This window comes from Gallinula chloropus (assembly GCF_964237585.1).
Source record: "Gallinula chloropus genome assembly, chromosome: 7".
In the NCBI taxonomy this organism is placed as follows: Eukaryota; Metazoa; Chordata; class Aves; order Gruiformes; family Rallidae; genus Gallinula; species Gallinula chloropus.
The window spans coordinates 16,226,204-16,370,382 of NC_140092.1; the positions used below are offsets into that span (position 1 = coordinate 16,226,204).

The following is a 144,179-nucleotide window of genomic DNA, read 5'->3' on the forward strand; positions in this document are numbered from 1 at the left end:
TTTATTGGTGGATTAACACAGCAGGCAGCGTCCTAGCGTGATGACAGAGGCATGAGCTCAGAGAAGAAGAACATGCATTTATTACAGAGTAAGTGCAGAAGCTGCTCCCCTGCTGCAGCTGGTGGCACTGGGTCCAAGGAGCAGGATTGCTGTCCCCCTCAGCAAAAAAAATAAAGCACAGCTCGTCCCCAAGTCCCTTTCTCTCTGAGAAGTCCTTTTGCTGTGAAAATACCCATGGTCTTCAGGTTTATTATGGATTGATCTGTCAAATTGACTGTATGTTGCAAAATACGCAATGAGCTCTTCTTATGCCTCTGCATTCTGATGCTGATGGAGCCATTAAAACTCTTTACTAGTCTATAAAACTTCATCCTGCCACTAAAATATATTACATAATTAATGTGACTACAGAGAAAGTTTGACATATGAAATTTTAGGGTACTTAGAGGAGTACAAGGCAACTTCTTTCTACATCAGCAGGTTGGAGCATCTATTTAAAACCGCTTAATTTTACCCCTGTGTAGGACCAGCAGCTTGCTAACAGTGAAGGAGATAGATAGAGGCTTACAGCTAGAATAGCATGTAGCAGGAATAGTGAAAACCCAACATTTTTCATTTAATTTCTGATTTTAGAATGTGAAGGCATATATTTCATTAAAATAATTTAAAATTAAAGCAATGAGACTTCTTAAATGGCAGAAGACTAAAAATTTTATCAGAACAATCTGGTTTCAAACAGTCCTAAATCTGAATTTTCCTTATACTTTAACGTAAATAATAGAAATCAATTCCCCAAACTAAAGAAGAAAATATTCCATGAGTAAGTAAAATGTCAGATTAAAAAATAGGCATAAGTTTTTTAAAGCAACCAGGAAACAAAAGTAACAAAAATTCTTTAACTTCCAGAAGAAAGCTTGAGGGAAAAAAATCATTTCAGATTGTCTGTATTCCTCAGGAACAAAAGCAGCAATAAAGGACAGAGGATATTGAAGAAAAACTGGGACAATTACCTAGATGAGTGTCAAAAGGAGATGATGATGCAGGATAATGAACTAAAGGACAGTGAGTTACCAATGCTTGTTGATATTCATCAGCCACTTGATTTTGGAGCAGCTGACCTAACAATAATATTTAAATTCTCAGTTAAAATCTTCTTCTCCTGCTCAGAGCAGGAGGCCTGTCTTAAAAGAAAAGATCAGAGGTGAAGGAAGGGGTCAACAGTGGAATTTCAGACCTGCTAGGCATCACTTCAGAAGCAGAAAAAACTGAACAGTGTTAATATACAAGCAAAACTGTAGGATTCAGATTGGTATTATCACCATTATTGCAGAGGCAGAAACCGTACTGGCTTCTGCAAAGGAAAACCACCGTCTCTAACTTCTTCAGTCATATTTAATGAGTCCGTGAATAGAAGAACAGAGCTATATAATTCACTGTCTTTCAAAACCTTTTAAAGTCTTATCAGTTATTTATTAAAGGAGCTGCATAGTTACAGGGTGAGGAGGACAGTAATGCCATCTTTCAAAACCTGCTTGAGACTACAATCAGTGGTCAGCTTGCCACATTAAAAAGATGAACTGCAAGTTCTGAGGAATCTGCTCTTGAGGTTATTTTATTTAACCAATTCCTCACAGAAGTAATGTTTTTAAAGACAAGAAACAGACAAAAAAATGTAGACATGAAAGCTTCAGTTTGGTAAAGTTCATAGCAAAAAATAGAGAATACAGATCAGAGTAGAAAAAAGTAATTGTCACACGGGAAGTGATGGTATGTTAGCAAACAGAAGAAGAATAAATAATTCAGGGTTGAATCTGGTGAAGATTATAATTTCCTAAATGTAAAATCACGTCTCAGCTCCCAGCTCTGCTGCTACCTAATAGTGGAAGACCTGGAGAAAGCATTTCTATTTCACCATGGTGTTTCTTCAGGGTTGCAGAGCTGCAGACTTACAAACACCCAGAAGAGCAATAGTTTGAGCAGTTTAGCACCTAAATTCTGGCCAAGCTCGTCTGAAATATTTTTCTACCCTCCAGCTTTGAGGAATGCATGGTAATAAGATAATCGAATGCAATCAGGGTAGATCATCTCTTTCCTAACTTCTTAAAAGCATGAGAATTGATTTGGATGCCATACAAATGCACCTGACCCTCTGGCACAATAGAAGGACCAAAGGCACTTAGCACAAGCTTGTGATTTCCAGCTTGGAAACAACCCATTCAACTTCAAGGTACCTACAATCTGTAATGCAGCTAAAATGATGTGAGGAAGAATTTTCATGCTTAAAGCTAAAGTCTAAATAGGTGAAAAAAACAACCCCAAAACTATGTAATATCACTACATTTTGCACCTGGGAGCCTTCTCACCTAGTACTGAAAAGCATTTTGATTCCTTAAATTTAAATGTTCAAGACAACAGAGGAAGGTAAAAACACCCATATGTAATTTTCCATAGCTGACATCACACATCTGCTATGTTTTTCTTGGACATAAATATTTTCCTGACAGGAACATGGGAAAATTGATGGCAGGTTTGTGTGCCTGCATACAACTTTGAGTGTATAAAGATCTTTGAAAATCTAGCCCTGGTGGGTGGCCCATCTTCATTCACAGGGAAGCTGCTGGTCCTTACTCATGTAGCTGTGTAAGAAGCACCTATCCTGCTGTGGGCAGTACAGTCTTCTGCATGGAGAGGGAAGAGAAAATGGCTATGGGGTTCTGTCTCCACCAAAAAGCCAGTATATACAACAGTAAGAGCTCAAGGACTATTCCAGCCATGCCTCTAAAGGTGTAGGTTCAAAATTACTTACTACATTTTCGGTGAAGTTAGGAAGAAGCTAGTTGTGGGTGCACAAAGCAATTTCCTGTGTCTGCCTGGCCCCTTGGAGTACAATGAGTATATGCAGGTGTGACTTGTGTACTTTCATTTGCACAAGAGCAAGCGCCAAGTCACACGCACAATATTGTAAACCTGCAGACCAAATGTTACATTCTTTTTAGGGCAATTCCAGGAAAAAGTGGGTTTACATATGCAATAAAACTTTCATGCTTAATCCTACATGAATGTTTACTTTTAAATAAAATTAAAGAAATGTATCGAGTTATTATGCACAGTACAGTAGCCCACTGTTGCAACAGATGTAAAAAAAAACATCTCAAGAACAAAGAAAATCAATGCAAACATTTTGGCAGTGGCCTTTTAAAAGGTACCCTTAAAGCCAGCAGCAGTGGATCTCCATGAGAGGAGAACAGAAAGATGCAGAATTATTACTTCAATGCAGCTTTCATATTGTGATTAAAACCACAAAATAATTGGTTCAGTGAAACAGTCAACATCTTAATAGAAAATAAATTATAAAACTCTCACTTTCCATAGCTAAATACCATTTTAATTAAGATTTCATCTCCGATACATTGATTTAACTGCTCACTCACTTATGTTATTCATTAAAATGATTACTAACACTACGACTTTAGCAGCACTTAAAAATTAAACGAGAGAAGTAATCTCAAGTAGAGAACGACGGATGTAGGAAAGAAGATGACTGCACCCATCTTTGCATCCAGAAAAGAGGGAAAGCATTACAGCATATAAACCAATATTATTTACATTTAGCATGTTACATTTCTCCATTTAAGCTACGATGAAATGAAAAGCAAACTGAAGCATAGACAGATCTATAGCAAAGATAGCTTAGCAGCACTTGGTCTATGACTGTTGCCATTGCCTTTCACCAGGCCTTTCAAGTATTTTCAACATGAGACACAAAACAGAAAATAAATACATTTGGATCCTTCCTTTTTTACAGAGTGTAAATCCACAATCTTTCCATCTTCTCCCAAAGAGCACAATTTTACCTTTACCTCTCTCACCTTTCAAACAAAATCCCAGCAGAGGCCAGGGCCCTGTATTTCTCAGGAGCCTGGATTTTCCGTCTGCCAAGATTAGATCTTCAAAGACAGCAGACTTTGCTAGAGAATATGGTAGCTGAGGAGAGGAGTTAACTTTCCAAGTGTGAGGTGCATATATTATACAGACAAGGCAAGGAGTCTTAGAGGACTGTGGCACCGAGATGCACACTAGTTCATTTAGGAAAGTAAGTCCAGCTTGGATGACCTCAATGGCATGGGCCAGAGGTGATCATAGGTTCACACTCTTCTCCAGTTTATGTTCTGTTTTCCATGGCAAGGAAGCAAAATACTTCACCTCAATAAACCACAGTGGTGCAAATATAGAGAATATGCTATATAAATTGGCACTTCAAGTGAAGAGCATGCTTTCAAAGTGAGCCTACCAGTCATCCTCATCTACTGAACTTTAGCTTGCGTAACAGAGGGGTCTTACAGCATCTTTTTGGAGATGCTTTCCAGTAGTGTTGATACATACTGTGTGACTAGATTAGTGCTAGCCTGAAGTAAAGCTCCCCCAAAACACACACACTGTGAGTGTTGGACCCTCAGCACCGACTGATTCTCTCTAAAGACCTGCTTCTCTTTCACCACAGTATTTGCCAATGCTGCCAGCCATGCTGAATCATCAGAGAACTGGCATGAATTGTGGCAGATCAGCCTGCCAATGTAGGTGCTCCTTGACTTTGAAAATCGTATGGCAAAGACCTCTTCTTTTTGCCATTTCCTCTTGTCTCCAGGCAGAATGAAAATTCCCTGCAAATGGTAAGAATAAGAATTGTTTCACGGCTTATAGGATGCTCTCAGGAGACTAATATTTGATTATCTGTCTGGTCTTATTTTGTTAGAGGCTAACAGGGCAGCTGTTCTATCCAACTACTGTGAGCACTTACTGTTCCAGCCAGATCAGGAGGACAAAGACATGTGAAAATGAAAAATAATGGGGCAGGCAAAAGACTGTGGTCTGTACTTTTCCAGTTTCAAAAAGATTCAGTTTAACTTGGCTCAGCCTTTGTTGGAAGTTGAAAGTGGCTTTTCAGTATACCCTATCCTGACCAATCCTCCTTAGAGTATAAGAAGTTTTTTAATCTGCAAAGCATAAGACATAAAAAGGTCTCTTCATAAGACTGGTCTGTCTGATAATTGAAAAACAGTCTCCCCAGAAGGTCGATTTAAACTCTTGGTAACAGAATCCCACAGCAAATCTAAATGAAGGGTGATATAATTGCTGTCCAGAACATTAACATTCTCTCTGCAATATATAATGTCATTTGCTAAACCTCTGCCATTGTTATTAATTGACCTCTAGACCTCTCAATTGTAAGAAAAGCCTGAGATATTTAGAGATTGCTTTTTGATGTATTAGGTTGTATTTTGCTGCCTTTGACAAAGGGTATCTGTTCTCTCAAGCTGCACTCAGTTATTTCCTCTTCTTCTACAGCTCCATCATTCTTCTGAAGGTTCTTTCTCCATCTTCCTATTAATGTTTGCTGTAGGACTCAAAAGAAATTGTTTAATTTCTATTTTGGATACATCACAAGCATCAGTATCTCCTCTGCTTACTAAGGAAATAAGAAGCAATCTGTCTGAGCTTCAAATTATTTTAATTGTTATTGAGTGTTCACTACATAATCAAACAGAACTGTCCTACAATATAGCTTGCTGTAAACTCAACTGTCAGGTCAGCAGATCTATTTGCTGTGGCAGGAATAGGCTGAGATATATAATGCAAAACCAGCATTGCTTCCAAGTTTAATTACTGACAGAAAAAAGGAGAAACCCCAACCTTCATAAGTAGCATGTTATGACAGGCCATCACTAGATTGTGTGAAGATAATGCTGTTTATTACTAGTAATCGTTTTCTGATGATATCATACATGTCAACATTAAGCAGCGTTGGGATAGCATGGAGCTTAAAGAATATAAATACTCATATTCCACTGTGTCAAAGACGTATTTCATGGTATGTTTTCAAATATCAGTATAAAAGTGTTGTGGTTTTGTTTCTTAAGGTGTCCAGGGAAGAGTATCTTTCTCTCTCGAAAGTATGAAGAAAGTAGGACTAGAAGGCCCTGGGTCTCAGGCAAACTCTTGCTTCTGCAGTTGTCTTTAATCACTGACGTGCACGTCTAGCATCAGCGTATGATGAAAATTCATCATTCTAGCATGACAAAAAATCATTGTGGTGCAGAGATAATTCTCGTGAATGACGTAGAATTCAACTATTTTTAAAAGTGGAAGAATTATCTTATGGTTTATCATATCCTCTCAGGAAGGTCATATCAGTTATGATTATCAATACAAATTCACCCCTTTGATTGGAGACTAATGGAACAGCTGTTTCAGTTTGTATCACTGATGACTCTATTATTCTTGAGTATGATCTTTCCCTGGGGTAATTCAACCATTCTCCTGAAAGTATCTCTTAAAATAATTCTACTGACAAGATTGGTGATATTCATATTATCTTCTGCTTCAGTTGTGTTGCAAATGTTACTCCGGGTGTTAGAGGGTTGATTTTCCTAATAGCTGTTAAAAGCATTGCATGTTTTTGTGAAGCTTCACCTAAGTTGCCACACTGTATTAGCCATGCAAAACACATTATTTAGTCTGAAAAATATCATTATAATTTAATCTGATTTAATAAAGTAGAATGTAATTTAAAATTAATTTTCTAATCTATTTTGTTTCATAGTTCCTTTACTTTAAAATATTTCTTCTAAACTACTGATCCTTTTCCACTATTAAATATTCATTAGCTCGTGTCAAAATGTGGTCCACCCAGAGGCTAGCTTTACTCTTTAGGCAGCATTGCAAAGACCACAGCATCTTAATAACTGCCAATCTCAAAGCTTATGACAGGTATCAAGTAGAAGCTGCCATTTGTGCAGAATTTGTCAGTGTGTCCCACAATTGTGGGGTTTCCATCATCTATCTTCCCCAGGTCTTTATCATAGTGCCCTCTTCCTTTCAGATCAGTAGCAAGACCTAGATGTCCATTTACAAGGGAGTTTGCAGCTTCTTCTGGATCACACTGTTTCTGTGAAGAAAAGATTATTTTAAGAGGACAGTACCCCCAAACTTCTATTTTTTCCAACTTGTATCTTCCCCACCCCATAATTTCTTCAATGTATCTACTATTAGTGACTTTGTATAATTTCTTGAACTACCTCATTAAATTAGTGATTGCACACAACTTAGTCAAAAGTGTAGGGTTTGAGTAGAAAGTCTTAAAGAAAGACCTAAAAAAAAGATGATATAAAGGCAGTCCATCTTTTCAGCATTTTCTGCTGATATGTCCATCATGAGCCCTGCTTGCCTTTGCTCATTCCACAGATTTCTTCCAGTAAATTGCTGTCATCTTCTGATAAAGTCCTTAAAGTCCTGTCTCCAGGTTTTGACATTTATAGCCAGGGTTGTGAGCACTACCTGAATTCCAGCTGCCCTTCTCTAGGCCAAGCATGGCAAGAAGGAGAGACTTTGCTTGTAGCCAGTCCCAGACTTGGCTGTAGCTCCGTAGACTGGGTTCATAAAAAAAAAAAACCAAACCAAAATAATACCATCCCTTGGAGTAAATGTAGCACCAAAGGAAAATACAAATTCATGCTGTCTCTTGGCCTTGAGTCACTGCCACATTATGCTGAGCTCTAGTCCCTGCGTAAGCCCCGGATAAAGTGAGTCATTGCTGGACAAATACCTGGGACTGCCGGAGACTACCACAGCTGCAAAATATTTTGAGTAGCAGTGGTGTAGCCTCTTGTCAAATAGATATCACACAACATTTTCTCACAGTGAGTAAACACCAAAAGCAATCTTTTAAAACATAAAGCCACTTGCCTTCTTGGGATGATGGAGATTCTTACTAGCAGCCCTTGCTGGAGCTTTATGTGAATGCCATAGCTGGGAGAACCTCTTTCTCGTTTGGTCTCAGACTAAGCTCCCTGTCCACAAGCATATCATCTTCAAGACTTGTGACAACCTGGTGACCTTACACGCTGCACCTGTGGAGGACAGATGAGTTCATTAATCCTACTCAAATCCTTGATGATTAAGAATGTATTGAAAATAAATCCATAGACTACACTGCAGCATAGAAGAAATCCATAGGTGAAATTGCAGCATAGAGTTCTCATAATATAAAATAGTAGGACATTTTACTAGGTGTACCGGATGTAATCCTACCTGATGTAACCATACCTGTTGTGATTGCATTTCAGGATAGAAGGATAGGCTTTTATCCTGTACAAACAGTCCCTGAAATAGTGACAAATTTTCCTTAGAGAAGTAATTGGGTAAAACTTCTTTTTATCTATCCATAGGAAAGAAAGAAAGAAAAAAAAAGCCGGATTTGTGAAGTCATCTATATGGTTTGCTAGTATGTGTATTTTGAAAGCAAGTTGATTAAGTTCAAGTTACAGCTTACCTTCAGAAATGGGCAACTTGACCTCATTAATATCAGTGCCTACAAATGGAAAGACGCTCCTGAGAATAGGTAAAATTATGTCAGTAGCCAAGTGCTAACCTAAAATTAAACTGATTTATTAGCCTAAATTATTTAAGCTACCACATTTCTTTCCTAGAGCATATGCCTTAGGAAGATTGCAGTGGTCCTGTCCCCTTAGCCCTAAGTGTGGCATTATGACTGCAATGCTATAGTACTTCTGGGATGAACAGTCAGAAGCAGCAAAGTAACATTATACACACAAGCATTACTCTCACATTGTAAATTGTGATGGTGGCTTTTCAGAGTAATTTTCCTATCAGAAAAAGAGAAAATCATGCTGCTGAACCTCCTGCTACTTTATACCTGCTGTTTTATAAAGATAACCAGTTAATCTAGTGGCTTTTTTATTTACCTTTGTAGCAGTTTTGAGAAAGAAAAAAAGGCAAGAAAGCGAATATGCTGCTGTAAACATAGGTCCGATGTCTTTGGTTTTGGTACAGGCATACAGATCATGGTACCACCTGAAATGCAAAATAGATATGCCCCTTGTAATCCTATTGCAGAGTACCTTCATATCTACAGGATGTGAGAGCTTGTACTTTTGGCCCAGGCATGCATGCTGTCTCCCAGTCTGATGATTATATCAGCTAGCATCAACTGTGAGCATTGGTCTTCATACCAAAGAACCACCATCTCACACCATCCGGAATGTGTGATGTACTCTGGCAGCAGCTAAGTGGGAGACCACTGTTGGAAAGCTTGGTGCCATGTAAGCACATCAAGCTCCCCAAATTGCAATTCTGCACTGGTCTACCCAATACAAAACCACTACTTTTCCCCCCCCCCCCCCCATATTTGTGTCCACAGAAGAAGAGATATTTGTAGTCTTATAGATGTTTTAACAGCTAAACACTTGGGAAGCAAACAACTAAGATGCCAGTTCAGTGAGTAACTAGATAAATGTGCCATGCAATTGATTTTGATGTTGTCCTGAAGTGCTTAGGTTAAGAGATTTATTTCCCAGGATCCCTATGTAGTCCACAGAGAGGAAAATAATTATCTTTTGGAGGATTCAGTTTTTCCCTTTCTCAGCTGCATGGAGAACATCCAGTTTAGCTGTGTGACTAGTCCTTCCCTCCCATTCCTTCAGATGAAGTTCACTGCAGATGGCATTACCAGTAATTAGTTTCTGACAAATTAGTAGAGTGCACTTAATTCCTGGAAGCTCAGTAAAATCAGTCTCACTTCTGCCTCATGCCCCACCATACAGCCTCTTGCACAATTCCCTGTGTGGTGCAGTTTTTTTGAGTTTTTAGATGGTAAAGACCATGTTTAACGTGTTGCAGATCTCACACTGCTAATGCTACCTATGGTAATTGTTGAGAATTTTTCCAGCTGGAGATAACTAAAAGAAACCCCCACAGTTTTCTGATTCACTTCACTGAAAATCTTCTAGTCATAGATGAATGTGCCTAACTAACTCTACCTAGCACTTCTCTGAAGGTGGGTAGCCTTTGCCTACTTTCATCATACACATGCCTGTGCATACTTTTGTTCTTCTCCAGAAGCAGCATATAAAAATCACCCTGCTAGCTACAAGAATAACCATAGTAACAGACAGCATGGTTCCTGTCAATGTTTATCACCATCTCAGATAGGTAAACTAAACCTAAATATTAAACCAAGAAGCTTCTACCCTTTTCTATAAAATCCTTAGGTGACTGGAAGAGGTTTCCAGGCTTGGTCTGCAGACAGCTTTCTGTCCTCATCTTGAAGTGCCTGTCTGGTTCTTTACTTTCACTGGACTGAATGCTGCTTGGCCTCTTGCAAGACGCCTTTCCTCTCTGTTGTCAGAATCACAGATTCACAGAACTGTAGGGGTTGGAAGAGACCTCAAGAGATCAAGTCCAACCCCCAGCCAAAGCAGGTTCCTTAGGACAGAAGCAGGTGTCCATCTAGTCTCTCTAGATGAGCAGCAAGTCACAGCCTTTCTGTTTCCTACAGCAGAGATAAGTATGAGCAAGCTAAATAATGCAGACATTTTTCCTTCTGCCATTTTCAGTTTTAGTCCTTCATCCTTGGTTATAGAAGTGCTTATAGCCCTCATCCCTCTAAATAATGGTGACTTTCCAATACTTTCCTGTCTTGTTTTTTATTTCAGATCTTATTTCTGCTTTTGTGGGGGAGCCAGGAATATTGTTCAGGCTTACAGGCCTGGAATCTTATGTTGCTTGCAGATTTTCCAACCTTATCCCCATATTGCTCTACCACTCAGTATGCCAGAAGCACATCTGATATAATGATTTTTGTCTTTTCTAAAGGGAAACAAATGTAAGATAGCATATTAGACCAGCTGAAATAGCTGGAGAAAGCATACAAGCGTAAAAGTACATGATGATGTCACCAAGTCTGAGATAAAAATTTGTGAAAAATTCCAAGCAAAACAGAGATTAAGTGCAGTTTCTTTGGATTTAGCATAGTTGTATTTGTCACACAGACAGGTTGAAAGCAAAGATCACTTACCACCTGTTCAACGAAGAACCGCAGGAGGTAGAAGACAGGATAGATTGGTTTAATGATCCATTTACAATGTGGTTCTGAATCAGAATTTTAGGTTTAAATATCTCTCTGAATTTTTGGTTACTGGACTAAAAGAGCTGAGGCTTGGTGCCTGGGGTTCTGAAAAAGGTATGACTCTTTTGAGTAGCATTCTCAAAACAGCAGGGGAGTCTTCTGCAACCAGGTCTTCAGACATTATTTTTCCATCAAATGCTGTAAGTTTTTGCACCATTTAATGCCCTTAAATCTTTCACTAAATTCTCCTCAACTTCTTACTGAACTTATTTGAATATTCTTTTCAAAAATCAGTTCAAACTCTTGTACATTGAAGAGCTTCCACTAATGCATCTGTTCAGAATTTGCTTCCCAGTTCTTCTCCTTCTCTGCAACAAGTTTTGCCTCTTCACTGATTTTTATTTTTTTTTCCTGGTAGCTGGAATGTTTTGTTTTTGTAGCACTTCCCCCTAATAGAGCTAGTGCACAGCTTTCAGTGAGGAGTTACAAATTGTGTTTGGAATATATAACTGTCAAAATGTTTGGCCTTGGAGGGGATAGGACTTGGCAACAGGCATATCAGGCTGCCCTCGTTCTATGGTACTAACATGCTTAAGGTGATGTCATTACCTGTGCAAAACATAAATGGACTTTATACAACTGCTAGGTTTGGAACCAGAATTAAAGAATGCTTGTGATAACAATGAGCTGGAATCAGCAAGTTTGGAATCACATCCCAGTCCTACCTACCAATGAATTTTGCATATGCAGTGCACTCAAACAGATGTACTCCACAGTTAATCCTACACGTCTTTTGACAACGTGCAAAGTGCACCAAGGATTTGAGTTCAACTGTTCAGATCTGCTCTGAAAGCCACTAACTCACACTAACAAATTATAAACATGCATTAGCAGTCACCAAAAATAACACACTACAAACTTTTAAAATAGCTACTCCAGCTCAGGTGACAGAAATCCCTCCTGTTGTAAAGCAATTTTGATAACAATGATACTGCCATAACTAATAGGTTTTAATAACAAGTAGTTACCAAAGCATATTAGTATACAAATAGATCTGCCTGTAGAGCAGACTTTTTGTGGAGTGAACTCTTGAATCACCCTTGAACAAGGATGTATGTGTGGCCAGGTTCTGCTAATATAATGCTAAATACATTATTGAGAATGAACAGCTCCAAGGCTTTTGAAGAAAAACAGGGGTCTTCGAAAGTTCAACAAGATGAAAACGTGAACCTTGAAACTGCAAGAGCAGGATGATGCCAGAAGCCTTAGGGCTACAGACCATGTTAGTACTGAATTTAGGGATAACAAAAACAGCAAAAGACAAGCATCCAGCACATGAAAAACACACTATATACACTAAAACCCAATTATAACATAAAATTTGCAGGCCATTGAAAACAGAGCAAATAAGTTTGCCAGCAAACATGCAAAAATAACCCCTAGCAAAACCAGGAATGAGGAGGAAGAATCCTACTATAACCAGTGTTCCTGCTAGTAAAGCACCTGAGAAGCTTGATCCTCAGTATTATATAATATATTCTGCTTAAGGAACAGTAACACCATTAATCCACTGACTTGGAGTGAAAAAGGTGAGTGTAAAAGAGACAAGGATAGATACTAGGAAGTCTGTGTTCAACAATTGTGTTATAAATGAGAATTAGCTGTAATTGGATAATTCTGACTGTATGTGTTAGTATGATAACTAGATTAATAATAAGTCTTTGATTAGATTTATTTTTTTATACTTTAGTTGGGCTAACAATAAATTCACTTCTTTAGCCCACACACACCACACAGAGCATTTGGTCTGGTACCCTACCCTTGAGGCGTGATTGTGATTTTGATGCCTCTCTCCTTAAAGATACATAGCATATCTTGAGTAACTTTTATTCATTTGCTTCTTTACACATACATCCAATGTAATCAGACAGATAAGTAGGATAGCTTTTCTTTGAATGAAGTGCCAAAGTGCCATGGCTACACAAAAGTCAAGCAAGTAGGCATGTTTCATCACCTTTGATGCAACAACAGTCAAAATGAGACTAGCGGCAATTTGGTGAAAAATACTGATGTGGTTGACCCCCTAGTTCTTCCCTTTGCACAGAAAGTCCTACTTCCCCCTGACTGCAGAAGCCTTCCTTCTAAAATATCATTTCTAAGACATAAGTGAGAAGACCAGACAAAAGAGTTCCTTATATCTTTGATATTTATTTTTGGATATTTAAAGTTTTTCAGCAATAGAGGCATCTTGGGGAAAGAGGTTTTTAAAATCTTGGTAAATAACTACAAAATCAGCTGCCAGAGTCCCTGATCAAAATTGCAGCCAGTCAGACCAAGACACAGTTAGCAAAGAGTGATGAATCACTTTGTATACCACAACACATTTTTATAATGTATCTTTAAATATAGCAGCCCCTGAAATACATAAATAAATAAACCCCAAAAGTTCTTTCCAGGGAATCAATGTCTTTTTACCTCCCTCCCTGATGTGTCTGATTCCTTCAGTTCAGAGAAATTCTTAAATAATCTGTCATCCTAACATAAATCAATACTCTTTGAGCCAAACTTCTTCAGGAAATTTACCTTGAAGGGAGTAACACAGTATCTGGGGATTAAATATAGCCAATTATTAATGTGTTTGCTTCTGAATTGCCTAAGCATAATTATTTTTTTTTGCCCTGTATCTACTTCATAGGCATTCTTCCCACTTCAAAATAGCTGTATTAGTCATAAAGCATAAAGGAGCTATAAAAGCTGACTTTAAGTGGTGTCCTAAAATCCCTTAGGGACCATCCAACATTCAGCAGACTAAAGTAGTAGTTCTTCAAGACTGAAATGACATCCAAGACTGGAAACTCATTTTAGGAAAAAAAAAAACAGTCAGATAGTATAGTAGACAAACAAGTCTTTTAAAAAAGACAGCTCTTGCAGAGCACAGTCACTACCCAGGTATTAATATATGTCTCACGTAATTTTTCATACACTCTAAATGGAAGTACCTGGGATAAGAAAAGGCTGTTAGTGCTGCCTCACCGTTTAAGCTACGCAGTGCTGAACACGGCTACTGCTTCATCATCGCCCAACTGTCCCTGTTGCTGTGTAGAGGCTGCTATAATGGAAAACAAATAATGCCCACTTAAAATTTGTTGCAAAGTCACCAGCTCAGCTTTAAATACAGCATCTTGAAGGTGCCAGGGTAGCTGGATATTGTGTAGCAGCTCTAGCATCCTGACAAAGCTCTGTTTGCAGACGAGTTGTAAATGTTCTTTTGCCGTTAAACACGAAATGCTCACGCTCAAGTAAAGCAGTATTAAATCGCAAGCAGGTTGTGTATGGTAAATTTACCAGTAAGAGAAACTCATAACAGAAATGAGGGATGAGGTTTTGCGACACATTACCCCAACAACTACTTTTCCAGGGCTGAAGCACAAGCATAAGGGCACTGCCTGTGGTACGATGCCTAGGAGCTTTACAGAGATGGAGGGAAGAGCCTTATAGGTTAGCAAAAGCCTCGCAAACCTCAGAACCAAACTTCAGAAGAGATACCTGAAAGAACAAGATTTTTGAAGATAACCTTTCTTTGTTATTATTTCTAGAGAAGGAAGTGATGGGACCACTTCACTCTTCTCTCCCAGGAAAGAAAAAGAAAGTGCAGATGGGTGCTTTGTGCATGTGAAGCGAGCGAGGGCTCTTGTGAGGCAAGGTAAAGGACAAGCAAAATACAATTATTTTCTGTGCAATTCAGACTGACTGAATGGGGAGTGGAAATACTGAAGGAAAGGAAATTGTGAAAGTCTGAGCTGTATTTTATCGAAAGCTGCAATGTGATCTGCTTTAAGAGAATCCCCTGGAGACTGGTCCAAGGTATTCAAGTGCAAGAATTAATATACTCCCTCACTCTACACTTCAGAACTAATTCAAGACACGAGGAAAATCAGAGGAGGTAGAAAAAAATCTTAAATAAACTTAAGTCAAATATACATTGTCAGAATATTGTGAGTTTTATGAGCCAAAAAGCTCTTTTAGGGTTATTTAATATTTGTTACAATTTCTAATTGTCTCTTGCATTATTCCAATACTTAAACAATCCCAGTTGCTTCTAAAGGGTAAAAATAGACCAAGCTACTTTGCCAGAATACATCAGGTAAAATGACTGCTAATATCTAATGCACACAGAGGGAATTTTATTCTCAAAGGCACTTCTAAGGCACCTACTATCTTGCTATCAGAACAAATGTACTTCATCATTTTTATTATAGTGTACTAGCATTGGATTTGCTGGGAATTAGTAAGGATTTGAATCATCTCTAGGCCCTTTCTGGGCAAGTTTTGGTTTCTGTAGAAAAAAACATCTAATGATATGGAGCCTCTAATTAACTTAAATGCATGTTCCCTTTGATGTCTCAGTAAGTCTCTCCCTCTTTCTAGGAAACTCACTGTAATTCTTCACCCCAGACTTCTGGAATAACTTTCATTACTGCTTTTTCATCATACTTGACCTTTCTCTTCTGCTGCAAAAGGGTGGGATGCACTAACCTACCCCTTGTCTTGCACAGCCTGAAGTCTGTTTGCAAAGGAGAAAAGAGGGGGCAGCAACCAGCCTGGCTTCTCAGGCATATCAGGATTGGTGGTGGTCCCCTGCCATCCCCTGCCTGCCCTCACAGGACTAGGGGGCTCAATGTGCCTTTTGCACCCACCTGCAGCTCCAAAACCTCCTGCTTTATCCCCTCCCTGATCCTGTGGCTCAGTCTGCGTAGGGGAACCAGGCAGAATTTCTCAGATGATTTAGAAAAGCTAGGAAAGGATTATAGCTTTACATACATTATAAATGCTTACGCCTTCATACCTTCAAACCAGCTGCAAAGGATGTTCTGTAGTTGAGGTTTGCCTGTTATTGACTTTTCTCTGATGCACACAGAACTTTCTGAAGAGTATTTTTCCCTAAGTTCCGTGCCTCAGAAGCAAGAGGTGCAGAGAATCTAATCTTCCTTGGGTTTGGGGGGAGATAAGGGGCTTGGAAACGCTCTTGTAAGCTCCCACACTTTTATAGAAAGAAATATGGTGTTAAGTATTGAAGCCAAGGAAAAATTCATTTCACTAAGAAGGAATTCACAAGAATGAAGCATGTTAGGAAAACAGCCAACAACCACCCCCATCCTCCCTAAAGTAAAAACAAAACCAAAAAAAATCCATTGTGGAAAACCTTGAAGCTGAAAAAGATCTGGAAAAGCTCAACACTAAGGAGAATTCTTTTCACTAAGCTAAGGAAAATTTCTCTAGGATGAAATGCACTAGGAAAAAACAAAACCAAACAAAAAGCCCTTAACCAAAAGGAACTTAAACAAACTGATTTTGGAAAAAAATTATTCCCTCTCAATTGCTCAGCAAGTTTTCTTTGACAAAGTGCAAGTTCAATAGTTTTCTGTTTGTCTGACTTTCTGCTATGAAAAAAGAAAACACGAAACTGAAATATTTTTCTTTTGATAAAACCCTCCTTGCCTTCTAGATGCATTACAAAGAGCTGAAACACAATAACAACTGCCTTCATCCTGCACAAGTCACCTTGAGAGGTACAGTCTAACCCTGAATTTATTTATGGTGACTATCAAGTATGACTATGAAGGGGATATATAGTACTGAAGAATGAATATGAAACATTTTAGATGAAGTGCATTATTACATAACCTCCCCTTTGTTATATAGCCTCTTGTAACCCGATAGAAGGCTGCAAGAACAAAAAGAGAGGCACTCTAAGTGGAGGAAGGTTTTCCAGAAGTCAGCTGCAACAAGAGCTGCCTGTTAAGTATAAAGTCCAATTTTGTACAGCACCCTCTTCCAAAATCTCAGTGGCATGGCTTCTGGATAAAAAGCGCATCTTAAGTATTAATCTTTTGGGGAAGAAAAAGGTATAGAGGAAGAAAGATTAACTCACAGAAACAGAGAAATGTTTTAAGTTGAAATTAAAAGAAAATAAAAATCTGCCTTTCTTTTTCCTTGTGCTTCCCATATCAGAGGGAAACATGCCCAAGTGAGAGCTGCATCTCTGCACCATCATCTGCCTGGGGGAAGAAATGAAATCAAGAGTCTGCTTATTCAGTGACTTCAACAGGACGCGAGTGGCTGCAGAAGTTAGCGACACATTTTCCTGCACCCTTAAATACTTATTTTAAATTATTCACAAATAATACAGGTAATGATACTTATATTCTGCTACGCTGGGTGTGAGATAACTTTGAGCTATCTAATGACAATTCCCTGGACTGAGTTTCTGATTCACAATGAGGGAAATATACCATGAAATGAAAATACAACATCCCACATTAAATTTACTGAAATCCAGGTGCCTGTTAAATATTTTTACGCTTTAAAGAGCGTTACACAGTTGCATGAGCAGGCAGGATGGGAAAGCTATACTTTTAATTTTTTTCTAAATATCAATGCTGATTACTTTAAAAATAATCCTTGAAGCATCAGTGATCTCTCTCAGAGGACTTTTCTCCCTTCTTTTGGTTATGGGTACTTCCTGTGAATGACAAACATTGCTTACCTGCTTGTGGATACAGTGTGGTTTGTGCAACCTCCACTCATTTAGTGGAGCCCTAATTTAACACTTTACTGAAATGGTCATATTTCTGGCTTGGCAAGAAAAATGTCTGTTGTGCTTTTTACTGAATTACTTCTTAAAACAAATGTATCAATAAATCACATTCCTTTAGGTAGTCAGTTTTTCTGAAGTGTAAAAGAAAATGAAAGCATCAATTCTTCATACACAGGTCATGCTGAGAGGCGTCCAGATTAGAAATAAGGATGTTTTCTAAGATCCTCATATTTAAAATCCACTCCAAATATTTAAACACAGAAATAATATAGCAAATTTCTAAGCAATTTGTTTGTAAATTCTTATGAAAATAGTGTGAGTCATGTCCTGAAGTATTCTTCTTGGATGATTTCCCCCAGTCTGATTATTTCCCAATTAAAGTAATTCTTTTCTTAGCCGCTTTGCACATTTTCCTTTTCTTTGATTCCCTATGGTACTGTGCCACACAACAGATGTGATTTCCATAGCTTTTGCTTTTTGATCTTTTTTTTTGGGGGGGGGGGGTAGGGAATTCACCAAGAGATTTTTTGAGTGGGATGCTAAACAGACATCCAGGTTATTTTACAGCTTTAACATTGCATTCTATTTTAAAAGCTTTTATGCAAAATGGCAAAATATGAACAATAATGGTCCCTGAAGGGAAGATAATGCCTTCAAGGCTTAACTGTTAGTGTCATTGCTTGATTAGGTAGATTGAAGACAATTCTCAGTACAATTCTTATGTAAAAGTCATTGTCTTTCCTGCAACAAAAGCAAACTATGGACCACTGCAGTGGGAGGGCAGAGCCACGGCCTCACCTTCATCACATGCCATCCTGCATCCTTCAGGACTGCAATTAAGGTTACAAATCAGCAGATCAGTTTGCAGAGACACAAGTGTGGCCCTTCCCTTCCTGCTGTACACCAGCACCACAAGAGTATTATCGACAGGGCACTTAACGTCCTCAGATGGTTTTCAGTGGCTCAGTTACTATGTACCAAACCAGATAAATGGCCACAGATCACCAGGACCCTGCAAGAGGTAGAACAGAGAGCCATTAAGCTTTGCTGCTCGACAGTGGTCCTGCAAGGTACATGTTGGTGTTGAAAGGGAACAAGAGAACATGGAAGGGAAAAACAAAGTCACATAGACCAAAACCACCCTCATGGCCCACCAGTGCAGGGAAGTGCTTTGTGAGGACCTTTCAAGAGTCTTACTTGAGGAAAGTAACCACCATACAATCAAGGGAGCAAATCAATTCAGTTCAAGCTAAAGTCGAAGATTTGGGGCACAAGGTAAAGCATGGCTACTAAACATGTGATTTGATCTTTTCCTTAAATGAAATTTAACATGTAAACAGTTACATATGAGAACACCACATAAAGTCAAGTCCTCACCAGTGCAAAAATACCTACTGACCTTGATTGTTTGTCATAAACTGTACTTAATTCAAAAATCAAACACCATGGTTTTCCTCAAGGAATATTATATTGTCTGAGTGATAATTTCTTTTAATACACATATGTAATTTTAATATTCAGTGACCAATTACCCCACTGAAGAAATTTTTAGGTGGAGTGAGCCTTTTGTTTCAGATTTTATATATGATCTACATTTGAGAAATTGTAATCAATAAGTAAACTTGCAAAGTAAAGCATTAATCAAAATGAATAATTATGTATCATGTATTAATTAGAGATTCAAAGCTCAAAAGATTCCTTCATCACTGAGCAAAATAAATTTCAATGGAGACCTACAAACGTTCTGAGCAGCAGTATTCAATCCGTGATTGCATCAGATACCATGATGAAAAAAAAGTGTTACTGGAAAATGTAATTGTATGCACAGATATAATAGTCAATTGGTGCTTGAGTGGGTGTCAGAGATTCAGGTATAATTACTACCAGGAGAATTCAAATGCCAACATCCATAAAAAAATAAATGTCAGAAGTAATTCTCACATGTGGAAAGGGAGTAGTTTATGCATCTTTATCTATAAAAAACCCTCCAGTTAATAGAACCACATAGAAACAGAACAGAAAAGATCAAGGTCTGCAATAGAAGTTAGTGGGGTAACAGCAGAGATGTACTTCTTGTAATAACCCAAATAGACAGCTAAAATTAATAAAACATCACTCATAGCAAATTCTCATTTAGTTACGATTATTCCTTTAGCATTGATGCTCATCAACAGTGAAATAATTAAAATAACTACATTTCAAGCATAAATACTTAGTCTTTAGCAACAAGTGTGAGTAGTGAGAAAGGCAGTAATTTGAAGTAGTCAGCTCTTCGTGACATTGTAATATGCTCAGAGTAAATGAAAATAATCTGATTGTCATTAATGCTCTAAAAGGGTGAATGGACAATTTAGAAATTTTCATTGTGAAAATGGAGAATGAATAAACAGCAAAACATTGATTCAGTTGCAGGATCTTAGCATAAAAACAACTTCATGCAACTTTAAACTAATAAACATAAAGTATAACAAGAGATGTAGGCATGTAATAAAGAAGCAATTGCTGGCAACTTGAAACCCATGAAAAGCTTTCTCACAAACTGACTTTTCTGTGGCAGACAAAAGAATTCTCCTACCACCACCAAAACAAAGTGTACCTGCAATCCCAGTCTGTCCCACCAGTTTTATTAGAGGGCAAAAATGTTAAGCTTGCTCTTCTACAGTTCCTTGTTTCCCATCAGCTGAGCACAACAGAGAGTTAAAAATATGTATTTGTAACCCAGCAGAGGAAACAAACCTCTTCCTTGCTGGAATGACTTAAATTATCCTAATTGGAGTATCAATTAAGTGATTAACTGATTAGTCTGCAACACCTTAAAATGACACTTCTCAGAAGTGATCTATTAAGTCAAATTGTCTGTGGGTTCAGGAGTTCTGTCCTCTTTGATGTTGAGAGGACAGTTCAGAGGCTTTCTTAGCAACTGCAAGAAATAGAAGCTGTTCTTCAGAGGAAAAATGAGACATGAGCATACAAGATAAGAAACAGGGCACTAGTGATGGGTTGCCTACTGTGTTAGCTGTTGGGGGAATGCAAGACATCCAGCAAATTTTTGCTAGATTCCCTTAATGTAGGAAAAGAAGTGCCTGCAGAAATAGCATTGCTCCTAACAGTAATGTCCTGCACGCAGCTAACACTAAAATACGCAGTCCTTGGTGCCATGCTTTGATGTGTAATGTCACACACAAAAATTGTCCCTGGAGTTCAGTGGATCTGCAAGAATAAGTGAAGTTATTCCTCTGTCTAGCAGGATGTGGGCCATAGAGTTTAGACAGGCAGCTTTGCTTTTCTGGCTGGCTAACCAAGCAGGCAATGGGAGTGTGCCACTGAATACAAAGAGAACTTGGTTGATAAAGAAGCTGCTGACAGAAAGGGAAGATGCCTCCTATGATATTTATCATATAAGTTTGACATTTACCAGGAGACTCAGTTACAAACAAAAGTATACACCAGTAACAAGGCAAGGAGCAAACTCTGGAGACAAAAGGAGTTTCACAACTTGCAGGAATTAGGCCAGGATTTCACCCAAGGATTCAAACCACAACAGAGCAGGCAAAGCTGAAAGTTGTGGGTTTCACAGCTGTGCTAAGCCCCTCCCTCACCTCTGGATGCTCATTCCCATTCTTTCCTTTTGGCTAACACTTGCTATCTTTTTTAGCTCAACTGATCAAATTTGGCCATAAAAAAATAAATAAGTTCCACATTTAGCATCACTATCAGTAGTAGTGTTTCAACATTTTGTACTATTCTATCCATCCAGACAAGGAAACTTCCTCACTAATATCGCAATTTGGTTCAAGAGGCATTAGCTGTTCTGCTCTAGGTGTTTTAAAATGTCATCCAAGCAACAGTTTTTAGTCATTCACCAATTATGACATGAATATAATTGCCTTAAATCTGTGGCTTAAGCCCATAGTTTATGCAGAACATTTCTCTAATCATGCATGGTTCATTAATGCCAGGTATAACTCATATCCCCTGTTCAGTGTACATCAGGTTTTTTGTTGAAATACTTTCTACCATGATGTTATACTCATGACTTACAGAAAAGCACAAACCTGCATAACAAAATCCAGGCTGTGTCATATTTATAAATACCAGTGTTGCTCCTAGTGAAATGCTCAGGTATCTACACTGAATTACACCTGCAGCAGAGCATATTAAATTCTGTTTTCTGATCCAATTGACATTGTGAATGCTTTGTTTGCAGTGTGAGGTGTGATCACAAAGCGAGTACTAAGCAAAAGCTACGGAAGGCTAACAATTTGGTCAGGTTTGGCAAAACAGCAAGGTAGGCGTGTTGACTCAGGCTGTGCTGAATCCTCTGTATTTGGTCACCCTCAATACCCCCCTCCTACCAGGCTCCTCATTTTCTACAGGAGAAAGCAAATCGCTGGCTGCACTATAATGATCTGTGTTTGTTCCTATACAGAAATGAACCATATGCCCTCTGTTCTGCACAACCATTTCCTTCAGTGTTTTAGAATTCGACAACTGAAATATATGTGTGCATACTTGCATTTATGTGCACCCACATCAGCCTTACAACATTTGTGGCTTTTTGTTGGGTTTTTTTGGTTGTGTTTGGTTGGTTTCTGGGTATTTTTCTTACATCAAGACTACTCTTAACTTACCATGTAATTCACCAAGAACCAAATTGTGAACTTTTCGGATTAGTTACGTCACTTGGAGGGCAATGGAAAGCAAGCTCAGTCATATACTGCTTCAGACTTAATTGTAAGGCTAGGTATATCTTTGGGAGTTTCATAAATTAAGTTCTCAGTGTATCTACAGGCTTATTTTTGAAAAGGTAGATATTGATTAATTTTTGTAATAGATTTATATTTTATTCTACAGTTAAAGGGCTATCATTGTGACTTCTAACTTGTTCATCATTTCTTCATTAGCCTGTGTTGGTAGTGAGATCTGCAGAAAACCTTGCTGCTGTTCTTACAGATTTGCGGTTTGAAGGTGACAAGAGAAAGAGCCCATTAATTTGCAGCTATGTGTTGCGGGGAATTGCCACTGATGGTATCATTTCGCCCCACAGTCCACCTCAGCAAGGAGTCTTTGGTCTAGGTGCATAATCCAAGAGACAAAAACGATCTCCTCTGACCACAAGCAGAGACCCTCACAGGTCTAGTCTGATATTCCCAGTACTACCTGGTCACTGTGTATTAATGCTGTCAGACTTCTTTCTTTTTCTTCTTCTTCTTTTTTTTTTTTTAATAGAAACATTGACCACCATGCACAGCCCACAGTAAAAGCAGTTGAAGTCTACCTATAATGCAGTGGGAAGCACAGTTTGACACTAAACTCCCATCACTGTCATTTCTGCAAACACTAACACGTTTAGTGTCAGGTGGCTGTGACAGGAAGAATAGAAATGGATTTTGCAGGAAAATGTGTTCCATCAAAGGTTTAACAGCAATATGCCAAGCCACAACTTACTCAGGACTGGCAATGAAAGTTCCTGTCTCCAAATATTAAAAGTTGACGAGGTAGAGGAGTGCAGCAATTAAGTAAGTTACTTTGTGCAAATGAGTATTCTTCATAAAGCTCAGCCACATTCTTTGCACTTGCCACTCATGTCCATTATCAGCAAAAAAATGACACTAGTCTTTGGAAAATGGAAGAGACATTGAATTCCTTCCTCTTTAATAATTTATACCAGGACCTCAAAAGATCTGCAAAGAAATAGAAAGCAGAGATGCTTTTCAATATTTAAAATTTTATTAATATTCATCTCTTGCTTCTGCTGTGGTTCCTACCTACCACAAATGCAAAAAACAACTGATGAAAATGTTTTCTGTGCTAGATCTAGTTAAACACTTCACTCCTCAGATACAACTTGAAGGCACTGCAAATATTTCTCAAGCCCCCTGTTTACTTCATATCTGTACATAAAGCACACTGTTAAAATGAAATCTTCATTCATTAAAACCTGATTTTGAATTATAAATTCCCTGAAAAAATCTAACAATGGCACCAAAGTACAGGGCCATGATAGTGTGTAAAAGGGAGAATTTTCCTCACCTGATACAATACATAATTTGTATCACTTCAGTACCTGAAATTTAATGTGGGAAAGCAAGTGCAAAATCACCCAGTGTGATTATCTGAGGACATATGATAGCTAGGCTCTTCTACTGCATCTTGTTAATCTGGTTCACAAAGGCATACAGAGGTTGTTATCCACCAACCCAAATGTGTCTTTTTGGATAGAAGCAAGTAGGATCTAAGCAGTGATTTTCCAAGGAAACCCGTAGCAAAGCAGGCCTTCAGGGGAAGCCTGGGCCCAAATGTTAGTATTTTCCATCTAATTTACCAATAAAGCCAAACTACTTAGACCTGTATCTTGGACTACATACATAGGGACCGTCATCTGGGTAGATGAGGTACTTAGAGGTATGGTTTGGTAGAGGACAGGTACAGTTGGACTCGATCATCTTAAAGGTCTTTTCCAACCTAGTGATTCTGTGATTCTGTTAGCTCAGAAGTGCAAAGTGATAGAACAAGTAGTAACAGGCATAATTTGCAACACTGAAAATCCAATAAAAAGTAAAGAAGTGTTTTTATGCCATGAGGGTGGTGACAGAGCAACAGGGACCCAGGGAGGCTGTGTGATCTCCATCCTTGGAGATGCTCAAGATTTGACTGGAAAAGCAGTATTTTCTTTCTAGGGAACATTTTCTTTCCAATATATTATTTTCTTCCTCTGGGTAATTCAACCCTTAATAAAAGAGCATCTTCACAGATGATGTAACAGGTTGCTTAAAAACAAGCAAACAAAACAAAACCAAGAAAAAACCTGCATAGAAATCCCAAGGGAGAACCCACTAGGGGACTTAAACATTTGTACTGTTAAAGCATTAAAAACAAAAATACAAAATGTGCTATATTTAAATTAACTTTAATAAGAAGTACAAAAAGATAATGTTAAGCAATATTTTGCATGTGGTTAATAAATATTCTTCAACAGCAAGCAGTGACACATTCAAACATAAATCCAGTTATCTCTTTTACATCTTAGAAAAGTAACAACTTTTTCCAGTTAAAACAAGGTCACAAATTACAGAATATTATCATCCTCTTTAATTATTTATAACTATGAAACCTACTAAATAAGTGAACTGTCACCCAGCAGATTTTATATGATGTTGATGTTCAAGGTTGAGTATACTTACATTTATCATGCAGTTTCTTACTGTGCATATTTGATTGGTGTTTAATTTTCTTTAAAATTATTGGTTCCATCCTTCCAGTTTCCTTATTTCTTGTTAACACACTAGAAGCATCTCTTTTCAAACTCCTGTACATCTTCACGCCTAAGTGACTCACTAAAGTAGATTTGTCATACAATGCATAAATGGTCTCTGACTCCAGCCCAGCTGAGAAATCACTAACAGTGTCTGAATCAGACTCCACGTTGGTTTTACCATTTTTTTTTAAATCAAGTATAACAAGATTTAGTGTGACCACTTCCATTAAAGTTAAAGTGCCTTCAAATGTTTCCTAATAAAGTGACTATTTGGAGGGGAGAGGGTGAAGGGATGCTGTTTAGGAACTGATTTTTTAACAGTTTATAGATACAGTGCATATTGTACATATGTATTCTAATAGATGTAAAGTACTACATTGCATTCCGTGCTAATGCTAAGCCACAGTAGCCTATAAACTGATAAATTCAACCAAAATGAACATCTATTAAAGAATACCAAAAGCAGTTGATCAGAGCAATACTTTGTTCTGTTCTCTATTTTCATCCATCCTCAACAGCACAGATAGATGGATGAAGTACTGGAAAACAAATACAATACTTCAACCTGTTGAAGCTCACTCACTAGAGTACCAGATGAATGAAAGCACTCAGTGCAATCATTAAATCCTTGGATGCATAAAGACACTCTCCAGGCCACCTGATCAAGTGAAGTATTCACAACATTATGTAAGGAATTAAAATTTGAAAGCAAAATATAACTTCTAAATCATCTAACGATAAAAATATATTCATATATATTTATGTAGACACCAACACTAGAGGAAGAGTATACATCATCTTGCATATTTTAAAAGATCCTCCAAATTCCTTTTTGTGAGTGTTATCACCTACTGCTAACTCATAGCACTTTCACAATATTCTTAAAAGGCATTGATATATATCAGGAACGAAGCAGACATCTAGTCCTGTGTTTCAGTATGGTTGGCTCTTCTTATTTTCACAGGTTAAAGAACTAAGCACCTCTATCCAAAGGAGAGCCCAGGTGTACTCTCCCCCATACTGTAAAAAACCCTTACTGACTTCAGTGATGCAGATGAGTATCCTGAGGATGCTAATCAGTTTTATTTTAAATTCAGTGCAAATTTTGCCCTGATCTCAGTCAGTGATCTCAAGCCCTCAAAGTTTAGCTTCTTCCCATAAGAATTAACAATTGAGTTCAGAATAGAATTTAAAGTTCTGATTATTGGGGAGTTTGGATTATCTACAGAAATGAGGTGGAGGAGGTATCCTTGACTGGAAAAATAAAAACCAAGATAAGGTAATTTTAAAGGGATATAACCTAAAGTTAGATTCCAAACTGACAGCATTCTAGTAGAAAGTACATGGTTGCTAGGAAAAAGTGGAAGGGATCCTAAAAACTCGTGCATTCTAAGGAGCTGCTCCCTTTACTGGAAGGTGAAGCATGAGCTGACTGTCACATAAATTCCCTTAATTAACATTTCAGAGTCTTTAAGACAAAAACTTTATACGTGACATCAAATTATACCACACTCAGAGATTCTATTTAGATGTGTTTAGACATCTGTATATTTATCGTGCTCTGTGTTTCTTAAATGAAGCTATTTAACTTTCTGGACTAATTTTAAAATGTTTTCTTCCTCTGCTTTAAACCCCACTGCAATTCTTTCTAAATTTTAGCATTATATGTCTACATATAATCAGGCGTAGCCTGTTAACAGCTTTGTATCCAGACTGAAATCATCTTTCATGCACATTTTTTTGGAACAGAAAGGTTCAAGAGCACAGACTTTGTCTGTATTGTGGAAGGCCAAGGCAAAAACTTTTGCAGCACAAAGCTTTCAGAATAGGAATGAGGTATGGAGGATGAGCGCTAGCTGTGCTTAAATGAAAGTCACACCTCTTAAGAAAAGAAAACCTAGCCTTAACAAAGTTCTACTTAATTCCTGCAGCTTCTTTTCCCTCTCTGCCCTAGATGTCCCATATGGCAGGAAGCAAGCATACAACATTGCATAGTTTTCACAGAGCGGTCAGCAGAAGCCTCTCGGTTTCAAAGGCACAACTCATGTCCCTCAAGTTCAGCAGAATTTTACAAGAAGTATTTCAATTTCACAGGCTCTAAAAGTTGTTGTCCCTCAACTCACATGTGGTAATGAAGGCTCAGAACTGAAACTGAAGCAAAAATGCACATTATCTCCCTCAGTGGCTTCTCAATCATCTCAGTGACACCGTAACAAAGGTATTTGTTTCTTCTCTTTTCCCCATACATCATTATCTCCTCCCAGCTGCTTCTGGTAGCTTTTACATGGACAGGCTACGGTCACCCCACTTTTAAAAGTCTCACTACCCCATTTGTTATCTATAATCACTGGGAAGGGAAAGCAAGTCTGGAAGGCTCCTGTTTGGTATCTACTGAGGCTCTTTCATGCTCTCTCCTGTGACTATACAGGCAGACTAGATGATTAATATAACATGACATTCTGTGGCATGAATAGTCTCCCAAGCTAAAGCTCGTACCTCAGAACATCTACCATAATATTTTTTTTAGATGCTCAACAACGCAGCAGTTACAAGTTGAATTAACCCAGATGTGGAAGGTGAAGGTAATTTCCTAGGTTACAACATAATTGAGAAGTTCAGAAGCCACTGTTTTAAAAGCAGTCTGTTAAGAAGTATCCAGCAGACAACCCTGGCTGATAAAACACTACTGAGGTCTATATTCTTCATGGTGATTTATAAATTACTGTTAAATTACTGACCACATGCATTCAGAAGTACATGTCCCATAGGAAACCTATTTCATAAACCCCATTCAGAATTACGGTAATTCCAATCCAAGTTTACCACAGTGTTACACCATTGAATTTATTGTATTCATTTCTTAAATCACATAAAATATGACAACCTGACCCACGAATGATGGGAAAATAAATTAGATTAATAAGTCAACCAAGAAATTCACTGGTAGATTCCACGTGCAAGTCTTTGATATTGAACTTACTCACGTTTGCTCACTCGTGCTCTCTCTCTCTGCTTTAAGTATTGAAGACCAGCAAGTTTTACTGAAATTAAACAGGCATTTGGCACATGAATTTGTGAGACCAGATTTAAAATCTCAGGCACAGATTCTACACTGCAAGATGGAAAGAAGGCCCAACTTTAACATTCCTTGCACGATGCTTGCACTCACTTAAATCGTTACATTCAGATTGACTTTATCCAGTTGTTACCTTTACAAACCTACAACTTCTGTGTAGTCAGTTTACTCACTATAAATGTTTCAGTAGTGAAACAATGAAGCAGACTCCTTCCTCCAGCAGAAGGGGTTTGCTTTAACACAGACCAACCAAGCTAACTGTCGAAGTGAAGCTTTTCTAAAAGCCTTGCTGATGCCCACAGTAACTCCATGTGTATATTTAAAATGCATTCTTTTTCATTGAGTGAATTTATATAGTATGCCCATTTTTCTGTATTAGTGTGTGATAAATCTATCTTTAGCATGTGACAAACACCCATTTTTTTCATCTGACTCTAAGCATAACACAAGCATAGAAAAAATGGGCAGTGAATGAAAAATTAATTGTACCCAATAAAAGCAGTAGCAGCAGAGCTAACATGAGACAGCATCAAGCTTCTTGTGCAAACTGAAGATAGGCCTTTTGCATGCAGCTCTGAATTACACAGATTTCTTCCAGAAAAGAAGTCTTGTTGGAGAAGACTTGTACTGTTAAATACCTTTGAGGGGGTCCCACTCTTGGATAAGGATGTAAAATCCTTCCCCATTAGATAATCCAACATGCCTCTGAGCACATTCATGTTTGTAGTCGGGAGAGTTCTGACTATAGAGTGTCATCCATGGAGCAATACACAACATTGCGGAAACATTGTGAAGGGTTTAGAGTACCTAGGGTGTGGCCAAGGGTGAAACACAAACCTCTCTTTCCATACCCCAGTCCGATGAGGTTTGGAGAGTCCCTAGATCTCGCTGATGTGAACAGAAGGTAAGAACTCCCAGTAGGTCACAAGAAGGAGACCTCAGCTAGAGAAAACATAACCGAGCTACTCAAGTTCAAGAGCATTTCAGCATGGGCCTCCATTAAACTATACAGTCAGAGCCCTTTGCCAAAAACAGAGTTAAAAGTGAAGGGATTTTTCTACAGTTCTAATATTTACAATTATTTGTACATATGTACATATTTATATATTTATTCATATCTGGACAATGTGACATTAAAGGGATAATTTATAATTTACAAATGAAACATTTTTAAAATGTATAATTATACCATGAAAAAACCTTTTTTATTGCTTGCCTTCCAGCCTTATGCTCATAATCACACTATTGCACACATCTCCATGTTACACGGAAGATCTACATTTATATATAAATATATATGAAAATAAGGATATTTTTATTTCAATGTTCTGAGTAAAGTGCTGATTTTTTTAACTACTGTTGATGAGAAAGGTTTAATCTGACAGCTTAATTAGAGGGACTTCAAGGGATACACACCTTGTCCATGCTTCTCCCTTTCATTTGTAACTTACGAAATGTCTTTATTTTACTGATATCAACTCTGTCTTACCTATTAATTCTATTCATAATATGCATTTGTGACCTTGGCATCTATACTGTCACACAAAGTACAAAACATAATCACATTAAAAGCAAAGAAAAAGCAAGAAAGTAAAACAGCAAATGAAAGCAGTTTCTCCTTGTTGTTTTTAGCACATTTCCATATCTTAAGATACTTTTTTATTTGATTTTAGAAATATTTGTACAACTTTTTTAAACTCTGAACATATCTATTTTATGCACTATACTCAAGTACTGTACAAAACTGCAATAAATGACACTATACGACTACATATGTCCCTACTAGAAGACATCATCATAAAGGTGTATCTTTTTTTAAAGGTCAACTAATAACTGCTAATGTATGTGTGAATCAAAATATTTTTGATTGGCCAAGTATACTAAAATCTAAATACAGTACACAATTATTACTTATGCCATGATTTACCAGGCCTTTAGGGGCATACAGAATCTTTGCAAAGGCTCAGATGAAAAACAATTTTACTGATCAGTATTAAATGTTCATATAAAATTGCAAATGGCAGCTCCAATTTTGTTATATTTGTGTATATGAAATACAGTTGATACCTACTGATGATGCATGACCTTTATTAAAAAAATAACATTCAAATCTTAGCAAAACCATTTCTAGTATACAAAGTTGTTGTAAAGTTATGTCAGCGAAATGTAAAGTTGCAATTTACAAAAGCAGCAGTAAATTTTATTATATGGACAATTTCCCAAACTTAAATCATGGTTCCTGGGACAAATACAGGTAAATATTTTAATGGCAGGTTTTAGGCTAACATTAAGGAAGGAAAAAGAGTGTATTATATTATTGATACACTTAACTCTGAAAAATTTCCGAGAGCTTTTATGAACTGACAATAATCCAGTTAAGAACAAAATAAAAAATAATTAAAAAATCCAACTCTGCTGAACCAGACAACCTGGCTTAGCAGCATCAAATAAATAAAAGAGTGAAAAGAATAAGAGTTTCACTAGAAGAAATTGGTTGATACTGGAAATTTGATTAAGACTTGCTTTTTCCCTGAAATCAATTATAAGAGTTTACTAACAGCTTCAAACAGGACAGTAATAAGAAACTTGTGGCTTTTGCCATATAAGTAGCCTTTACTACCTCTTCAGCCTAACTAGTATCCAGAATGTTTGTGAGCAGTAGAACTGTATGACGTCCGTACTCTGTTATGTACATGGGTACTGCTGTTGTATGAAACAATTACACCCTTTTAAAAAAATCACCTTTTTTTTTAAATGACAGCTTTTTTCATTAAAGTAGAATTAGTTACTTTATAGAAAAATATTTTAACTTTAAATTAAAAAAATACTGTTCCTAAATAATTATGTAGGATCATATCTTCATTTCATTGTACGGAGAGAATATAATTCTGTATATTTGAATCCTAGTTTAACAGAACTCCCCTGGGTATAACTTTTAAAGAGCTGGCTATATTTGCCATGGGTGCTATCTGTTTACAGACCCATGAATTAACACTGTGTCCCTCCTTTGGAGATACACAGATAAGACATCTATATACACTCTGTACATAATGGTTCACAGATTAGCAGTTATTAGTCGTACTGTACATAGCGAACAACCTATCTGATTAGAATGATGTTTTAAGTCCTCAGTGCAATTCAACTTTTAGGTTGATGGCGCAAAGCCAAGTAGGACAGGCTCCCTGTTTAAATATGTAGCCCAATACACTAAATTAAAAGTACCAAATAAGACTGGAAACACTATTCTAGACATTCTGTCGATTTTGCTAACGCTGTTGAATGTCTTCTTTGCTTCCTGTGGCTTCGCTTCTGGTTTTGCCTTGTTAGGTTCTGCAGTTGTTGCACTCTTGGAGATGGTTGGTAGCACTGAGTCCTTGGTAATATTTGGAGCATAGTTGGCAACAGCCACTGCATAGGCATTGTTTTTCTTAATGACAGACGCTTTTTCTTTTTTCTATTGGAAGACAGCATGAAGTTAAATATTTAGTGTGTATTTGCCAGAAAAGACTTAATAAAGCATCATTTCAAATATAAAAGAAAAAAATGAGTATGTGAATGTTAAAATAATTACCAAGACTACCATACTGATAAATTCCAATATAAAGACAGACACTTCTAGTGTATCCAAAAAGGTGGTGCAGGTAACAAAAGAAAGCTTTAAAAATATGGCACCACCTTACTGAAGTTGCATGAGGACGGGTCTGTTACTGTGATAGTAAGGGTAACTGGAAAAGAGTTGGTTGTTCTCTAGTTGCTTTGTATCTGGCCCCTTCCAACAGAATCACAAGATTTTAATAAAATGTTCTCCCTTAAGAGAACTAAAAGGAGCAAAGCGGTGGACTAGAAAAAGAAAAGATTACCTGGCATTGTAATAAAATGAAAATAAGGCCATCTTTCCCACATGAATCTAACATTGCTGTTGTTTGAACATGTCATAACATACCACAAATAAGTAAAGGAATTTCAGCAATCGTCTACATTTTAAAGAGATTCTGTATGTATACCTAGACACACACGCAAAGAGGTCAGAAAGAGATTGAAATTAAGAGAAAGGAGGACTATAGCTTGGTAGTTGCAGGAGTGAGCTTTAGAACTAGACCAAGAACTATTTATCTTTTTCAAAAATTACTGCTTAATAAATTCATAACGGTGATGAAAATGGGGATTAGAACTTAAAAAATGACAGAAGATAAGAAAAACGGGTGGAATGAAAAGAATTTATTGAAGTTCAGCAAAGGGAAATTTAAGTCTTGCACTTGGGGAGGAATAACCCCATGCAGGTTGGGGCTAATGGGCTGGAAAGCAGCTTTGCAGAAAAGGCCCAGGTAGACACCAAATTGAACACAAGCCAGCAATGTGCCCTCAGAGCAACAAAGGCCAACAGACTCCTGGGCTGCATTACAAAGAGTGTTGTCATAAGGCTGAGGGAGTTGATCATTCCCCTTAGCTCAAGCCTGGTGAGACACTTTCAGAGAGTTCTGGGCTCCTCAGTTCAAAAGAGACATGGGCATCTTGAAGCAAGCCCAGCAAAAGACCACAAAGATGATTTAAGGTCTGAAACATCTGAAATACAAAAGGCAGAGAGAGCTGGGACTGTTCAGTCCAGAGAACGCTCAGTGGAAAATCTTATCACTGTATATAAATATCTGGTGGGAGAGAGTTAAGAAGACCAGACCAGACCAGACTCTTCTCCGTGATATCCAGTGAAAGTCCAAGAGGCAATTGATACAACTTGAAATACAGAACATTCATACATACAAAACCCCTGTTTTACTGCAAGTGTCATCTATTGCCCAGAGAGCTGTGGAGTCTCCATTACCTGAGATATTAAAAAAATGGGTTGACATGTCCCTGAGCAACTGTCCCTATCTTGGAGAAGGGGAGTTAAATTCAACACTCTCCAGAGGTCCCTTCCAACCTCAGAAGTTCTGTGTTTTTATGGGATTGTGTAAGTTTTCAAATGGCTAAAGTTCAGCCAATGGCAGTGCAACAGAGAGGTTGTGTCTATAGATACAGGGTTCCATAGGCCTGAGTTTTCGGACCTATATAGCTACACAGACTAGCTCTGCAACAAGACTGTAATGCTGTAAATTGATTCACTGTTTTGCAGCAATCCCAAAACAAGGAACTTCCAATAACCTGCAGGAAAGAGCAAAAGGATTTCAGTTTCTAGGATGGAAGGCTCTCCACATGTAATTTAGAAGCAGGAAAATAAATATCAGATTCAGTCCATCTGTTCCACGAAACACAAAATTACACAGATGAAGAAACAGTTAACTTCTATCTCATACAAGAAATCATCAACTGTTGTATGAGTTTTGTTTAACTTTTAATCTAATGGAAGTGGCACAAGTGAGAGAATTCTTGTGAACTTTCTCATACAGGTACATTCCAATTTTTTCCTTCCACTGGGATGCACCTACCCAATTTCCAATTTTGGTTTCAAATTAGCTCCAATTTCATATTTATTAGGGCCACCTAAAAATCTTGTTAAGATCTTCATGGTTAGATATTGTGCCCCAAATACCTTGTCTCAGGAGATGGTGTCACATAAAAAGAGAATCTGGAATCAAGTGGGAATTCAGCACTGTTCCTCATTGACCAGAGAGTGCAAAAGGGATGATCAAATACGTAGCTTGTCCCTGCACCTGCTTTCCTGTGAGACAAATTCCATGTTGACAGCACTCAGATGGGAATTTCCATATAATATGAACACAGATGACTGTCACCAAGGAAGCATATTTCATTTATCTGGTGAAGAGTAAGCTTGGCTTTGGGTGCACAGATGCATTCGGCAAAAATAAGAGCAAATTACCAAATGAAATTAAAACAGGAACACTCTAATTGATCTATAATTCCTTCCTTTCAGGCACACTTAGTGCGTTTTTTAAAATGTATCTCTGATAGCATTAATGAGACTTGCATAACAAAGGTGAACCATATTTATGAATGAGAAACTATGAATACGTCAAAAGCTTAGCTTTTTGTTAAGTTAGTTTCAAGAAAATAGAGAACTAGAATTGGACACATGAATGGTATATAAATCTTTAAATGGAAGGGCTAATTTTGTCATTCCTTAGAAAGGAACACTACCTAGCTGTTAAACAGCTGCCACCCCTAAGATCATGACACAACACTGTTATATTAATTTAATGGAACAGGCAAAGGATGATCAGAGTGTTTATAAGGGCTCCCTACTTTATTACAATGCCAGGACAATGCGGCAGTCTGAAAAGCTTCACTCGGGACACGATGATAAACTTGTAGTGATTCGGTATCAAGTTCCAGCATGAGGGAACAGATCCTGAACCTATGGATAGTTCATGCTTTTCCGGAAGCCACAGGGAATTATAAACAGTGTGCTCATTTCCTCTAATCCTCCTTTACCATTAACTGAACATTTCTCTTCTTTGCACATTGTGCTTTATGCATTCAAAATTCTGAGAAACTATCAGTTAATTAAATGTTGCTTCACAACTACTGTTATTATCCTGGAAGCAAATATTATTTTATTTTAAGGAGAACCAAGGAAATCAAAGTATTCTATTCAAAAGAAATTTTTTGCCATCGGCAGAATCAGGGGGAAATTATGTAATATGGTAAGTCAGTCAAAACAGCAAGTCAGCTTTAACATTTGATTTGTGTTTTTAAAATTACACAATGTAAAACTTGACACAAGTTTAGGCATATCACCAGCTCACTTCAACAAAATAATAAATTCTATCAGGTTAAAATTTCTTCATGCTCTTACACCTACACTACTAACAATACCAGAAAATTAAGGTAGGACTGTGTTTCTTCGCACTTGGACCATCAAAACATCATAGATGAAGTACTCAGAATTTTGTGAAAGTGCTTTTTAAATTTGTTTAAAAATCAATGTCTACAAATCATTAGGCATAAATTTCAGAATACTGAAAAAGTTTAAAGTTTCTAGATTTTGTTATTGTGAGCTTTTACATATATGGGCATTCAGTTGTTTTTCTGATCCTTAGTTACCAGGAAAACTAATATATGTTTTACCTTTCTGTAAGCTTTGTCTTATCTCCAACTCAATTTGATTTAATAATTAAAAAGTTATCAACCAATATAACTGGGATTAATTTTTTCTGAATAACCAGATATACAGTTGTATCTGAGGAGTCAAGAAACAAGCCAGGCAGTTCTCAACACTAAAACACAACATGCTTGATAAGTAAACTTGGATTATTGAGACTGTGTGGGTTTCAGCTCAGATAAGAGATAATGTTCTTTCTATTAGCTGGTATAGTGCCATGTTTTGCATTTAGTATGAAAATAATGTTGATACCACACTGACATTTTTAGTTGTTGCTGGCTAGATGTAGTGTCCATGGTTTGTCAAGGACTTTTCAGCTTCCCACTTCCTGCCATGAGCTCAAGGAGCTGGGAGAGCACAGGTAGGAGAGCTGGTCCAGGCTGGCCAAAGGGATATTCTCTGTCATGTAACATCATGCTCTGTGTATCACTGGGGAAGTGAGACAAGAGGCAGGACCACTGCTTGGACCCAGACTGGGCACTGGGTTCTTTTTTCTGCATGTGGTGAGCAGTTGCCTTAGTACGTCATTTGTTGTTGTTATTAGTACTATTGTTATCATCACCATCTTCTTCCTGTGTTATCCTATGAACTCACAAGTTGGTTTTTCCCATCTTCCTCCCCATCCTCTTGCAGGAGGGAAGAGTGAGCAAGTAGCTGCCTGGTGTTTAGTTACTGACTGGAGTTAAAGTGAGATTACCTACATCATGACCGATATATTTTTGTTCAGGACAGCAAATGCATCTACATTCTTTTGATTTAAAACATCATGTTGGGCTTTTTTTAATATACCAATTTTTGCCAATACAATATAAATTACGACTGGTTCAGTGCAATTCACTGGGAATAGGGTTATTTCCTTAGGACTTACCTTATCATTCACTACACTTTTTCCATCCCAGGCCCATCCTCGTTTTGTGAAATAATTTACAGTTGCAAATTCAATTAATGCAGAGAATACAAATGCATAACAAACAGCAATAAACCAATCCATAGCTGTTGCATATGCTACTTTGGGGAGTGAATTTCGAGCACTGATGCTCAGCGTTGTCATTGTCAACACAGTTGTTACTCCTGCAAGGGGACAAAAAGAACATTACATCAACTCTTTTATTTGGATTTTGAATGTCAAAAAAACCCAAACAGAAAATCATTATGGTATATTTGTGAAATGCAATGGGAAAATTGCTTATCTAAGTTGGTGACCAACTGCCAGACCCATACTAAAGGCTGCATCTGGAACTTCTTTTAATTTTGTTGTCTAAAAACTTCCCTTTTTTAATCAGCTGAAGATTGTACTTCCAGGAGAAAGTTAGTTGGTTTGGGAGTTTTTTGGGGTTTTTTTTTAGATATCAGGACAGATAAGGGACAAAATTAACAATTCCTTAAAGAGATCGTAATATTTCACAGCATTACATTAATAATGTTAATGTTTGGTGACTGGCTTCTCTGCAGTGACTGCAGGTCTGGCACGCATCTTTACTGACAGTACCACATAAACTAAACTTTGATATTAGAAACAATGATTTTTTTTACTTTATTTTTTTCCAGTAGCTGTCTCTCTACCTACCTGGTGACACAGTTGAAGACATGAACAGGTTTTCATTCAGGTAACCTTTTTTTTTCTAGAAGAGCATATTGAATTGAAATGCCAGATTTTTATAACTGTGTAGTATGTGTCAGAAAACAAGACTTGATGATCCAAGAAGATTGTTTTCTCCCTGTGGCAGTTATTAAAAGCACTTTACAGTACTTTGTACATAATGAAGACCCAGCAGGAAGCTAGGAATTATACTCAAAAAGAGTCACAAAAAAGGTACATGGGAGGAAAGGAAGAGAAGAACGTTTTTTTGAATTGGTAACAGCAAGCAGAAACCCACAACCACAAATGCAGACTCCATTCCTTCAGTAAATCAGTTCTCCTACCACAGGCTGAATCATACCTACACAAACCAAACTATTCCCTTTGTGGCACGCCATCAAGTACATCTCCAAAACGAAAAACCGTGCAAAGTGATGCACGTAGCACAGATCAACAAACCTACACTCCACTGCACCAGGCAAAAGAGGTGCCATGCAATGGCACAAATATTAGTAACAGCACATCACAGCTTCAACAACTACACACTCATAAAATCGTTGTAAGAGGATTCCCAGCATAAAGTCAAGTCAGTCTCCCTAAGCCAGATCCTCTGCTGTCAGCAATCAGTCACCTGGGTTCTACAGGATCAACCTAGCTCAAAATGTTTTTTCTTCTGCAAAAGAAGTATTTTTATCCACTGCATGAGAGGGAAAAGAGGCAGCAATTAAAACTACTCAGACCCCTTCGGGATTTGCAATTTCCATCATTCCTGTAAAGAATCTCCAGCTCTGAGGGTGCTACTGAGGATGACAGAGCAAAGCTAAGTGCCCTCAGCCTCGGTGCTGCTCCCTTGATGAGCTTCCAAAGGCCTGTGCAGCAGGGAAATCAAGGCACAGAAACATCCTGTTGAGTCAGACAGTATCCAGGCACCTCAGCGAATGTATCTCTAATTTCTGTTTTTCAGCCCCCATTAACTAAAGAGGATTTGGTCTGGAATAAGCCATGACACTGCTGGGATCTACTAATCTATACAATGAAGAGGAAGCAGCTGTCACAATATATTGTATGAAAATACAATATATGTTGTACAGAACTTATTCTCATCTAACACTTACACAACATATGGCTTAATTATTTTTGGCACCTCAGGGAAAAGGCAATCTATCTTACATTTAAAATTATCACATGCAAATTTTAATACCGGTCCTGAACTGCAGATAAATCATTTTAATTATACAGAAGTATCAGTAAAGTGATTGTTTCTCAGAGATAAGGTGACCTTATCCACATGTAAATATATACAGTTGCTAAGGTACTGTTCGATTTAAATCTTACCTTTTAGAATAAACCAATCTTCCAGAAGCCCCATTGGCTTCTTCAGAAATCTAATTTAACTGCTGACCTTTTCCAGTCTCAATTAAAACATCATGAATTTGCATCCTGTATCTTGCTACCAGTTGACAATTTCTCTAAAAAGTTCAGCAAGCCACACCACTTTGTGACCCAAATGCTAATCAAACAGCACATTGTCACACGATTGCCAACACACTCTCATTTATTCCTTCACTCTATAAATTCAGTGATGTTCAAGCCACCACAGCCATTTAACCTGAGTTGAGTGGGAAAAAATCGGACAGACAAATTTAATCTGTGATACCTGTAAGTTCAGCAGTGTCTAGTATTTTTTATACCTGCTATTCTTCTTCAGTGAAAAGACAGATGATTTTCCACATTATAGCTAATTTGAAAAATCAGTATTACCAAGTCTTCTTTATGAAAAAGGACTGAATAGAAATAAATGGCTTCCTTGTCACTGCCAAACCTAAGAGGACTCAAAAATTATTAATAGGGAGGAATATGGTCAACTTGAAAAACAAAGCACACTAAAACCCTATAAAACCCACACACTGCCCATATCAAAAGCATTCCTCATTGCGTTATCTAGTTCATAACATTAGTGAACCAAAATTGATATAAAAACCAGTGAATAGATTGATCCTTGACAATGAGGTAACAATCTTCTCCTCTGAATCTCACACTACTCTGAACAGCCTAAATAATTTAACAGGCTATGCAAAGACTGCATGACATCTCACTGTGATGTAGAATGACCACAGTTTATATACAGATCAAGAGCCACCTTCTATAGCCAGCAGATGTGGCACTGAACAGGTGACAGAAGGACGTGGACAGGTATCATCTTTCAAGAGACCATGAGCAGTTATCTGTTTGTCTTTTCAAAGGATCCAAAAAATAAACTATTGCCATTTTTCCCTTCTCTGAAGAGGACCAAACATTTTACACTTGGCAGTAAATATACCCCAACATCGTTACAACTTTTGTTCTCAGCAGTGTGTGCCTATAAAAGCTAAATATCTTCTGTCACTACAGGTTTATCCATTCAGGATAAAACTGGAGCTTTGCCTAGGATTATTTTTATGGTACCACTTTTGAAATGGCATCTGCTCACTGGAGAGAGAATATACATCTCCAGGGCTGCAAATTCAACACTTTTCGCTGGCACCAAACTTCTACACGTGGAAAATACCAGCTCTGTCATATTTTGGATTCCAGGACAGATGGATACCATTCAAGATGTGTTTAAAGATAGACAGCCACCTTTAGGCAGACAGTTTCTGTCACTCAACAGTACAGAGTGCTGACGCTCAACAGAGGAAGAGGTAAACTGGAAAAACTAGAAATGCCTTACTGAAAACATAGAGTATAAATTGTAGGACCTAGCATGTAAATATTGAAGTTAAAATCTGTCACGAAGACTCGTTTATGCCCACAACTGTGTGCAAAAGTCAGGCTATTTCTTGACAGGGACAAGTTCCTTTAGAAGCTTATTTCACCTCTTTAGTATCAACTGATTTTTCTAATTTGAACACCTAAATCATGTCCTAGTCTTCTCGTGTAAGAATGTGAACATCTCCTTTCAAAATAAAAGTAAAATACCCAAATAATGAGTTTCCAAAGGGCATTTCTCTAACAAAAGAGGCATTTCAGCTTTGCAAATAATTTGTACAAAATGTGCTCCCTTTCTTATAATATCATGCTACTCCTCCCATAATTTTATCTTTTCATCACAGCACTTTGCAAAGATACACACAATGGTTGAAGAACATATCACAAAAGGCTTTATTTTTTGTTTTATTAGGAAGATAATTCCAGTTCTCTATTATTCCACTCTTTCTTTTTTCTTAACAGTAATTGCAAATGTTGTTAGGTAATCAGATCACTCAGCCTGGTCCAAAACCCAAATAGATTTATAAATACAAGCAACATAGCAGAAAGAAGAGACAGTTGTCCCTTTTACAGAGATACAGACTATTTCCTTTTGTCACTCCAAGAGTAAACGGTTGGAGGTCAAAACAAAAGCTTAAAAATCCTGGAGACTGTATAATTTTAAAGCATTATACCATAATATTTAGCTACACATGGTACTGTTTCTCTTTTGCTTACACAATGTATTTGTATTACTGGAGAACACAATACGAAAGGAGTGTACATTGATTCTGCTTAGACATCGGGAGATAAGTCTGAACAACCATTGAGAGAAAGATTGTAGAAAATAGCTCAAGTTCTCTGCCTACCTCTTTTATTGGAAGAACAACACAAAAGGCCAGAGTCCTTTTCAAACAGCATGGGAGGCCAAGGACCATAACATAATGTTTCCATAAGTCAGTCCGTTAAGCTACGTACACATATTGTGAAGCTGGTGCTCACATTGCTTCACTGTGCCAATGCCAAGCCATGGAACAGAGTTCCCCACTGATCAAAAGCCAAACTAATTCCCAAAGCTGCACAGCAAGTGCTATTTACCCCAGCTGCAGTAAAAATCTCATGGCATTATACCATGAGATAGTGTCTTGGCACACCACTGAGTCGAGAAGACATTAGTTTGTTTGCAGCCAGCCCAGTCTCTAAGGGCTACAGCTTTCCAGGTACGCTTGCCCACTCCCTACCACTACAGTGTCGTGTCTATGGTTAGCAGAAATCCCCAAATAAGAAATTATAAAGTTCTGAGTGGTAGGATATCTCTAAAGGCACAAAAGATAATCTGCAGCATGCAAAAAGAGAAGCAAATAACACCAGCTGAGATTTTTTTTTCAGCAAAATAAGGGAAAAGGTACCTTGTACATGCCAAATTGTTCAAAAGGAAGCATCTATATTATTCAAATCCCACATAAAAATAACCAGAGAACAAATTTGAACTCAGGCTCCCCTTCCTGCAGTTGCACAATTAAAAATTCTATCTATTTCAGGTCTAAATGGCTTTTTGCTTCAAAATGTACATTAACTAATACAGATTCAGAGAAAATAAACCAAGATCAAGCAAATCATCGGAACAGGAATGCAGCAAAAAATAAAATCATCCCAGAGAACAGAGTCCTGATAAATGAACATAGCTACGTGAAGTTAAAATTCTGCATCTTGGACAATGCACTAAAAAGTGCATTTTATTGTTGCCTGCTTCAGGTATCAGAGAATATATATCTAACTAGATTCATTTTAACATTCTCATTCCTAGTACGTGTGAGTCAAAACACAGAGATAACTGTAGCGCTAAGAAAACGGATTTCAGATTTTTCTGTCACCTGCCTCTAATGCCTCTATTCAAATATATGTGATGCTTCTAAATGTTATGACCCATTAAAAATGAAGCGAGAATTCAATAAGCCGCCCAAGATTAGTTTTGCTAATATTGTTGACACTAAATGCGTAACAATAAACACATTACGAAATGAAACAGATTGTAATCTTGCACTAAATGAAGGCATTATGAACCAGGCTTATTCCTGTTCGTTAAAAATGCAATCAAATGCTTTTCAAATTTATCTGCTAGAGAAAACACATTCAAGACTTATTTAATTAACAATGATAAAACTTTCTTCTTCCAATATTTTAAAGCAAAGTTGAAACAATATAACATTGGGCCATAAATCATTTGGGATAGCTTAGGTCAACAATATTAAATAGATGCCATAAAGAAAAGGGATTAAAGAGCTCAACTATAAAAGAAGCCTCATTATACCAAGCCCTGAATGTTAACCTAGAACTTGAAACTACATTTCAAGAGAACAGAAAAGGGAAAGAAAAGTAATTTCTTTCAAATGTGAAATAATAAATACTAAGTGTGTTTTGAATAACCAGGAGTTAGATTTCCTTAAAAGGAACAGTACTCCAGTAGTTAGTCATTTCCAGCACTTGGTAGCTCTCAAGAAGTTAGTTACAGTTCTCATGGATTCTGAAAAAGCACTTTATCAAAACAAATACTTTATACTGATATATTAATATAGATACATTAATTATATTGATATTAATATTGATATACTAATTATACAGCACAAAGATGAGCATCTAGCAAGTAACTACTTCATATAAAAACTAAAAATAAAGTTTGATAAATAAAAATGTAAAGTAAAATCTCCCGCAATTTTAGTATTCCCCTGCTGGATGTAGCTTCTTTTATTTCCTTAGCTGTAGTATTGGTTTCATGTGTTACTGGCTGAAGTCTACCTGAAAATGCCACCCAAATGAAACCTTGAGTGTATCTGCCTAGTTCTAACTGTCAAGATTAATTCAGTACAAGACAGAAAGCAGTCAGAAGCAACAGATGAATTTTGTTACAAAACTGTGGCTAGCTTCACATTTTTGTAACACATATAGGCAGGAGACCAGAGGGTATCAGAAATCCCAGTGACAACTGCTGCCAGTAAGTATGGAGAAAGCCTGGGAGATTTGCCTGGGGCTACATGATTACAGATGCCATTGGCATCTTATGGCAACAATCTCATCTAGAGTGTAAAAGAACATTATGAAATAGCTCCTCGGGGGACATCTAACCCTATTCAGAAGGCTAAGCCTGAGGTGCAAATGCTGCATGTAGGGCCTAGGCCTCTCCATCAACCAGAGCCTGGACGTGTGTGCTCAGGGTGCCAGTCTAAACTGACCCGGAGGGGAGAGAGACCTGATCACTGCATGAGGCAGAAATAAAATACCTGCATAGAAACTGCCTTCTCCTCAACACACACATTGTGCTTAGCAAAAAGTTTTTAGATTTTATGTCTAAACACAGGGTGGTACTGTTCTGTTCTTGTGGCCAACCTACCCAGTTCCCTCCAGACATCCTGAAACAGGACACTTCAGCAGCAGGCTGCCATGTGATATTTCTTATTTAAAAAAAAAAAAAAATCATAAATTAAGCAAATGAATTAAGAACAATAAGGAGGTATGCAGGAAGGGATAACACGTGCCAGAAAAATTATGCTAGTGCCTTGTTAGTCCTGTAGTTAGAGCCTTGTTACTGATGACACAATAACACAAAGTGCATTTTAGGATGAGAAGATGTGAGACTTTTTTTGGACAAACCAGTTACACTGTCCTAAATGTATAGGAGGGGGTACGGGAAAGGGCAAAGACTGAGATTTACAACTATCTGACAGTGTACTTGCAAAGATGGAAAACAGGAATGTGCATTTTGATAAAGCAGAAATGGAAAAATTCACAGAAGACTTTGAAGATAGCTGATAGCTGCCTGGAAAGCATGGCAGTATTCTGGTCCCACTAAATCAACTGAGCCATTTCATCCGACTTCAATAAGACTCACATTCGAACCCGCAATTTTCACAATGCTTCGCGTGGCATTTTGTTTACCAGGAGAGACAGTAAGTCTCTTTTGCTTTGCTGTACATCATACTTAATATGCATTTGAGTTTGGCCTATTTTTTGAAGAGTGCATGGTGTTTACTGATGACTAATCATATGATTTTATGCAGCATTTACACACAGACATTACTTTCTTTTTGTTGTGCTAGTCTCTTTTTCTTTAAAAGCAAACAAATTAAAAGAACTCTAAATTATGCAAATAAGACAGACATTTGTTAATTTGCTTTAATAAAGAGAGCAAAACCTTATAGCAATAGAAATGCCATTATTTTGCACTGCTGAAGCTGTTCACAGGCTACAGTAAATTATTGAGAAAGTTTTGTCCAGACCCCCAGAATAAGGTTTCTTTTAAAGAACTGCAGCTTGCAAAGTTTAGCACATTCAAATACCACAACAAATTAAAATTTAATTTGTTCAATTTACAAATATATCTGGAAATGTGCTTATCTACCAAATATCAAAACAATTGGATAATATCAAGGTAAGAAAGACATTTCAGAAAATAATCTAAATTTACTTTTTAAATAGAAAAATTACCAGCCATTTCCATTCTGTGAAAACTACTTTCTCTTGAGTCATGGATACATGGAGAGTTTTCCTGTATGTGCTAACTTCTAAAAGCTTTGGGTTTCTCAGGAGATCTGAAAGCTGCAGTTGAAAGCTGTTTGGCCTCAAAATCCTATTACATTCTACAAGCATGCTAACTTGAATGAAAAAGGCCTTTACCAAGCTGAGTCCAGAAATGCTTCCTAACAGCTTAAACTGTTGCAAACAAAGCTACTGCTAATCAGTATACTCACCAAAGACTGTCCTGGCAGGTACAGATTCTCTGTTCAACCAGAATGACACTTGAGAGAGAATGACAGTCATGATACAGGGGAGGTAAGTCTGAATGACAAAATAACCGATTTTTCTCTTCAAGTGAAAATGAGCCGTCATTACCGTGTATTCGCCTGGGTGCCACAAGCAAAATACAATGAAACAAAAGGTTAACATCTTTTAAAAGTGTGGGTTTTGTAAAAGAAAGCTTGGTACATTTATGTGAACCACATGTGCTAGGGTTAAATGCTGCGGAATATATTTTGTAGTAGGGAACATCATACAGAACATAAGGAAATTTTGAACGCAACTAAATCTTATTCCTACTGAACTCCAGGATAGATCAATGTTCAGGAGCTTATAAGAAATTTTCCATGCCCTGAGAAGAACTTCAGTCCTGCAGACTTCTACACATAAACAACTCTCTGCCTTCACACAAAGGCACCATGAGAACTTAATCTACAGTCAGAAGGCAGTCATGGGGATCTACAGTGAGCAGGCAGTCACAGGGGTCCATCACAGATTGGCATGTGTAGGAGAAACATAGGCTGAAGCCTTTAATGCCACAAACACGATGGAAGGAAAAAATGGTTGTAACTTGCATGTTTCACAGTTTAGTAGACAAAAAAATCATCATTTACAATATGAAATTAAACTATTATCCATTCTTGAGTTATAAATATGAGAATGCAAGACTGAGCTTCAGACAGCATGAAAAACCAGTCACTGGGGACAAGTTCATCTCTGCTGTCACCAGTTACTTATTGACTTGAAAGCATCAGTAAGTGTTGATTATTTGTACTATACTGTGTTACCTGTACCATACATTAATAGAGTCTATCACATTTTGCATGAGTTTAATTTATTTCAGTAGTCTTCTAACACCATCAGCAATGTCTATGTTCTTCACAGCCAAGTGAGAGACTTTTTCTTCAAAATATCTGTTACTAACCTGTACTTGATTTAACTGTCTCTTTTCCAATGGTTTGGCCTAAAAGATCATACTGGTTCAATCTTGAGCCATCTGGTGCCACCTGCACTGAATCTGAAGCATTGTAAGTCCAAATGTATGTCACTTCTGAAGTTGTGTAGGCATCTGTGGGAAATAAGATAGAGCATTTTGTCGGGAAATTAAACACCTTCCACCAAAACTCACAATATTAGAAAAGCTACTTATTTAAAAAACAAAACAAAACAACCCACAAACAACCCAACCTAACCCAAACCATTCCCATAAATCTTAAAATAATATGGTAAAAATATTTTGGCCACTTCAAATAGCTTTACTATACGGTAAATGCCTATTGCACCATGGGGAAAAGGCAGAATTTATTGCTATTACATTAAAAACTGTATCTCTTCTACACCATTAAAAAAGTTGTCAAAGTTTAGATATTATATGTCTCTTAAAGCTCGTTCTAAGTCAGATGAAAAAAAACCCACAATTTTCAAGATTTAGGACACACCATATTTTTGAAAATTCATTTCCATATTGTTCTGCCCTTCCATCGCCCCCACTCTCCATTTCAGGAGTGTATCACAAGCATTTCATTATTAGCTGTACTTCATAACTAAATATGGGAAGTGAGGTTCAGTGACAATACCCTTAAACTTGTAGTGGCTCTGTTCCTTGACCTGCATACCCTCTTACATTTCACTCCTTGGCATCTGTTTTGTGGGGCACACTGACATGAAGCAAGCTGCTCTCTCTGCATTTATTATAAAGTGTACATTTAACCTAGGGTCTGTCAAAACAAACTAGAATGAAAGCAAATCAAGGCTATATTTCAAATAGCATTAATGCCTCTCCAGTAAGAAAGGGAAAAAAATAGAGTAGGTCCTGCAAATTTTTCCAGTCTAATACCCTACTAACAAATGGAGTATGAAAAGAAAAGGGTAAACCACTGATGGAAGAAATTGTATGTTCATTTAGATTGACTGAGACTAGTACATTGTAAGTCTTATACCATAACTGTAGTGAAGTGAAAAAGAAAAGCAAACCCTCTGATGGGCTGCAAACTTTTTCACTTGAGAAACCTCTGGAAGCCCAGAAAGAAGCTTCTTCATGCAACTAGCCATAAATTGCATAAAAGACAAAAATCTATCAGGTGGGTGGCACGCAGTGATTTTAACGCCTCCCTTCTACCTTTCTGCTTCCCACAAAAAGACCTCTGCTTCAATGCAAACCAGCAGTATCACCAGCTGCTCATTTGTCCCAGTGCTCCCCACTGTTGGCTACACTTTTTGACAAATACATTATTTGGCTTTTCTCTTAAGTATTAAAAAACCTTAGGCATTCGTACGATGTCTCCATGCGATGCAAGCTTAGCAGCATATGAAGAGCTATAATGAATATATACCACTGGCAGACTTGCCTCAGCTAAAACAAAATCCCCAGGTTTCCTGCTTAATTTCACCACTATTCATCAATCAAATTTTACTGCACAGTAAAAGTTTAAAAATGCACAGAAACCTAGAACTGAGTTCTAGGTAAGGAAATGAAGTGAGCAAGAAGCCATTCAAAATGAACAGAAGTCAGACTCCCTTGGATGGGCATCAGGCTGGCACACAGGTGACTACAGGGGATGCCTTTTCTAAAATCACAGCGGTCACACTTTGAATTTTCCTCTTGACTAGAAAAGTAGAAACCATGGGCAGAGAACAAACAAATTAGTAAGCAAAAATAGCCAAATAAAGAAATGAGAGAAGAAAAAAAAAAGAGCACAACAAAAAACCCCAAACAAACAAGAAAACCCCTGTTTGCACAAAATCAGAATATTTTTCAACTTAGGAATGCAAATCAAGGTGTACTATAAAGTAGCCTTTTGGCCTGAGTATCAGTTACATTACTGTGGCAGTTTTTAAGTTGTTTTGGGGCTACAAATAAGTCTTTTTGCCTCCTACACCTTATAAATTAAAAATACCTTGCTGTGCACATATGTGCAAATATTATTAGTCAGTGGCTGACTTTGGCTAACATCTCTGATGCTAGTTAAACTGCATTATATACTATAAATATAATATTTAGGGGGAAAAAAGGGCTTCATGATGCAAACATTATTAATTCTAGTGATGGTTTATCTCCATAGCTAAGATTTCCTTCTTGTGTGGAAACATCATCAGAAACCCAGGCTTGGTTTAATTTGCTCCAGAATCCAAGAAAAGGGGATATGTCAGGGTTATAGAGAGTGTGCATAGTTCTTTGACAATGTCCATCTGGCTAGTGATGTCCTTAGTGGCAGCATGTCACCTATACCCCATAGGCTGCAACCAAAGGAAAAAACCCCAAAACTCTTTTAGTGTACAAAATCCAGGAAAATATATATATATGTAATGTGATGCTAATTTATGAAGAATAAAGGCTGTAATATAGGTAAGTGCAGTTATTCTGCTGTTAAAATACTAGTGAGATCAAAGGCTGTAACATGCAGATGTGCTGAGTGAAATTTTTTTATCACAAGAAGCCATTTGTTGCTGCCTTCATTGACTAGCAATGTAAAACAAATATCATTAACAATAAAGAGAAAATAAATATTTCAATAAATAAAAAAACCCCATTCTTCAAAGTCTTCAGTATGCTGTTCAGTAATACCACACAGGCTGCACACACCCAGGTCTACATTCATCAGTATGGCTGTCACACTGGAATAAAAGTAGATCAGTGCAGTGCTGAATTAGGTGCATACTGTTAATTGTTAACTGGAGTCAAGAAAGCTTTAAAATATATTAGAGGACACAAAATTGAACTAAGAGATTTTCATATGTCAGTTTTCAATTCATTTTTTTTTTAAAGTACCATTTTAAACCCCTCGTGTAACAGCTTACTGCAACTAAGCGGTGCTGAGCAGTGCTAGATATTCACTAACCAAAGGCTATGCTTCTCATTATATACTTACAGCTGCCAAATTTCAGTGGGCATGAATGAGCATCCATAGGGAAGTCCTCCAAGTGCATTGGACATTCAGCCTGGACTGTAAGCCTAAAAGGCAAAAGACCGCTATGCGTTTAAGTCAGTTAGCAGGACAAGAAAATCAATTCCACAGAAATGAACTGAGTTCATGCTGATTTAGGAGATGAAACTGAAATGTTATATTAAACTAATTAAAACTTAAATCAGCTCTCGCTTCTTCCCTTTTATGTGTTCCTTTGGAAGGCATTGACTTATCACATCAAAAACATGAAAGACCTGACCTCAAAACTATGAGGAAAGGGCACTTAAACGAAAATATAAATTATGTAACTGCAGGTTGTTAAGAACAGTTATTTTCCTCTCATAATATTCTGAGGGTACATGTGTGATTATATAGCTCTCAAAGGCTCATTAGAAAAGCACATAAAATACAGTTATGTTTCCAAAGAACTGTGCTCCATACTTTTCTGAATTTTTTTTGTTTCTTTGTTTGAAGATTGCTACTAATCATTCTCCATATTACTTGTGATTATTATTTGACAGTAGTTTAACAATGTATTCATTATTGCTCATTTTGTGACAAAATCCCAGCAATATCCTAATATCAAATACGGGGATTAATATGATTTTTAAAAAAAAAATTATCACAATTTGAAGACAGTTCTTGATGAAAATATTTTCTTTTTTTTTTTATGCTCTGTTTCTCCTTCCTATCCTGTAAGTAACCGGTGGGTAGAGATTTTTTGCTGGATGTCTTCAATTCCTCTTCATCCAGTCTCAAATAGCAGTTACATCCCCCTGTAGTGACAGTGCTTCATAGTCATGATATTCCCCACTATATACTCCCATCCTTCCACCCTAAAATATTACCTATTTCTATTTCCCCACTCCCCAGGAAAGTTTTTCTCAAGTCAAGGGGCAGAGGAGAGTCAGCAAACAGCAGAAGACAAAGGAAAGAACTGTGTGAGCTTCTGATATAAATCACACTATCATTTTAAATAGACACAGATAAAACTGGCTGTTTAAAATCTAGACAATGAAAACAGTTTACACATTAATCTCATACCCTCAGAAGCAATATACTTAAAAATCATGAACATGCTTAGTTAATTCTAGATGGTGTATTATTTAAAGAAAAAACAAATCTTCATAATGATTTCAAATAGTGTATTTTATTCCTTATAGCACACGGTTACATAACTTTCTGGAGGTAGAGAATTTCAGTCAGAGTACACAGAGATAAGTTCAAATATATCAATATTTGAATTAAGCCCAAACAAAAATGCAATAAATGGGGCTCTCAATTTATTTCCAGCAAACTTTTCTGAACCTCTCCAACCACCAATTCATTCGACATCATTAGCAGTCTACCCATCAATACTCAATACTGCAGATGCTTAAGGGATGCTGTTATGGTTGCATGGAAAAAATTGCACAGTACATGTTTGCTTTACAGCTCACATTTAATATCTTATTTAGGCTGTGAATTTTAATTCTACATTCACAACAAATTCAATTTATTAAATATTGTCAAAGAAAAAGAAATAAATCAAGTCAAGGGTTTCTGGAAATTCAGATGAAATAAATTAAAACAACTCATAGGTAACAATACTGCAAAAAGAGTGTTCAAAGAAATCAGCCTTATAAAAATTCTGTTTATGCTGATGCACACATGAAATTTACAGTTTTTCATAAATTATTTTCTAAGCAAATTCAATAAATTTTACCAGCTAAATGTTCATCTTAGCTGCTAATCATGCACAGGATGCAAAACCTAAAACTTCATGTAAAATATTGTTATTAGATATACAGAAGCAGCTATTACAGAGTAAGGCATATTTTCCCTGTAATTCTTACTGGAAAGAATTAAGGCCTTACTAATCCTTTCTTCTTCCTCTTTATTTTTTTATTACTGCTGATCTTATTAATAAATTTGCTTAAGGGCTCACATTGGTGATAAAATGGGTGCAGTATCAGGCAAAAGTCATATAATAATTTGTGAAAAAATTGTCTTAAGTTGGAGTTGGTAAACCGAGTACTCAATTCTTACCCAGTGATTTCTGTCTGAAGGTGTCAAAGCACCTTATGCAGGAGGTCAGCATATTTTAATACATTATCCAAGCAGAGGAACATGTAGGAAAGTGGATCTAGCTCATAATTAGCCATCAGACTTGCCACAGAACTGGAAACAAAATACAGGTTTTCCCAGCTTACTTTCTGCTGGGATGGAAGTGAAACAAAGGACAGTCATCCTGGAACCTTATGTAGTTGTTATCTGGAAAAAAAAATCACATCTAGAAATAGCTTGAGTAGAGAACAGACAAAAAGACTTACCTCATGGTGTACAAGAGAGTCCCATCATCTTGGATTCGTAGAAGCTTGTTGGGCATTGTCATGTTATGAGCCACTGACTTCTTCCCATTGTGAAAAAATGTATCTGGGGTCCAGATTTTGCTGGCCATTAAGTTGTTCAATCGAAGAATGTTCATCGGGCCCTTGAACTTCAATCTTTCATCCTTCCATCTCTGACGGAAGAAAACATCTATTGTGTATTCCTGCAGTGGAAAAAAGATGTGGTTTATTTTGATTCAATGAAACATAAATCTGGTTTTTGAGGGCCAAAACAGATAAAGCTCTGATTGCAAAAATTCCCTTGGTAAAACTGCCAAGGGAGAACCACCATCAAGCAAAACAGTATAATACTGAGAATAATGAAGAGGAAGTCAATTTACTAAGGGTATGACATTCTCCTTCATGATTGCTAGCTGTTGCTCGCATATTGAACCATTCTAATATTTAGATCCACACAGTATATGCGTGAGGACAATTTCAATAAACACAGCTATTTTACAATAAGGAGTAAGAAAAAATGCGTAGAAGGATATTAAATAGTTCCTGCAGCAGATGCACCTGAAGGAGATGAACCCAGCAGTTAAAGAGCACGGAGAATGGCTGAGACTGGAAGGAAGGAAAGAAGGCTACCTACCCATTAAGGATACAGTATATCCAGCAGACTGACATAAGGAAGAATATTGCGAAGGTGACAGTAAGGCTCTGAGGTGGTATGGATTTTACTAACAAAAGTAGATAGGTGGGGAACAGTAGTGACTATTAAAAGGTGACACAGCCTGCTGAACTTCCCTCTGACGCCTAATCTTGGGAAGGAAGGACAGTCTGGAGAAAAGGATGGAGGCCAAAACTGAGACCAGATGTCTGTGTCACCCAGTGCTGGGTTTCGTTGTTGTTGCAAACAAGATGCTGATTAAACACTGATAATGTTAATTCATCAACTAATTTCAAACTGGATCTGTAAGTGGAGTTATTGGTTTGCTACCATCTGCACACCTAGTAAATTAGAAATGGAAGAGCTTAAAAACTCTGTTGGAAACAAATTGTATTCTGTGTGTTGGCAAATGGTGTCTTGGTGCCATTTCAGTGTGGTTGGACAAGAGCAAAATGGACCCATGATTTCAAAATGTGAGTATGTTACAACAGTCTGTACTATTGCAATTACTTTGCAAATGCCACAGTTTTCTAAAACCTTTCTTGAGTAAATCATTTTGAATGGATAAGTCCTGATAAAATTCAACCAATATAAAATATTCAAGTGATTTCAATATGAAAGTGATTTCAAGGAACTTATCAGACCCCATCACTTTCTGCTGGCTCCCCTGTGTGCTGATTAACAGGGTTACATTTTTTTCTCAGTCAATTATATGGTGGTACAAAAGGAGTGCTGAGTAGACAGGGAGAAGCATAAGCCCTTCTCAGCTACTTTGGTCTGTGAGCCAAGGAGCTGTGAGGACCTTTTCCAAGTCAGGGCCAGAGGCTAAGGCAAGCATGTGGAAAAAAGGAAAAAGAATTTTGGTACCTGAAGGACCAAGGCAGGGCAGGAGAGAAAGCAGTTGTCATCAGGAACTGTGACAGATACTTGGGGAGATCTTTTGGAATGATCCAACAGGACCTCTATAAACTAACCTGACCAAAACCAGAAGCTCAGTTTTCAGCTATATGAAGAGGTCTTGCATTATGATGAAGCAAACTGGTCATTTTCTAACTAAAATATTACTTAAACAAATAGTAAATAAAACTAATGCCACAGTGCACTGAAAATCAATTTGCTTGTGTTTCTTTAATGCCATTTGCTATTATCTATAGCAATATTTTCATGAACATATTTATGGAATAAAAGATTATGCACTTCTAAAACATGCACTTCTTTGCCTCATCACTGCCAGAGACACTGCCTCATGCCATTCTCTATGATGGATCACATGCAGTTGTCCTATTTTACTTGCTGATCTGTAAGTTTTATGTGACTTAAAATCCCATTTACAAATTCCAAGTTATCCTTCAGTTCAGCTGTAGACCGGGGAAGCAACAAAATGCATAAAATCATGGAGGATCAGGAACAGCAGGAAGATTATGCTCAAAGCAGAAGGAATATATGAAATCTGGCTAGAAATACCGGGCAATTCAAGGCAATCAATTGCCCTAAAAGCCTCTCTGTGATTTCTGTCTGAGGGACTCTGCCAATAAATCATCGCTATGTATGAGAAGATTGATGTTTGAGGTATAAAGAAGTGGAAAGAAGAGCCTGAGGGAGTAAGACTTTGAAATCCCACTGAAATTCACCAGGAGTGAGTGATAAGTTCTACAAGTTCCTTTGACAAATATTCCCTACACATAAATGATTAGAATATAAATCTTAACTTTTTGTAATAAGGAATCTCAAAGGTCCCACTCCTTCACTGTCTTACAACATATAAAAAAAAAAGGAATTACAGGAGATATAAAAGAGAAAAAAAAGCAGACATGAAATGCCACTAAATCAAAACAGCAACATTTCAAAAAAACCACATCTGATGCATGGCAACTGCTTAGGAAACAGAATAAGCAGGAGAGAATCTGAGCTGCAGCCTTGAAAGATCCCACTGACAAATCTCTGACAGATCCACAGGTGATTCTGTCTCTCTATTGCTATTTTCCACCCAATCTGTGCTGGAAATCTTTATTTATAGAACATCCCATTAAGAAGATGGAAACCGGGAATAAAACAAGGTTTGGTGTGAACAATCCTGAACACCTCCTTCCATTCACCACAATAGCAATAAAATCTCACATAGTCCATAAATAACTTTTCTTTCTATGGGCCTCAATGCATTTTTTGAGATCAAGTATTGGGTTCTCAATTTTTTATGAAAGGAAAATTAGCTGCTGGAAAGCAGCGCTGTGGAAAAAGACCTGGGAGTCCTGGTGGACAACAAGTTAACCATGAGCACCAATGTGCCCTTGTGGCCAAGAAAGCCAGTGGCATCCTGGGCGGTATCAAGAGAAGTGTGGCCAACACCTTGACTCATCCCCCTCTACTCTGTACTGGTGGTACTCATCTGGGATATGTGAGATATGCCCACTCAGCTGGGATATTGTGGGCATCTCTGGGCTCCCTGGTTCAAGAAGGACAGAGAGCTGCTAGAGAGGGTACAAAAAAGGGCTATGAAGATGATTAGGGGATTAGAACATCTCTCTTATGGAGAGAGGCTGAGGAACTTTGGGATGTTATAGACTAGAGAAGACTGAGCGGGATCTTATCACTGCTAATAAATACTTGAGGGGTGGGTGTCAGGAGGATGGGGTCAGTCTTTTTTCAGTGGTGCCCAGTGACAAGACAAGAGGCAATGGGCATAAACTTGAATAGAGGAAATTCCACATAAACACGAGGAGAACTTCTTTTCTCTGAGTGTGGTAGACACTGGGACAGGCTGGCCAGAGAGGTTGTGGTCTCCATCTCTGGAGATATTCAAAACCACTGTCCTGTGCAGCCTGCTCTAGGTGATTCTGTTGTGGCAGAGAGGGTTGGACTAGATGATCTCCAGAGGTGCCTTTCAACCTCTATTATTCTGTGATTTTGTGAAACCAAGGCACTGAGATGAAATTAACTTGTCCATTTACAGAGTGATTATGAAAAGCAAAATACAATGCATGCCTCTTGCATTCATTCACTGATCCCATGTTCCCACCTGAACCAAGTTTATTCTGTTTATGATCATGAATATCTCTGTGACAAATAGCATACAAAACAAATGGAGAAAAAAAAAAACCAAAAACCAAACCAAAACAAAAACACAAAACAAAACCAAAGAGCAGGAAACAATAAAATATGTGATAAAAAGTCAGCTTTTATCAAAAGATTTTGTATTTCCTATCCCATCTGTGTACCACTATGTGGTAAATGCTGTGCAATGTTTACTTTCCAAGCAAAACTAACGTTCTGTTAGAAATACAAATCCACAAAATCTTAACAGCAAACTTTTAGGACTGCAAAGGACTCCTGTGATCATTTCTGGACAAGCAAATGCTTCCTAATGATTTGTGTCTGAAATGGTGCTTTCACCATTACATTTAACTGTACTCCAACATAGTACAATTAAACATAGTCTCAAACATGTATTCTACCAAGTTATATGAGACTGTAGAGATAGATGAGAGATTCTTACCACAGTACCACGAAGCACTGACCCTCTGTCAGTTCAATGGTCAGAGGACTAAAATGGTGAAGGAATTTCATTGCTTTTTTAATATGTAGTTGTGCATAACAGTATGCACAGTGAAAAATGTATCTCTGGGAGAAGCTTTAACCAGCCTATGTACAAGCAATCCCTCCTCACTACATGTCAGTCTTCTATTTTTGCTAAGGCTAGATTTGTATGGGAAATATTCAGACAACAAAAAATGTACTCTTATCCTCTCAGCTAATGGTTGGAAGACTTTGGCAGTCTTTGGCATCTGAAGTAAAGGTGAAAGTGCTCCAGACATCTCAAAAATTGTGAGTGCCCATTAGCAAGCACTATTGTCCTGGAGCAGACTGAACATTTTATTAATCACCAGGTCGAAAACAGCATTTTGTTTAGTGAATAATTTAGCCCAGATCTCCTCATTCCCTACTTGTAAAGATTTTTCTCACTCCATTCTCTGAAAGTTGATATTTTTGACCGCTGTTAAGCCATTAACTGACACACATATATAACCATGAAAGCAATGTATAATTTTTGCTTCAGTTTAGCTTAAAAACATTACCAACATTAGTATGTGTCTAGTACTTTTGAATACTAACATGGTTGGTATGAAACCATATGAAAGCCATTTCCAAGGAAACAAAGGAGTTTTAGACAGGAGACTCTAGCTTTTGAGTGAATGCTGAAATTAGCTTTAAAGTGGGATGAGCAAACCATTGGTTTGTTGTCTTGGTCATTTCATTCTTTGTAAGACAGATTTATGCATAGTACAGATGCCATAGGCAAGGGCTAACAGACAACAACAGTCTGCAAAACCTCATAGCTCTTGAAGTACGCTGTTGTATGGCTTGGCTTTACCTTGGCCTGTCTACCAGATTAGGAAAACAATGTTTCTACCATTTCCATCTCATTTTCTACTTCTTTCTTCTTAAAAAAAAATAATAATCTAATAATATCAAGAATTAAAGTGTTCAGGGTGTAATTCTCCTCAAAAAACCCTAGATGCTCCAATCACAAATACTGATTCCTCAGGATCTGTAAGAGTCTATCTAACAGCAAACCTCACTGCACAGATGTATACAATGCATCCACTTTTTCGTTCCCAAAACTTACCTTCTGATGGGTACAAAACACATCAGTACGTAGAACAAAATAGCAGATGGACAGATATGGCTTTGAGGTCTTTGGGAGGTATGGATCTTACACACTGATGAATACAATTATTGAAAATACGCTGAATAAATCCCCTTACCGAGGAGGGTTGAGGTTTGAAACTCTGCTGTGCTATTTTGTATCAAAACCTTTAACATCTCTGTTAAAAATTTAAATACTAACCCATCACTGCATTTCAAAGAAGTGTGCATTCATCTCTAAATACATAAGTAACGTCTGCCAGATATATATGACCTTTAATACTATAAAAAAAAATGTGGTATATTTCTAGGGAATTGTAGCATAATTTTCCTCTTTTTGAAGGACTCATTTCAAGCCTTTTATTTCTTCTGCGTCCGCCAACTTCAGTCATTTTTGTCTAAGCATTTAATCTAAACATGAAGTATTTGAAAAAAATCTGGGAAAAAATGTGTTTTACCAGTTTGAATGACAGTGTCTAGGGAAATGAACGTCTTCCTATTCATATCCAGTTATGAAAAGGACCTTGTCTGAATGCTTTTCTCTCCCTTTCTTTCCATAGACCTGATGTAGAACGAACCCTGAGTCTAAAATAAGCACTGAAGAAGGATAAGAGAGGAATGTGAAAGATACAAATAGGGATTACTTTAGAAAAGAGACTACAGGATATTATTCACACTGCTGTCACAAAAAATACAAATATTTCTCAATACCCTTTCTTATTTGGACACGGAGAAAGAGCAATTCAGAAACACACTGGATGCCTGGTGCCAGGGACAGGAATCCAAACAAGAGGTACACTGAGAGCTAATGTCAGTGAAGGGCTTGGATACAGCTCTGAGAAATCAATCTCCAATATTGATCCTCTTGGCAAGACGCTGTGCAGGGGAACAAGCCTTCCCAACAGGATAAAAGGACAGAAATTCTGCAATAGATCATATGAGATATCCTCCTCAAAATTTCAGCCTATGGATTTAGCTTGAAAAGGCAATGACCTGGGCCTATAATAAAAGGGAATCGAGCAACGAATTTACTGACTTTTCAGAAACATATCAATGATGAAAAGACAACTTAGATGCTGCCCGACACTCAAGAAAACCAAGTGCATTTGTCATTTCTGTTTGCCTTTAAATCTTGTCTCCTGTTATTGAGTTTAAAAGCTGCAGTAAAATAGTTGCAGTACATTTTTTTAATCTTTGGGAAAAAAAATTATCATGGAGCATTCCCTTATTCTGTCCTGACTTACATATTATATATCCCTCGCCAAGCTCCCATCCAGTTAAGGAACCATAGCTAATAATTCAACTTTGAAACAGGGAAAAAATTTGTTTTGTAGAAAAAAAACATTAAATCTGAAATACAAAATGGAATGAGGAAGTCTGAAAAATAGACACAGAAATCGGGATTACAGAAAGCATTCAGGTGTGAAGTCCCACTGAAATCCAGCCACAATACCCTCAACCTTATTTTCACATCCCAACTCCCCTGCTATCCTACTGTTACTACAGGCAAATCATTCATTTTTAAATGAAATATGCATAGTGGTCATAACAAAAAGTAAAATCATGGTAATTCTGCTGGTTTTTAATTCAAATTTCCATTTCTTTTCTGACAGGGCTGCCTTTTTCAAAACACCATCAGTGACACGAACATTCACAGTGTAAGTTAATGACACCGAAGGTGAACATTCCCATTTTGTGGCTGAATTTCAAACAAGATTTGGAAAGTTTGTGGCCATGAACTGGTAGGTGGATGATTTTGCAAATCACCACCCAGCAGCTGAGGCTCCATCTCAGCCCTGAATTTAGGAAGCTGTGTCCTTTACACTGGCATCAAGCATTTGGGGGAATGAAACCACCTTTGCACAGGGTCCTACGCAGCTCAGTGCAGCCTCTGAGCGATGGCACTCCCCTGCACACATTTAATGGCTGACGAGCCGTAAAACTTACTCCCATGTTTACACTGGTAATAGTAATGCATGCTTTCACCTATTTGGTCATGTCTTCCAAGTCTCAGTTCCTTTGCATAGGATCTGCCTGGTACCACATGCCCACAGGGCCCATAGAAATGTGGTTGTCAGTTCAGCCACTCTCTCTAAAGAACTGTCCTGAGTTGCTGTGAGAGATCCTGTAAAAATGCTTGCAGACATTTTGGGATTGGACATTCAACCTTCATTAAAAAATTCTATTCTAGCTATATTTGAAAAATCAGAAATGTTTATCAAAAGTTTCACTGGAAACTGACAAGATGGAAGTGTGTGTAGCCATGAACCAGCTGGGCATGACCATCTCTCCAGTGAAACATTCATGTTTCTTGATTCTAGAGTGAAAAACTAGAAGTATAAAAGCAAAAAACTAGGAAAAATTGTGTATAAACAAATAGGGGAAAACAAAGATGTAACAACAGTAAAGGAAATTCCTCAAAGACAATGAAAGGCTCAGATTGAAAGTTGAAATGCAAAACTTTTCAGAAAGGTTGTTAGTTTCAATATTCAAGAAAAGCTGATTCAGGTCCTACCACTTACTAACTGTGTGCTGTAGTAAAGCAGGAAAGTCTGGTCCCAGTGACAATTAGAAAGGCTGCTCTGAGGCAAAACCTGGAAAAAACCTAGCAAAGCTTTCTTCACATCAGACTTCATATAAAGAATTTCAGTGGCTATATATTCTGTCTTACATTCAAGAGGTACTGCTTGAACATTAACTAGGTTTGGGGGTTTTTTTGAGTTGCTTTTTTTACTCTCAAGGTCATCAGCACTTCGGCTATCTGGGAAATTTTAGAAGCCAAAGCGTCAGAAGAGCCTGGAAGGAAAGTAAATCTGAGAAAAAGCTGTAAAAGTCCTTGGCTTGCAGTGCTAACATTAGAGCTATCAGTATACATATATATATATAGGTATGTCAGTCTACCAGACTGCAATTAATTAAGTTTGAAAATAAAATAAAATTAAATTGTCGGTTTTAATTGTTTAAAACAAACAATTTCTATTTTTAAAAAAAAAAATTATCTTTCACCTCAGAATTTTCAAATACTACAGATTTTATTTTAATTGAAAGTATTTTATTCAGCCTCAAATCACAAATTTAGATCACAATTTTCTAACTTTCTTTAGAAAATTCAGAGATGCTTTGTTTTTCAATTGTTCTGTTCAGGTTTTGTTTGGTTTTTTTTTTAAACAATGCAGCTTTTCTTCTCTCAGGCTAATGTCAAAATACATTTGTATCACTGCTCTGGTTGGAAGCCTGTAAGGCATAGCATCATAATACTGAACTTAAACATTTCAGAGAAATTACAGCTCAAAAAGTCAGAACAGTGAAAGAAAAATCTGTTTAATCCCATGTTCTGTTTTGCCTTCCTTGATTCTCGTCAGTTTGCAAAATGAAGTTGAAAATTCCTTTTGTATATTGGCCTTTCCTTCAACATGAAATACTGTGGTTGACACACAATAATGTTCTTCTAAAACAGCTAGTGCGGGTACACCCCTCTTTTAGTCACAACAGTTCACTTGAAGTGCAGTTTGCAACAGTTCTGGTCAAGACTCAAAAGATTTGGCAGCTGACTATTTGTGGCAGATCAGAGAGTAACATCTTTTTAACTTAGTCAAAATGCTAATCCACAGCAAGGATCAAAAGGTTTTGACTCTTGACACATTCGCAAAAAACCTCTCAGCTTCAGCTTTTGCCTCCCAGATTTTTCAATGACAACTTCAGCTTGCCTGAAATCAAAGATCCAATTCCACTGGACTTAATTAGGTTTTTGGCAAAATGATGATAGTGGAAAAATACAGGGAATATGAATAAAACTTTACATTCTATCAGTCATACTGAGTCACAGATTGCACACGATACCGTATCATCATGAGTAGGAGCTACAATACTTAGTGAGGAAAACTGAAACCTCACAAACTGCTATCAATTCGACAATAAAGATTAGACATTTTATCAACTTTGTGAATCAACACTGCTACGTGACAGCAGTCTCCTTAGCCTCGATCCACCCATTACTTTCAGTGTGCCACCTCCTTATTCCACACTATAAACATGTTAATCTTCTCCAGTGGTGGTGAGTCCCCTTCCCACTTCTCTCTAGCACTGTTGTTTTTGACAAGATGCCAACAAAGACGGGAGGTAACTAACTGGAAAACAGATGATGCAAAGGGATGCAGTCATGTATCTGCTGCCTTTCTTTGCTATCAAAAATCCATGGGGAAGGAATCCTACCAGCAGGAATGACTACAAGAGTTTCGGACAACAGCAGTCTCCAAACCTAAAAACCTGACTTGACTGAGGACCTCACCACCCACACTGTGAAAGCAGAGGACCTAAGGAGCTGGGACAAAAAAAAAAAAAACCTCTCAGATTGAATTTGGGATCCTCTTGAGATTTAGGAGGACATGGGCAAGAGTCAAACTTACTCTTACAATGAAGTTTTTAAGAGGAAGCTTATAAAATGAGAATATTCCAGAGCTTGCAACAGTTACAGAAGAAAATACCAGTAAACCCTGTGTATAGTAGTTTACATTAGCATTTCAGAAACACAACACCCAAATGAAAGAGTACATGGTAAATACTCTAATGTCACCTTCATGCTTGACAGAATATGTGCTAGTTTAGAAGCTATTCTTTCAAAACTCACATGTTGAAATTTTCTAATTGACTGCTCATATGTTTCAAAATTATAATTATCAACTGAACAAGCTAAAGTAACCCTGAAACTTGTAGCAATAAATACTAAACTGCTCTTACTTACCTATATACTTATCTGCAGATAGACCTATCCATCACAGTAACAGCTGCCATCCTGATGCACTGCACTGTTTTGATTAACACCTCTGCACCGAGCTGTAGCATCAACCAACCTGACCCCTTACTGTGCTGTCATATCTGACTGTGTAAATGGACAGCCAGATTTCTCTACACATTTACACACTAGTGTCAAAAATATTTCAGGAGCTAGGGATTAGACTGAGGGAACTTTTTGTTGCATTCCCATTTAAGGTCAGATGACTTGCACAGCCTTGGGTAAATCTCCCTGTGCTTCAGCACTGCATCTTTAAAATTGGGTTAATATTGTCTCCCCATTTAACAGGAATACTGTAAGTGCAAACACTGTGAAATCATGAGATACCACACTAACAAGGTCAAGACGTTCATATCACCTATGTATATAGCTGTGGCTACTTCTTTTACATAATTAATAATAAAAAGAATTTCAGAAACTTATCATCATTAGGAAAAAACACCTCAAGAGTAACACATAAAGTGACAAAAAGAAAATAAATGTATTTTTTTCCTATCAAACAACTTCTCATGTGAAGTCTCAGTAACGCATTCATCACAATCAAACCAAAGCCTTAAAACTGAAACTTTCACACAGAGACACACTCAAAAAACAGAACATATTCTCCAAAGCTATGACGACCTGTTAGTCAGTGAGCAAATTACTTTTAAAATGCACTGCGTACCATGAAATATTTAGTTTCATTTCCACTCAGCTTTTAACATCAAGATGTTTCCTGTTTTATATGATGCAAAACCTGACAGCTTTCATAGAAAATGTAAATGTTGCCTACTTATAAAAATATTCATATTTCAATGCCTACGGATGCACGTAGGCAGCATTTTATGTTTCACATGCAAACCTGAATGTTCAAAGCACCTAAAAAATAATTTCAGGCAGGAGAGATTTTCTTGCAGCAATGGCAAGGACAGCTAAAGTAACTTTAAGATAGTCTTTCCCTTCTTTCCTTTCAGACATCTTATATCCATGAAGATCTTTCTCCCCTGTGCAACACATTTTCCCTAATCTGTGTAAGATTTGCAGTGAGCCTACAAAGGACCCCTTCTCTCAGAGTTTTTTCCATTGTTGCTTTCATTAAAAACTGTAACCCACAGCAATATTCTGAAAATGAATATGAACCAAAGTACACTCAGTGGCAACAGTAAAATCCACTGGTTCAAACTGAAAGGCTAATACAAGTGTACTTAAGGTTTATAAACTAATTTCCATCTTTAGAACTACTGGGATTTGGCACTTCCTGACTTCAGTGAAATTATTCCTAATTTGTCCACAATAAGTAAATGCAGAACACAAGTTTAAAGGAATAGTATATATTATAATATTCCTTTAATACTTTACACCATTTACCACATATGCAAATGATTCAGAAACTCACCATATCAGTATCTGAAACAGGTCCAAAACTGGTCACATAGATGTTAGTGAAGACTTCAGTAATACTATCTGATATAAAAAAGAAAAGAAACAAGCAAACATTAAAAACGTATGGTACCTCTTCAAACTCTCAATGCAAAATTATGGGACATTTTGAACAAGTTTATGTCCTTATTTTCTTCTCCTAATCAGTATCCTGTTGTGAATACTTGGGGTCTCTACCCCACTTAACACAGAGGTTATCAGACAGGAGTTTGACCCACTGAGTAGTCTGAGTGACAGGACTACACAACCCTCAGCAAATACATGCATATTTTCCAGTTCTCTGCCACAAAAATAACCACGCTGTCTCAGACTTAACACAGTAGTGTGATTCTAAACATAAAATGCCTTTGTTGCAGAGGTGTTAGCTCTGCTGTTGCAGATCATTCCTATTAAAGCTTTTTGAGTTCAAGGCCAGTTTTTACATCCTGAATTGCTTTTTCAAAGCCAAAGACAAGTAAAAGCTTACAAAGCAACTATTGACTACACCACATGTAACACTCAACGGCATCCTACTTTTTAATTGAGTGTGTTTTTAAGTGGCATGTGTTTTAACATAATAGTTCCTTCCTTTGGTACACAATGGTCCTGATATGTTGCTGTGGTACTGTAAATACTACAAGTAAATGCTCTTCCTAATCATTGTAGTCAGACAGCCATGAAATCAAAATATTAAATATTGCACTGCAGGGAAAAATAATTGCTGAGTTTTCCATCTTCAGTTTTCAATTAGGCTCAAAACAGAACAATATTCACTAAGAGGGATAGCACACGCTTGCAGGAAATTTCTTACAGCAGTTGCCAACTACTGTCTGCATTCAAGACAGCCAACATGAGGAATTCTCTGCCTTAAAGCCAGTTGTCATCCGGAAAAGAAATATTTGAATACAACTCACTGCATTTTGACTCGCCGCAGAATTTCCCATTCCTAAAAGTAACACAGCTGCCTGTTACATGAGTGATCCTGCTGTTACACAGTTTCCATATTTAATCATCATTTACTATAAGTAGTTAATGGTTTCTGTGTTCCTAAAAGCTACCTTTTGACAAATATGTGGCATAAGCAGATGTTTTCATTGCATTGAGGCCAACAGTATGCCCACTGCCCTCTATTGGGTGATGCCAGCAGAGCTCACCCGTGACGGAAGATGCTCTGCCCATTATCAGGCAAAGACTGGACTGTTCAGTGAGGGGCTGTATGGGAGCAGGGTATTTTCAAAGGGATGTAGCTGCACCCAGTGGAAAGGTGGGATGATATAGTACTTTTAGAAAATTTCCTGTGTGGAGAAGGCATGTTCCCGCACTCTCATGTTTAAGGAAGCTTGAATTTCCTTCTCCAGTTCAATACTAGACACATGCTTATTAGAACAGAGGACATTCCCATCAAAAAGGATGTTCTTTCCCAGGATTGTCTCTGCTTTTTTAAGCAAGGAAGTAAAGGTTGACTCTTACTATGTATCACTCTGAAAGTTCAAAAGCCCACTTCACCTGCGTATGTTTTGTGTGATACAGACCTGTGTAATCACATATGCAGCATCCATACACAGAGTGGACAGCAAGAGGTGCACTGTTCTGAGTATCCAACAGGGATAAAGTATCATACAGGAACCACAGGTACAGTTCAGAAGATAAGTGACTGCATGTTGCCTGTGGGAGAATCTCCAGGAAATAAAAAAGCTTATTCTTTCCAAACAGTTACCTGGCACAGGCTGGGATGAAATGGACAAGTGACAAGAGCTACTCTTCAGGGGGTAAAACAGTGCTGCAGGGTCTAACTAATTTGGCTTGTACTCTGAAATCTGTCCTGTACTATAATGACAACACAAAATCTTAATTACAATTCCATGAAAAAACATTGGTGTTACAAAAATAAGACTGGCATTCAAGTATCCCAGCAGCAGAGAACCAAAGCTAATTTCAGTTATACCGCTATAACCTGTAGGAATTCTGCTATAGGCTAAACAAAGTCACTTGGCAAATCTTAATCTGCACACACAGAGTCCCCAAAAGGTTGGAAGCATGGTCCTCTTGTAACCTCATCATACTGCTACCAGTTGTCTGCATCTGACATACTATTCAACACATGGGGATATGCATATAGTAAATTACAGGATGTGGAATCTTTAGGCTTGCCTGGTATTTTAAGTTTTAATGAAAATAGAGTCCCATATTTTATCACATTATTTCAACATATTTCTGGATCCACCTTCCCATTAAAAATGGGCAGAGAAAACAGAGATGAGAACAAATAAACTAACCACAATGGTATTTTTTAATGCTACTACATCCGTCTGCCAACTCTGCTTGTTGGTGTGCACTACTCACTTCGAATCAAGTGAAGGGTCAAGATTTTGGAACTGGAGGGAGCTGGATGGGAAGAAGAAGAGACTTGCTATCCACAGATGCTCAGCTGCAAGCCCTTCATTTCAGGTTAATATAAGTACTTCAATGTATATAAAAAATCCTGGAGCAAATTCATCCCTGATAGCCTCAGGAATGGAAATGGATGCAAACTAATCATGCACCTTTATTTCTTTTTTTTGCCAAAACTGCCTTAAACCAGCATAGCTCCAGGCAATGGTGACAGTAGTGAGTTTCAGTGCAACCAGTTGCCTTCACCTGATGTGAAGGTTCATCCTGATAGCAGGAACTCTACCAGGCTGCTTCTCCTCAGGTAAGAGCCACGCCATGGCAGAGATGGAAGGGATCAGGTAGAACATCTTGAAACAGGGTACAAAAGGACAAGGGGAACTGTAAAGCTACAAGAGATGGGAAGACTGAGGGAAAAGGAAAGGGGAAGAAGGAATGGGAAATAAAGATGGAAAATAAAGAGGAGGAACTGGCATATTTTTATTTCTGCCTCCTATTTGTCACAAAATTCTGCATGTTTTATAAGTTCCTATTCATACCCTACACTCAAGGAAACTTAAAGACAAAAGAAGCTGAAATGTAATAAATCCTGAATTATTCCTGTTACCATCTGTTAGTGTTAGCAGCCTGAGCCTTGTGTTCTTTGTTACTTTACATAATGTTACAATAAAGATTCCTCTGAATTACAAATTTGATCAGTGTCTATGAAAAGAAAAAAATTAATCCTCCTTTTTTACAATAAATATTGTAGTTATTGCTTAGAAAGAACATATGCTTGTCAAATAAAGCCTATATTTAAAAAATACCACTTTGTCCCACTAGTAACTTAGTGAAAACAATTCAGAGGAACAAAGCACAGTTTCTTCTGGACTCTCAAATCAGAATTCATTCAGCAGGCACCACAGTTACAGAAGTTTTATAAGTCACATTCTGACAGGAACAGAACTAGTCAACGCAGTTGCCTCACTGGGGTTTTAAACAGCTCTGGATTAACAGTGTTTCTGCAAAATATAAAGCAGTGTACTCAGATAAAAAACATTCAATGCAACATGTGTTTGTGCACAAACATATAGTTTATTTTTTGAGAAAAATTAAGGACAAGGTTTTTTTCTGTAATTATAATAATTTTAATAACTACAATATACCCTATACATTTATAATAATTATATAGTAAATAAAAAATCTTTTTCTTCAATTGACATGTAAACATACAACTAAAAGGCCTGATTTTCCAAAGTGCTAAAATAAATGCAGGTCTAGTGTTTTTGAAAAATAGTCTAGATTTTTAAGAACCCTATGCTGGAAGGAGGAATGACTGACTCATTTATACTTGTGAGCTCTAAAGTTATTATGAATCACTGCCTTTGAAAGTTAAACAAAGAAACAGGAACAGGAAAGAGTAAGGATATAGTTTCTATTTCTGGTGGTTCTTTTAGGGGAAAAAAAATCTCAGAGAAAGAATATGTCAGATAGATGCCATCACCACATGAAGTGCTCTGAAATCCAGCAAATGCTATTACAGCATAATTTCTAACTTCTCTTGGTCATAAGTGTTATAAGAGAAGCCTCATCTGACAGCTTAGGCCAGTTTCTCAGAAATGGAAGCCACAGGTAAACTGACAAATAACCAAGAAAGTTAAGAGGAAGTAAATAGAAGTAGTAAAAGCAGTAACTATTAAGATCACATTTCACATGGTTCTCAATCACTGGTTTCTTCTGATTGCCTTTCCTTACTTGAATTGTCATGATATCAATACTGAAAAAGAATCAAAAAGTAAGAAAAAAAAGTCAATGCAACAAACTGCAGAAGACACATAGATCCTTATCGATCCTTAGCTGGAAGGTTTACTGTGTGCTTTAATTACTGTTAGGATTTACAAACTTTAATTATAATAACCTGCTTCTGCAAATAATTATTTTCTTATCTTCATTTTTCTGTACTTGGGAAGCTGAAGCAGAAGGATTAAATGAAGTCTAAGTAATGTGAAGTACAAGTGTTTATGATATCTGGCTTCAGCTGTCCAACATTAAGTATCCACACTGGAAAATGTCAACATCATTGACTCATCAAAAATTAGAAGAGTGGCTGAGAGCTTAGTTAAGAGTTGGTGTCGGTGCCTTTGTCTGTTCCACTGTGCCAGCTCTCCTGCTGCCGGGATATCCCTTCTGATGATCCAAAGTCCTGCTGACTTGCTCCTCAGGAGAACTGACTCAGCTGAAGCTGGCTGCTTGGCAGAGAATTTGCAGTGGCTGAAGCATAAATCAACCACTGGTTGAGTAATGGAGATGGTCAGAAAAATTAGATGAAAGGGTTCATCAGCTTTTACCAGTTTGTCAAAATTGGAAATTTCTAGAGGCAATTAAATTTCATATGCATTCCTTTGGACTGTGGCCTGTCAGGGAGTTACCAAAACTTCTCAGCTTTCTTTCAAATGTCCCTTCTAAGCTGCCTGCATCTCTGAAAGGGCACACAGGGTTCTGTGATGTGGGGTATAGACAGGCAGCACTGGGCATGCCTGAGAGATCTCCCTTTCCTGGACAAGTCTGAGACAGGATTATCTTGCTTGAAATATTATTTCTGAATATATCTCTAATTTGAGAACGATCTGTGTTTGCTCATTGCTCCTCTCAACAAAATAATCTTTCTTCGCAGAGCATAGGGCCCAAATATGCATGGCTTATTCTAGGTATGTGTAAAAGAAGAGTGTGATCATTGCAAAGACTTCAGAGTGAACCATCAGCAAGGTTCCAGTCTTCGTGTGCGTAAAGCCGGCTGTATTAACCATTAAGTCTATCTTGACCAGAAAATAGGCTAGTAGATTAGGTTGGGCTTTTCTTTTTTTAAATTTGAATTTTCAGTCAAAAAAACCCAAACTGTAAATCCAGGCAGCTAAAATAGAAATCAATCTGTCTGAGGTAATTCAAAATCATCAAAAATATTCTTGGTGGGACACAGCTTTTAAAATATACATATGCAGTTCTAATGCATAGCATGAAATAATTTCGTACAAACATTATTTTAAATGTAAAGTAAATAGTACCCAGGAGAGCACTGCAAAGCTGTAACTGAAGGACTGCTGCAGCATGGAAAAAAAAAGTTAAAATAAAACACTGCTCCTTAATTACGTCAACAAAAAATAAAAAAGGAGTTTGAGTTGGAGTGCTGTGGGAGCCTTAACTGAGGATTGCTGAATTTTTTGTAGAAATGCTGTCAAAAGCTTGATGTTACTTTAATTATATTGCTATAAAAAATTATTTAACTGGAATTGACATTGTTCTGACATTGTAATACGGTCTCCAAGGGCATGCTTGGCAATGTTGCCCAAAGGCTTTGAAATTGTCATTCACAATACAAGTCAGGAATTGCACAGGTGAAACAGCCAGGGTCTTAATCCATCAAACACTGTTCCAACTCAACATGCTGCCCTTATCTGACAAGCTCCTTAGTGTGTCTGTTGACAGCTCAAGACACTCTCTGGCTGGCAGGGAATGGGAGCCAGAGGAGGTCATGCAACGTGGAGCATTAAGAACAGCAAAATCCATAGGAATGCAGATATTTCAAAATAATGTTCTGACAGTTCTTTATATTTCATTTTGGTACTTTATGTAACAGTTTTATCTATCCAACTCCTCAGCATCATTCATTATCTGCTGTTAAATTACACCAATTTCAAAGCCACACATGCGTACATAAATACACTTCCAATTTGCAAATTGATTCCAATGGTGAGAAGAAACAAATTCACTCCTCTCCTTGACATCAGCACTTCACTTCCAATAACCACACTCTATCCTCCATCTATCAGCAGGACAGTTTCTTAATATGAGCCAGAAGTGAACTTCTTTTTCAAATCTCCATTTTTAACAAAGCACAAGTAGACTACTAGTAAGATCATATAATACCTGTTAGTCCTGTTGTTAATAGTTTCCCCCTTCATTCACTGAGGTGTAAATGAGACCTGAACCAGGTACTGAACTTAATTTTCATGGTGCTGACTGAAAGAAGAATATATTCTGGAGCAAATAATATGGAGAAACATACAGAAATTCACAGCCAGTAGGCTAACAGACCCCAACTGTTTTCCCTCTGAAGAGCTTGTATCTATTACCTGGCACTATATTGTTTACTAGCTATACAGCTCCATGTATAGAATATCGGAGACCCTCCAAAGAGCTACACAGAACTCTGGAAGTTGGGCAACACTTTAAAGCATTACCACACTCTTGAAATAAATAGCATCGTGTCATTTAGACTAACTGAATACCTGTCCCTGTGTATAAGCCCATTCTTGAATTGGGATTTTTATTTCAGAAATGTGGTGTTTATTACCCTAAAATTTAATAAGGTGGGTCCTGAAATAGCAGGAAAATACAAACTTGAGGGTGGATTTAGTGTAATACAAAATTCAGTAAAAAGCAGGTGTATCTTTAGAGATGAGAGAGTTTTTGACCATTAAAGAACTGCACATTAACTGAGAAAGAAATTCTTAGCTTGTCAGCATCCTTTTCTTCTGTGGCAAAAAAAAAATATGATTTAGGAAACTATTTTTTGGATAAGTTTTCAGTCCATCTATGGTACTTTTTTGGGGGTAGGTTACCCACAAAATGTGCACAGAACGAAATGCAGCCATATCTGCAACTAGAATAATGTGATACACCTCAACAGTTGTGTAATTACTCAGATGTGTCCTGTTTGTAAAAGACCCTGGTGCAAACTGCCAGACCACTGCTTCCAGCTAGCAAACTGAAAATTAAAATGTTCCCTCTGTGCTGAGTGATACATTTACACATTACTAGGTTAATTTTCACATGCATATGACAGATTTGGGATTTAGCTCGCACTCAAAATGAAGAAAAGAATGTGGATCACATACACAAATAAAATCTTTACTACTTTTTCGTCTCTCTCTACCAAGAGACCTTTAATTTGCCAACATTATTACTTCAGGTAACAATATTAAACTCATTCCCTTTGAATGAAGAGCCTTGGATACAAGTGATCTTTGAGGTGCAGTTTTAGCTTGACTACAGACTTCATATACTAGTTTCAGAAAGTCACTCGAGAGTAGGGCTAAAGACTGATTTTTGGGCCCAATTATCTCTTTAAGTATACTGGACAAGCTCCACAGTTATTCAAGCTCCAACGTTCCACTTAAATCAATAAAAGTTAATCTGAATGTATCTGTGGTTTATATCACAGAACCTAAATTTTGCCTGAATTTGTCTGAATTCCCCTTAGTCCCAAATTCCTGTCTAACATTGTCAGTACCTAAATTCCCTGGCTGCTTGAATTTCCACCTTAAGGCAAAAATATCCTGATGCTGCCAAGCAGCTTAAAGAACTGGCTCTTAACCAAGTCCCAATGAATTCCTCAAACTATAAATAATTACAAATTTACTGGGCCAGAAAGACTTTGAGAGAGAAAGCAAGAAAACAAGCAAGAGACCGATTCCACAGCCTAGCAGCACTCATGGGATGTAGCAGACATAAATTGAAGCCTCTGCTCAATATCTAATTATTTACACAAAGCAGAACAATCCCTTCCAAAGACTGAGGAATGTGGCCTATCTTATAAAAATTCACCTTTGTGATCAAGATAGACCCTGACACACAGTAACTCTAGTTCGTGCCTCAGCTTCAAACCAGATAGGTGCCTTCTCTCTCTCCCACACAAGTTTCCATCATCCCAAGCTATCAATCAGCTACTCTCATGGCTCTTTTCAGAAAGGGAGGAGTGCCATGAGCTCTGGAGGAGCCACACTACTGTGGACAGATGAAGTGGAGACTGCTAATGTTTTTGCACCCAACTTGGATGTTTTACCTATGTTGTAAGAAAAGGCTTCAGCTGCATGGCACTCTTCAGCATTTTTTAATCTGTCAGCTTGACAGATGCCTACTCAGTTTATTGGCTTTATGAACTTTCAGGCAGTTAAAGCCATGCCCACACCATTTCTAAGTGTGCCAACATGCCTAGCTTTCCCTATGTTCCACAAAGGACGCCTGGATGGAAGCAATGAATGAACCCCACACAGGGTCCTGAGAAGCAGGCAATGCCAAACCTAAGCCCTGAGTCTGTGTGGGGCTGCTTGGCCAGACCATGAATGGGCCTACAGTCTAGCAACACAAAACAGTCTCCATTCATTCTCTGCTACATATGTGGGTATTTTACACACAGTGAAACCTCTCCAGTTGAAGAGACCACTCTCCCAGAATCATCAAAATCACTGCGCTTGATTAACTGAGTTGGAAAGTAGGAGACACGAATTCAGATCCCTTTTCCAAATCAGGTAGAGAATAAGTGCTAGAATGCACTTCATCCTTGATGAGAAAGCTAGTCTACTGACTGCTGCAGCCCACATCACATTGAGCCAACCAATCAGCCAGAAGGTACCTTGAATCCAGCTGGTACTTGAACATGAGGGTGAGTTCAAGGCAACCCAGAACTGCACAAATTAATTGGTTCTTTGCATGGGTAAAAGGAAAAACGTAGATTTGCTTGGTCATTACACTGGAATTCATAGACCTTTGGCACTTCAAGCAACATTATGACAGTCTCAGAGGTATCAACTGCCAAATGACTAATACAGCAATTAACTATATAGATACCTTCCTGGATTTTATTCCTACCTTTTAAACAGAGTATTTCTCCAATTTACAGGTTCATTGTAAAGATAATAACATAACATAGTTGAAGTGGTTGTCTCATTTGAGACAATGGAGTAATTATAAACTCGAGTCGACTATGTTAAAAGTAACAAAGGGAGAAACAAAATGTGGAAAATAAAAACAAGAAGTGGATTAGATCATCGAGAAGGGCAATCTAAACATATGGTAATAAGAAATCTGTTCCTATAAAAATGAACTATCATGAAATCCTTCAAATGTGAAATCTCAATTTGTTCCCTTTTCATTACATCCTCACGCACACCAAAAAAAAAAAAAAAAAAAAGGAAAAGGAAAAGAAAAAGAAAAAGCATCCATCTCTAAAATAAACAACACATGTGAGTCATTTTTAGTTTGAGTTGCACAAAATGTTCAATGTTCAATAGGAACATGAAAGTAAAAACATTTGAGTTTGGCTGGAAGAAACGTGATCGTACTGAGAAGCCTTATTCAAAAGGTTCAAGTAAAATGAACTGAGCTAACACACAACATATTTGGCAGCAAACCAAGACTACATGACATTCAAATGAAAACTAAAGCATCAGCACTAAAACTTGTTACTTTAGACTCTCCAGCTTCCACCAGGATGTATATAATAATGAGGCTGAGGAACAAATGGGACTATTGCATTGTTTAGGTAAACTGGATGAGCACAATAAAGCTAAAATGAACAGGACAGCCCCAACAGTGCATACAGAATGAGACAGAGGCAGACAAAGAGAACAAGAACACTCAAACAAGTCTGAAAATGGAAGGTAGCAGACTTTTTTAAAGTGGAACAGTAATTATTTGGACTGACCTGAATCTCTATCATCACACAAGTATGGATGGACAAGTTATTATTCCCACTGAAGGAATGTAGATAGATGAGCAACTTAAATAAAAAGGAGAAACCATTGTAGTAACCTATCTAGCATGTAGTCTAACCAGTAGACCTGTTTAACTGCATAACTGGAGAAAGACGGTTAAAAACTGGAGCCAAGTCACCAAGAATGAAGAATAACAAAGGAGGGTCAATCAGTGAACACCTGAGGAGGAGTGTTTTCTTCATCCCTCAACCGCCAGAGGACCCCCAAAGCCAAACAGAAAGAATTATCACACATGCAGCAGAAACTTTGACATATATAAATGAGTTCTTAGAAATGCAATGTCTATGTAGATTAGCTCTTGGAAATTGTATTGAATATGCATGATTTTGCAACATAAACCCTCTGCTACCACACCAATTTGTTGGACCACTTGTGGTGGAGCAATCTCCAGTGCTGCCCAGCACTGCAGTAAAGAATACCTGCTAAACAGTTACATTGGGCTTGGACTGTTGAGTGAGTTACCATGTTTCACCACACAACTGCATTTCTGTCTAATCTGCTTAGAGGTTTGTGCAATTAGATACGAAACCTTAGCACACAGGTAAGGCAGAACAATTCCCCAAATTATTTCAGATTTTAGAAATTTATATTGAAAAGTCTCTCTTTTAATGTTTGAATTTTGTGACCTCAGCACTTAGAGTCATGGAATACCCTGTCAAAATTTGCTATGTTTACCTTCCATGCTAATTTAAAATGTCATAGCATTTATAAATCATCCCATTTTATCCACTCACTCTGCCAAACCCTCCAAACTGCATCTCCTCATAACAGGAGTATCATTTTAAAAAAGCTGCACCTTCAAATTTCTCTTGATGGACATGAAGTTGCGAGGTTGGGACTTCTTAAGATATGCCTTTACCGCACAGCAGCTCCTGACTCACTTGACTTTAGTTGCTTGCTTATTTGCTTGTTCAACTCCTCTTACACAGGTCCAGGTGCTTTTCTGACCATGATGTCTCAGCCTAGATTTTCTTCTCATTAGATTTCAGAAGCCACTTTGTCTTATGCTGGTGATATGTCAACTTGCCAATGAAAGTACAAGTCAGGAGAGGCTGCTCCTTCATTTCAAACACCTTCCCACATTTCAAACATAAAAAAAAAAAAAATTCTTATAATTCCCTGGAGAAGTATCAGAGGTGAAAACCCTTCTCCACCAAATACATGGGAAATAGCCACAGAAATCACACTGGAGTGACCAAGGAACTGTGATAATGTATACATAATATAGGATTTCAGCCTTTGGCTACACAATGCTTTTTGTAAGCTAAAAGAGACATTGTCACAGTGCTTGTTACACCTGTCAATTATTTAACGATGATTTGAGTAGTACGCCAGATGTCCCTGAAGAAAGTGAAAAAAGCTTCCCTTGGTGATGGCAAACTTCAGAGAAAGCCTTTGGAGCATGCCTGTCTCCACCCTCAGCCACAACAAAGAGAGGTAGAACCCTGGAGCTGACAGAAACCAGGACAAAGCTCTGGGAAGAACAGTCTTGCTTACTCTGTGGCATACACTGTCACCAGAGGTCAACATATTCTCAAGTCTTGCTGCTATCAGAACAAAGTATGAAATTCACATGTTCCAAAAGCTGATGGAGTTCCTCCAGAGAACAGACTTAAGAAAGCATTGAAAATTATCTTTCAGATCATACAGTCATTAAAAATGGAGCTAGAGTTCTTTTATCTTTTGCTAGCCTTGTACTTTGCATTCAAGCGTGACAGGAACCAATGGTAGGGAAAGGTAGTACTGTTATTTAATAGAGCTGTGTATCAGTGGGCACTCTTAATGCCTTCAATGTTTTCTTCTTTCTTTTTTATTTTCTTTTTTGCAGCAGAAGCCCTGAATATATTTTTAATAGGTAATGCTGTATGAAATTCTGTAATAATATTTCAGAAGATTGTAACACTGTCAAAAGTACTAGACAGCATTCTAATCCTTCTATCAAGCCAGCCAGCAGTTACTATTTTAAGCCAGGTGAAATTGCTATGAAGTATGGGAAATTAGTGTTTATCCAGACTGCTCTAATATTCTTGAAAAAGCTAGCATGGAGATACTAAAATCAGCTGGAGGCTGTGTCTATCTTAGCACCCTAAATACCCAGAGTGCACAAAACCAGTTTGTCTTTATGTTTCCCTGATCCTCACAGTTGCTGAAATGCAGAGGGGGAACAGAGACACAGCCCAAATCAGACTGACTGCCAAGATGCCTTTTTCTTTTTTTTTTTTTTTTTCTTATTTGACAGGACACCCAATGGGATGGTCATGGATAATAAGCTTCTTGCTAAACAGGAGTCCTGATGAACCTCGAGTTCATGACTTAACCCAGCAGAGAATTATATTAACACTTAAATGGAATAAGTAACCCCCCAAAAGAGCACAAAACAGTAACATGGACAGTAATGGAGCAATCTTTTTAAGAATCTTATTTTAACATGCTGCAGAGTTTTCAGTTACTCTTAATAACAAAAAAATAAAAGGTCTTAGATTAAGGCTATGTAATGTGCCTCCAAGAAGTGTACTGTAGCACTCAAAAGTCCCACGGCTGAGTCACTTGAATGTCTCCAAGCTATTTTACAGATAACGGTGTTTCACAGAATCTCCTCTAAAGCATGCTCCCAGGGTACTCCCAGAGCTTGGATTAAGCAGCCTCAAATTTGTCTTTTATGGTTGCCTGTGACAAGAGAATTCCCCTCTGGCTGTCCATGGGACTTTCAGAACACATCAGGCTTCTATATGTGGAAAGGCTAACTATTCTGGACAAGAATTTGGTTTTAATATTAAATAAACAGTTGTGGGTTTTTTTTTTTGGAGACAGAAAATAAAACACACCTTTTTTTTTTTCTTCTTTCTTTGAAATAATGTGGAATACAAGTTTAATGAGAATCCAGGTTTTTTAAGTGCATATTCTAAGCAGTTGCTATGGCTTTGTGAAAATGCAGACAGCATTTACTGCAGAATGCTATTTTAAACAATTGGTTATTTTAAAATAGCACATTAGGCAGTAGCAAACAAGATAATCTATTTTTCTGGTCAACTAAAAGCAAAATGTCTGGTTAAAAAATTATTTTTTTTTTTTAAATACTCTGACAGCTTTTAGCACCCAGCAGATGGAAAGGGATTATTAAGGATGTGACCATTCCCTTATCTCAAACAACAGGCATTTATAGTTCTCCCTATTCTTATTTATTTATTTATTTGTTTATTTTCCAGCAGGAAATATATTCCCTTTTGCTCAGTAACAGCATGAGGCAACACAGTACCCAGTTCACATTTTAAGTGGAACAAAGTTCACTGTTTGGTACTCAATTAACACCATGGACACTGATAAGGACAGCCTGGGAAATGCCATGCCATGCCCTCAGGATGGCAGAGTAGTTTTATCAACACAGCACTGAGTCTAAGGCTCAAACTTCTGTTTTTCTTAGTTACATACTCCACACTACAACTGCTCCTCAGGCTCTGCTCATCCAGAGGAACTTTCATTCCTCATTCAGTAAGACTATAAATTGTGCAAAATATAAATCACTTCAATTAATGAGAATAAAAAGGCATCTACAGTAGCCTTAAATTCTCAGTAAGAAGGAAATATCTAAAACCTTAAGCTGGTGTATTCAGGGCAGAAGTTGTCCCTTCAACCCACCTCTAAATTCTCAAAGATAAATGCAGATTCTCCTTCCCACTCCATTCTCTTTCTGCTCTCTGGCGTTGTGCTGAAAGGCTCTCATCCTCAAGAAAATGGAAAAGGATGGCTCTAATAACTTCCAGTCTCCTGATAGGAGAGGTCTGAGAGACCTATTATCTTAGGACAACTGAGAATGGATACAAGAAAGAAAGAGCAGGGAATGTATTAGAAGACAATTCCCTCTCTCAGATAAGCAAATCGGCACTAAGCAATGGAGAAAAACAGAGAGATTAAAAACGTCTAACAAGAGGGCAATCTTTCAGTCAGAAGATACATTGCTTTTCTGACCATCAGATACCTGCTTTTACATTAAAACAGAAGAAGGTGCTAAATGCAGATAGGTAACTACAGGAAACTACATTCACATAAAAGATCACAAGTGCAAGCAGCCTTCAAACACTTCAAAGAAAAAAAAATTCAGAGTTTCAAAAGCCAGATTGTTTAGAATTCATCTTTCCAGGTAGAATATATCTTCTATATAAACCTCTTCACTCAAGTCAAATCTGTGACAGAAATTATCTGACATGTAAACCAGAGCACTGTACTGAGGCCACAGATCTGTTTCATCACCTATGGTGGATCACACCTCCTGGTTTCTTCACACTCATGTACCTTTTTTATTTACCCAAATACAAAAGCCACCCCTTTGACAAAGTAGACTGAGTCATCTGGTACATTTTCAGTGTCACTACAGTGAGAAAAAACATGATGTACATATAGTAGGCATGTAGATTTTACAGCGTGCATGCTTTTAACTGATTCTTATTGAGCTATATGTGTCAGAACATAGTAAAGGTCAGTGGTCCAAGACACTGACTTTGGACTGGAATCGACTCCATTGCTCACAACATTACAAGATCCGTAACTTACACTTCGTGAAAAATCACAGATTAACCAGATGGAGCATGAGGCATCCATGTTTTTCCCAAACAAATTGCAAATTGGAATGCATGATCTCTACAGGTTCAACAAAAAATACATGTGCTGGACCACATATGTATGGACATAAAACATAAATCTAATTTCATCAGATGAAACTAAATCCAACCTCTGACTGCACCTACACAACTTTACTAAAATGTTCCACACCCCCTGATGTCCGCAATAATCCCAGGTAAGAGAAAAATTGATTTACACTGCTTTCACAGAGTTAACTGCTCTAATTATTAAATAGCCCTCAACATATGGCAATGAATTACGGAATGTAAATCAAGAGCCATGTGCTACAAATAATCACAGACACGGTTCCCAAATAGCAACACCACTTCCAGAAGGTTAGCAGAATCATACCTTCCTAATGTGCAGACTATTTAAGAGAACAAGCACTGACATATCCTGCATTATAGAGTAAACTATTATTAGGACGACAGTGGTAAACAAAAATTCCTTTAGCTTGTGATTAATTTAATTTGAGCATTAACCTGAAAAAAACAGATGTAAAAATGTGTTTAAAGATTAATCATGGCATATTAAAGTGCTTTGATTCTTATCATTAAAATTTATTAGACTTTTGACAGTATTAATTCAGTATCTTCTGCTGATACTTTAATTTAGCAGGCTGGTGAATTGTACAGCAACAGAAAACATTATCTGATACATTCGCTATAGCTGCTTTTTGAGACAGATGACTCATTGCTGAAAAACATTAATGTCAGAAATTTAAATACATGCACATACCATAATGATAAAACTGCTGACGTAATTCTACTTTCAAATTTCCAAAGGTATTTGACAAAAATATCGTTCAGCTGTCTTAATCTGCCCGTTGTTTAAAAGTGGCGAATGTTGACTAGCACCATTTTATCTCCCCTCTTTCACTCTCCATCTCTTATATCCTGCCTTTCCACCATTCCTTGCCCATAGTAGTTTTTCACCTTGGCTTGTATTACCCTAATGCTAGGTTGTTGAAAAACAATGTTATGTTCTACTTTGTTTCTCAGAGTCTTTTCAAGCTACAAATAAAAATAAGAACTACAAATACCCACAATTAATACAGACCAAAAGCAGATGCAATTTTAACGTACAGGCAATTCTGCATGATCCTGATGAAACATCTCTCTCTACAGATCACTAATTCTAAAATTTGAATGCACTAGACTGTGGGTTGAAAAGGTTTTCGTTAAAAATGGTGACAAAATTAAATGGTGACTCCAAGAAAAAGAGAAGGAGGATATGCAGTCAGGAATACTGCCAGAAGCAACAGATCTACCTCAGACCACTCAACACCACCAACAAAATTGTATTGGCGCAAAAGGAAGGCCATGCAATATGTGTGTAGAGAAAGATCTTTGCTTTCTACCTACTCAGGAAGCTGCCTTCATATCGTTCCCAATCTCCCCAGTCCGGTTTCATTATGTATGAAATATTTCAGAGAGCTGGATGGAAGAGACTGTATCTGGGAGAAGGCTAATGCAAGCCTGGGTTTCATGTCACACCCAAAAAAACCCAAAATCACCAAAAAAAAGAGGCAAAAATTTGACAGCTGCATCTAGCTAAACTATGACAACACAGCACGTCTGCCCTGGCTGTGGGGGTAGCTGTATTTGGATAGAGAGAAACCAAGTTAAGAAATTTTGGTTGAGCGCTAGGCACTTTTTAGAAGAATGTCTGTAACAGGTATTTAGAAAGGGAAAATGCAGCTATACATACAGAGGAAGAAAAAAAGGAAGACCTCCATCAGGACACTTCAGAAGGACAGGATTTAGAGGTTCCTGGGTGTTTCCTGGGGAGGTGTTGAGCTCTACCATAACAGAGTGTTGCACAACTTTTCAGTTCCTGTATGCTGCCCACCTCACAATAACAAAGAAAACTGGGAATAATTCACTGAAATACAGTGCCTCTCCTTTAAAATACCATCTTTTCCTATATTTAACCCTTTTCAGGATTCCAGGTTATAGCGATAGTGAGAAAACTGTGACTAAAGTCATTTTTAGTCTATTGTCAGCTTCTGCTGAATGTTAGAAAATCCAAGGTACAGAGCATAAAAAAGGATATGTCCTCTGTATGTTTCCAGACCTTTCCTGTTTACCTCAAATCTTCCCTTCATCACAGTCGATTGTTTATTAATAACAAGCTCAAGAGTTGTATAACAATGTGCATTCTGCTGTTCATATGCAGTCTAAACCTTCCATCTACACATGTATTTTTATTCAGCTCTATGTTCCAGAACTGACATTCTAAAATTAATTTCCACAGTTGCCAATTAAGAGAGAAAACTTCAGTTATTATTTCAATGTCTTGCTGCTTCTAACTCACAGAATCTTAGAATAATGCAGTTTTAAAAGGACCTCTAGCAAGTCCAAAGCAGAGCCACCTCTAAGAACAGATCAGGTTGCCTAGATCATATTCTGTCAAATTTTGAGTACCTTCAGAAAGACAGAGACTCCATCATTTCTCTGAGCAACCATAACCTCTGCAACTGTGCTGAAAATCACCTTTTAGCTATGACCTTGCCTAGTAAAACAAAGGGAGCCAGGGGAAGTAATCTTTCTTCTTTGGGTTTTTTTTGTTTTGTTTGGGGTTTTTTAATCATTTTAGATTATGTCTCACATGCCTTGAATGGAGTAGAAGCTTGTTGTGCTATGCAGAATATAAATACATAGTAAGAGGGTGTTTCATGGCAGTTTTTATTTACAGGGTGCTAAAATACAGGGAGTGGACTTGAATATATGTTTGCTGTTAGAGGTTGCAAGAGATAAGGTTAAAAAAACCCAACCTTTTTGAAACAGAGAAGTTGAAGGAGTCCTGCATATCCATTTAATCCAAAGTATTCAGTTTCCATTGAAAATATATGAAAAATTGCCAATGAATTGTATCGAAAGTTATGCATGACCGTTTGCTTAAATATTGGTTGTTGTCACATGAGCCAAAATCAACATCACTAGAACTGTCATGGCTGCTCATATCAGAGTATAACATAACTACTATCCAACATACCCCTAAGGTCCATTTTTCCAGCTCTGCGAAGGGCCAATTACTGTCTGTCCCTTACTTACCTAAACCCAAAAATTCAGAGAGGGTCAATGCTTTTATCAACTGCTGGTTTAATACTACTTCACCTTTTTTTTAAATACCTTTAGGTGATTATACAATTAAATAAGACATCTCTACAGCTTCCTTCTTACACGTTAGCTAGCAGTCCTTTTTTTGCTATATCTTATTACAGAAAAGATTTGAAACATAACTTTCTGTGTGTTCCCTATGCAAAGAATATACAAAACTGAGTGCTCCATGGCTACATCATAGCAGAAAACCTTAAAGAATTTGCCTGATAATGTTTATAAATACACCTTTAATTGTAATTCAGAATGCTATTAATTTGGTATGACAAAATGTGTCTTTGTTGCTACAGAAAGACTAACTTTTTTTTGTATTGTAAGCAACATATACATTGATTTCTGCATTTTAAATTCATTTTTTGCTTGGTTAAAATCCACTACTAAAATTCCATGAAATCCATTAAAATCCCCCAAAGAGATCCTGGATGAATTTCTAATGCGCTTAAATATTTCTGAAAACATTTCAGAGTTAGATTATTTAAATAATAATTACCTTTCCAATTCAGGTGGCATTACACAAATTGTATCATTTCACAAGGGTAATAAAAATTTTGGAATCCTTTGGTACTCGACTATTAAAACTAGTCTGCTTGAGTGAGAAGTACCTCTGTATTTCTGACAGCAAACTCGAGGCAAGATTTATGTAACATGATAAAAGGTCTTAGTGGGAAGCAGTCAACAGTAGAATACTTTGGATATCAGCAAGGCCACTCCGTTTCAACCAGTTTCTAAATAACTCAGAATAAAGCTATAGCTGGACAAAGGCGATGTTTGTCTCAGCCCATCAAATCTGGGTGAAAAATTAAACCATCCTGTCAGTCTGATTTACGGTGAGCCCCAGTGAGTCCCACAGAAATCTGCAGTATCTGCTTTCATGTCTTCCTTGTGGTTGAGATAAAGGTAAGCAAAGCCTTAATTCAGCCTTGGTGTCATCAGCAGTATTTCCAGCATTAGAAGCAAATGCTGATACTTTGCCAGGAAAAAAAAAAAAAAAAAGCACAAGAAAGTACTAAATATACATGTTCAGTGAACTGGAAGATCCTCCCAGACAAGCTCCTTTATAGGCATATAAACTCTACTGTAAAGCACCTCAATTTCTGTTAACTGTTGTGAAGCATAGCATTTTACCACTTTGCACAGTGCAAGGCTTTCCCTGACTGCAATACTCTGAACAGTTGTAAATTTAATTTTATTTTGATCTCTTCACTGCTGATTTATCCACAGAATTTCAATAAATAAATACATAAGCAAACAAGCATACAAGCGAGCTAGCTTTGTTTAAGTCCTCAGCCACTGTACTATCCTACCTATATTTTGCTGGTTTGCTCTTCAGTATCACAGCAGTTTCTAAGGGTTTTTTTAATCCTTCCACTTTCCTAATGATTCATTCCCTAGAATGCTTATAGCTACGGAGTTAGTTCTGTTCTTCGATTTTAGCACCATCTGCATGCCCTGGATAACTAATTAAATGAGATTTTCATATCCTCCTCCCTGTTGCTTTTCCAGTTTTAACAAGGAATGCTTTTTGCCAACATACATACATTATCCACAGCTCTAACATAAATTAATCAGTTTCTCACTGACTCCTTGGAAAGGAACATTATGGCCTGATTCCATGTGGACCTTCCCAGTATGCCCCCAAAACAGCACACGGTTGTTTACTCCTTTGTATCCCAGAATAGGTACCTAGATAGTAGGCTTTCAGAAAATGCAGGTGCTGCTCTGAATTGCTCTACACTAGCACCGGCAGATACACATCGCCATTTCCAAAAGATGGAACTGGAGCAAAGAACAGCTAAGGTAGCAACCAGAACTGAGCAGGTGAAATAATGGACTTTTTCCTTTAAAGACAGAAGAGAAAGCTCTCCTGTAGTGTTCCGTAGGAAAAACACTTAGAAGGACCTTCTTTTAGAATGCTCTGAATGTGTATCAAGCATGATGTGGCTGACACACACCAGCAAGTTTGAGATGTCCAGCTAGGGGACTGCTGCAGCTAGACTCTTCAAAAGCTCATTAAAAGCTCTGAATCACAGACATATATAAATATACTGTCCTAAATGTAACATACTCTGGGTTATCAGCCTTGTTGATCATGGCCTTGTTTCCTGGCAACTGAAGACATGCAACTCTGATAAAAACACACAAACACATACATACATACATACACACATACACACACACACACATATATATATGTATTTCTCCTGATCTGGGGAAAAATAAGAGATGTGTGTGGAAATAAAATGGTGTTTTTTCCCCTTTAGCTCGTACTGGTGAGCATATCATACAACTTGTAACCACATAGTCTGATAGCCCATGCTACTACACCATTTCTATGCAATAATACATCCAGTGCTGCACAGATCAATGATCATACCCGCAAGCACTAACTGCTGACCATCTCTGACAGCAACAATCAGCAATAAACCTCAGTTCTCTTTGGTTTTCCTGCTTGTTTCATGTAAAAAAATGTTGAGAAAAAAAAAGGGTTTTGTATGTCTATAAGTGAAAGATTTGAATGCAGCCATATCTCAGCTTCAACATTCTGTTGTCTCATTATTTGAAGATCTAAATTCTCTTTTGGCCCCTTGCTCAGTTTTAGTATCGATTGTTTTGCAGATTTTTCTAGATGTTAAAAAAAAATAAAGGATTTATGGAAAAGTACTACCCTAAATGTCTTGCAAGGATTACAGCAAATAAACAGAAGAAAATACCTTGATGATATTGAAGAAAATAATAAATGATCAAACTCTTCATGACATGCAATTTGCATGGCTGCATTTCATACTGGTACTTTATTTTGACATCTAAAGTGAAGCGGCATAGAATGTTCAGCTAAAAAAGTTCATGTCAGAAGTGACAGTGCAGTCAAGTTTTCCAGTTGCAATCCTGTGCTTAGCATAAAATGAGTACAGAAACATTTATCTCCTCTTGAATACTCTCATGCCTATCCATACCAACGCCGTAGGACAGCATATTATCTAAGTCGTATGAGACATCTCTGGCTTCAGGGGACAGTGCAGTATCTTCTTTTCCCTGCCCACACCCATCTTGCAGACTATTGCATCACTACAGGGTTCATACATCATTCAAGGACCCCAGCTGCTAGGACAGCCAATAGCCAACAGCCAAAACCTGTTTATATGACAGAGTTGCATCACCAGTAAAAGTTAAAGCTGCCTTGACAGTGTATAGAAAATACTGCTGGCCTCTGAAGTGTATCGATGTATCAGTAAAGCAACATTACATACTGTAAGTTCACACACCAACTCTCCCAGTAAAATTAATCATAAAGCTAACCCCAAATGGAAGAACGAATTCCTAAACAGACACTTAGTTGAATTTATACAGAGTCTTTGAAGGAGCTTCTAAGTTTCCACTTCGTTGGCCAACAACTAGCTAAAATCCCAGTGTTCAGCTAACAATTTTCATTATGAAAAACATTTTTGAGGTTAATAACTCTCTACAAATAGCTGAATATTTGCTGTAAGGCATCTCTGAAAATGTGTTTCGCAACAGGTGAGAGTGGTCAGGTGAACAGCTCCCCCTTCCCGAAGACTTCAGAAGAACCCATCTCAGACCCTGGACTGTTTCTGCTGTAGCACATGTTAGGCCAGATTGTGATCTCAGTCATAGTAGTGTAGCAGGGTAATGCAAGCTGCTACGCCAAAGTAAATGCTCTGCCGGCTTCAATTCAATTATTTCAGACTCATATAAATGCAAGTGGAAGAGAACTGAGACTAAGTATATTAAATTAATGACATGTGGCATGGTCAAAACACAGTAGTCTATGCAAAAGCCACTTCTAGAAACCATGAGGACTCACTAAGCACATCATGCTGAGGGGGGAAAAAAATAGATAGATGTATCATTTCCATTTTTGTTCTCAGAGAACAGGTTAACAGAGAAAAAAGGAATAAAATGCTGCAAAATTCCTGAAATATTATACTCCACAATTACTAAGCATTATGTACAAAAGGGCTGTTTAGGATATTTCATATCCTGGACGATCACAGCTGACTTTCACAAGCATTCTTTTAAACTGTAAGAATCTGCCCATCCACAAGTGAAGTTTTTTTGCAGATTAACATTAATGCATCATGAATCATCACGGTTTAATATGCATGACACAGTTTCATTTCACACATGTTCTGCATGGGTTGATTGCCATGTATGCCAATATCAAACAGATGTTAATTCTTTAATTTTTATGCTCCTAACGTATATTTTAATTACCTAGGAGGCTTGGCAAAGAGAAAGAGGGAGGTATTTTGAAGTAGATTTAATGGGAAAAAATCTAAAATAAAAAAATCCATTGGAAACATAGTTTTTAAAATTAATGTTACTAACAATATAAATACTAATATTCAAAAGAATACATGATATGCAAAGGAACTGCAGGCTGCTCTCATTAAATGGCATATTCATTTTTGTAAACAAGAAAATAATTTTTCTAATAAAACCCACAATTTAAAATACCCTGTAAATTAAACATGAGATTTGGGATATGAAATGTTTCTGCAAGTCACCTGTTCTTAAATTCGGGTATTTGGCAAAGAAATCAAATCTCCTTGTAAAACATCACTATACAAATTCTCTTATCTACAGCTCTGTGTGTCTCATTTTATGGATCATCTTAATAAAAAAGCCCTTAAATATGAAATATTTCACAAGTCTCCACTGCACAGAGGCCAGAAATGGAAATGAAAAGATATCCCAGGTTAAGATTAATGTATAACGAGAAAGCTGTTGCCAGCCAGCTCCAGCTCCTACTTTATGCTGTGTCAGATGCAAGCCAAGACTCCCCAGAACCAGAAGAGCAGCAGAGCCACAGGTCAGGATGGAAGGGTGTTAAAAACTGTATGCTTTAAAAAATTCCTAATAGGATCAGACTCAGTTGTTGGAGTAATTTCCATGGAAGTTGGAACAGGTTTCTACCCCTGGGCCTGATCTTACTGAAATCAACAGGAATGGGAAAGACTCCCAGGAATTCTGCACTAGAATTAGTTTTAGCAAGCTGCAACAGTCCCCACGTTGAAAATTACAATTACCAAAACTGTTATGTATAATCATAATAACAGTAACAGTGATATATTCAGAACATATCTATGTTAGATAGTCTAAATAGCAGAAAAACAATAGCAGCAGATGAAACATTGTCCAAAACCAAGATATTCTTCCCCTCAGAATCTTTTGGCACAGTAATACTTCCAACACCAAATGAATTATTATTATTATTGTTTACATACTTCCATAGTTGGCATGCAACTTTATAATGAAAATGGGAACTGACATTTTGAAAAATAACTGACAGGCACAGCACAAGAGAGCAGTGACCTTTATCCTCCAATGTACATGCAAGGTACCAGAAACAAAAGCTAGTTACCAGTAAAACCCTAATTACAAGGAAGTAAACAAAAAATAATTTTCCCACCAAATTTACTGGGACAAGGAACTTGCCTAAGCTGTGGGTTTTACACACACACACACACCGCACAGAACACTTGTGCAGATTTCTGGAAACAGGCACTCATCGCATTGCAGGGAACCAAGCCTGCATTCCTTGCTCAACCAAAATTCCCTGACTGGAATAACAGCTTTAGATGTTATTTTTGTTCTCATTCTGTTTTACTATGTTAAATCACCAGATTTTTTTTTTCTTTTTGCTTAAGATAAATGTGTGAAAGTGTCTCCTTTCCATTCATAGATGTTATCTTCCTCAAACTTCAAATGATTCAGCTGGGTGAATATAGAGTTATAAATAATTTATCAAGATACATACCAGTTGTTAGAGGAAAAAATAAAAAAAAACACCCTGAAGGAAGAATATCACTGCATAAAATCTGAATTTTAAAGCTGATTTTTAAAAATAAATCTTTAATTGTTTGTATTACCTCCTAATCCGGGTCTGAGACGATTATCATAACCATCCAGGAGTCTGTCTAGAATTCTTGTAAAGATGGTGATGTTATTCTTAGCTTCATCTTCCAGGGAGTCAGCCAGCACTGATCTAAATGGACATTGTACATTTTAGAAATTGCTAGATATGTTTTAATGTATGCTCAACAAGCAGGGGTTTTTTTTTCAGACCAGCGTTGAATATTTAACTTGCTTCCCTCTAACAGGAAGGGTGCACTTAAGAGCACATGAATACACATTTTATATATAACATGTTCAGAAACATAAAAGCAGACAATCTACTACTAAAATTTTCCAGGAAGTCATTTTTCCAGCAGCCTCTACATCTAGTCAACACTGCATCCCCATGAGCACAACTTCAAGCCCCAATAATGCATTTAACTGTGGAGGTGGAAAAGCCTAAAAGAGCTCCCCAGGCCACGGTGAAATGTCACTCCCAGACTGATAACCCCGCTTCCCACACACAAACCGTCTCCTTCTTGCTTCATTCTATCTGTCCTCACCTAAGCACACTCTATCTCTGGATAAATCCTGTGGATGTGCTTCCACCCAATGGTCATGTAAAGTACATGACCAGAAGAACTAACATGAGGGAAAACTCCAGCGATCATGCTCAGGGAGTCCTCTGATGTCAGTATTTGGTGGGTGGGAACAACGATGCTGACTAGCAAGCTGCAGGATAGCTGTGGACTGCCTTCATGTTTCTGCAATGCTATTTTGTTGCAAAAAGCACTGTCTGATGTTCCACTAGATGCAGGAAAACCTTAAAAAAGTCTGACAGAAAATAATCATAAATGAAGCGTGAAGAAGATCTATAGATCATTAATTGTTTCAAACTTCCCCCATAAAGCAAGAGATGCTACAGAATTTCTGGGTCATGTCTCCGTGGAAAAGACCAGGGGCTGGAACATGGACCTGCTGCCCAGCCAGCTGTGGTGCTGAGCAGTCCTCATGGACCTGGACACCCACACCAAGTGGTTTCTGCTCCAGGGGAATGCTCCCATGCAGAATGCCAAATGTCACTGAGCAAACAATTTTAAGTACGATGCATGTGAAATGCATGAGCTCATCAGTCCTACCTACTCAACAGCAGACTATTAGCATCAAGGAAGCATAGCATCACACTACATGCATTAACATCTGTACCTTTTTCAGCCACCTAAATTTTTAATCTGAAATGTTTGGGTATTTATCATCTCCAGATGAACTATTAATCAAGGTATTCTGAATAATTAATTATGCCACAAAAATGAAAGTGTTTTCTTCCTGCCCCAAACCAAAAGTAGGTTTGAGTGACGTTTTCTTTGGAGCAAGCTATAAAATGATTAAAGACAGGGCTTTATGTTGGCCCCCAATTCAACAGCATGGAGGAAGCATTTAAATGTAAATCGTTGCAGTCTGTGCTTTCCATCATATAAACCACAGAATCAATCAAAATCAGATAACTTATAAAGAACATGCCAAAACGTCATATGTGATTTTGCTGATGTGTGGCTTTTCTTAATTTTAATTACTATGTGGCTCATTTTTTGTTTTTAAATTAATTTCTGTATTCTAAGTCTGCCATTTTTTAAGCTTCCTTTTGAGATACAACAGTTTTTTGAACTCCAGACACCACTAAAAAATTAGATCATACTATTATATTGAATTAGGGTCGAATCCTGCAAACTTTACTCAAGCATAAACTCCTTAATAACGCATGTAGTCTCTTTGACGTCAGCGAGATTACTCACTTGAGTAGGGTTTGCAGGATCTGGCCCACTGTGACTCAACTAATACTGCACCATAGTTAGGCATAAAGTGAAAGAGTTTCAGGAAATATTATGTTCACTAGGAAACAGGCAAAAATAAACGCAGACTTTTTAAATCTAAGGAAACTCTTATTATTTAGCCTACGGCCCTTACCACATTAGGACGAGACCGACTGCAGCCAGAACCGAAGCAAGTAAATCAAAGTTACCAACTACAATTAATTGCCTGCTTAGGGACAGCACACAACACAGAACTATTACACAATTAAAACTGCTTGCTCTTGTGTTGTCACTGTAGAAACGGAAAACTTTAAACAACATAAGAAAAGTTAATAAATGAGGCTATTGTTTTATTATATGTGATTGTGAAGTTGTATGCTATCTCCACCTAGAGGTTTAAAGCTTAAGTATCATTTTGAATTCTGTTATGTTGACCAAAAAAAAAAAAAGAGACAAAAAAAAAAAGCATGCCCACATTAAAAAATATGTGAGCATTATTTCAGAGATGGTGGTTTGCTATCTGACTTCACGATAATCTATTTCTCCATCTTAACTGTTCCATATGGTACAGAATCACAGTGATACACTAACTCAAATCAATCTTTCAGATCTAATAAGACATTTATAGGAAATTTTAATTTTTTTTTCGTAATGGTGAAATAAAGCATCGGTTCACAAACTGTTTAAGGACAAGAGAATAGGCTTATGTGGTCCCCAGACTACCTTCTCCTACTGGAAACTATGTAATACTGCATTCAAACAGCTAAGAAAGGTTTTTTCATTACGTTACTACATACAATACTTTTATAACCTCTCACACGAGCTTACACTGAGCAGACTGTAACATACATGGCTGTAGCGGAGAACAAAATGAAACATCCTCTCACCTTGTTGGTAGCCACACCAATAAAACGAGAAGAACCAACTGCATCTCGGAGAGTGTCAGCTTCCTCTTCATCGCCGCTCTTCGCAGAACCTAACCGCGCAAGAAAAACACAAACCCACTCTCAGCTACAGCCAGTCTCCGCCAAGCAGCGCTTTCAACTTAACCCCAGGAAAAAAATATGTCACTTCAGCGGAGAAAGGAAACCACCGGATTCCTGCAGCACTTTTCACTACTAGCAACTTATTGTATCTCCATCTTTCCCCGCGATCCTGCTCTGTACAAAGAGGCAACGTATGATCAGAAGTGGCATGTGAGCAGACGCATCAGATGCTTTCCCTTTCCGTAAGCTCAAAGCCCCGAGACGAAGAGGAACAAAAAAAAACCCAAGAAAAAAAACGTATGCATGAGAAGATCGGGGTTTAACCATCCCTCGCCTCACTACGGCACACCGCAGCCGGGAGGGGGGGGCGGGCGGGCGAGCGGCGGGGGGGAGTCATGCCATTCGCGGGGGCTCGGTGCGGGGACCGCGGGCGAGCCGCCCCCCAGCCGCCGCCGAGCGCCCAACACGTTTGACAGCTGCTCGGCAAAACACCGGCGACAAGCCGCCGCCGCGGGGGGCGCGGGGCGGGAGCGGCGGGGGTGGGGAAGCGGGGGATAGCCCCCGCAGGGCGACAAGTTGCGGACCGCGGCAGAGCCCCGCCACGGGCAGGTGCTGCCCTCGGCCGTGGGAAGGATGGGGCTTGGAGGGGAACGCCGCCGGCCCGTGCTGCCCGCGGCGGGCGGGGAACCCGCGGGGACCCTACCTGGGAGCAGCGGGCGGGCGGCCGGGGCGGGGAAGTGGTGGGGAGGGAGGGAGAGAGGGAGGGAGGGCGCCGACGGCGAGCGGGGCAGGAGCCGGCTGGGAGCGCGGGGCGGCGGCGAGCGCGGCCAGGACGGAGCGGCTCCCGGGCGGCGGACGGGCGCGCGCGCGTGCCTGGGCGCGCGGGGGGCGGCGGGCAGCGCGCGTGCCGGGGCGCGGAGGCGGAGGGGATGGGGGAGTGGGGGGGGGGGGAGTCGGCGGTGCGCGTGCCGGCTCGCGCGGGCGGCTGCGGCGGTTCCGCGGGCGCGGAGCTGCCCCGCGGCGTGAGGATGGGGGGGGAGGGAGAGGCGCAGGGGGTGCCACGGCGCCGTGCCCACCGCCCCCCTCTTTTCCCCCCCGGGCCGGCGCGGGGGGCAGGGAAGATGCAAGTCACCCTGCTGCGGAGCGGCGGCTCCCGCCGGAGGGGCTGCGGTGGCCTCACCGCCTGCGCGCAGCCGGCGGGCGCGGAAAATTCGCCTGCGAGCGAGCCGCTAAGGGAGGGAAAAGGGATCCCCGGCACCGTAGACCACGCTCTCCGCGGCCCTGCGCAACCTCCCCTTAAATCCGTGTCTGATAGGGCACAACCCAAACAGCCGCCCCGCGCCCTTTCCGCCCTGCTCTGGGAACCGGCGCCGGGACCCGGCTTCCACCCTCAAGCTGAAGCCGCCTTATTAATATTCCTTTCCCCACTTGCCCATTGGCATAGTCTAATTGAAATGCAGAGAGAAGAAAAGTCCTGTCATTTAAAGTGAGCTGGGGATGGATGCGGGCAGCCAAGGAAACAAACCTACCTTTTTCTTGCTCGGCTTGCTTTAATTTGTGTTGCGTGGTCTGTTCAAGCACGTTGCCCTCCTTTCTTATGCCCAATCCTTCTTCGGGAGTAAGGGGACCGACCGCTTGGACCCATTCCCATTGATTTCAGCTTTTCCTCTGCAAGTAGATCAGGACAGGCTTGACAATTAAAGATAAGGGTTTATATTTAGTGTACCCTCATTTTGCACCTTTCACTTGGAAATAATAACACCAGCCATAACATTGCAGGGGAGGGGTTGTCATATGGTTCTTTTTTTTTCTTTTTTTAACCAATCTCTATCCATCTCCTTTCAATCTGTTAATTGCCAAAAAGACAGCTCTCAATTATCCTCTTAACATCACTGGCCTACCTGCTCATTGAGATTCGGCTGAAGTTGTTTTGCTGTTTTGCTTCTGTATCATGAGCAGTTCCAAAATAAACCTGAAGATGTATGCAGAGACATGGTGAGGAAAAAAAAAACAAAAGAATTAAAATAATTCTTTTACACAGTTAACTATATAATCTACAAAAATGGGAGGATTCTTTATCCTAATTTCCTTTGTGCTGCTTTTTCTTTTGTTTCCTGCATCCTAAGTGTTGCTGTTTGCAATGGAGGGTCCCCTTGTTTTCCTTCTCCTCTAGTGGTTTAATGACTCCACAGCAAAGTATGAGATAAAAGAAGGAAGAATAGTGCCTGGGCTGTCAAGACGATCTGTTACTTCCAACTTTGAGGGGTTTTGTAACTTGCAGTAAGACTGGGAAGACAGAGGGAACAAGCTGGATTCTCTTGGTTTTAAATAACCAGTAAAATGACAGCCCAAACTGTAGGAAGTGACAAAGATAAGGACACAAGTGCAAAAATATGAAAACTGAAGAATGCTGCTTCAGCAGCCACCTGACCCTGGCCATAGCTAAGGGACAAGGCCCTCATCTTTCCCTTGTCCCAATGTGAAAACACGCACAGCTCAGAGTTCTTCATTGTCTCACAAGTTATGGTGAATCTAAAGTCTTCTTTGGATCTGCCTGTAAGCCGCCACGTATTAGGGATTAACAACTGATACTAAAGGCAGAATCAGTTTGCAAAAGCAACATTTCTTAGCACTTTCCACATTCAGAAGCCACATGGGGTAGGTATGTATTTATAATGAGCTTGTGCTCAAAGCCTTCCCCAGAAAAATGTGCTGGGTTTGAGTCTCTAATCACAATTATTACTTGTGATGTTCTTTGAGATGTACCATAGCTTCATGCATTGAAGTCTCACTTCAGATAAACCACATACCTTAAAAGTACCAGAAACTTGAAAAAGGCTCCTCATTCGCATTTCTCAGACAAGTTGGACGGCCCTATGGTGCATCCCAAATCACAGGGAAGCCGAGTGTAGGGACGGATTACTGAGGCAGCATGCAAGAGATCAGAGCTGATACAATTACTGCCAGAGAGAATGTTCTTTGTGATAGTCCCACGCCCTTATAACCAACACTGCTGACGAACTGGAAGCTCTTCTTCACTAGCCACGACACACTTGAGCCCCTCAAGTGTGTAGTCAACAGGCAACTCTCTCTTCCCCGCTGCATTGTTATTTGCAGAGCTGTATTGAATGTTGTCATACACAGTGGAGCTTTGGTGAGCTCTGAGTCATGTGTGGGCTCCAACATGTCACCTGGGGTTGTGAGACTGTCCCGACTCCTGATGAAAGCACCCTGGAAGGTAAGGAGTCAAGAACAGGACTTGAAACACTCCAATGGAAGGCAGCAGGTCTACAAATTGTTACTTTCAGGGTATGAACAAATTATTTTTCTTAAAAGCTTTTCTTTTTTTTTTCCTGCTTTATTTGCTGAAACATATAACCAGAATTCAGTTCTTATTTTGATAATTAAAAATATATTTCAAAAAAAGGACCTTGCAATTCACCCACCCACCCCTTTTTGAGGATCTCAAAGATCTGCACACACTGATAAATGGTGTTTCACAATACCTTTGTGAAACAAAGACTTCCTCTGTGAGGAAAAACTGAATAGCAGGGCAGGTATTTGTAAGCACTTCTTCCCATTTAGATGTAATAGAATCACAGGAGAGGCTAAACCTAGAGGAGTCATTCTCCATAGTGCCAAATACTAACCCTTGGCTTAAAAGAGTCTTTTAGATGGCAGGCTTTGCTTTCTATCAGGATGTCAATGCATCATCCTTTCAGAGTAGGTCTTCCTTGATGGGACAGAGGTAGGTCAAGCAGCAGAAGGCAATGCAATACACACGCCGTCTGGGATGGGAAAGCTCATATAAATAGGACTGGCGCATAACTCTTGGCTTGAGTGGGAGGAAGGGGAGATCTGCTTTTATAAAGAGCAATAGTTTTCTTCAGCTGCAAATTCCTGTCTTCTTTTCACATCTATGGGAAGCTCACTTATCACAGCAGGCTGAAAGTAATTTTGCAGCAAAACAAGACCTTTGCTCTGGATAGACAAGACAGAATGCAGAAGCTGCAAATGTATGTTAAATAATTTCATGAATATGTTTAAATTTGTCTTACTTGTACAAATACAGACTATTTTATCTTTCAGCTGTTCACTCAAGTATTTCTTGGACTCTGAAGATGTTTTTCATGCAAAGCAACAAAGATTTGTGATGCTTTATATTCCAGATGTCCAGCTTGGGGCAAGTAGAGCTTTTATATTAGAGGGATAGAAATATTCAGCATTTCTAAAAATGAGCATGACTACATGGAACTACCTTGAGATTCATTTTGTTTAAATATATTTTGAAGTACAAAGAATGAGACTGATCATCAGAGAAAACTTTGCAGACATAGGGCCAGTTACGATCAACCTTTTTACCAGGAATATGAAGAGAGACACTAGACTTTGGCCAACTTGTGTTGCCCACGTAATTGCCATGCAGTGACTTTCCAATCTGGAAGTACCAGGAACCATTTGTCTTTGCTTTTGAAAAGGCCTCATCTCCCCTCTTCACTGGCTAATACCAGCCATACTAAATGATGCTCAATGCATACACATTTCTCAATGACCAATGGACTTGCCTAAGCCTCAGGGCTGCAGATGGCTTCTGTGAGGATGTGTTTCTGCAGGTCTTTTTCCACCACCATAGTGCAGATGACACAACTGAGCAGTGATATCTCTATGTCTAAAATATTTAATTAATTAGTTAAATTTTGCTTTTGGAGTCAGCAGCATGAAAGGGTAGTAAAACAAACAGATAGTTAAATGAAACACAACACAACAAATAAAGGGATTACTGAGGGATGAGTTTTCCACACAAATTGGTTTAAAAGGTACTGTCTTGTGAACAAGCTCTACAACAAAAAGCACAATACAGACCTTCAGAAAACTGCTGGAATTGGCAGTTCTGCCATTAGCAGATTTCAAGCAGAAAAAAATCCACATGGGATTTTTTTATTCCTACTAAGAAGGCACTGAAATTTTGATTTCTTTTTTTTTAATGGACACTTTTCTGAAGTCCTGATAAAAAATTTCAACCCTTGCCCTAATTTCAGTTCTGCTTGAAAGAATGACCAGAATTCATTTAGCAGTCTGTCCAATGACTGCTGCTAGCTGGGAAAGCTTTTACTGCTGATCCAAGATTACCTTATCTTGGGTGGCAAAAAATCTGCATTTTAAAAATGATTCTGCCTCCCAGAACTTCAAAGAGCTTCCTCCAGTCTGTGACTAATGTTAGCTAAAACACACGCAAAGGTGTTCTTCTATCACTAACAACAAATAATCCAAAGACAGTTCTAACATGAAATGTCTTGCCTAGATTCAACAAGAACAACAGAAAATTCACATTGCTGCTTACAGAGTCAACACAAAGGTAGCTTCTTTGTCTATGGAGTCCAGATAGTAAGATTTAGGTGGGGGGGAGATGTTGTGCTACGTCCCATGTTTGTTAGAAAAAAAACATAAACCACATAATTGCTTGTGGATGTAGCTGTAGCCTGTGACAGTTTGCTCACATTTTGCAAAAACAGTGAGCTATTTATAAATATATCTGGGTTAAGTAATTGCCATTATAGTATTTTTATACATTTAAAAGAAGAATTTAGCTTTTCTGCACACTGCAGATGACATATTTTGCATGATGGAAATTAAATCACAGTAAAGGCATTTGCATAAACTGCTGGATTTCAGTACCTGCTCCATGTGTTACATGACCATTGCTGTACCAACAGATAGAGAGATCAGGAAGATCCCTAGCTGGGCAGATGAGGACCACCCCAGCTCCTGAGGAGCTGGTTAGACAGATTCTCAGCCAGCCCTGGTGGAGGAGGCTGAAGTACCCAAGGATGCTCTTAGCATGCACTGAGCCAGCATCCTGAGTCCTCCCCCTACTCTTCCATGCTTAAGTGCAAGAGATCTGTACATGAGTTGAGGTTCTCTATCTCTGCTCACTTCTGTAGTGCCAAGAAAAAACACCAAATTTTGGCAGCCTTCAGTCCAGCCACATTCCAGCAGTCAGTTGCATTGAGAACGCCCTCAGCTAAAATAAGTAAATAAATAACAAGATAAACGGATGACACTTGGTGTGAACAGACCTGATTTGCTTTCCTCGCCTTTCAAGCAATGAATCACCAGCAGAGGTGAGTCACTGAGGGAATCCAAAGCATGCTATGCTTTCTCTTTCACATGCGAGTCTGCAGTAGCTGTCCATGCTCTAAAGGGGGGAGAAAACTAGGCTGCATTTTAATATTCATTTCCATGACACTGAGTCAAAGCTGCCTGCAAGTGCAAAGGGATTTTTAAGGAAAGGTGGAGCTGCCCTCATAAGTCACTAGCGTAGTGAGAATGTATAAAGTTGCACATGGCAGATAGTGTGTGTCAACACAGTATTGTACTTGTGAGCATCTGGGTAGCAACTGTTTGACACGAGAGGGCAACTGAGCAGCAAAGTATTGTGGTGCTATGTACAAAGCAAGCACCCAAAAGCTCTGGACAGTGCCATTCAGAGCTGCCACACCAAAGGGGTGCCCAGAGCTAAAGTTTGCTAAACATCATTAAGATTTTTTGAAAAGAGGGAACTTAAATCTTTTTTAATTGATTCTGTGGTACCGGGCTTTGTGCTCTGAGCTGGCGCTGATGGTCCCTACTGTTTAACTAAGAACTTGGACAGGTCCTCACCTGGGTCCTGACAGTCCCAGGCATGGGTAGACAAAGTTGTATGCCACATTTTGGGATTATGGTGACAGTCTCTCCCCTCTTCCCCAGTGGCCCTCCATACAATTTTTTCACTGCATCATCAGAGGCTTGATCTGGTGCACTGCAAATCCCTTTCTTTTACTGGGAAGCCCTGAAGGCTGCTGGAGGGGCACAGGGTTGGCTCCAGAAGCCCCTTCCCACCCTCCGCCTTTCCTGGGGAATGCAGTACTGCACCTCATGAAGTAAGCTTTCAGCTAACCCAAAATTGCTGCTGCATCAAAAAGCAGGAATGAGCATGGCCAGAAGCCACAAACATGCCCATAAGCCAGAACAAGACCCTCCCCAGTCCTACCTCTCCCTAAAAGCCCGAATCTTTTCTCACAAGCAGCAGAGGAAGAGGGGCAGTGATCTGAGATGCAAGAGACTGGAGAGACATGGGAGGAAAAAACATCTTTTTTTGATCTAATTTGTCAAGTCACATAACTCTAACTTCCAATTCCACACTCTTCACAGAATTCCCACTCCGCTCATTTGCTTCCCATTTATTACAGGCAACAGTTTCACAGGAGCCTCATCTCATCATATCCTTGACTATTTGTGGGGTTTTTGAATTATGGATTTGCCCAGCAGGATTCCTTCCACAGAGAAATGTAGATGGCTGTTATGATTCCAAATCACAGTTCCGCTTCAAGGAAAGAAATTGTATCTGAATGGAGCCTTATTTAATTTTTGAAATTTTGAAGGACTAGTGGGGGGCTCTGTTTGCTTAAGGACCTTTCTATTGCTCTGAGCCCAAAGACTACATCACACTAAGTACGCAGCTAAGAGATCAGTCTGCCAAAAAGCACCAACAGCCTACATGCAAAAAGTTTAACAAAATATGCAAAGTAGTCTTTGTGCACTGTTTACACAACCCTGTCAGACACGCACCTGCAGAACAATTTGGCACACTTGTAGCTTTCCCATATTTTCACTGGGGTAGTTTGGCTTGCAGAGAACAGCTCACTTCCCTCACTTTGTGTCACTTCATCCAGGCCCTCATAAGCACGTTAAGGAGTTATTAAATTATTTTTTTCTGCACAGCAGCAGGTTTATCTTTAATTCTAGTATAAACACAGTGTTTCCTCAAATTCATTCCTTCCCCTTATGTAAAAAACCCAAACCTGTGCTAAAAAAGAAATCCAAACAAAACCACAAAATTAAAACCCCCACAACTCAAATGGAGCTATCTAGAGAGACCACAGAGAAATTTTTCTTTAAATATGCTTCTCTTACCCCACTGTCTTCCTTCTTCAGAGTGATCTTCTTCTCAACTTTCTGCATTTTTTACCAGCTTGTTCCATCTTGAGAAAGAAATCACAGGCTTCAAGTGGCTCCTCTATTACATTGTGTGGAAAAAAGAAATATTTTTTTTTAAAAGTTTGGTGCTATTCAATACTTTACGTGCAATTTTGAGTACATTGTTTGAAGTTGAAAATGAGTCTTTTGTGTTACATCACTTAAAAGAAATGGGAAAAAAAATTTTGCAATGAAAAATTTTGTATTTCGCTAGTCCATCAACAGTGCTGAAAACATGTCTCAAAAACATGAAAAGCAGTTGTTAAGACAGGTAACTCTCCTCAAATAACATGATATGCTTTTATTTGGCTGAAAATACCTTGGATAATATTCCCACACATTATTTAAATGATCTCTGCTTGCTTGCAGTTTCCTTGGCTTTATATGCTTTGTACTTTCCATAAATGCACAACACTTCTTTCTCTTTTTAAGTATTAATCTTCATCACATACATCCAATTGCACATTGTTACTATGTTTCTCCAAATTCTTATGTAACACTGCATTTCAGTCATCCAGCTAACCAAGCTGTAATGTGAAAATCACAGTCACATTGAAATGAATGTTCTGGATTTCCACAGGGTCCATGATTCCTTCCAGGACTCTTACCACTTTAGAGACTGATTTGGAGGTGAATGCTTTGGGTATCTTTCACAGAAGAGTGGCAGGGGCTATCACGTTACTCCATCCAAATACCTGTGCCATATTGGAATGAAGTTATGCCTGAGAGCATCCCTATACTGCATGTGTTTGGGAGGCACAGAGAAATGCGAAGAAACTTTGAGGTGGGTTGGATTTTGTTAACAGTGTGAAAATTGGCAGAATGAGTTGATCAATAAAATTGGTGCTTTTGAGATGGCAGGGTGAACACATGATGTAACTTCAGCTTGCCATGGTTATAGTACCATTAATTGAGGTTTGTCTGCAGATTATATTGTATCAAGATATTGGAACAGGCTGCCCAGGGAGGTGGTTGAGTCACCACCTCTGGAGGTGTTTAAAAGAAGAGTAGATGTTGTACTTGGTTACACGGTGTAGTGTTGGACCTGGTAGGGCTGGATAGATGGTTGGACTCGATGATCTTGAAGGTCTTTTCCAACTGAAACCATTCTATGATGAGTTTTCCTAAAAAACTTTATGATGCTCATGCTGGTTTTATGAAACATATTGTGAATCTAAAGTTTGGTCGATGCTCTGTAATCTCTCTCCTATACCTGTTATTTGATAAACTACATAGAGAAAAAATATTACATTATCCATTAAAAAAAAAATTGGGATTTTCTACAACTAACGGTTTTGGAGTAATCCTGAAGTGTTATAAGATCATGGAAGGACTATTAGCATAATATATTTATACAAGGACAATGTATATTTAATCAGTACTTAATGGTGATATAATAATAGGTTTCCCCATAGAGAATGACAACATGATTTTCAACTTCCTGAATTAATAATTTTGCAGTATACTGAAGACCATTATTTCACCTCACTCGCATGCAGAAAGAAGAAATCTTTTTCTGTGCAAGTAAGAAAACCTCTAAAACAAATCAAAGATGTGGGCAGACAGTATAGAGAACTAATTAACTCAAGGCAAGTAACTCAGGAAAATTAATGTTGAATTGGAGGTAGTTCAAAGACTTCAAGGGTAGCAGTTTAAAATGCAGCATTTATGGCCTTGTGAACAACTATATTCTTTTCAGAAGTCATGGAACATCAAAGGCAAGAGGAATAAAAATAAATCTGTGTGTACAGTGTGATAGGAAAGAGAAAGGAAGAGCTCTCATTGTATCTGTAAAAAGGCAAGATTCCTTAAGACCCTCTAAGCCTACTCAGGAGATAGCGACCTCTACTACTGCACTATGAAGACAACCATGGATGCAGTGAGATTGTTGAATGAACTTGTGTGGGGGTCCAGGCATGCCAAGTTCCTTGTAGGTGGCGTGCCTGGTGGCTGCTCCACTGTGGCAGGGTCCTCAGTGTACAGCGTGTCCCATGTCTGTAAGTAACTCCTTTGCAAAATTCAGTGTTCATGAACAAGAAACAAAGATGGTTCTTATTCACTGACGCAAAGTGACACCATAAAGCAAATGTGTTCCTAAGACACACAAGGAAGTCTTTTTGCAGGAGAAATAAAGCTTCAGTACCTCTGTACAATATGCTTCAGTGACTCTGTCAGGAATAGTAAGAAGCAGTTTTTAAACCAGTGCGTGAGAAGGAGGAGTTAAAATTTGGAACACGTGTCCAAAAAGTGCACTGAAACAGTGGGTGTACTTGTTTTGCAGAAGAAAGTCAAGACTTGTCTTGTTGTGTCTACTATAATGAAGGCTGAAGAAAGAGGGGCAGAGAGAAATGAAGCTGTGGTAAAATGTGAAAATGTGTCTAGAAAACACCAAAGTGAAAAAGAGATATTGCTGCTGAAGGACAAAAGGAGTGGGTATCCACAGGACCAGAGTAGATGTAGCCAAGAGATTAGAGGGTTTCTAGCAAAGTGGAACAGCTGCAACAGGAGACCATGGGAGGGACAAGCACAGCAGTTGGTAAGCAAAATGGAGGGAAGCAGCTGTTTGAACAGAGATCTCCCTTTCCTAGGTGTTTGCTATTTTAGGACATGTTTCTTGTTCTTTTAAAGTACTGACTGGAAGTCCCTTTTATCATCCTCAACGATGTGGTCTACTGAAAAAGAGTGTTGACTGGGAAAGTTTTACACAGCAGCAGAGTGAAGTGTCTTCTCTCTACATATCTTGCATGCTTCAGCACTATTTCTTAGTGATAGAAGAAAAATAAATGTTAATTTATGGTAGCTATAACATTATAATAGCCACAGAACAAAACTGAAGAGCGTGTTTTATCATAAAATTCAGACACTTTTGATGAACGTCAATCTGCCAACAATGATCATTTTTGTATTTTGGACAGAGCTGGTTTAGCAGATAATTGTATTCTAGTAGAACAAATAATTTATATTGATTTTATCTCATACATACACATGAAGCCTGCCTTTCCCCAAGCAGCCTCACTTTGCCAGGTGTTTATGGTTAAGGAAAAGTATAACATTAAAATATGTTGGGTAATGCTAAATGTTTACCATATCTACTCTAGAGTTTTTAAATGTAGAGTGATTTTTTAGAACATTAGTTTTCTAGTTTAGACAAACTCTACCTTCTTCCAAAAGACATAGGGAACAGAGTATAGCTCACTCCCTTGCTTAATAAGCTTAGGATTTTTCCCTTAATGCTGAATATGGATTCATCACAGTTGTGTAATTTCTCAAAATATATATCCTGAACCTCTAAGAAGGGTAAAATAAGTGATTACATTTTTGTGAAACTCAAATGCGGAGATTTTCTACCAAGTGAGAGTATTTTCTTTGAAAGTGCTAAAGTATTTTTGAAACAACATTTTTAATAATTAAACATGTTATTTAATAACTTTACTGCAGAGTAAGAATCATTGGTCCTACAACATCACTATAATTTGTTCTAAACGCTACTCCTTCAATTTTTTTTCTCCATATATATATATATACACATACACACACTACAAAACTGTGATTGATTGGAGCTGATTTTGATTAAGCAGATATGCATTGGTCATCTCCATCTGAAAAGGGATCAAGAAAGAAAAAAAATAATTAGCAAAGTCATTCAAGAATGAATGTGGTTAGAATCCGTACCTCTCTTACCCTACTCACATCTTTCAAGAGAAAATTTCAAATATATTCCAACCACTGGCAAGCAAAGAGTAGATAATAAATCTCAGAGAGATAAGAAAGGTTAATGGAAGACCATAATAAGGAAAGAAAATTATCTCATGAATTCAATTAGGAACTTCGATATCTGAGGCTAAAAGTAGAAACTGGACGTTCAGAGATACCTGGACAGAGAAATGTATGTCAACGGAACAAGGAAATGTAGAGCACAATTGCTTTTTAGCCAAAATCAGTTTCACAGGGGTGGAAAAGGGACAGAAGTATTTACTCCATTGAAAAAAATGTCTTTATTACCTGGGTCAGATAATGTTTTGTCATATTAAAGCTGGATTTAACAGTTACAGGTTCCCTACAGTCATCTGAAAAAGCCATTCTTAGTGGGTCAGGAATGTCCCTTTTCTCCCTTTCTTGCAAGGGGATGTATTCCCCAATATTAAATTATATTAAATATTAAAGTATGTTAAATTATTAAATATATTTATTATATAATTATATATTTTTATATTGTTAAATATATTAAATATAAATGCTGATTAAATAGGTAATACTACTACAGAGAACAAAACAGTTTGCGAGGACTTTTGGCTGTTATTTATATAGGATGCAGTTAAAAGAGCAGCTTGCAGCCACTATCAACTCACTTTAAGTTCCTTATCCAGAATTAAGTACCGAAAACACAGAAAAGTTTGTACCAAATGTTATTCCCCGGTTTCATAACACAACACCTTCGCTTTAAAGCAGGCAACGCAGTGGCAGATGTTGTAGGGCGTTCGTAAAGCCTGGAGCTCGGATATGCGCCTTTCTGCCGCAAAAAAAATAAGCGCCAATTAAAGCTCAGGATGTACCGGAGCGAGCATCTCCTGGAGCTGGGGAAGAGCTGTTCGCACGCTCGGCCAGGAGAGGGACCGCTGGAGGCTGAGTCACGCTCCCTGCCCGGCGCCGGCTGCCGTGGCTGCGCAGAGGCGCCCCCCGCCGCTGCCCCCCCCAAGGGCAGCGCTGCGGCCAGAGCGGGCGGCTCGCTTTGGGTACCGCGCTGCGGCATGAAGGCTGCCCCCGTGGGGGTTCCCCAAGCGCCCACGTTTTAAAAAAAAGGCTCGCACACACTACTGCCCCTCCACCCCCCACCCCCATTGCTGTTTTCCCCAGTGGCTGAAGGGATTTATTTAAAGTGACAAAGGCATTTCTCCGGGGTTTAAATTACACTGCGAGTAAATCTCAGCAGTATTCAGGCTGTTTGTGGGTGGGCTGACACCAGTGGGCAGCCTTCCTCTGCCTCCCTCTACCTCCCTTACCTGCCGGGCAAGCCTTTCGCCCTTTCCAGATGTTCTATTTAAAAAGTGCAGACTATACCGCTAGTTCTTCCTCTACCTATGAAAACACAACAATCATCTTTCTAACTTGCACACTTTGATGTTTCAAAGAAAGTGCCCGGATTTCACAGATTCACAGAATAGTAGGTGTTGGAAGGGACCTCCAGAGATCATCGAGTCCAACCCCCCTGCCAAAGCAAGTTCCTTAGGACAGGTTGCACAGATAGGCATTCAGACGGATCTTGAATATCTCCAGAGAAGGAGACTCCACAACCCCCCTGGGCAGCCTATTCCAGTGCTCTGCCACCCTTCCAAACAAAGCTTTGAAATACATACTTTATCATCCTTCTGTCCCCCTTTTATATAATAACTGAATGCTGTTTGTTATCAACTTTTTTTTTTTTTCTAATTTGCAAACCTGTAAAAACCTCCCAGCAGAGATATATAGTGAATTTAAGCCTACTAACAAAATATCGTGTGGTCCCGTTTCTCAGACCCTTAGTGGAGAAATCCATAGACTTTACAAATTAAAAACCACTATAGCATCCAAACCTTATCTTGATTGCAGCCAACCAGCAAATGTGTCCTGTAGTTCTAATTATACCATTTAACTTCACAGGTCTGCCTGGAGGCAGAAGGATATATAATTCCCATTTAAACAGCATTAAATTGGTGAGAATTGGCTTACAGATATTGAGCAGAATTGTGTATTTCATCATCAGAGCTTTGCCAATGGTGATTCATTTTAAAGGGACATACCTATTAGAAGCTCTTCTTTCAGCCAGTGAGAGTCTCTCTGTTCCTACTGCCGAAGACAAAACGTATCAACTAACTCAAGAAATCAGTTTAACGCAATGCATGTTCTCTAGGGCCAGCAGAGTAGCATTCTGGAGAGCAAACTCCCCTGCTGCACGTGGAGTTGTCAGGAGGAAAACAGACCTGTCATGGTCCAGCCTGTCCCTCACTGCTCCTGTTGTTGGTGTGTGCACAGTCACAAGGTCTCAGGAGCACTGTGCCAAGACAGACAGTTGAGGCTCTATGTAAACTAGGACTTAAGCAGAGTCTAGACCCCATGCTAGATAATACATAAGGCACACAGAAAGAAAGAGAGCTCAAACAACGTCCAGAACAAACAGAGAGTAGTTACACACGTCTTCTCCTGAGCTTACAACAACTTTAAAAAAAAAATTAAAAATCAAGCTGGGAACTATTTTTAGAAAACACCAAGGCACTTGGTTCCTACAGTCTAGACAGACATTTGTCTGCCAAAGACATTCTGACCCACCTCTCCCATGACATACATGTGGTGTTAGGGAAACTTCTCTACCACCATACAACAATAGAAAAAACCCCTTCTCAACTATGGAAACCCATTCTATGATGTAGAAATAAAAGGATTGCCAAAACACAGATGGAGATAATATGAAGGATCCTGAGTATTGCAGTTAAGATGGGTTTGGAAACTTTGTTCAGGTTATTTCCAGAAGCTATGTGTTCAGTGGGGTGGGGGGGGAATAGTTTTATTCTGTGTAATTCTTACCCACATTCCTGAAGAAATTGCTTTTTAAATTACGAGGGAAGTTAAGTTACTGTTTCTTTTCTCCCATATGCTTCAGAATTGTCTAATTTGGATGAAGAGTGGTGGGTGGTTTTTGTGGATTTTCAAGGACAGTTGCTCCAATTGCACATAAAAGCTCAGCATCCATTCCATTTTTGGCAGAGCAGAAAGCATAAAAGAAGCTAGCAAAGTTAGAAACACCAAAATCTGTCAATGCTTTCTTGAACTAAACCTCCAAGCTTCTGCTTATAGGTGACAGCCTCCATCCCCCACTGATGCAAATCCTTTTCATAAATGCATTGCCTTAAATTAATATACACTATAAAATAAAAGCATTTCTTTTTGAGTTTCTTGTACTGCAGGGAAATACTGTTCTCTTCCAAGGGTGTCTAATACCCAGGTCACAAAAACATTTTTTGCAGAAAAAGTGCAAAATTCAGGGGTTTATGCAACATGACACAGGCAAGTGCTGCATGAAAATGCAAGCTGTGCTATGCAGAGGTGATTGCAAAGCAAGCACTAGGTTTAAAACTAGTTCAGTAGAGTACTTAAAAGAGCCGTTAACCCAACTTCTCATTCCCATGTAGGAGTTTCATAAAAACTCATTTTACAATATAAAGCAAATGTCTCCCCAGCCAGTTCAAACAGATTCAATCCCTTGTTATTTTAATACATTAAGATGCTGTGCCTATGATTTTATGCAAAGTTTTTATATGCCTAATAAGGTTGAACTAGTGTGTTAAATAATCAGTCTTTAAAGTAAGTGTGGGAAGAGACAAACAAAGTGATTGCTGTGTTCCTCTTGCTCTGACTTTATATATAGTTCTGATATTAAACTTGAATTTTTTTATGGTGCATTTGTGATATAAAATTTTTGAGGCAGGAAAAAAAGAAAGCTAAACTTTTTTTTAATAAGTATTCCAATCCATATAAAGGCTTAAACAGACAGATAGAGTTTAAACTCTTAAATTTCATCAAGCCAGGGACACAAATATGTCAGATGTTATTTGAAACCAGCTACATTAGCAAATTGTGTTCATTTGGGGCCTTCTTCAATATCTAAAGGTCACTTTAGAATTAATTTAAATGGACTGAAAAGTCATTTAGTAAATATATCCATCATAGCCCAACAGGAATCTTTTCTGTCTTTGATTTCAAGAGAAATGACAGCTATTCCATCTCACGGGTATCTTTGCCAGTGAATTCTTGTGGTATGGACTGCACATTTCAGCCCTGTATGTAATATTTACTTCCATTCCACAGGCACCACTGATCAGATAAATCACCACTTTTTCTGCAGAGATCAGACTGGTGATACAGGTTAGAGAAATCCCAGTTACATGCAAGCCAGTTTTAACACTATGCTGTTATAAACATTAGATAGGGTTATTTTACCTATACTGTTATTTGAGAGATTTAAAAGAACATTTCCAATAATCTCATTTTAACATATTTGATTGACATTTCACAATAGCTACAACTGAGTCGATTAAATGTTTGGATACCAGGACAGGAGAGGAAGCAGAATTCATTTGAATACGAGGAGTTTGTCTTTTTCAGCAATATCAGCTGCTCTATGAAATACATACATCAATATCTTGCTCACTGTCCCCATCCTACTCGTAATGATTTTAGCTTCAGCAGCAGAAGAGAGATGTGAACTTGGGAATGTTGAATTATAGATAGTAGCTTTTCTTTTTTTGCCTTGAAACTGTTTTTTCTCAGAAAGAAAGAAAGAAACTTCTGATAAAACATTTCATTTCAGTGGACCCCAGTGCTTAGAGAGCCTACTAGACACTTTAGTTATTAAAAAACTTTAAAAACCAAATATATTTTAGACAGATCTGACATAAGGAATGCTAGGCGGAAACCAGAGTGTATGGCTGACAGATTCCACCCTATATTTTTTGCAAGGATACTCATAAGAATAGAAAAGCTTTTATTTTCCTCACACAGGAATATTTATCATTTTTTAGAGCTTAAAAAGAAGATTATTTCAATCCTTTGAAATTTTAATTTCAGCTCTTAAAAGAATCCTAAGAGCCACCTAAGATATTTTGAGCCTGTATCTTTGCTGCACTTAGATGCTGTTAAAGCCTGTGCCACCTTGGAGCATGCCTTCATTATTTAATGCTCGGCTCTTGTCATCAGCCTGAGCTCCCTCTCACTAGGGATACGTGGTTTGGCATCTTAGGGAAAATGGACAAACAAATGACTTTTAATGAAATACTCTCCTATCATATAGCTATCAATCAGTTCCAATTACAAGCTACTCTAAATGAACATCCTCTTAACGCGGCAATTAATAAACGTTTCTGACCTCTAGATTCATCTCAAGTTTCTTGCTTCCTGTTTGCTGTTGACTGTTGTGCAGGAATTGGTATGGCTGGCATGTCTTCATGGTGACATGTAGCGGTTGAACATCACTGCACTGTGTACATCAGGGAGATATTGATCCCCACAAATAATGTGTCTATGGTGGCACCAGGAGGACATAGGAGGTTAATTTCCCATATTATCCACTAGAAAGAGACATTTTTAAATGAACAGACAGACAGTACATCAGAAAATTGCAGGTCTCCCAAATTCACGCTATTGAAATAGCACTTAGGGACTGATTTGTGATAATCTAGTGATTCACTGCGAAGGGCTGAAGGAACAATTTCCCTCCTGTTGACAATGATAAGCAAGAATGAGATTTCTTATTACTGCTGATGCACCTGCTGAAATTACTACTCAAGTACTTTCTGCTATTGCTATTTTTCCTTCTGCTGTAATTAAAGTAACATCAGAGGAACACTGCCTTCTGCTATGTCTCAATTAAACCAAGTCAGCTTCCTCAGTCAATCCTATCCAGCAGACTTACAACAGGAACAAGAGAAAATATGTAAGCTTTAATACTGTTTCAAAGTTTTTAGTACTCTCACTATTTAGTAGTACCTTTAACTCAGAGAACTGCACTTCCAAAGACTCACAGGACCCAGATGCTTTTAGTTTTTCTGGGGCCATTTCAATATTAGTCTGATTATGGTAGGATTGCAGGACCACACAGAGGTACCTAGTATGCAGAGTTGCCAGAATGTGAGATGAGCATTTATCTAGCAGTGGCTCAGATACGAGTCCTTTTTCTTTGAGTAGCAGATTTGACTGAAGAAAAAAAATACTCATGAAAACACACTCCATGATCTGATACCAAACTTGAGCCAGATTCACAAACCTGATAGTAAATGTAATTTGAATGCCAAGATCAGGAATATTGCTGAGCAACATTGTCTGCATACATACGTTAGGCTTGGCTGTGACTTGGGTCAAGTGAGACGGGGTGTTCTAAAACAGCCAGCTGGCAAGCTAGCTGTTAGGTAATGGAGGCAGTCAAGAGACCAATATTGCATCATAGTATCTGGGCCTCTTTTTTAGCAAAGTCAGGGCATGCTAGGACTGCTCTGATACACCCGCTGCACAGGACTGTGACTAAAATCACAGTCTTCAAATGCCTGCCTCTCTGCAATAGCTGCCTCTGCTGGGAATGGCACAGGATTCTTGCTTTTTCCTCCCTGGACTGTTCAGAGGTCATTTGGCTTCAGACACTGATCTCATGCTTGGGTCATACTGCTGGGAAATGTGCCAGTCACAGGGGAGAAGAGGGAGAAAGCAGCTAAAGGAAAATGGCAATGGAAGCCTGTAAATATAAAGGCAGAGAAACTATGGCCAGTTCCACTGATAGAGCTGCTTTATTAAAGTCTTTTAGTAGTTTATATATCTATGTATATGGATAGATGTTTATATGCAAGTAAGATGCAGTTTCATACTGCAGGTAAGGAGAACTAACCCCTGATTGCAGAACAGTACTCCCACCATTTTCCTTATGCTATTTCCTTAACGTTCGTCTGCCTTGCTGTGAACCTGTCCCAAAGGCTAAAATAGCACAACTGTACCCTAACTTCTGGTGGCTCAGCTCCCTGAACAAATTCACCATTGAATGGGAACCCATCGTGATAAGCCTGTGCTGAAATCCAGAAGGGAAACTGAGGAAGATGAGTTGGACTGGCCTTTGTACCAGGCAGCAGCTTTTTGACAGGCCCAGTTGTACTTCCAGCCATACTTCCAGCAAAGATTTTAACTCAAGAGTGTTGTTAAACCTAACAATGCCTACTAATGCATATATGATGATACAAGCTGAAATGGATAGGGTTTCCTCCTCCCCTCACCCCCCCCTCACCCCCCCCCCCCCCAATACAGGGAAGCAGTATTAACTTCTTCAGTCCTGAAAATGTGATCGACTCAGACACACAGTTCATTTTGAAACTGGAGCACTCTCTACTTCCCAGGATCTGATGTATATTCAGTCTTACCTTTAATCTCATATGAAAGTAAGATACCATCGTATACCTGCTCCCCACTTCTAGTGAAAAACCCCTAAGTACATCAGCAGCAAAAACCACTATAGTCTGAAACTTTTGCTTATCCTTTCAGAACTTTGTTTTCTGGGCACATCTATGGGCTCAATCTCTTAGAAGGTCACTTCATTATTAACAGCTGATTCAATTTGGCTAGTTAGAGGAAAAAATGCTTTCTAAAGTAAGAGTGGATTCCAACCACCTTTTTTGGATTTATGTTATTTTCATCCTTTAGAGCTAACTGTTCTCTGTGCATGGCTTGCCACACAGCTCTAATTCATATATCTCTATAGTACCAAACCAAATAGCTGCTATACAATGCTAATCCTTGCTACCATCATGGCAGAGATTTTATTGACACCTTTGTTTGGATCTTTCCCTAAAAAGGCTTTTAATTTCATCTGAAAATTGGGTTGTTGCCTTTCCCTAGTCATGCCTTCCCTCTTCTACCACCTCCCACCAAAGATACGTCTGCTGCTAAATTTCCATAGAGCACTAGCATATATTGCAGGGTATCCTCAGTGCCACTCAACCATTCTGATTTGGGCTTTCCTCTGTCATCATGGGGTTTTTAACAAGGAAATTTTTTCCTAAGGAGAAAATTTGCAAAGTAAAAAATACCATTTCAGCACCAAATCCCTTTCAAAAGGCAATGACAGTGCCAAATGTATTTATTTCTCTGTAACCTTTCTCTGAGAGCAAGAAGTAGTGAAGCATGTCCTTCAGCTACTTCTCTCTAGATACAATATTTATATTCCTTCCCTATAACTGAAAAACATACAGCAATGTTTTGCAATAAAGGCCTAATGATACTGTGCTATGTTCATGCAAACACAATGAGTTTTGTGTCACCAGAGGATATAGTTTCTGCTCTGAGGCCTCTTTTGACTGAATGGCTTCTTCATTACTCATAGCCTTACTTACAAGCAATAAAATGATTGCATAAGGGATTAAAGTTAACATTTACAAATATTTTTAGAAATTAAGAAGTAAGGATTTTTCTTCTTGCTACTTTTTCCATTAAAAAATTGCTATGGATGGTGATACAGAGACCAGGGGATATGTGCATTCCAAGAAAGAGTGATAGTAAGAGATTCACAGAGACAGAGCAGGGAGATGACATTAGCAGACGTAATTTTTCTGGGGAAAGGGAGAAAATGATGGGAATCTTGAGGAAAAAAATGCTAAACCATTTGAGCACTCACAATGTATAAGACTTCAGGCCTGAAAGTGTTAAGAGAGAAAGACAAGGCTTTCAGTTGTGCTATAGCAAAATTTTAAAAAAAATATTTTAAAAAAAACAAGCATGAAAAGCAGCTTGGACCTTTGGATCCAGTAAATACCAAGGGTCATCTTGCATATTTTATGATCAGTCTCCCAAAATAAATAACAACACTCTGAAAACCTTTGCTTTCAATTTTATTAAATTACAGCAAGTAACTTCCCCATCGATCAATTAAACAGGCAAGTCTAGAACTTGATTATATATTCCTGAGTTGGTCTGCCCACAGTGGAATAAGTGTTTAATTATGTGTTCACAAACTGTTGTGTAAAAAGGAACATGCCTACCAAGTCATATTTTTTACATTTAATCTGGAGAATATGTTCCCCGTTAACCGATTTCTAGACACAGTGAATCTTCTCTTGAGGAAGATAAATAAGAACCTGGTATCAGGACAGAATCTCACCTGAGAAGATCCTGTATTTCCACGGACTCCCATACTTCTGGCAGCTTGAGGAATTCATTCATAATCTGGATGTGTGCACTGCTGGCTTTGTTTATCCTGTGTTTAATCTATTTGGCACAGGGAACACATTTGTGAATGGAGTCCAAGTCTGAAGAAAGCTGTATACCAAGATACAGGCAGCAAAACAAAATACTGCACAGCACCCAGAAAAAAAAACTCATACCAAAACATGAATAGTTGGAGCTTAATTTTTCAATTGCCACAAGAAAAGACACAGGACAGAATCCTTCCATAGTATACCCAATAACAAAAATACCCATTTTTGCAGAAGGGATTGTGTGCCACAAACATACATCCACTTTTTGGAGACTTACCAAATAGTTGGACCATAGTTTGACCACCATGAGCCATGGTCTTTATAATTTGTTCAAAAACATCAACCACATAGGGTTTTTCTTGCTTTTAGGAATTTTTAACCCAATGGGTAATCCCACGTAATGTGACTGCACCTCCTTGTGAATGCCAACAATTCAGTACACTGGGCTTGTTAATGCTATTGGGCTGTTGCTGGAAGTATCTAAGACTCCTAATGCAAGTCATGACTACCCCAGAGGAAGATGTCTGGAGACTGAGTTGATACTTTGCAAGGACAAAAGTTATTTTGGATCCCAACCCCAATTTTCACAATTATAACTTCTCTCCTACTGATATCCTAAGGAATATATGGTTAAGAGCTGTTACCCCATCTTCTCTATTTGGCATTTTCAATGTATTTTTTCTCTTGAGCAGAAGCCAGGAAATCCACATTTCCAGAGTGTCTCTGTGCCTGAAGGATGACTTAAAATTATTGTCATCAATTAGTAAACCACTGCAATAAGTCATAAAGACTGAGAAAAAAAGAAGTTTCTAATACCAAAAGTTATAAAATCTTTTTTTTAATTTAATTTTAAAAAATGTCCATTAGGCAGAAAGTCACAAGTTTTCTCCTGATCTGAAACTACCTTTTGCTGTAAAAACATCCCTTTTCATGGCCCACCATGTTAACTACACTTTACCATACCTTTATTCCCTTTCTTCCACCATCTCAGCCTAGACAGGTGATCTTTACTAGAATTCATTTTCTTAGAACTGGCAGGTCTTGAACAGGTTTGGCTGGTCCCAGATGCCATTAGATGTACAGAGAGAACAGATTGCCCTGTTACAATGATTCAATTAAATGTAATCATGCTGAGTAGATTGATGTAGATGTAGCTTAAGAGACAATTAATATAACTTTAAAATAAGAATTTTCATGTTTTTAATAATAGATTTGGTTTGGATTTTAGTAGAATATGGCTCTAACTGTGTGAGCTGTTTTGTGAAAGCAGCTACAAAATTGAGCCATAACAGTGCAACAGCCTTGAAACTAAAGAAAGTGAAGATAGGGGAGTCATAAATAATGAGACTAACAACCAATTAAGAGACAGAGTATATCTTGTTTTCAGCGAAAAGGGGTTCCTAACTAGTTTGTGCAGGAATGTGTTTTGGAAACTATGGAGAAGAAACGTAAAGAGCCTGTACTGAGAGAGAGGAAGACATCCAGCCTTCATCCCTGAAGACCACCTGAAGATCCCCTAAGCGTCACTGAGCATGCTCTGTCTGGGAGGGATTAATGTAAATAGCTTCCTGGACATAATTTGCATAACCCTACCTTTTCTTAGAAATTATAATGAATATTTAGAGTTAATCTGTATAAATTTGAGAAATTTGGCTTTAATGGGCACACACATTTAGAGGAGTGATCCCCTGTGTGCTCAGCACTGCAATAAAGGATACCTGCTTAATAGTCACCAAGGCTATTGAGTTTCTGTTCCGGCATTGTGAGGCATCAACACTGCCCTTCATAATCAATGGACTATTTTAAATACATTTGCATAAGGGCAAAGGCTTAACCTGTAAATTCAAAAATAATGTACCAATTTTGATTCATGATGCTTTCACCTCTGCTAACGAACATGTTTGGAATGCATAGAAGTTCCTATTGGAAAATGTAACTTTGCCAGAAGTACTAGAGTTGCCACCAAACCCGTAACATAAAATTGTGTTGAAGAGCTCTCAATAGCACACTTTTGATAGTCCTCTAGCCTGCCACAAGAGAACCATATCCACACTCAGATAAGGTGATCTGAAAGCAGTAAAGTTGTACATATAGGGCAATTTGAAAGCTTCCACGGAAGAATTACAGATTAATTTCAGGATCTTCTGAGAGTCATTAAGTCTGTGGGTCTGGAAGGAGAATAGTCAGATTAAGGGAAAGCATAAGATTTCCAAAAGGCAGGAAGGGTACAGCTTTTTCCATCTCACAAATCTGTAATTAGCAGTTTCTTGGCACAGCCATCTTAACATGTAAAACGAGACACTAGGCCTATTTTCACCCAGCCCAATGCTTGCAGGCTTCCCTCTGCCAGACGCTGACTGCCCTTGCTACAATAAAGGGTACCCTTGAAAGGAAAAAGGGAGGGAATGTAGGTAAAAAACAGTATTATGTAGCAGATGGACTGTGGGGAAAACTGCTGAAATCATCTTATTATTCTGTGTGGGGTTTTTTTTTTTCCCTTTTTTTTTTTGGGTGGGGAGGTTCAGCTTTTTCTTCATAATATTGAGCCTTGGGCATTGGCAGCATGTGATGTATCACTTCTTGTCCAGAAAAACGTGGGTTGTGATCCCTGCTATCCCTTGTATACCCAACACCCATAAATTCAGTTAGTTGCTGGGCAGCTTCATAAGCTCAGCATTTGTCAGATTAGACACACGAACAGGTTGATACACGAGTATAGGCTAGTTTAAATTCCTAGACAAGACTCTTATTTACAGAATCCCAGTATAAAAGTTCTCGACAAAAAGTCCAAGATTCTAATTTCCCTGGTGTAAGTGTCCTTCCCAAGGACAAATAAGAGACCAGATAAGAGCATTTGACAATTTATTACAGCTCCAAGGCTTTGAACTAAGATAAATCAAAGGCAGATTATAAATTTGAAAGTAGTAAGTCCTTATTATCACTTTGGAACTTGGCAAGTGTAGTATGTTGGGTTTTTTCAGTGGAGTGGGAAAAGGCTACATATTTTTTCTGAACTTAAAATGTGTGTTGCATATTCTTTCATTTCAAGCAAGTGAACTTTTTTTGCCATTTACCATTTTTATTATTTATTCTGATTCAGCAAGGTTCTCATATTTAACCCTATGAATAAGGACATGGAGGAAGTAGAACTGCTTGTGAGCTCCAGCTAAGGAACATGCTTAGGTATAACAAGGAATTCACCCTTAATTAGTTTCTAATGCTGCTAAGCACTTTTTATGACAAGGAAGATATTGAGTGTACTTTGGTTGGAAAGTTTCAAGCTCAGCAGGAGCCAGAGTTATCTTGGCTTAGCCATGAATGCCCTAAGTATTTAAGCAGTTTCTGAAAGGTGCTTTTTTATGCGTTTCTTTTTTTAAATAAGGAGAGGTACACAACTTATAAATTTGGAGTTACCTTAATATTGCTAATGCTACCAAATAAATTGTTAAGGAAAAATAATATATAAAATAATAAATAAAAGCCCTAAGATAGGAATCAAAAGAAAGAATGAGCAAAGTTCTCTGTTGGTGGTGGACTCAGGTCATCCCATTAGGTCTTTCTACCTATTCGTTCTTGCAGATTAAACTGAATGAGTACTTGAAGTACTATTTACTTAATGGAGGGAGTCATTAAGTTTGTTTAGTAGAAAGAAGAGGATGAGTTGACTTACTTTTTGTCAACTTTATTAATTATGTGGATACACCCATGTAAATATGCTAGGGAAGCTGATGGGAAGTCAGGAAAATGCAGGAAGTGGAGGGATTTCTCTGTCTATCTAAGACTGCACATGGAGAAAGGAAGCAGCTTCAGCAAATGGAAGGAGTGCAAAAAAAGGCAGGTAAGGGACGTAAGTTTTAAGAACAGCCTTCTGAGAAAACTTTTAACAGTATGCCAAACTAATTAGAAGTCAGTGGAATTCGTTTTTAAAAACAAACCTACTTTTGCATGCCAGATCCAGTCACAGCTTTCCAAAATCATCATTGCCACCTCCTCCTTTCTCATTCTTCAGACTGTTACAGAAATTGTGAGACCTCTGCAAGCTGCAAGGATGTATGATGCTGCTTGATTCTCTTCTACTTTATTTCTCTGCTATTAGGTTGGGCATTTAAATTTTTTTTTCTTCCAATATTCTTAAGTACTTCCCTAATAAGCAAGTTTCAGAAAATCACTGGAGTAAAAAAATCATTGACAGATGTAAATGTAAGCAAATAAAATAATGGAAAAAAAGATGGGGCTATGTATACTTTAAATACAGAAGAAAGCAGCTGTCTGGCCATTTTCTCACAGCCAAGTCATTTAGCTTCTTTTTAAGAACAGTGGCAAATAGTAAAAATAATTAATAGAAACAGATGTCATTGGGGCTACTTAAGTAAGAAAAACTAATGTGCATAAGTACTTCAGGGGATATAACATTTAATAATAGATACTTATAGGGAAGTTTATGTGTTCCAGGAACTGCACTTAAAGCAATTAATCCTTGGGACACCCCAGGGAGACGACTTTGTAAGAAATAGTCTCATTCCTAGTTTACAGAAGGGGTTTCAAGTGTGGAAACAAGCTGCCATTGTAGTATGCTCAAGATTAAATACTTTGTTAGCAACAGGGCAAGAACTCTTGAAGTTCTGGATTTCTGTTCTAGAATTGCATCATCAAAAGTGATAGAACCAGAGTTATGTGGTAGATAAGTGTGGACGCTTATTTTGTGTGTGTGTCTGGGCATTCTGTGGCCTGACAGAGTGGATCTCATATACTGAAGTCCTATGGAAATATATCTTTTAAAATATTATTAGGCTGGAAACCCATAGTTTTCCTTCATGATTTTCAGTGCTATGACCAAAGGAAATTTAGGTTAATATCAAAGTAAAAAAAAAATATAATAATTTTGGAAATTGTAGGATAGAAGAGTTTTTGTTTGTTTATGGTTTGAGGATGAGACAAGAGTTGGCATGAGTTGAAAATGTCTCATATTTTCCTTTGGGCTTTTTTGTATCAGTGGCTCACTTGAGCAATAGAGGATGGAGAACAAAATAGACAGAGTGTGAAAAAGGACAACACAGAATATAATCAGAAAGGGAAGAAAAGGAACTTAGCTTGTAATTTAAAATTCCTGTATCACATATATTCAACATACTCTCCTTTTTTCCCCAACAGAGTCATATAAACAAGCGTTCATCTACCTTACCAAGGTTATTGCCTTCACACAATAATTTTATGTGCCCCCATTTAAAAGCATTTTATTGGACATCCCAATTATACACTATTATTTTTATTACTAGCATTGGATAGGAGTAATAGACCAATATGCCATTATAAAGACAACAACAAGATCATTCCTCCTTCAAACAACTTACTTGTTCTTTTTAATGGGATGTGTAAAATGTTATAATGAGAATCATTCTGAATTGCAGTGATTTTCCTGACTGAATAGTGCTGCATACAGAACCTCCAAAGACAATTTTTCTCTTCTAATTCTTGCAACTAAAATAACTAGAATTTTAAAGCAAGGCTGGTAGAGATTAATATAGAGGGATTCATTTTTATATAGTGGCAATTACTAACACTTTTGTAAACATAAGTGTTCTAGGACAAGTAAAAAGCGTGCTTGCTCAGGATGTGACAGGGATACTGCCACTGTCCATCCACAAGAGGGATTGATAACATTTTTCTTTAGGAAATATTCTCTATCAGATATGCTTAGGCAGTACCTTTTGTATTCTACCCTTCCTGCAAAAAGGGCGAAAGAAAAACCCCACCGTACTGTGAAAGCAAAGTGTGACTCATGAAAACCAGTCATGATTTCAATATGGCCACTATTCACCACACTTAAAATAAATCCAAATTTCTTATGGTTCTTGTGAGGCTATGGGCTATATGTAGTTTGAATCTATTCTCTAATTTATGGATAGCCACTCACCTAGATTCTGCATTTATTATTTTATTCTACAGTGTTTCTCATGCAGAGAAAATAGTCATGATTTGTCCATACTAACTCACAATTTACAATACAACATATTTTAATGACAAGACCTCAGACAGACAGAAAGCAGGAGAGAACAGCTTTGGAAAATCAAGACTCTGAATGTCTGATTTTTATTTTTTCTTTTTTTCTAATTTTGTCACACATAGTCTCTGAGTAAGCTGGAAGTCATAAGCACTCCTTTGTGTATGAGCAGTGAAACTTCTTCCCAATCTAAGAAGATAAAGTCCTTTTATAGCCTTAAAACAATTTGCAGAAAGAGCCAGAATCCAGAAAGACTAGTTAAGGAACACAGTGGAAATAACTATGTGAGGTTGCTTCAATTCTAATTAATTAGAAGTGAATTTGGAGGGAAGGGGAGAAGAAAACCAACCCCTGGTAGCAAGGGATGAGAAACCATTCTGCTTACTACCAGTGTCCAAACTGTCTCACAAGGGAGAAAGTCACTTCCCAGCCATATTTAAGAGAAACAAGAAAGAAAGTCTAATGAGACTGAAGAGAGAAACTTACTCTAAGGACTCTATAGTTTTTACAAAGTCCAAAAAAGGTCTTACAGAAAGAGATGCTTAGAAGAAAAAAAAAACTCCACCAACAATCAACAACAACAAAAACAACCCACCACAGTCTTGCAGGGAAGCATGAGGCAATCCCCCAGCACACACACTATGCTGAGGAAGTTAAAGAGGGAGCTTTCGCAGAATCCATCCTTAACAATGAAACAAGGAGGACATATAAAAAGGGGAAACCTCAGAGCTACTGGTATGTATGACAGCTGAACTAGTTCCTGTGTTCCCACACCATTTCTGCCTTTTTTTGTTTGGTGGTGGGTTTTTTTGTTTGGTTTTATTTTTCTTAATTTCTGTGTTTTAAAAATTGTATTTCAAGACATTTCTCATTTTCAGCCTGATCTGAATGTGCTCATGAGCGTTCTCAGGTTATCCATCAAAAATGCCTAGGGCTTATCACTAAGAAATTACCCCAGGTGAGGGCTGAGGAGAAAAAAGCATGGCCAAGAGAAGGATTCCTGAAGTCAGTATTCCCAGGAGCCACTGGGATTTGTGGTTTACATCAAAAATATCCTGATAAAGCATGCAAGATACAAGAGCTGCCATCACTGAACAAAACTAGGGGAAGTTTAATGCATCTGTTCCTTATCCCACCCCCCATTTTTTCCACTTTTTTTTAGAGGGATCCCAGCACTAATTCCTCTTGGAGAAGGGACCAGATTTTGCTAGTAAGTATCAGTTCTATGACTCTCTTTGCAAACCTCTTTACTCCAGAGGTCCAGTACCTCCAAGACAAAGGAACTTCCTAAATAACATGTTTAAATCTGGTGTTAGCTGTTAAAGTTCTGACCCTCCACTTGTGTAAAACGTAAGTAAAAATAAGCTCAGCAGGAGCAGGCTTGGGGGAGACTTTCTAGTCCTCCTGCATAACATCTAGGCCAAGCAGTTCACACTTGCTACCATATATTCCTGCAACACTTCAGCAACATGCAATTCCTTATCCTGCAGGTGACAGATATCTTCAGTGTTATTGCTGCTCTGGGGGCAATAAATCTCCACTCAGATATAAACCTGGGTCATGCCATATGACAACTTCTTCACTTATTTGCATCACTGTAAGGCAGTCTGGCAATTATACAGAAAGTATGTTTCTATGGTAACACAGGGAAACTGCAGCATCTAAAAAAAAATTAAGACTGCAGAATTACTTAACATTTTATTCCCCAAAGACTTCGGTATTCTGAGCTTAAACTTTGAAAGAAAAATCATAACAAATGGTGCCTATTTCATAAATAGTTCTTCCTACGCATTTTAGAAATAATTGCTTCTTTTTGTCAAAGCATTTTATATTTTCATCATTATTGAGTACAGAGTTTAATGAGTAAAATACTCCTCTATCCCCTGTCCATAATTTTTTTCTTTTTTTTCTTTTTGGTAGCAAATACCACTTGATTATTAGTCAAGTCAAATACAGTAATTATTTCAGCACAGCTAATGCATAAGTCCCCTGACACACTTCCCACACAAATGCCTGCAGACAGCTCTGACAGCTCCTGCACCCTGTTAAGGCTCTAGAACAGCACAAAAGGGTAGCTGAGACTTTACTTTTCATAGGATAGGAAGAACTAAGCAGTCTGAAGCATAAGAAGGGAGACAAAAACATGAGAGACACAACTGTCCAATGCCCAAGTCACGGGCTGGTACCTACCAACTCAAGATAAATCATGCTTTGGCTTCTAGCATAAGTCACAATACACCTTCTGGCTTAATCGTTAATTCAAAACTGAGGCTCAGACATTCAAAGATGGCTTTGTCACCCAGGTTCCACCAGCTGCACTGGTTATGGGTGTTGCGTGGGACATGATATATATGTTCTTAAACCTTTTAGTCACGTAGATGGTGATCAGGCAAGCAATGGAGCCTGTACTATCAACCTGCTACTGCAGATCTTGTAAACCTGGGGTTTGTAATTATTTAGTATAAGCCATTGCTGGCATATCATTCCTATAACCAGTGTCAATACAATGAAGAACACAAAATATTAATAATGGAATTCAAATAAATTTAAAAAATTATATCCCTTTATCCCAGAGCATCTTTTCTTATGCTACTTTTTGTAAATTATTTCTCATCACAAATCACAGAAAGGCAAAAAATTGTTTAGTGGCCTAAGAGCATTTGCTATGTGCCTCTTCAAACAGAAATAGCTACAAGAAAATAAGAACCAGTGATAGTTTTGAGAAGCCTGTCTCACAAATATGCAGAGTTCTCAGTCTGAGATCTTTTTGACAAAAATGGAACCGTGTGACACAGATACAAAACTTTAGAGAAGTCCATTAATGCATAACTAATGCTTTATACCAAGGTCAATACTCCAGGTTCTTTTTTTCCTAAAAGGTTCAGCACTGCTAGCAGACCACTTTAAAGTCTGATTCTGAAAAACACCCCATTCATCCACTCATTAGCATAGTCAACACAAAAGCACACATTGACTTCTGAAGATCAGGGCTTGAAAAACAAGTGTCTTGCTGTTCAGTGTCTCTGATCCACATTCCATGCTAATTAACCTATATCTTTCAATTACAACCAGGTCTTGGTTCCTTAACAAGAAGCTTAATTATGTTACCTATATTATATTTCTGAAATAGGTGATAAAGTCTCAAATTTATGTCATCGTTAACACGACTAAACAATATGAGTCACAGAGAGCTGGTTGGGGACAGAAACTCTAATCACACCCAAAGCCCTCGCATAAATAAAACATGCAGAAGCTTGCCACCATGTGCTATCTAGAATGATCTATTGCCTTAGTACATACAACAAGTCTACAATAAAATAATTCAGAAGAGCTCAAATGTCTTCAGTAAAATTCTAGAGCTTGAGGCCAACAATGAAATAAGAAATAAAGCAACAGATCAGTAAAAGCTCAGAAATAAAATCAGCACAGAAATGCTGATTTTTATTGCAAACAATAGTCTCGATGAAAAAGAACCAGAACGCCAAAATAATGCCAAAATAGCAAAAAGCAGAAGCAACAGGAGGAAAAGAGGTAACAGAAGGAGACACTTGATGTTGTCAGGGAGCCTACTGACATGACAACTGAAGCAAGAAGCTGAGAGCTGCGAAAAGAAAACGGTAAACAAGAAGCAGCAGCTCAATCATTAAGAAGCAACAGTCAGCTAATGGGAAAAGACATCCAGCTATTGGGAAGCCAACTGCTTGTGATAAAACCACCACAAAGGAAAGATGACCACCTGGCACCACTGGAAAGAAAAGAGCTGGTTGCAGGTACCAACACAGTTACTAGAACTATTCAGTGGGAAAAAGCAGCAAGAGAGGAAACCTGAATGTCCAGCTGCAGGGAGGTCTCAGCCACACTGCAGACATCATTTCAAACTAATTCAGTTTTGACTACACTTTACATAGTTGCAGTGCAGCTTTCACAGCTAACCTGGACTGAGTTCCAGGTGCTGAAAAATCTGTGTTCCTACTGGAGTAAACAAGGCATCATTGTGTGAACAGCATTACTCACCCTAACTTACAAACAGAAATGGGCAAGCAGTTAAAGTGCTTAACTGAGTGATATTTCTCTTCATAGGATACAATTACATTCACACCACAGCAGCATTTCCCATCATGCCAAGCCCCAGATACAACCACAAGTCCAGCTAAAGAGGAGGAGGAAGGAAGTATGACACAAGGTCATCAGGGTGGGATGTGATGACAGGCAGGTTCAATCCCCTGCCCTGCCACACACTTCCAGAGCTAACTTTTACAAGGCACTTCAGGCACCTCTGCTCCCTCTCCAGTAGACCACGGCTCATACAGCCTTGGCATGCCTATCTGTGCAATATGAGCTAGGGAGCTGCTTTGGCAGGGGGGTTGGACCTGATGATCTTGAGGTCCCTTCCAACCCTTATGATTCTATGGGTTTCCACTGGGCTCCACAGGTTGCACAAAAACCTTCATTGGGACACGCACATGCTCCTGCGGTCACCCTGGAAGCCTTCCTGTCTGTGAAATTAAGATAACCATCGCCCCTGACCTATAAAGATGTGACTTAGAGATATGGATGGGAAAGAGCTAGTGAAATATTAGGTCTGTATATCCTCTTTATTCAGAGAGCGCAAGCTGTCTGGCTAAAAATCTAGGGGATATAGGCTGAAAGGAATGTACAGCCACCTCTACAGAAAACATATGGCTGAATTCAATCTTGATGTAAACAAAAATACTGTAAGCATCACACAATTTCTTTTCCTCCTTTTTATTTCACACTTTTTCAGTAACTGCAATCGTCAAAGCCCATCACAGCTGAAGTCATTTCTGAAGCCAAGCTATGCATTTTTTCACGCCATTTTATCTTTTTCCATATGTCACTCCTATTTCTGTTGCTCTTCTTCACCTGTAAGCCATTTATATATCTGGTAATTTGCTCTCCAGTAAAGTCTGATTCATCTGTAACTGCATAAGGACAGATTCTGTGATGAAATCTTTAGGTGAGACGGTTCAGAGGAGGAAATAATGGTTCCCCCTAAAGATATTTTTCCAAAATGTTCCACTTCTAGGAAAAAGCTCTTTAAATCCTGTGGAATTAACATAATAAATAATACAATCCCTAAGGCAAGATCTCATATAAAGAAGCCTGTTCCTGGGCAGGTTTTCTTTCATACAGTATTCCCCTGTGCCCTTTATTCCTTTTTAAAGACACTCTTGAGAGGCGTAAGTTATATTTTACCATGTCTACAATAACTAGAGAATTATTTCACCCATTTTAAAAGACATCTTTCCACATCAGTCCTCTCATCTTTTTTTTTGCCTGTATATCCAGTGTTTTGACTCTAAATCAGTGCTTTCTCTACCACTTACTTTACCTGTTTGAAACTCATGGATATGCTTTAGGTTTTCAGTAAGAAACATGTTAATTTATCTGCTAAAGAATTAGTCCCTAACACAGCTCATTAAACATCTCCTACCTGGTTTGATATATTGTTAGTTTTAATACAGCTGGTAGTCTTTCAGCACTTATTTTGGAACAAGCAGTACTACTTTTGTTCAAGTCAATAGGAACTATTTTTTTTGTCAGCTGATTTCACACGATGAGATAAAACTCTGAAATTAAATCCAAAGACATTTCACCTGCCGCAGTCTGTACCACCACTGATTTTCTATTGTACTTTGGATACAAAAAATGGGCCTGGTAAAAAAATAAATTTTATAAGAATCATAATACTTCCTTCTTAAAATGTCTTAATATGTTTATAGAGACATTTTTTCACCCTAATCTGTTATTATGCTTCTAGAAGCAGAACTTAATGTAAGGAAGTCCCATGACTATCTCTGCCCTTTACTCCTCTACTCCCAGATCAGTACAACTGGGTGTGCCTCCTCCATTTTTGAGTGACAGGGTCTACTGCACCTTCTCCTGGCCGCAGAGCAGCTTGTACTCCCTTACTCTGGGATCCCAGTGCCACACGCAGGTACTGGGATCTGGTGTGTGCCATCCTATAGCAGGATGCAAGAGATGCGGGCACTGAGGCAGAGACAGATATCAAAGCGAGTGGTTCATGCTCAGTGCACTTCTGAAGTTTTCCCTGGGGGCCTCTCAAAAACAGCTCATGATACATATATTCAGTTAAGTGTTCCCCAAAAAAACTGCATGGCATAAATTCTCCAGAGCAGAAACTCTCTCAGGTTCTGTTGCTTCAAGTGTTTCCTCACTTGATCCCTTGTCCTCCCCTGAAATTATTTCTGTATGACCTTACCTTCTTTCTAATTTGTGTGTCCACATATGACAAAGAAGCTTCTTTGTTCAGGGAATCTTAATCTTTGCCATTTTCAATTCATAATTAATTCACTCCTCCTCTTCATTTATTAATGAACTAATTTCTTGCTGAGGTTTAAGCTACTCAAAAAGAAAAAAGGCAGAACTTTTTGAGTGAGTGAAGGTCTCCCACAAGTCAGTAAAGAAGCATTTTTTGTGACTCACTGCCTAGAAGAGTCCATGAACCACGGCAATGGATAACAGAAGCAGCACTTTTAAGAAAGTTGGGACATTGCATTCGTGTTAGATTTTGTGCTTGTCTCTTGTTTCTAAGCCCTGTAAGTTTGATTGGACTCTCTATAGGAGGGAAACAAAAACAAAATCCTCAACCATTCCTCTCTAATCATCCTCAGAGAAAGCCTTTTCCAGAGCTTCTGAAGATGTGCCTCCCACCTTCGCATCTGGGGATAGTATTTATTTTCTGAGGACCAGGAAAGCAATCATTTACATCTGAATACAAAATGCCTCCTATGATCTACTGAGTTACACATGCCTCCTCTTCTCCCTGCCTTCTTCCGTGGCTGCATGTTACATGCTGATTTCAGACCGCACGCGCTCTCCTTTTGCTACCATTATGTTCTCATTTCTATGTTACCCTAGAAAATAGGTCTTCAACTCACTCAACTGTGTGGCATGTAAATTTCTAAAGCAAAAAATAAGGTCAACCAAGATCACCATTACTAACTGAGACTATTCTAAAATTATGTAGCCCAGATGTTTCTCTTTTTTTCCCTTTTCTTTTTTAATCAAATGTAGGACAAGAGTAAAAAGGACTTGAATTGACACATTAATATAGGAGGGAGTCTAAGTGAAGACAAAATCAATGTTATAATCAAACCTTGCTGCATAAGAGCAGGCTGCTGCTGCTATGTTCAGAGTGGAGTAGTGGCAAGGAAACAAATTCCTGGGCTGTGAAATTCACAATTTAAATTAGAATTATATTTAGATATAAGGCAATTCCTACTTCTAATTCTCAATGAGTCTTTATTTATATCTACCTAGAGCAGGAAGTTATTAATTGGGATAATATTTTTGGAGAAAACTTAGTTATTCCTGTAGCGTTGAACTCGAGAGGATACAAGAAATAAATTGCTGAGTAACGTGTGTGCATTCCTGTACAAAAGTCATAGAATCATGGAATCACAGAATGTGTAAGGTTGGAAGGGACCTATAGAGGTCATCTAGTCCAACCCCCTTGCAGTAAACAGGGACATCTTCACTAGATCAAGTCACTCAGAACCTGATCAATCCTGACCATGAATATCTCCAGGGATAGGGCCTCCAACACCCCTCTGGGCAACCTGTTCCAGTGACTTACCATCCTCATATTTAAGATTTTTTTCCTAATATCCAACCTAAGTCTCCCCTTTTCTAGTTTAAAACCATTATCACTCCTCCTATCGCTACATGCCCCTGTGAACACTCCTTCCCCAGCTTTCTTTAGGCACCTTTCAGATACTGGAAGGCCGCTATAAGGTCCCCCTGGAGCCTTCCCGTCTCCAAGCTGAACAAGCCCAACTCTCTCAGCCTGTCTTCATAGGAGAGGTGCTCCAGCCCTTTGATCACTTTTGATACCCTCCTCTGGATGCACTCCAACAGGTCCATGTCCTCCTTCTGTTGAGGGCTCCAAAGCTGGACATAGCACTCCAATGAGTTCTCACCAGAACAGAGTTAGAGGGGCAGAATCACCTCTCTTGATCTGCTGGCCACGCTTCTTTTGATGCAGCGCAGGATGCAGTTGGCCTTCTGAGCTGCAGATGCACATTGGCAGGTCATGTCCACCTTCCCATCCACAAGTACTTCCAAGTCCTTTTCCTCAGGGCTGCTTTCAAGCACATCTCCTAACCTGTGCGGATAACGGGGATTGTCCCAACCCAGGTGCAGGACCTTGCACTTGGCTATATTAAATCTCATGAGGTTTACCTAGGCCCACTTCTCCAGCCTGTCCGGGTCTGTCTGGATGGCATCCTGTCCTTCCGGCACATTAACCTTACCACTCAGCTTGGTGTCATCAGCAAATTTTCTAAGGGTGTACTCAATTCCATTGCCAATATCCATAAAATTGCACTACCTTGTTTCCCACAATTTTCAGTAGTTTTTGAGGAACCAAGACACCAAAACCCATCAATAATTTGTTGGTTTCCATAAAATTTCTACGATAAGCTACACTTAATTATTTCATGAACAAGCTGCCTTTCCATATTTGCTATCTGTGAAAGAAAACAATTAAAATTCCCCTTCCTCCTACTCTTGTCATGTGATACTCACATGCAGCCTTCCTTGTAGACTTGTGTTAAGGTCCCTTCAGTTCTGTGCAGTCATTACAACTAATTCACTGGCTCTATTTTATATGCTGGGAAGCATATAAGCAAAATTGGAAATATCCAATGGCCCAAGGATGCAAAGACCTAGCAGCAAAACCGAAAGGAAATGTTCCTACTTCCTCGTTGCTAGGGCAGTGGAAGCATTTTCCTGCCAAGTACTGTTTGTTACCAGAAAAAAAGTCCAATTACATGGCCATTAAACAAATTTCATTGTTGCTGGATGGCAAGTTTCAAATCTGAACCAGAGTAGTGCTTTATCAGTTCTTTCTGAGGGAACATTTTAATTTTTCTTCCATATAGTAATTAAAGAGGATTATTGAACATGTTACTAGTTTATGTGGAAACATTAAATGTGAAAGTAAGAAGTGCTAGCAGTTCAAGTGGTAACTCAAACAAGTCGGCATTTTAAGTTTTCCACGTACAGATCAGTTCATAACATATATCTAATTAAGACATTATCGTTGAAGAAACTATAATTCATTCCTCAAACTGTTCCCATGATAAAGCTGGTATAGACTGGGAATGGATCAGCTCTGCTTGAACCAGTTCTTCTGGGAGTTACATGCATGCTGTATAATGAGAATAAAACTTCATGTCATATTTTGAAAATGGCATTTATGGTCTATTTATGGTTTCACAATTCAAGGTCATTTACAGGGATCATTACCTCCACTTATTCTGCCAATTCTTTCAATAGTTTGACATAGTCAACTAATAAGGTTTCTGAAAGTATTAAAGCACAAGTTGCCTTAGCTTAAAATAGATACCCAGTATAGATTCTCAAAGTCCAGGAATAATAATTAAGCAAGTTTGTAAATAGATTCTCATATTCCAGGAATAATAATTCTGTAAGAAAAATGGTTCTTCTAACATTATGTCTTAATGCAAAAAATACTCCTTATAACATTAAGCTCAGATGCCATTTTTTTTGTGTTTGAAAAGAACATTTTTATGAAATAATTAACTAGAAAAAGATACTTAGAAACAAGATATTAAATCCTACTACATGCAGGAAGATGGGTCTAAATCTCTTGGACATATTTCAGCCAGCATTGTGTCAAGCACTTATTTTGTTATGAGCTTTACCTCATCTGAATCACAGGAAAAATTCTTACTGATTTAACTTCATATACTTTGCGTAGTCATTGGAAAATTTAAAGAATGGATTTATAAAGGAATTCACTATCTCTAGGACAAGTTTTCTCTTTCTTTCTCTAGCAAGATATGCAGTGCCACACTACCACAAATATGAACCTCTCAGCATCTACAGTAATGATACTTTTCTCTACTCCTCTCCTATTAAGACTATTTCAGGTTTTAAGTACTTTAATTATTATTTTTTAGTACAAATGAAATGTCTATGCAAGTAGAGCTCAAAACACTGAATTATCAGTACTAACTCCAACACTGAAACTATGTGGTCTCAGGTACTGTTCAACACCATGAATTTTGTTACTTAATCTGCCTGTGTCTACAAAAAGATTTATTTGATCAACAGAAACAAATTATGGATCAGGTTCATTGGAAATATACACACCTTTTTTAGCAAGGAAGACGTGTAGGGAAAGTATTTGTACTTAAATGTAAATACAAGCATTGGCTAAAGTTTAACAACCATACTGTTCAATGTCATCCCACTTTTTGAAATATTCGCCATCTAAGCTTAGAAAATTTTAGTTATGTTTAGGGTGGTTCTCTGCCACACTTACAAAGGGTGCCTTACACCCTAAACCCACTGATATTTATCCCAGTCAAGTTCTCAAAGGACTTCAAAGCACTGAATCCCACCCATTTAAAATTAAAATACTTAGTTATTTCAGAAATAATTTTCACGTTTATCTGGCTGCATTTATCCCAGGATCCCAGTGCTTTGTTGAAGGTACAGACAAACCAACCAAACTCATCAACATGTCACACAGGAGTTTGCTTATGAGAGGGTTTCCTTTTGCTCTAGCCACAAGACCAGACTTTTGGTAACTGTGACAGTTACTATTCCTTAATTACCGCACTGTCTGTTAGTAAAACAAGCCTCTTGTCTCCCACTTTTATTTCTCTTTGACCAGGTTTCAAAACTGGCATCCAGAGCTGGATCCATGGCACCCCCATTTCCAAGGACTATTTCCAAGCCAATTGTGCTTGGGGGCCACAAGCAGGACAGTTACTTGAACAGGCTGAGGAAAAGAGGTTCTCACTGGGTCTCGTGTTCAACAGGAGCATGGTGCTTTGCATTATTGGTGACAACTCAGGCAGGAGGAAGCCAAATGTTTAAGCAAGCAGCTAAAATGTATTCCAGCCCTGGGGTTACTCTTTTTCTCCTTACTTTGAATCCCCTTCCTCTTTCCTGACCCTCCTGAAGCTTCCCTTTTCCCTCTGCTGTCTAGCCTGCTCTGCTCTCACTGCCTCTCCAGGAAGGCAGTTGCGCTATTTGTGAAAGACAGTTTAAGTTTATACTCATACAACTCAGAGAGACAATGCCCCAGATAGAAAGGTACAGAAGCATTTACCCAGTACAGTTTTGTGGAGACCTTTGACCCCAGATTTGTATGCATACAGTGTTTTCCTCTTTCCTCTCAATCAACCCAAAAATCAGGAGGAGGGAATATTTGGGGGGGAGGGGAAGAGGAGGAATCGCAAAACTCTATAACTTAATTTTAAGCTAAAGTCCTTTTAAGTCCCCAAAGTATAGGCAACGACACCAGAAACTACTGTAATTGGGTCTGCAGTGAGTAGTTCAAGGGAGTCAAGTTGAATGACAGCTCTCTCCAGGCTAATAACGGCAGAAGCTGATCCATTTTTTTCCCCTCTACAGCTGAAGTGCGGTTACAGAAGCTTAAAGGTGCAACACAAACTTTTGCTTTTTCTCCATTTAAAAAATATTTATTTTATTATCTGTTTAGAGCCCTCCAGGGCATTTTTCTGCTTTCTAATTAGATTTCAGTGGTATACCATGCTCAGTACAATGATGCATGTGTCATCCTCATAACAGATTTCTTTGCATTTCTATTCTTTTTAGGCTATCTACAACACAATAAAAAAAATCCAGATATGATGTGAGACAAAAAAGAGACCCAAACACCCCACCAGAAAAACCCCACAAAAGGACTTTTTTTAGGCTCATGAATAGCTCCCAAGACCTAAAGGACAATTTCTTAAATTACAATGTGAGCTTCTGTCTTTTCAAAAATTTGCAGTATATTTTCACACATTCCCTGACTGATTCATAGGACAGTCACTACTTTGATGGAATAGCCCCGAGGGACTTAAAAAGATTATACCAATTTAGTTAGCTAAAACGCTAGGAGCACATTAAAATCATCAAAACTATTACATACTTTGGAAAATATAAAGCTATTTAAGCCTAAGGCAGAATGTAAAGGAAAAAAAAAGTTAACTGTTTCTTAATGCGCTGTTTTCTAATAGAATACAATGAGCCCTGGGCTAAAAATCTATTCTTCCCCCATCCAATTTTCCCCACTGGTTCTAAACAATTCTTCTCTTGGCAGTGTGTGTTAACCTTCACGCAAAGCATCTCACCAAGAAGCACCACACTGATGTCTTTGGTGGAATTCGGTATCCAGCACATGCAGTATACAGATGCACTATGGATAGTGCACATACATCTAAATTTGCCTTTTTTGGCAGTGTAAATCAGTAACATTCAGAAAAGATTGAATGCACCCATCACAGAAATTTTTTATAGATCTTCCATGAACTCTAGCACTGTTCTACTATCACAGCAATACAAATCTCTGCCTTCCTAAACCTATGGTAATGTGCTTCTCATTCGATCACAAACCAGACTAACCTTAAAAGCCTGTATTTTTGCATGATTTACTTAACCACAGCTGTGCTCCAACCACATTAGTGCTCAGAGTACAGCCAGCCAGCTGTGCAATTGCTCCGTCAGCAACACAGCGTCTTTTAAGCCCAACACGCTGAAACGGCTGTTTAAAGATGCGTCGAACTATTCGGCGGTGATTAGAACACTGAATGGGAACGGCTGTTTGCTGGTTAATGATGAGAGACAGATATCATTTCCTACCCATGAAAACAGATGAATTTTGTAGGACTTGCATTGTCGTACTACTGCATGCTAATTTACAGCATTGCACAAAGCCCCCCACCAAAAGACAACTGGGCTGGATTCCATTGGCCTTTGTCAGGCAAAAGCCATCACTCGATTAAGGAGCACAGAATTTGGCACACAGACCGTGGGCATTTGTCTCAGAAAACGTCATATGGTTTTCTAAAAAAAGGAAATTAGAAACTAACCAATTTTATTTCATCTTCCCATCTTGTAAACAAGCAGAAGTATGAATGTTTATACCCCTTCTATAATTCCTCCTTCTAATGCAACTGTAAATATTTTGAAGAGACCGATAAAAGTTTAGGACTTTTAGGACTCCTGTTTACCATCTGTCTGCAATGATATCTTGGGGCAATGCATGATAGAGGTTAATTATGCATTGTGAAAAAAAAGTATATAATTTTTAGTCTGTTTTATGTTCAACTGATGCTGTCAGCATCAAGGAACTGTGAACCTGAGGGAATAAAGAGACCCCATAAAATCAACTAGATTAATCTACCTCTTGGATGTCCATGGCAGTATAAATACCACTTATCCTCAACTGTAATGGATCCACAGTCTGTGACTTTAGAGTTTTAAGTTATATACAGAGAACAAATACCGCTCAATTAAAAAAAGGTTTTTAATTTAAAAAACTCTTTTCTTTAATTCAGTATTAAATATTGCTTATTGAAAAAGTGGGCCAGTTTCGCTTCTCTTTATATCAGCAGTCCCATTCCATGATTCCTGACTGTCAAAAACGTGATGTCAGCTCCTGCTTTTGAGATCTTTGAAGTCATTACTACAACTCTTCCCAAGAGATAAATTCCTGCTATTTGTAGACACACAGAGAAGTTTTCTGCTGGCCTTTCTACAAAAGAATGCCAGAAGGACAGTGCTGTCCTCAAGAAGAGCAAAAAAGCTTCCCAGAAAAATCACTGATGGGAAAGAGACAAGACAAAAATAACATAGCCCTGTTTCAATGTTCAGATAACCTTTGGATCAAAGATGATTTGCTGGGTTAAAGCCCATTCAACACCTGGGATGGGCAAACTTTTCTTACGTGTCTAAAAAGATGAACAAGCCCTAAGTTACCAGGAATGGTTGAGATGATTACCAGTACATTTGTACTGAAACAAAATGAAGTCTGTGACAAATCACAACTCCTGCGGGAGCAAGTTTCATAGTCTGGCATCATTGGTTAACTCAGACCAATACACATAGCCAGAACTTTACCCTGGTGATGGATAGCTTTGTCACTCAGCGCATTTCTGGTCTTTCACTGTCAAACCCGATCAGCCCTCCCACAGCCCCTCTGAGGTTCCAGGAATTGTTGCACAGCAGTCCCTTCTGATGAGCTTCATTGCTACCTAGCTTCTACCGATGCATAATACATTCTTATATTTCCATCTTAATTTTTCCGATGAATCTGTGAATCCTGTTTGTAGCTGATGGCCATAATCAAAGTGTTGGATTGTATGCATGGATGTAGAGAATATAAACATACAAATATTTTGGTCAAAGTTTGGAAACACTACTGTATTTTTTGCAGGAAAATGGGTACCTTAATCTTTAGTTGTCCTTTATAGGTCAGCCTGTCCTCCTGGGGAAAGCATCTATTTTCATATTAAAATTCTGTTTAGTTAAAAAAACCCACTTTTGCAGTGAAAGTGCTCAAATTTAAATTTCCATCAACTATAATACTAGCAAAACAGTGGAAGCTGAAACAACGTCCAGTTAGCATGTACATATTAGAGTTTGCTCTTTTTTCATTTTACACTCTAAACTCCTTTTATATGAAAGTGTGCATCACAAGGATATAGCTGATGCAGAGGAGCATAAAGTAAGAATCACTTATACTCAAGGCTGAACAGTCCTCACCTCATTACAGGTTTGCTGTTACAGCTGTTATGGTCTATCAAGAAAGGAAATCTTGCACACCAAATGAGTTACAATACTTCAGCATAAAGATGTGTTGTAGTTTTGCGTGGCTAGGTTTGGGGGTGGAGTGCTGCAGGGGTGGCTTCTGCAAGAAGCAGCTAGACCTTTCCGTAGGCCCAACAGAGCAAACACCAGCTGGCTCAAGGCCAGAGATGTTGCTGATCAAGGCCAAGCCCATCAGTGATGGTAACAACGCCTCTGGGAAGAACATCTAGGAGAAAAAAAAGCCCCACAAGCAGTGCTTTTTGCCCCCAGAGAAGGGAGTGAGAAGATGTAAGAAACTGTGCAGGCACCGATGCCATAGAAGGGGGGCAGGAGTTGCCCCATGTGACAGAGAAAGGTGCTCCTGCAGCCCATGGAGAAAAAGAGCTCACAGAGGATTATCTCCCGTGGGTGGGACCCCATGCTGGAGCAGACTGGATTGGTTACCATTTGTTTCCCAACTCTTAAGCAATGCATGTGCAGGCAGAAGGGAATCCTATTCTCTGGCAAGCCAGGAGGGCAGGGAGGTGAACTCTCAACTGCCAGCATCCACAGTTCCACAAAACACATTCTCTACAAGAAAGAATGTCTGATAGTCAGAAATGCTAACACTTGCACAGTTCACTGCTCCCTTGCTATCACTTACAACTCCAACATTTAAGATGGCTACACATTTGAACAGGAAAAATTTAAAATATCAAAAGCTTTTCAGGAACAAATACTTTTCTTCATTAATTTTATACGGCTTATTGTCATCATAATGTCCCTTATAACCCCCGCCCCCCAATTTTTCTTCTTTCATAAGAAGCTTGGAAGATTTTTGTTTAGGTTCTCTTGAACACACCAGAAACACACACTTAAGTCATCTATAAAATAAAAGTGCATTCCCGTCTGCTTATTTTCCAAAATGATATAGTCAGTACGGCTGAGACCACAAAGATTGCCACACACCACATCCTACAAAAGGCTAGGTGTAGCCGCTTACGTGCTGCATGTGTTTCCTGAAGGGCTGTATTTTCTGCATCAGGAGTTCAGTAGCTACAGGCGAAATAACGAGCAGTGATAAAGTATCAAGTCCTTTCAGATTTTCTTAAGGGACCTTTTATATCATAATTTCTGCTGAAGAATACATGAAAGAGACTGAATACACAGTCTCTCTGACAGGCTCTACACCACAGACAATAGTTTTGAAAGTTTACTTTCTTAGACTTATTCCCTGTAGTGAAAGGAGTGATCTACAATGACACCTCCTCTCATTTCTCCCACTGCTGACGCTAAATGTTTTTATCATAAGATGTCAGTGCTGCATAGGCCTATAGACTTGCTTTGCAGCGTTTGTATGTGCTGTGGGTTCAGAGATGTGTTTATCCACTGAGAGCAAGGCTGCCTACTTAGCAAAGGGATTTTTGATAGCAATCATTGAAACTGGGCAGCTTACTTGAAAAATTTAACCTGGAAAACAGAAAATCCCCATTTGGGTTGATTACTAGCTACTTACTTAGAAAAAAATTGCCCATTTGCAACATTTAAAACAGGAGTAACTGACTACGGGGTGTATAAAGCCTTCTGCAAGTATGTGTACCACGCAAAAATTTTAAGAGATTGGGTTTGGTTTTTTTTTTTTTCAAAAGGTATTATTGGGTCTTGCTTCCACAAGGCATAAAAATTCACCAACTATGTGCCAGACTTATGTAGCCTGGACACTTGCTCCAGTATGAAGAACGCATCCTGATCTAATCTTTTATCATTACGTGGATGAGAATTTGATTACAGAAAAAACTTGGACATTGAAAGTTTGATTCATGAGTTACCAGCGCAAAGGACTAGAGATTACTGTGTTTCCTGGCAGTGTGAGCTACTACACAAACAGGGGAATCCAGTAAGTGTGCTTTGCTATAGCAGCATTAGACTACCCCGTGAAATCACAGTGGACAACAGCTCAGAATATATGGCATGAACATTGCCTACGTTACAGGGACACCACATTTGCCTACAGGCAAAGCCATGGTAAAACATATGAATCAAACTCTCACAAAGCTCTTTATGTTTTGAACTAGTTATGTCTGTCCCAGAACAGTTTGGTACCTCCAATGGTGAACCATGCAGTAGGTCTAAAAGAAGGCTTGGAAAAAAAAATAAAAAAAAAATAAGAAAGAGGTGGAAAAGGGGAGAGAAAAGTTGATGTCAAGTGTTGTTAAGAACAAAGTTACAGGTACTAACTTGGGAAGGAGATCTGTCTGTGTCATTACAGATACAGAAGCCAAGCGGATAAAGCTGTGGATCCAGAAGAACTCAAGCTTGCATGAACTAGGACGAGATCCTGATCCCTGAAGTCAAGTGTTCCAACTGCAGCCACAGTGGACTATGAACTTTGCTGCGGGATATTTCGAATGATTTGACAGTCATTGAAAAATGCATGTGTTTGTGCTAAATGAAAATTAGGGAAATAGTGATTTCTGAACAGCCTAAGGTCTGCAAGTGAACAGACTGCAATCAGTGCCTGCAGGAAAACATGAGGCTGATGTTATCTGCACTTCTGACACTCCTGATTGGCAAAGCAAAGGTATCAAGGCACTTACAATTGTTTTCATGACTGGGGAATTTCAGGATGGATATTGTCAATGGTCAAATTTGGATTATTGGATTTGGTAATTATGGTACTTGTCTTACATTTACTGTCATGTTCATTGAGGTTTCTGCAAAGGGGAGGATGGCTAAGAAACTTATTGAAAAGTGGCATACTGTTACTTATTGCTATTGTAGTAAGGCTTTGTTGTTTAACTGTATATTATCTTTGGCTTTTAATCATTATTGTTGTAATTATAATAGTACACATAGCATAAAGATGTATTATAAGAGGAATTGAAAAGGCACCTAAACAGGCGCTGCTTGTACAAAAAGAAAAAGGGGGAATTGTTGCAGAATGGCTTGAGAAGCAAGGCCATGAGCCTATGGAGCAGTTGTACAAGCAGTCACCTGTGTAGCTGAGTAAGACCAGGCCCCACGCCGTCGTGGTGAGAACAGAAGGGTCAACAATCAGTCGGCATATTCTTGTGTATCGTGAGCAAGGCCACAAGATGTGGGAGCAGGAGGTGTGATAAGGATTCAGTGTTCCTGGGACTGAGAAGAAGACATGATTCCCAGGCTGCAAGATGGGTGGATTATGTAAATGTAATTTTTAGTTAAGAACCAATTAAAATACAATGTGTGACACATGGCAGGAATAGTATAAAAGAAAGTGTGTGCTTGCAATAAAGTTGAAGTGCTTTATCAATCACATTGATTGGCAGCATTCTTCCCTCTTGTCACGGCAGGCTAGTAAGATGAGACATGGGCTAGTAAGATGAGACATGAAGAAAAGCGACAGGTCTCCATTTGTTGTGGGTGCTTCCTGTGCAGAGAGCTGAGGAGCTGGCTGAAAGCTGACCCAGACGGCAGAGTAAAGGTGGGGAGGGGCATGATGGCCACCAGCTACATCATTACGCTGTTTCTGGGGTGTCTCAGTGTGCAAAGCTGTGGCTGCCTGTGTGTAGCTAGTCAGATGAACCACAGCAAGTGGGGTGACACCGTGTGCTCTCTAGTGGGTGTTGGGGAAGCATTGGTCTGCTTGTTGCCAGGGTCCCATCTCCCTGCCCCCTGCCAGCTGTGGGAGCAGCACAACAGGCACACTGGGGAAGGCAAAATGATGAGGCAGCGTGAACACTGCGGAAACTTGATGCCAACTGAATGGAAGTGGAAATAGCAACACAGCTCATTTGTCACTCGAGCAACCAGGGAGTACAGTGAAGAAAGACCATGGAAAGATACAGCCCACAGATAGCTAATTATCATGAGAATAAATTCTAGAAGGTAGCTCTGTATCTCATTATCATTGTTCTGTTTTTAATTTACAGCGTGAATGCATATCCATCCATGTTGGTCAGGCTGGGGTTCAGATTGGCAATGCATGTTGGGAATTGTTTTGTCTGGAACATGGGATCCAACCTGATGGGCAGGTTTTAAAAGATGTGTGTCTGGATGCTGTTCTGACATTTGAGGGTATTATTCAAAGGAAATAATAGCCTACAGGTAATAACATTTGGAAAAGAACAGAACTTCTTTTACAGTCTGGATAATGTTCCTAGACTGCTGCACTGCATCTAGAGTTTTTCTAAGTTGCTATCTGGAATCCTGTCTGTACCTGTCATGCAGTTTTCTGAGTGACCTCTACATTTATGCATACAAATAGTGTTTTAACCTAAATAAAGGAGCTGAAGTTATGCCACCCTTTTAGGTGAGTCAGACAAGCTATGTATATATAGTCAGAGATGCTGTCTACACTCTTTTGACACGTACTCAGTGTGTAGTCACTAGGCAGCACACACAGAACTGGTCAAATTTATGCCTGTGGTATTTTGTTTCTTTGTAGATGAAATGAACATATTTAACAGACATTTTCTTTAAAATGAGGTCTGCCAGTGGAGAGTAAAAGGTAAACTTCTGAAGGAGCTCTGTTTCTTAGCAAATCTCTGACTTTTTTTTCCCCCAAGTTCAGCAGAGTTTCAGAGAAACAACCATTTTTCCAAAGGTGAGGTCTTCTCACAAAAATGACTGCTTTGCTCATCTACCCATCTATCTTTACTCATCTCCACTCATCTATGAGCCCCAAACCCAAGCTCATGCCAGTAACACCTTTACATCAGTACTGTAACCATACAAGTTCCTGAAATAAACATTACCAAAACAGTTCTTATGCTACAATGGTATCCTTCCTATCAGCCTCACGGGCAGTAGTATTGACGTTATAAGATACGACTTTCCCTTCTATTACTAAAAAAAAAAAAAGCAAACAACAAAACTACACAAGCCACGAAGCACCAGTTACGCTGTATATTCCATAGACAAAAAATGCTTCAGACAAGCCCTAGCTTCCCTCCTACATTAGGTTTCTGCCAAAAGGACTGAAAAGTTTTCTTCTCCTCTGGTTGGAGTGTATATATTTGAGGGTCTCCAAACCCCCTATGAACGAGTACAAACCCAGTATCTCCAGCCACACACTAGGGCACAGCAAAGAACAGGCATGTCTGTCAGAACATGTTTTAGACTCTCAGACTCAAATTAGGCAGGACTTTGGCTTTAGTAATTAACTGCCCCTGATCAGTGATCCAGGATTAGAAATACATCAGTCAATTAGAGTTTATGTAGTTAAGCAGTTACCCTTAGCTGTACTTAAAATATATCTGAATCAAGCATGCAAGGTTAAGTAGCTTGGATACAGTTGGCAGACTTACTTTTACAAAACACCTAATCACACCATCTAAAGATGAGTTACATAATTTAGAATGTCAAATACTACCTTCAACCGAAAAAAAAAATCATAACTTTAGCATACTTCAGTGAGTAGTGAAAGCAATAGGAAAGAATAACCACCATTTTTTGCATGAGCTTTTAAAAGAACAAGGTCTCAATAAACAGTAAGTGATATCAAAGTCATTCTGGAGCAGCTTTCTATCCTGTATCAGAGGTACAAAAATACACCATAGTAGTTTTTACAGAAATACCCAGAGGTTTTATTGAAAGACTAGCAATAAGACTTATGCCATGCTGCTTTACAGGAAGCAGGGGAAGGGGACACACATACACAACAACAGTGGCACACCAAACCACAAGCCACCACAAATCATATTCTCTCCCCCTGTCAGAAATCTCACTGTGGGCTGTTGAGGATACCTACATCTGCTGCCCCACTGAAATGCCTACATACGAATGCACGTAGCATGGGGAACAAACAAGAAGAATTAGAGATCTTTGTGCAGTCGCAGGGCCACGATCTCAGTGCAATCACAGAGACGTGGTGGGACAACCTGGACGACTGGCATGCTGTCATGGATGGCTACATGCTTTTTAGGAAAGACAGGCTAGGGAGGTGAGGTGGGGGAGTTGCTCTTTATGTGAGAGAGCAGCTGGAATGTATTGAGCTCCACCTGGGGAAGGATGAACCATCCATCGAGTGCTTGTGGGTTAAAATCAAGGGGCAAACTGGTATGGGTGACATTTTTGTGGGAGTGTGCTATAGGCCCCCTGACCAAGAGGAGCAGGTTGATAATGCATTCTATAAGCAGTTAGAAGTAGCCTCAAGATCCCAGGCACTGATCCTTATGGGGGACTTCAACTATCCAGATATTTGCTGGGCAAGCAACACGGCCAGTCGTATGCAGTCCAGACAATTTCTGCACTATGTTGAAGACAATTTCCTGCTACAGATGGTGCAGGAGCCTACAAGGGGAGGGCGGGTGCTGGACCTTGTTTTCACTAACAAGGACGGGCTCGTTAGGGAAGCGAAGGTCGGGGGCATCTTAGGACAAAGTAACCATGAAATGGTTGAGTTCAAGATCCTGGGTGGAAGAAACAAGCCAAAAAGTAGGATAGCTACCCTGAATTTTGGAAGAGCTAACTTTGATCTCCTCCGCAACTTAATAGGGGCTATCCCGTGAGCTACACTGTTTGAAGGAATGGGAGCCTGTGAGAGCTGGCTGTTATTCAAACAGTGCTTCTTCCAAGCACAGGAATGATGCATCCCTTTGAGCAAGAAATCGGGAGAGAGAGGCAGAAGACCTGCATGGATAAACACGGAGCTATTGGGTTAAGTCAAAGAGAAGCAGAATATCTATGAATTGTGGAAAAAGGGTCTGAGCACCTGGGGAGAATACAGGAATGTGGTCAGGGCCTGTAGGGATGCAAGTAGGAAGGCTAAAGCCCTCTTGGAAATGAAGCTGGCAAGGGACATAAAGGAGAATAAAAAGGGGGTTTTTAGACACGTGAATAGTAAGAGGATGACCAGGGATAATGTAGGTCCCTTGCTGAATGAGGAGGGTGTCCTGGTAACAGGGGATGCTGAGAAGGTGGAGATACTGAATGCCGCCTTTGCTTCGGTCTTCACTTCAAAGGCTCCCCGGGACCCACAGACAGGATTGTTTGGGAAATGAAGAATTTCCCTCTGGTTGAGGTAGGGGAGGTCCAGGAGCAGCTCAAAGGGATTAATGCACACAAATCCACGGGCCCTGATAGGTTACATCCACGTGTGCTGAGGGAGCTGGCGGAGGTGATTGCTGAGCCGCTCTCTATCATCTTCAACAGGTCTTGGAGGACAGGAGAAGTGCCTGAAGACTGGAGGATAGCCAATGTCACTCCAGTCTTTAAAAAGGGCAAGAAGGAGGAACCTAGTAACTATAAGCCAGTCAGCCTCACCTCTGTCCCCAGAAAGGTAATGGAACAGCTTGTTCTGGATGCCATCTCCCATTTGCCAACACTTTTCAAAAGTATAGGACTCTCTCAGGGTTGTGTGTTTCACCCCAGATTTGTTCAGAGCTCTTCAGACTGCTTTGGACTTGTCTCTACAAGAAAGCTAAGTGCAGTTTCATAACTTGGATTTTCAAGAGAGATGATATTTCCCAAAGCAGTGTGGTTACCTGACAAAGCAGCCACTTCCACCATCACACAGTCAGATACCACATGGGTGCTTCATTTCACCTCAATACAAATGAGAGGAAGGATATCAACAGCAAAGACTGCAGTAGATGTTTGATCTAAAACTCACCAGCAAAGCACAGTTCCTGCGAGACAGTGCTGTTTTGCAAATCCTTACAACACACAGAGCAGTATGACTGAAGGCAAAGGAGGAAAGGATGCACACAGTTAATCTTGCTAATCAGAAAGAATACAAAGAACGTTTCTCTTAGTTTGCGCTCAGACTTCTTGAGTGGTTAATGGCTCCTGTCTGGAAGACACACTGAGACAGATCTGACGTTCCCATATAAAGGATGATATTCTACTAAGGCAACTCTATCAGCACAAATAGCTGTAACAGAAGAAAAAAAATCTGCACATTAACTTCAGTAGTGGATTATTCGGCAGCCTAAAATTGCTGTACTCAATCTTTGTACATCACCTTACTTCTATTTTCTAGGGTAAAACAGCAATGAAAGGAAGTATTGCCATGTAGAAAAAACATCTCAGTTTAAGAGATGTAAGGTAATACTTCTTTTTGTGGCATAAGTGTGTTGCAAAGCCGTAGCATATGATAGGGAGACAAGTTGCTTTGTTCTGCTGCCTGGCTATAATTGCATCAGGTAGCTGTGAATATGTATGTAAGGCATGCCTGGGGGTAATAGCCATAACTGCCTCAAGGCCACAGCACACCTGTGTCTTCCCAGCTCTGGCTGTCCATAACATGCATCTGGTTTTGAAAGGATACTTAGATAGCATTTAAAACTATCAGTCTTAACACTAAGCACTGAAATTCAGAGAAGGTAAAAACAAGCAAACTCTATGCTGAATAGAAAGTAACATAGGCACTTTAAAAAAAAAAGTGGAAAGGAAGTAAAAAAGTATAAATTCTGTGAACAATGAAATCCAGTGGGAAAGTCACTTAATTCTTAACTCACATTTGATAGTTCTGTTAAAATACATTAAAGTGACACAATAATAATTCAGGAAGTATTTCTGAGCATTTGCATCACTTCTAAGCTAGCCACAAGCAATGAAACAAAAAAACAAAAGTATAGCCCCTTTTTTTTTTTTTTGATGAGCATCATTTTACAATCCTGGACATGAATAGCTTCTCCTATGGACTGTGAACGTCTGCTTAATAATCTTAAAATAATTAACATAGCCTGAAACCTATCACCCTTTTAATCCTATTTACTGCAGGAGTCACACACAGAGATACATTCAGAGTCAACAAATTAGTGAGAAAAGTAAATAAAAATCAGAGTTTCTTGCTTAAATAAGAACATTTTTTTTTTCCTGAGCTAAACTTTTACCTTTAGGTTGTTATAGGTAAAAATATTTATTACACTATACTGAATATTAAAGACAGAATAAGTCACTTATTGACAGGTTGTTCTTAATTGTAGTTGCAGACTGCTTAAGAATTATTTATGTTTTTTTAAAAGTAGAGAGCCTAACAAATGTATAAAAGTAAACTAGAAGTAAACCTGGAATTTTGTTACAGCAAATGAAGGTCATCTGTAAACGTGGGATAAAGTCACACTTTATTTCCACCCCACCCCCCAAGGTTCATGTATTGAGAAAGATAAAGAATAAATATAAATGCTGAATAACCAAAATGGAATATTTCTGTTTAGGTTCCAGGAGATTGTCTTAAAGTAAATGTTTTTCCTCTCATTTTGTGCAAAGTTCTGTTCCAAGCAAAATTGAACTGTTTGCCTGCTCCATGTTATGGCCACTGCAGAGAGGAAGAAAAGAAACCTCTTCACTTTGAAAAATAGCTAAAATAGATCCCTAAGAAAAAGATGGCATAAGAATTGAATTACGGTCCAAAGAATGTTCCAAGAGCTTTCCTACTCAGGAGGTGAAAGCAATTACACCTTCGCTGTATTAGCAACGCCGAATATGCCTTGTATGACCTGTCCTCTGCTCTCTAGATTGACTTCAGATAAAATTCACAAGGCACAAAGTCGTTCTCATCTGCAATAGTCCATTACACAACACTGATCACCCCCTTCACATCTCACAGATTTATGGAAGATGAAATCATCGGGGTGTGTGTTTGAGCTACTTGGAAACTGTAATGATAAATGAGGATCAAATGAAAAACATCAGCACAGAGAGTGTCAAATAATAGTTTTCTCATCTAAAACACCACCAGTCAGTTTATAGGTAAAATTTCTAGTACTGTTGTTCTCAGATTCTTGCACATCAGATGCTTATATGATCAGGTAATATAGTCCCTAGTCTAAAAAATTTTACATGACGACCGAAAGCCATCAGGAATTTCTGCGAATCCACATAGAACACACAACAGGAGGTCAGTACTACCCTGCTTTTTGATCCTGCATGCTGAATAAGAAAGGTTTTTCTTTCTAACATTGGTATCTTAAAACAGCAGGTATCAGCAGTATCAGTGTCATTAAGATTCAGTTAACATTTAGGACTGACATTATAAATACTAACTGATAGGTAATGTTATTAGTACAAAAAAGGAAGCCAAACACAACAAAAAAATACACGCAGACTAATTAGAAGTGTCCAAACACTGCTAGAGACCTTCCATAGCTGAGGATTCTACTTTACTCCAGCAAGCCATTGCAGTGGATAGTCACTTTTTAATAAGCATCTTCACTTATTCCAAGTTCGAATATTTCTCCTTCCACAAGTCAGATACTGAACATCTCTTATTAAAGTTTGTTCTCACTGTTATAAATAGACTTTTCAGCTCTTAAATTTCTCTTTGATAAGTTAAATAGACTGCGATTCTTCAGTAACTCATTGCAAGCCTATTTTCTAGTCAGTCTATCACTCTTTGTTTTTCTCTGAACCTTCTCCAATATTTTTTTTAATTATGGACTTCAGAAAGGAGCATAATGTTCTTTCAGTAATCTCATCAGCACCAAATACAAAGGGAATATAGATACTAGCAAGAACATATGGTGTAAGTAAACATCATAAACTTGACATTGTTTCTCCAGCTCACACATAGATTGTCAGTGCAAGATGTACCATGAAAAAAATTCCAATAATTTTACATTTTTTCTATGATATTTGTTTTGTAAAACCTCTCCCTAGGTGTCAGTTCTCTCAGTGCAACTTCCCCATTCTGTTGTACTCCCTAGCATGGTTTGCAACTCTTTCAATTGTCAATGATATTCCCTAAAGCATATCAAAATTTAAAAAAAACCCTCAACAAACCAAACCCCACCCTCCCTGCCCCAACAAAGCACCATGCACGCTCTTCTTCTTCTCTTTCTCATTCTTTTACCCTGCTTTCCAGGAAAAGTTAATCTTCAGGGGAAAGTCTAGCAGAGTTTAAATGAAAAGACTGATGAAAGAACAATCTTAAAAATTTGATCTCTTAATTATGGTATAGCAGCTGCTTGCTCTCCCTGCTTTTAATCAAATAGACCCAGCTGAAGCGTTTTGTGGATTGACTCATTTGAACGAGGAGCTATGAAAATTGTTGAGGCAGATGGCAGAGGTGACACAGTGAAGAGGAAGACCAACTTACTGCTGCTAGGCTCAGAACACTGGCAAGCAAGGAGATCCTCAGCAGCACCTTTTACCTGGCCAGAGGCAGCCTAAGTGTTCCCTGGTAAAAGAGGACACATCATGCCTACACGTTTGGTGCAGCAGTGTGGGCTGAGGGGCCAGTGACATGAGTTTTCAAGTGTGGGGACAGTGAGCAAATGACCACCTGAGGCATCTGCTAAAGTGGCCACAAGGCCTGGCCACCTAGTCAAAACTGCATCCCTCCAAATTCACCTAAGAACGCTTAGATATTTTTATGAGAGCAGCACAGCCAATTCAAAGGCTGCACTTGTCCTCATGGCTGGCATTTTGATAGTGGGGTTTTGGCATTAGACAGACACACAGGCTGAACTACTCATCATGAGCAGCAGCAACTATGCAGTGCCCAAGCAAGCTCTTCAGCAGCTAGTTTGGTACAGCTGAGAGGTTACAGGTCTCCTGTGGAGAAGGTCACAGCTTTTGAGGAATAATACAATCCTAATAAGCAGACACTAATACTCTTATTTACTATATCTTACTAGAAATAAACCCTGTATTATTTTTGACAGAGAGCTTTTTTCTACGTGTGTTCTCTACTGATAATAAATACAACATGAAGACAACCTGCACAATATCTAGTATTATTCTATCCCAGTGACCCAGGCAAGAATTAGAATGGCATTAATATTCTCCTTTTCCAGATATAGGCTGCAGTTGCTGAGGATCTTTTAACTATCTTCAATCACATTTTAAAAGTAGTAAAAACTCTGCAAGAGAGAAAACTGCACTTGGCTCAGGTACTCTGTGTATAGTTTTTAAAGCTAGAATTTTTCCTTTCAGCAATTATCTTGCTAATTTTAGCATTTTCACATGAATATTATTAAGTTTAAAAAATAGCAAGAAATTCACATATACTGTTTATATAACAGCTTTGGATTTGCTTGACTATGACTAACTCTTAACGGGTGTTTGCAAGCAAAGACAGTAAAGATCAGATATCCATCAATTCCTTCTACACATAGGAGGCAACAGCTCATAAGCCGCTCCCTGAAATGTAGGAAACATGCCAAAAACTCTAGCAGGCAGTCTCTTCCTGTGGATGAAATTCACTGTATGAAACAAAACTATAAGGAAAAGAAACATTAATTTACATCAGTTCAGGGAATTAAATGCCAGTAAGTCAGAAGTGCCTGCACAAAGCATGCATTTCTACAGCTTAAGAATTCTGAGCCTTCTGACTCAGTTTCCCTTTCCTGTTGAAGTCAGTCTCCAGTATTAAAGACCTCTAGTCCCTCCAATGGTTCCATCCCACTTCCCAGAGACCTATCTCTAGTCAGTGAAGCTATTGGCCCCACCACACCCCCCCTTAGCTCCTGGGGAGATGTGCTGTCACAGAGAGGTGCCTGTTACTCACACTGCCATACGTCTGACTGTACAAGGTTTACGAGCTTTGTGATGTCTGTCAGCTCTTTTAAATCTGAACGCAAATTACTAGGAAATTCATTCTGGCAGAGGCCCCAGAGCCCTTTCTCCCTTCTCCCTGCATCTCCGGGGTACCTGGACTCCCACACCCAGCGGCCCGTAGCTGAGCTCTGGTCACACAGAAGCCCCTCTGGCCTCGCATCAAATTCAAGTCATTTGTTGCTTAATCGGCCGGTAAGGCTGACATCACCACGTTACCTCCACAAACAGAGGTTACAAGACAGGATCACCCAGCCCATCCCGGGCGCTTGGCCCGGCTGGGGCTGCGAGCTGCGGCAGCGCGGGCTGGCTCGGGCCGGCCCTTCCACCGCTCCATCAATAGATGGCAGCAAGAAGCTCCTTCTCTCCCGAGCTTCGGAGAAGGAAGATCCAGCCCGGTAGGAACACGGGACTCGTTTTCCAAGAGTTCGGACACTCGGTGCTAACAGCTACGCGGTGTAGCTCGTTCAGGAGCCGCTCGGTACTTCGCAGCAAGGCAGACGCATCTCCATGCAAGAGATGCCCCTCCAGTAAAGTGCCCTGACACGTTTAAAGCAGATTGAGAACATGCCAACAACAGGAATTAAAACACATCCCCTGCTTGCATTTATGGCTATCTTAACAGGCAGGGGTAAAATCCTGAAGTGTAGCAATCAATGACAGCAACAGCTAAGCCAGGTCAGGATGTCACAGAAGCTGCAGAGCTGGTAAGTCGTGGGCAGTGAGACTTGGGTAACAGCCCACCCAACAACGTGACCCGTTTGTGTGTTTATGAACAAGATGCAATTTAAGTTACATGAAAATTTGCGTGTGCATTAAAATATTTTAGCAAAGATGAGTCCTTTGAGAGCATCTCAAAACTACTGCATCCTTCCTTCTTGCATTCCATTTGATTCTTTTTCCCTAGACCAAGTTTCCAACTGTTTTGCAAGTTCCTCTACTCAGAGCAGTACTACTTCTGTTCTCAGAGTATCTATTTACTCCCAAACAATCTTTCCTCACATACACACAACTTGTGCACTATTTCTCATTTCTTTATATTTTCCCCTTTCTTCATGCCTTTAGAGTGAAAAATCTTCACACCAAAGCATCTCTTTCCAGTCCCACACGTCATAAATTCACCGAGGTGGACAGGTTATCAGAACTGGGCAAGTGAATCAGTGACCTCTGAAGGATGTGCAGAATGGAATGAATATGCCTGAGCCCTGGTACTACCACACAAAAAAGAGGGACTGTTAGGATTACTTGGGACACACTTTTTACTAAGATACTTCGATATATCTGCTTGTACATATAAATATTTAATCTACAATACTATTTAAGCAGACCATTAATATCTTTTTCTCCCCACACAAAGGATGTTTCAGCATAATTTCCTGAGAAGATAACATCCAGTAAAAGAGGAAAGTTCTCTGAAGTATTCAGGTGAAACTTCTCAGAATCTTGAATTTCATTGTTCAATTTGTAATATAAAAAGGATTCAGAACACTGACCTCAAGACCTTTCATTTCCTGCATCCTGCTATATACTTTAAAATAGTTATTTTGAAAAAAAAATAATTTGCTCTTCTCAGTAGCAGACCTGTTACTTCTGCTTAAGGTCCACCAAGTTCTTGAGCAATTAGCAGTTTCTTACACAGATATTGACTAAGAGTTCAAAGGCAAAGTCCACAGCATCGCTTCTGAATGCCTAAAAATCAGCCCTAATTTCAACAAGAGCATGTTTTTTTTCATCCCCCAGCTTTATGGGCTCTTCTGGCTTCACTGACCACAATCTCTCTCTCTCAGAAGTCCTTTAGGGATTTTAAGTAAAATCATGTAGCTCTACTGCCTTGTCTTTAAGTTTCAGCTTGATGATGTCAGGCTTGTTTTACTTGCAGCATTCACTTCTGGTCTTTTACCTAAAAGCCAAACAGGCAGACTTACCACAGAAGTCTTCCCTTGTTTTTACTATTGGCAAACCCAAACACCAGTATTTTTGCCAGGCATCTCAGAGCATGTTTAGCAAAGCCTAAGATTAGGGAGCAGTTTCTGCCAGACCAACAAGAGGCAGAGCAGAGTCATGAGCTTAGGTGGAAAAGATTTCCCCAGAAGCGTGAAAACCAACATTTTTTTCCTGCTAATTTCAGATAATGAAGAGATAGCCCAGGGCTTAAAGCAGAGGTAAAAAAAGCCTCATGCTTGTTAATTTATTCTCCTTTTCTAAGCAACTGAAATCACAGCAGAAAGGTATGGCTGAGGAGATATGGATTTTTGAAGTTAATTTATGGTATGTAATTTT

At 38.7% G+C, this 144,179-nt stretch overlaps 1 protein-coding gene across 1 annotated transcript; it reads right to left on the reverse strand.

The window, feature by feature from the left end:
- Positions 1-31,001: 31,001 nt before the first annotated feature.
- Positions 31,002-88,015, reverse strand: GABRA2 (gamma-aminobutyric acid type A receptor subunit alpha2; the record flags this gene model as incomplete). The annotated part of the gene is made up of 9 exons (XM_084267049.1): positions 31,002-31,310; positions 35,782-35,984; positions 43,965-44,117; positions 44,936-45,079; positions 47,880-47,962; positions 50,228-50,448; positions 61,709-61,776; positions 85,282-85,397; positions 87,945-88,015. 9 exons carry the CDS (start codon positions 88,013-88,015, stop codon positions 31,002-31,004), a joined length of 1,368 nt encoding a protein of 455 aa, XP_084123175.1.
- Positions 88,016-144,179: the final 56,164 nt, after the last annotated feature.